General features: G+C 41.6%; 3 protein-coding genes across 5 annotated transcripts in view; 1 reads left to right on the top strand and 2 right to left on the bottom strand.

Moving 5' to 3' along the window:
• Window positions 1-23,475: 23,475 nt before the first annotated feature.
• LOC112235856 (hypermethylated in cancer 2 protein) lies at window positions 23,476-75,789 on the bottom strand. The gene is made up of 2 exons (XM_024404403.2): window positions 75,488-75,789; window positions 23,476-26,224 (listed from the first exon to the last, which is right to left on the bottom strand). The coding sequence occupies exon 2, from the start codon at window positions 26,182-26,184 to the stop codon at window positions 24,442-24,444; it is 1,743 nt and encodes a 580-aa protein (XP_024260171.1). The 5' UTR covers window positions 26,185-26,224; window positions 75,488-75,789; the 3' UTR covers window positions 23,476-24,441.
• Window positions 75,790-90,673: 14,884 nt separating this feature from the next.
• si:dkey-88e18.2 (interleukin-12 subunit beta) lies at window positions 90,674-98,220 on the bottom strand. 2 transcript variants are annotated; one of them, XM_042320824.1, is made up of 8 exons: window positions 98,001-98,218; window positions 94,153-94,234; window positions 93,675-93,911; window positions 93,459-93,561; window positions 92,912-93,102; window positions 92,408-92,556; window positions 92,105-92,215; window positions 90,674-90,890 (listed from the first exon to the last, which is right to left on the bottom strand). In XM_042320824.1, exons 2-8 carry the CDS (start codon window positions 94,232-94,234, stop codon window positions 90,759-90,761), a joined length of 1,005 nt encoding a protein of 334 aa, XP_042176758.1. In that variant the 5' UTR covers window positions 98,001-98,218; the 3' UTR covers window positions 90,674-90,758. The 2 variants fall into 2 exon arrangements, with proteins under 2 accessions (XP_042176758.1, XP_042176759.1); XM_042320825.1 differs by lacking the exon at window positions 94,153-94,234 and having other exon boundaries at window positions 98,001-98,220.
• A 43,250-nt stretch (window positions 98,221-141,470) lies between these two features.
• The window catches only part of utp15 (UTP15 small subunit processome component), a 12,236-nt gene continuing 9,527 nt past the window's right edge, over window positions 141,471-144,179 (top strand). The window contains exons 1-6 of one of the 2 annotated variants that reach the window (XM_024404406.2): window positions 141,471-141,659; window positions 142,041-142,180; window positions 142,343-142,435; window positions 142,728-142,912; window positions 143,176-143,354; window positions 143,898-144,023. In XM_024404406.2, the coding sequence (XP_024260174.1) occupies window positions 142,091-142,180; window positions 142,343-142,435; window positions 142,728-142,912; window positions 143,176-143,354; window positions 143,898-144,023 (673 nt within the window). In that variant the 5' untranslated portion in view covers window positions 141,471-141,659; window positions 142,041-142,090. Of the gene's footprint in view, window positions 141,660-142,036; window positions 142,181-142,342; window positions 142,436-142,727; window positions 142,913-143,175; window positions 143,355-143,897; window positions 144,024-144,179 lie in introns of both variants that reach the window. The other variant, XM_024404404.2, reaches the window with a different exon arrangement.

The following is a 144,179-nucleotide window of genomic DNA, read 5'->3' as shown; positions in this document are numbered from 1 at the left end:
CTGTCTCCTTTTTTTCAAAACTCTACACACAATTCCCAAAACTGCACACACAAAATGCAAAATGCCTCACATCTCCTTCAAAATGTAACACTGCATTCAAAATGCCATAAACACATGTCAGAATGAAGCATTTGCATCAAATGGCAAACATTGCTTTCATAATACTACATTTTTGGATATACCATGTAAACACTGTTGTTCTAAATCTAAAGCTCTTTGGTCTTTCATAGGCTTATATCTACATTTCAATACAATGTTCTACAGTGAAAGTAATCGGCTGAGAGGGATAACAAGTACACTGTAAACACCAATGCAATGTAGAAACAGAAAATATTTATTAGGCCAAACATTACTGTTGTATACAGTAGCATACAACAAAACCATAAACATATGTAAACCAAAAGTATATTCTTTAGAATACAGTAAAGAACACAATTGTGTGTGTGGGGTCCCAAGGGGGCAGTCCAGGAATTGGTGGGGGGGGGGCAGTCACCAGTGCTAAGCTACGCTTCATCTCTTCTCCGGCCTTAGTCTGGCCACGATACTTTGTCCACATCACAAGATAGGTTTTCTCTTGCCAAACATTGAGGAAAGAATCTCCTAGCATGGCGTATCCAACATTGGACAGAGGCAACCTCTATGTCCCCACAGACCATATTTATAATTGCAGTCTCTTGTACATCTGTAAACAAGTTTCCTCGTCCTCCATGATGTCTTTGCCTTTCCACACTGTACCGAATTCAAACACAGTATGTGTTCAGCATAGGAACTGTAAACAATGTACAAAAAAATGTAGTACAGCATGATAACCAACCGTATTCATTCAATGCAGTGCAGTAAATGGATGGCTTAGAGTTACAAATGTTTATGCAATACTATGAAGTCATACGTATTTTACAGAACATTACTGTAATGCTAAAATAGTCATTAGATAGTTGCATACCTGTTCTCATTTCTGAAGGTTCGAATTAAGGACGCCACTGTAAATCGACTCAAATTGTGCTGGACTCTCAGTCCAGCCTCTCTCATGGTCAAACCGTGGTTGCTTTTAATCAGGGCAAGGTGACTGGAAACATGGCCGAATACAAACAGTGTAACTATTCCCTCCGCAAGGCAATCAAACAAGCTAAGCGTCAGTATAGAGACAAAGTAGAATCTCAATTCAACGGCTCAGACACAAGAGGTACAGTGCCTTGCGAAAGTATTCGGCCCCCTTGAACTTTGCGACCTTTTGCCACATTTCAGGCTTCAAACATAAATCAGTTAATTCCACAGATTCTCCATTGGATTCAGGTCTGGACTTTGACTTGGCCATTCTAACACCTGGATATGTTTATTTTTGAACCATTCCATTGTAGATTTTGCTTTATGTTTTGGATCATTGTCTTGTTGGAAGACAAATCTCCGTCCCAGTCTCAGGTCTTTTGCAGACTCCATCAGGTTTTCTTCCAGAATGGTCCTGTATTTGGCTCCATCCATCTTCCCATCAATTTTAACCATCTTCCCTGTCCATGCTGAAGAAAAGCAGGCCCAAACCATGATGCTGCCACCACCATGTTTGACAGTGGGGATGGTGTGTTCAGGGTGATGAGCTGTGTTGCTTTTACGCCAAACATAACGTTTTGCATTGTTGCCAAAAAGTTCAATTTTGGTTTCATCTGACCAGAGCACCTTCTTCCACATGTTTGGTGTGTCTCCCAGGTGGCTTGTGGCAAACTTTAAACGACACTTTTTATGAGAGTTTGCTGCACTGAAAGTAAAGTAGCTGAATAATTTTGCACGCCCAATTTTTCAGTTTTTGATTTGTTAAAAAAGTTTGAAATATCCAATAAATGTTGTTCCACTTCATGATTGTGTCCCACTTGTTGTTGATTCTTCACAAAAAAATACAGTTTTATATTTTTATGTTTGAAGCCTGAAATGTGGCAAAGGGTCGCAAAGTTCAAGGGGGCCGAATACTTTCGCAAGGCACTGTATGTGGCAGGGTCTACAGTCAATCACGGATTACAAAAAGAAAACCAGCACCAGGATGTCTTGCTCCCAGGCAGACTAAATAACTTTTTTGCCCGCTTTGAGGACAATACAGTGCCACTGACACGGCCCGCAACTAAAACATGCGGACTCTCCTTCACTGCACCCGACGTGAGGAAAACATTTAAACGTGTCAACCCTCGCAAGGCTGCAGGCCCAGACGGCGTCCCCAGCCGGGCCCTCAGAGCATGCGCAGACCAGCTGGCTGGGGTGTTTACGGACATATTCAATCAATCCCTATCCCAGTCTGTTGTTCCCACATGCTTCAAGAGGGCCACCATTGTTCCTGTTCTCAAGAAAGCTAAGGTAACTGAGCTAAACGACTACCGCCCCGTAGCACTCACTTCCGTCATCATGAAGTGCTTTGAGAGACTAGTCAAGGACCATATCACCTCCATCCTACCTGACACCCTAGACCCACTCCAATTTGCTTACCGCCCAAATAGGTCCACAGACGATGCAATCTCAACCACACTGCACACTGCCCTAACCCATCTGAACAAGAGGAATACCTATGTGAGAATGCTGTTCATCGACTACAGCTCGGCATTCAACACCATAGTGCCCTCCAAGCTCGTCATCAAGCTCGAGACCCTGGGTCTCGACCCCGCCCTGTGCAACTGGGTACTGGACTTCCTTACGGGCCGCCCCCAGGTGGTGAGGGTAGGCAACAATATCTCCACCCCGCTGATCCTCAACACTGGGGCCCCACAAGGGTGCGTTCTGAGCCCTCTCCTGTACTCCCTGTTCACCCACGACTGCGTGGCCACGCACGCCTCCAACTCAATCATCAAGTTTGCGGACGACACAACAGTGGTAGGCTTGATTACCAACAACGACGCGACGGCCTACAGGGAGGAGGTGAGGGCCCTCGGAGTGTGGTGTCAGGAAAATAACCTCACACTCAACGTCAACAAAACTAAGGATTGTGGACTTCAGGAAACAGCAGAGGGAACACCCCCCTATCCACATCGATGGAACAGTAGTGGAGAGGGTAGTAAGTTTTAAGTTCCTCTGCGTACACATCACAGACAAACTGAACTGGTCCACCCATACAGACAGCATCGTGAAGAAGGCGCAGCAGCGCCTCTTCAACCTTAGGAGGCTGAAGAAATTCGGCTTGTCACCAAAAGCACTCACAAACTTCTACAGATGCACAATCGAGAGCATCCTGTCGGGCTGTATCACCGCCTGGTACGGCAACTGCTCCACCCACAACCGTAAGGCTCTCCAGAGGGTAGTGAGGTCTGCACAACGCATCACCGGGGGCAAACTACTTGCCCTCCAGGACACCTACACCACCCGATGTCACAGGAAGGCCATAAAGATCATCAAGGACAACAACCACCCGAGCCACTGCCTGTTCACCCCGCTATCATCCAGAAGGCGAGGTCAGTACAGGTGCATCAAAGCTGGGACCGAGAGACTGAAAAACAGCTTCTATCTCAAGGCCATCAGACTGTTAAACAGCCACCACTAACATTGAGTGGCTGCTGCCAACACACTGACTCAACTCCAGCCACTTTAATAATGGGAATTGATGGGAAATGATGTAAAATATATCACTAGCCACATTAAACGATGCTACCTAATATAATGTTTACATACCCTACATTATTCATCTCATATGTATACGTATATACTGTATATATCATTGCATATATATCGTCTACTGCATCCTTATGTAACACATGTATCACTAGCCACTTTAACTATGCCACTTTGTTTACATACTCATCTCATATGTATATACTGCACTCAATACCATCTACTGTATCTTGCCTAATCCGCTCTGTACCATCACTCATTCATATATCTTTATGTACATATTCTTTATCCCCTTACACTTGTGTCTATAAGGTAGTAGTTTTGGAATTGTTAGCTAGATTACTTGTTGGTTATTACTGCATTGTCGGAATTAGAAGTACAAGCATTTCGCTACACTCGCACTAACATCTGCTAACCATGTGTATGTGACAAATAAAATTTGATTTGACATAAAATACGTATGACTGCATAGTATTGCATAAACATTTGTAACTCTAAGCCATCCATTTACTACACTGCATTGAATTAATGAGGTTGGTTATCATGCTGTACTACCTTTTTTTGTTCATTGTTTACAGTTCCTATGCTGAGCATATACTGTGTTTGAATTCTGTACAGAGTGGAAAGGCAAAGACATCATGGAGGATGAGGATGCTTGTTTACAGATGTACAAGAGACTGCAATTATAAATATGGTCTATGTGGGGACATAGAGGTTGCCTCTGTCCAAGGTTGGATACGCCATGCTAGGAGATTCTTCCCTCAGGTTTTCTCTTGCCAAACATCATCTTGTGATGTGGACGAAGTATCGTGGCCAGACTCAGGCCGGAGAAGAGATGAAGCGTAGCTTAGCACTGGTAACTGCCCCCCCCCCCTACCAATTCCTGTACTGCCCCCTTGGGACGCCACACACACAATTGTGTTCTTTACTGTATTCTAAAGAATATACTTTTGGTTTACATATGTTTATGGTTTTGTTGTATGCTACTGTATACAACAGTAATGTTTGGCCTAATAAATATTTTCTGTTTCTACATTGCATTGGTGTTTACAGTGTACTTGTTACCCCTCTCAGCTGATTACTTTCACTGTAGAACATTGTATTGAAATGTAGATATAAGCCCATGAAAGACCAAAGAGCTTTAGATTTAGAACAACAGTGTTTACATGGTATATCCAAAAATGTAGTTTTATGAAAGCATTGCCATTTGATGCAAATGCTTCATTCTGACATGTGTTTATGGCATTTTGAATGCAGTGTTACATTTTGAAGGAGATGTGAGGCATTTTGTGTGTGCAGTTTTGGGAATTGTGTGTAGAGTTTTGAAAAAAAGGAGACCGTTTTGAAAACTTGTGTAAGCAGTTGGAAAAAACTGTAAACCATTTCACATGATAAAACACAATTTGCAGATCTCACTTTGACTTTTCAGCAAAACTCTAAACACATTCTCATTCTCAAAACACATTCTGCACTCTAATGCACATGTCATCCATACTGGTAAGCACAAGTGGCAACAATCAAATACAAATAGAGAACATATGTCATTGATTGAACACAACCACTCAAAATTGATTTAACCTGTTTCAAATGATGCGACACAACCAATATAAGCCAGTTCAGAGAGCAAACAGGTTGTTGAAGGTGGGAAGGAGAAAGTCTGAGAATGGATACTGTAGTACAGTGCATTGTAGGCTGTATGCTGTACAATGGATGAATTGTATGGCCCTGAACATTGTGCTTTCCATTTATTAACAGTACTGACTGCTCAATAGATTTTGACTGGTTGCAGGTTCATATCAACAAAGAACAAGAATTACAGTATCACAGAGACAATGGACAAGTTTGTGAGATGCAGGGTACAGTACTGTAAAAATAGGGGTACAAGGAGGAGGAAGAACAAAATTGCAAAGAGCAAAGCAGAGTAGTAATTTCTGATACATTTTGAGCTACTACGATGGAACCTGTTTTCGTTCATCAAAAGACAATTTCGGAAAAATATGAATATTTTTTTAGATTAAAAATGTACTTCTACCTGAGAATTGTATGTTTTGAACAATGTGTTTTCTATTTTTCGGTGTATTGTTTACTGACTGCTAGAGTGTGTATATCGTTTTGATCAATTTGTTTATGATTTGAGTGCAGTGTTTGATTTTGAACACAGGTAAAACTGTTTTGAGGCGAATGTTTCATTTGCAACAGGAGTCAGAGGATATGTAAATAGTGCTTGAAGATGAGGTTTTGTGTTTAATTTTTTCAGGAAATGGAGCAAGGTTTCAGAAATTGTGTTTTAGCAATTGAGAAAAACTGTAACATCTCTTTCTCAAGTGAGCCCTGGAGACCTGAAGCAAACAATAAGGTGCCTTTTCAATTGAGTGAAAGAAACATTGTGTCCCAAATGGCACCCTATCCCCTATATAGTGCATTAGGTCCTGGTCAAAAGTAGTGCACTATATAGAGAATAGGGTGCTATTTGGGACAGTCAACCAGCTGAAACACTTCTGTAGCCAGCATCCAAATAGGTTAATGATGATAACCACAACAATTACTGAGATGGATGATGAACTATAGCCTCCACTGTCTTTCACTAAGAGCAGAAGGTCTTCTGTGCAATTTCATTTAGTGTGTGAGAGAGAGAGAGAGAGAGAGAGAGGGAGAATGTAATACAGTACCTTTTGGTAAATTAGCTGGCATTAGCATCCTCTGAAAGACACAGATAGCTGGGGAGAAGGAGAGCAGGTGAAAATGCTCCCTTTGAATCATTTTGCCTCCATTGTTGCCGTTTTCACCCCCGGCAGCAGAGAGAGAGAAAAGATCCCATTATCCCAGCCCAAGCCTGTTCCCTCCGTTTAGCGTTTAAAGAAGGGGGAAATGAAGGGGTAATATTCTGATGGAAAGCAGGGCCTCTCTGTGGCAGCCTAGCGGTTTTGTGCCCACTGAAAGGAGTCTGCAGGCTGAAGATTCGTGGCGGTGCCCACCACCTGCTGAGCCTTTTCTCTCCCTCCTCTCTTTCTCTCCCTTTCACCGTCAAGCGCCGTGAGTCAGCAGACTATGGGTTCAATTCAGCCAGAGTCCTCAGGCAACAACAGAAAACAAGTGTATGACAAAAGAAGAAAGAGGAGAGAGGGAGAGAGAGAGAGATGGAGACATAGGTACTGTATTTTATTTTGCATTGAATGAAAGGGGCTAACGGGGGGGGGTTAAGCTGCACCTGGTTGTGTCTTAGAGGGGGTGCTTTGGGGGTTCAGTAAACATATACCCCGTCGACAGTGTTGTGTAAAGTGTCACATTTCATCTAACTTCTATGTGTAACACAAGGCCTTATTTGTGCGATGTGTAAAGCCAGGAGAGGCATGTTGATAATTAATGTGTGTGCCTGTGTGTGTAAAATAAGTGTATTTAAATATGTGTTGTGTAAAATAAGTGTATTTAAATATGTGTTGGGTAGAGGGAGTATGTTTCGACCTTGTTTGTGGTGTGTAGAGAGAAAAGTGACGTTGGCCAAGACGGGTATGTGTGTGTATCGGCCTTGTAGCCACCTCTGCCTGAAAAAAGACCTTGAGCCATCATCCGCCCTCAGCTCCGGACTGAGAACCCAGTGAATGTTTGTGACCGCCCATCCATGCCTCTGGTTTATTGATGAGGGACTCAACTTTTATATAATAATCTCTCAGGATCAGGCCTGTATGAGGAGACTCAACTGCTACATAATTAACACTGTGCAATGCCACAACAGACACACACACACAATCAATGAAATATCATCCAGCTAGAGATAAACACACTGCCTGCAGTGCTTCATCTTTGTGCCCAGGAAAGTGCCTCCCTTGGGCATGCTCCACTCTCCCTCTAGGATCACCAAGAGAGTGGAGAGAGAGATAGTTGGATGGATGTAGAGCAGTGTTTCCCAACTGCGGTCCTTGAGTACCCCCAACAGCACACATGTTTGTTGTAGCCCTGGATAAACACCTGACTCAACTTGTCCAATAGAATCATGTGTGCTTGTCCGGGGCCACAACAAAAATATGTACTGTTGAGTTGGGAAGCACTGTTGTAGAGGGATGATTGCATTGATAGAGCAGAGCATGTGTCAGAAGGAATGGCCCCAGGAGCTCCATGCAGGAGAGCTGAGGCATGGAGGGAAGGAGGGAGGAAGAGAGAAGAGATGAGCTACAGCTGGGTCTACATTTCTACTTCAGTCTGCCCTACCAGGGGTGGGATCTGACTCACACCATCACAGAGATAGCTGCTTCAGGTCTTATGCATTAATTAAACACCGCAATCAATAATTGATGGAGAGTACAACATAAAATATGTACTCTATACACAAGAGCCGAATATCAAACATCTACTTGCGAATGATTGGTGCTGTCAAGCAGTTTTCCTTCAATTATAAAGGCAACTGGCTCAAACTGACTCAGCCTGTGTTGACCAATAGTGAACCATCTTATTGACAGCTCAGTCTGTTAACCAATAGTGAACCATCTTACTGACCACTCAGCCTGTGTTGACCATAGAAATGTACAGAGGACTCTAGTCCCCGAAAGCCCGTTTCAGCATGGGCAGCGCCATTGAGGACCTTCACCATTTTGAAGTAGTCATCCGGGTGGGACTTCCTATGGGTTAAGGAATGATCAGATAATTCCATCCAGGTCATCAGGAGGGATCAGCCAATGAATGATAGCCTACTCGTGAGCAAACATTCCATAACTGCAAGTGGCAGTTAACAACCGTGGCTTTTTACCTGTGCAAACAACATACTACAGGTGGCAGTATGCACCCTTTTAGTTGGTTTAACAACTCGTAGTAGAAGAACTACTTCAAAATGGAAATGTCCTCAATGGCGCTGTCCGTGTGGTCACAGACGCCATAATGGGACAGATAAAACCTTGCGATCTCTATAGACTGAGTGTACAAAACATTATATGCTCTTTGCATGACTTAGATTAATCCAGGTGAAAGCCATGGTCCCTTATTGATGTCACTTGTTAAATCCACTTCAATCAGTGTAGATGAAGGGGAGGAGACTGGTTAAAGAAGGATTTTTAAGCCTTGAGAAAATTGAGACATGGATTGTGTATGTGTGCCATTCAGTGGGTGAATGGGCAAGACATACGATTTAAGTGCCCTTGAACAGCGTATGGTAGTAGGTGCCAGGCGCACCGGTTTGTGTCAAGAACTGTGTCAAGAACCTGCTGGGTTTTTCACGCTCAATAGTTTCCTGTGTGTATCAAGAATGGTTCAGAATGGGCCAGCATCCTGTGGAACACTTTCGGCACCTTGTAGAGTCCATGCCCCAATGAATTGAGGCTGTTCTTGTCCACAAAAACAAACTGTACTTGGGAAAATGTAAGGGATTTAAATATTATCAGATACTTCTATACAAAGCCTACAGTTCCACTACCCTACATACATATATATAGTACCAGTCAAAAGTTTGGACACACCTACTCATTCAAGAGTGTTTCTTTATTTTTACTATTTTCTACATTGTAGAATAATAGTGAAGACATCAAAACTATAAAATAACACCTAACACCTGTAGTAACCAAAAAAGTGCTTAACAATTCAAAATATATTTTATATTTGAGATTCTTCAAAGTAACCACCCTTTGCCTTGATGACAGCTTTGCACATTTTTGGCACCAGATGGGATGGCGTATCTCTGCAGAATGCTGTGGTAGCCATGCTGGTTAAGTGTGCCTTGAATTCTAAATAAATCACAGACAGTGTCACCAGCAATGCACACACCATCACAAATCATCCTCCTGGGAACCACACACGTGGAGATTATCCATTCACCTACTCTGCATCTCACAAAGACACGAGGGATGGAACCAGAAATCTCAAATTTGGACTCATCAGACCAAAGGACAGATTTTCACTGGTTTAATATCCATTGCTTGTGTTTCTTGGCCAAAGCAAGTGTCTTTTTCTTATTGGTGTCCTTTAGTAGTGGTTTCTTTGCAGCAATTTGACCACGAAGGCCTTATTAATGCAGTCTCCTCTGAACAGTTGATGTTGAGATGTGTCTGTTACTTGAACTCTGTGAAGAATTCATTTGGGCTGCAATTTCTTAGGCTGGTAACTCTAATGAACTTATCCTCTGCAGCAGAGTTAACTCTGGGTCTTCCATTCCTGTGGCGATTTCATCATAGCGCTTGGTGGTTTTTGCGACTGCACTTGAAAAAACGATCAAAGTTCTTGAAATTTTCCGGATTGACTGACCTTCATGTCTTAAAGTAATGATGGAATGTAATTTCTCTTTGCTTACAAATAAGTTCAAGAACAGCTCAAAAGCTGTTCTTGCCATAATATGGACTTAGTCTTTAACCAAATAGGGCTATCTTCTGTATACCTTGTCACAACACAACTGATTGGCTCAAACACCTCAAGAAGGAAATGAAATTTTAATGCATTCTAGGTGGCTCATGAAGCTGGTTGAGAGAATGCCAAGAAGGTGATACCACCCCACAGGATGCTCTCAACGGTGCATCTGTAAAAATGTATGAGGGTCTTAGGGGCCAAGCCAAATTTCTTCGCCCTCCAGAGGTTGAAGAGGCATTGTTGCACCTTCTTCACCACACTGTGGATGGGGGTGTGCCCCCTCTGCTGTCTCCTGAAGTCCACAATCAGCTCCTTCGTTTTGTTGACGTTCAGGGAGAGCTTATTTTCCTGGCACCACTCTGCCAGGGCCCTCACCTCCTCCCTATAGGCTGTCTCGTCATTGTTGATAGTCAGGCTGTTGTGCCATCCGCAAACTTGATGATTGAGTTGGAGGGGTGCGTGGCCATGTAGTCATGGGTGAGCAGGGAGTACAGGAGGGGGCTTGTCCGGGAACAAGATATCGGTGTGACTGGTTTTCCCTTTGAAATCCGTTATTGTCTGGAGTCCCTGTCACCTACGTCTCGCATCTGAGCCATTGAATTGTGACTCCACCTCCTCTCTGTACTGATGTTTTGCCTGTTTGATTGCCTTACAGAGGGCATAAATTGACTGTTTGTATGCAACCATATTCTCAGTCACCTTACCGTGGTAAATGCCGTGGTTGAATTGAGGCTGTTCTGAGGCAGGGACATCACCAGTTTCATAACATTTGAGTCTCAAGCCCTGAAGACCAGAAATGCCTTTTCTAACATAATTTCCTGCAATTGTAAGTCATTTTACATGACTGGAGACATTACAAGAATTTCATTAAGCCCATTATCCAAGATGGCGTTGCAGTAGGATGTGTGTATTTGTCTTTGTCTTGTTCTGTGTCTTATCCCGTGTAAATAGCCAGTCTTTTTCATAAATATCTTAATCTTACTTTCTATCTATGAACTAAATATACTTTCCTTACAACCCGCCTCACCCAATGTGGTACGGATCTGCTATTTTTATTCCTTAAAACTGGAACTTCCATCAGTAGCTAGCCAGCTAACTAGCTACTGGTCTTTTTTAGCCACGGCTCGCGGTCTTCGCCTTTTTCCCGGTCATCAGCCAGTCTTAGCTCGGACAAAACCTGCCAGTCTGCACAGCACGATATCAACCGAGAAGCATATCGGACTGCTTCTCTCTACCACATCACCGGATTCCTGCCTCTCTGGATCATTACACCGGATCATCACAGCTAGCTAGCTGCGAACGAGTGGCTACTGTTAGCTAACGCCTCTGTCCCGAAGCAAGCACCAGCTAACCTTGAGCTAGCCTCGAGCTAGGCCCATATACCAGCTAATTCTAGGGCTACAATACCTCCTTTGCCAATTGGCCTGGACCCTTCATTGTTGACATGGAGCCTAGCCGATCCATCACAACTGGACTGCCGACGTGAATGCCCGATGTGGTCTCACCAAGCTATTCTGTTACAATGTCAACAAAGAAACATCTACTAGCCCCGGCCAGCTAGCTTTTCTGAACGATGTGTCCCCTGCTCATCTAGCATAGCAGTAACTACCGAACGGCACCCTGACTCACCTATTACTGCTTTTTTGACCCTATGATCACTCGGCTACACAGCTGATGCCCCCTGGACAGTTTCAATAACATGGTACATCATTTTGTTTACCTGTCGGCCCCAGCCTCAAACTCAGGTCCTGTATGTACCTAAGTGACCCGCTCGGCCCATTCATCTCAATTTACACGTTGTTGTCTTAGCTCTCCTGATCAACACCTGTGATTGCTTAATGCCTCTCTCTAATGCCAATATGCCTTGTCTACGTACTGCTGTCTTGGCTAGTTCTTATTTGATTTTTTTCACTGTAGAGCCCTCAGTCCTGCACAAAATGCCTTAGATAGCTCTTTTGTTCCACCCCACACACATGCGGAGACCTCACCTGGCTTAACTGGTGCCTCCAGAGACGAAACCTCTCACATCGTCACTCAACGCCTAGGTTTGCCTCCACTGCACTCACATCCTTTACACTATGTCTTGAATCTATTCTACCACACCAAGAAATATGCTCCTTTTATTCTCTGTCCCCAACACACTAGACAACCAGTTCTTATAGAACTTTAGCCATACTCTTATCCTACTCCTCCTCTGTTCTTCTGGTGATGTAGAGGTTAATCCAGGCCCTGTAGCCCCCAGTTCAACTTCTATTCCCCAGGTGCTCTCATTTGTTGACTTCTGTAACCGTAATAGCCTTGGTTTCACGCATGTTAACATCAGAAGCCTCCTCCCTAAGTTTGTTTTATTCACTGCTTTAGCACACTCCGCCTACCTTAATGTCCAAGCCATGTCTGAATCCAGGCATAGGAAGGCTACCAAAAATTGGGAAATTCCCATCCCCTGCTACAACATTTTTTTGCAAAGATAGAACTGCCAAAGGGGGTGGAGTTGCAATCTACTGCAGAGATAGCCTGCAGAGTTCTGTCATGCTATCCAGGTCTGTGCCCAAACAGTTCAAGTTTCTACTTTTAAAAATCCACCTTTCCAGAAATAAGTCTCTCAAAGTGGGCCGCTTGTTATAGACCACCCTCAGCCCACAGCTGTGCCCTGGACACCATATGTGAATTAATTTCCCCCCATTTATCTTCAGAGTCTGTACTGTTAGGTGACCTAAACTAGGATATGCTTAACACCCCGGCCAACCTACATCTAAGCTAGATGCCCTCAATCTCAAATTATCATGGAACCTACCAGGTACAACCCTAATTCCGTAAACACGGACACCCTCATAGATATCATCCTGACCAACCTGCCCTTTAAATTCACCTCTGCTGTCTTCAACCAGGATCTCAGCGATCACTGCCTCATTGCCTGCGGCCGTAAGGGGTCCGCGGTCAAATGACCACCCCTCCTCACTGTCAAACGCTCCCTAAAACACTTCAGCGAGCAGACCTTTCTTATCGACCTGGCCCGGGTATCCTGGAAGGATACTGACCTCATTTCGTCAGTAGAGGATGCCTGGTTATTCTTTAAAAGTGCTTTCCTCAACATCTTAAATAAGCATGCCCCATTCAAAAAATGTAGAACTAGAACAGATATAGCCCTTGATTCACACCAGACTTGACTGCCCTTGACCAGCACAAAAACATCCTGTGGTGTACTGCATTAGCATCGAATAGCCCTCGCGATATGCAACTTTTCAGGAACCAATATGCACAGGCAGTTAGGAAAGCAAAGGCTAGCATTTTCAAACAGAAATTTGCATCCTGTAGCACTTCAAAAAGTTCTGGGACACTGTAAAGTCCATGGAGAATAAGAGCACCTCCTCCCAGCTGCCCACTGCACTGAGGCTAGGAAACACTGTCACCACCGATTAATCTATGATAATCGAGAATTTCAATAAGCATTTATCTATGATTGGCCATGCTTTCCACCTGGCTACCCCTACCCCAGTCAACAGCTCTGCACCCCCCACAGCAACTTGCCCAAGCCTCCCCATTTCTCCTTCACCTAAATCCAGATAGCTGATGTTCTGAAAGAGCTGCAAAATCTGGACCCGTACAAATCAGCCGGGCTAGACAATTTGGACCCTCTCTTTCTAAAATTATCCGCCACAATTGTTGCAACCCCTACTACTAGCCTGTTCAACCTCTCGTTCGTATCGTCTGAGATCCCTAAATATTGGAAAGCTGCCGTGGTCATCCCCCTCTTCAAAGGGGGAGAAACTCTAGACCCAAACTGTTACAGACCTATATCCATCCTGCCCTGCCTTTCTAAAGTCTTCGAAAGCCAAGTTAACAAACAGATCACCGACCATTACGAATCCCACCGTACCTTATCCTCTATGCAATCTGGTTTCTGAGCCGGTCATGGGTGCACCTCAGCCACGCTCAAGGTCCTAAACAATATCATAACCGCCATCGATAAAAGACAATACTGTGCAGCCGTCTTCATCGACCTGGCCAAGGCTTTCGACTCTGTCAATCACTGCATTCTTATCGGCAGACTCAACAGCCTTGGTTTCTCAAATGACTACCTCGCTGGTTCACCAACTACTTCTCAGACAGAGTTCAGTGTGTCAAATGGGAGGGCCTGTTGTCCGGACATCTGGCAGTCTCTATGGGGGTGCCACAGGGTTCAATTCTCGGGCCGACTCTTTTCTCTGTATACATCAATGATGTCGCTCTTGCTGCTGGTGATTCTCTGATCCACCTCTACGCAGACGACACCATTCTGTATAATTCTGGAACTTCTGAGAACACTGTGTTAATAAACCTCCAGACGAGCTTCAATGCCATCCTTCTGTGGCCTCCAACTGCTCTTAAATGCAAGTAAAACTAAATGCATGCTCTTCAACCGATCGCTGCCCACACCTGCCCGCCCGCCCGTCCAACATCACTACTCTGGATGGTTCTGACTTAGAATATGTGGGCAACTACAAATACCTAGGTGTCTGGTTAGACTGTAAACCCTCCTTCCAGACTCACATTAAGTATCTCCAATTCAAAATTAAATCTAGAATCGGCATCCTATTTCGCAACAAAGCATCCTTCACTCATGCTGCCAAACATACCCTTGTAAAACTGACCATCCTACCGATCCTTGACTTCGGCGATGTCATTTACAAAATAGCCTCCAACACTCTACTCAGCAAATTGGATGTAGTCTATCTCAGTGCCATCCGTTTTGTCACCAAAGCCCCATAAACTATCCACCACTGCAACCTGTATGCTCTCGTTGGCTGGCCCTTGCGTCATATTCGTCGCCAAACCCACTGGCTCCAGGTCATCTATAAGTTTTGCTAGGTAAAGCCCTGCCTTATCTCAGCTCAATGGTCACCATAGCAGCACCCACCCATAGCACCCGCTCCAGCAGGTATATTTCACTGGTCATCCCCAAAGCCAACTCCTCGTTTGGCCACCTTTCCTTCCAGTTCTCTGCTGCCAGTGACTGGAACGAATTTTAAAAAATACTGAAGCTGGAGTCTTATATCTCCCTCACTAACCTTAAGCATCAGCTGTCAGAGCAGCTTACTGATCAATGCATCTGTACACAGCCCATCTGTAAATAGCCAACCCAACTACCTCCTCACCATATTGTTATTTATGTTTTGCTCCTTTGCACCCCAGTATCTCTACTTCACATTCATCTTCTTCATATCTATCACTCCGGTGTTGCTAAATTGTAATCATTTCGCCACTATGGCCTATTTTATTGCCTTACCTCCCTAATCTTACTACATTTGCACACACTGTATTTAGACTTTTCCAATGTGTTATTTACTGTACGTTTGTTTATCCCATGTGTAACTCTGTGTTGTTTGTGTCGCACTGCTTTGCTTTATCTTGGTCAGTTCGCAGTTGTAAATGAGAAATTGTTCTCAACTGGCCTACCTGGTTAAATAAAGGTGATTTTTTTTTTTTATCTATCGATTTCACATGACTGGCCAGGGGTGCAGCCATGGCTGGGCCTGGGAGGGAGCCAGGCCCAGCCAATCAGTATGAGTTTTCCCCCACAAAGGGCTTTATCACAGACGGAAATACTTCTCAGCACGCCACTTTCTTGCTCCTGAGACGATCCCGCAGGTGAAGAAGCCGGATGTGGACTGGGTTGGAGTGGCTACATGTGGTCTGCAGTTGTGAGGCCCATTGGATGTACTGCCAAATTCTCTAAAACAACGTTGGAGGTGGCTTATGGTAGAGAAATTAACATTAAATTATCTGGCAACAGCTCTGTTGGTCATTACTGCAGTCAGCATGCTAACTGCACGCTCCCTCAAAACTTCAGACATCTGTGGCATTGTGTTGTGTGACAAAACAGCTCATTTTAGACTGGCCTTTTTTAGCCCCCAGCACAAGGTGCACCTGTGTAATGATCATGCTGTTTAATCAGCGTATTGATATGTCACACCTGTCAGATGGATGGATTATCTTGGCAAAGGAGAAATACTCACTAACAGGGATGTAAACAAATTTGTGCCCCCCAAAAAATGAGAAATATGCATTTTGTGCATATGGAACATTTCTGGGATCTTTTACTTCAGGAAGTCCGCAGATGCAGGTTGCATACAAAATACACCTATTGACTAACTGGAATGTTATTGCAGTCTGAATTATGCTTGGGATGCACCAGTAGTGGAATGGTTGTTTTTCTGGTCGTGAAGGAGAGTCTGTGAAAGGGCTATCACAAACAGACCTGCCTTTAGATCTTTCCAATACTTCATTGGACTGTGGGCAGAGTTTCTTATGTTGAATGTGTCAAAAAGTAATGCAGGTCACACACCACATACTTCTTTTTATTCCTTTGTAAATCAGGTAGGATGATAATTTGGCCAATGCCCAGCAAGAGATGTGGATAATGATCTCAGGTTACAATAGAGGTTATTTAGAGTGTAGCTAGGTCATAGACTATGACTAAGACGTGTTGGTTGTGAGGGACATAGTACAGCTCCACACACATATACAGTGGGGCAAAAAAGTATTTAGTCAGCCACCAATAGTGCAAGTTCTACCACTTAAAAAGATGAGAGAGGCCTGTAATTTTCATCATAGGTACACTTCAACTATGACATACAAAATAGGGAAATAAAATCCAGAAAATCACATTGTAGGATTTTTAATGAATGCCGGACCAATGAGAGCTTATTTGACTTGCGAAGTTGCTTATTGAACAGCTACCAAAAAGTGAAGTTTGCATAACAGTGAACTTTAACACTTTTTCTCAAAGCAACTGTTTTGATTATGCAAAGGTTGTTGCTTCTGCTCTTCACATGTCCTCAATATCAGCCCTAGCTATGGAAACACAATTACCCTAGTATAACACAAAGGTGAATACACTAGTGTAGCACTGGTGTTATAGTCGAAAAGCAGCATAAGTGTAGTGTTGAACAGCCATCCATCTCCTTACCCACCCAGGGCAGCCATCTCTCTCACATTCCCCAGTCTGGCAGCTCCTCTGTAGGCCTTCCCAGACAAGCACAGGCAAGCCCTGACCCACCTGGGCAGGGCATGGAAATTCCACTAATTCCCACAGCTTCCTCCTAATGGGAACACTGGTGAGACACGTTGAAGATTAGGTTGCCCCAAAACACTGATACTGAGCCAGTTATTTGTAGATGCCTCTATTGGTCATGTTCGGAATTGGAGGTAGGGCAATCTGATCCTAGACCTGCACTTCAACCAAACTCAATGAAAAACATTTAGAGTTTGGTGCTTTTCACGGTTTTAGGAAATCGTCTTGAAAATTGGGAACATGACTCAAAATGAAAAGCCTGGGATCCAAACGTGCGCACACTTGCCATGCAGAGGATCATTTGTGTATAAGCCTTGAGTGCCCGACCACCCCCTCCCCACACCCATTCCACTTCACACACATTGTGTTAGCTTGGCGCTGGTGCTAGGTGGGGGCAAGATAGAGAGCTGGAGGACAGTGCAGGGGTATCGACAGAGTCATTGTTCCTCCCTGACCCCATTCAGGGTTATTTAGCATATGACACCTCCAGGGGCACCACATTACAAACGGCACATATACAACAGCCATAAAAGTGCCAGCTCTCCCCTCTCCTCTTTTATTAAAAGAGGGAAGAGCAAAAAGAAAGAGGATGAGAAGGAGAGATGGAAAAAAGAAATAGCTGAAAAAATTAAGGTAGGAGAACAAGCGGGGTGGAAGAAGGGAAAGTGGGATAGAGAGAGTGAAACAGAAGAGGTGAGAGCCAAAGCCAGAAAGGAAGGCATGGAAGTCAAGAGGGGACAGAAAGAGTAGAAGAGAAGAGAGTATTTGATTTCAGTGAATGGCCTTAGATACATACGTGGACACATAATTACATGTTTTTTTCAACATGCAGGCAGCCAAGAGCATGTGCCACACCTTTTCCATCAACCTACCACTGGCTTTATCTGATAGACCAGCAAATAGCCCTCAGCTATGACAGCCACACCCTGCCTGGGAAGTATAATGTGTGTGTGTACGGAGATAGGCCAGGTATACATACTGCAGCAGCTTCCATTGGAAGCTAAAGATCTAGCTTTCATCTAGGTTTTTATGTGCCACTTCTTCTTAGCTGACATGGAGAGGTCATAACTGTCATAGATGTAGGCCATTTCAACATTCTCTCCATGTCAGATAGACAAAAGCAATAATGGGGCTTTCAGAAATGGCTCCTAGTGAACACACACAGGTCCTTGGACTGCACACAAACCTCAAACCCTGAGGCAACGATCATTTTCAAGGTAGACAGAAAGACGTACATATACTCTATAGGACATATCCATCACTTGTTGAGTCCATATACATAAGTACATACTTCCCAGACACAAAAACACAGACACACACACTTTTAAATAGACAAGCCCACAGACAACAACAGTTAAAGACAGACGACAACAACAGGGTTGGCTTTTCGATCAAGCTTTTAATGAAAAGATCATAAAATAACAGTTTATTTTTCTCACCACTGTATATTAAGACTGCAAGGTTGTGAGTGCTGAGGTCAGCTGTATTACACTTTTATGACACTGAGTTAGCGAGCCCCATCGCCGTAGTGACAGCTCTGACCTGAATACGAGCTCTCAGAGGAGTGGAGAGAAGGGCTCAGCCTGGGTGCTGCCGCTAGCAAGAGGTGGTCATGGCATTAGGCCGTGTGCGTGTGTGTGTGTGTGTGTGTGTGTGTAAGGGGGGAGGGAATGTTAGCCCTCAATTATTCATAGTCAAAGACCCTACATGTCCATTCCAGAACCTCTGAGCCCCTGGATCCTGATACATTATTGAACAGCGGCTGTTCATGGATCCGAGAGAAGCTTGATATACCTGCTTCACGGACAACTTCTTTAATCAAGTTTTCAAGTACTAGTTTAGCAGCTAATAATGTCTTTCCATCAACATGGAGTCATTTGACAAGACTAACAAACACTATTTCAAAAATAAGTGATATTTTGGTTACAACTGGACGGTAAAAATAAAAAAAACGAGTAAAAAATACATTTGCATCTGCAGAAATGCTGAGATGTAAACACAGAGTTGAGGTAATCATTTTTTGTCCCTGGAGGTAAATACTGATGTCGAATATGTGGAACACACTGAAGTCACAGATATATGGGGAGAAATCACAATCACTAGCTTCGTTAGCCGCAGAGTCACGGAAGCTAAGGATGGGGTCAAAGGGCGGTTGGTGTAGGGTTAGCTACATTGTGGGTATAGCGAGTGGTAGTAAAGCTTAGCGGTTAAAGATACACCTTGGCTTTAGAACACACTGTGGTGTGCCAGACGCCATTTTCAAAACTAGCTTTGGTTTAGTTTGATTAGGTAAATTGGACACAGCGCAGACCGGACATGGTGAATTGACAGGGGACAACAACAACAGGGAGGAAAAAGGTGAAACTAGACAATCGCATGGGTGAAACTACAGTAATACAAAGAGAGGTAACTCAGACAAGCTTTGAGTAGGGAAAACATCATGGTTTGAATTCCCAGAACTTTGTATAGTGTTTCTTAAAGCTTTGTAACACTGCATAATGACACTATATTTTTGAAACGCACAGAAACACTACAATGATGAGGTAAGAGAAACAGTAAACTGCAATTAATGTGAACCGATATGAGCGCGCCTGGACCTTCCGAGAGGCTTAAAAAAAACACTCTATAGACACAAACAAATCAAAAAGTCCAAGAGAAATGATAAGTGGTGAGTGGTTTAAGACAAAAAAAAATGTACATCATAGAGACGACTCTATCGTTTGGAGAAAGAAAGGGGTGAGGTTGGTGAGGAGGAATAGGTTTTCTAAATGGCAGTGGCTTGGCAACACCCAGGCAGAGGATGTTTGTGAAGAGATACAATATATGGCCCACAGATGAGCCACAATGCCCGACAGACATCAACAGAGGTACACAAGGGGTTAAAGTTAATTGTTTAAACCCCTATGTCCAGCCAAACAGTGAGTAACTCCTCTTGACACCCAAAACATGTTGTTTGTTTTAGCTGAGAGAGAAGATACAAAAATGCCATAAAACGTCATCGTCATTTTGACATAAAAATGAATCTGTTCACCCCAAAAAAGTCTACAACTTCACAGACTGTGTGTTTTGTGTCTCATTTTTGTTTCTCCGCTTGAAATCCTCAAAATAAAATACAACCAAAAAGGGTCCTGCCTGAACCTCAGTCTCACACACTGAGAAAAGTCTTAGCAGAGGCAAGTGCAGGACCAGAGAAATAAATACATTCATCACTGACAACAATAGACATTTGATTAAAAAAAGAACACTGTCAATAAGTGTTTGCACCAACTTTGTATGAGGCAAGGCCAGCCATAAGATTGTGTTGCTTTTACAAATAGGCAGAACACAGGCAGCTAAGAAATCATCATCATCCTTTCCAAACATCAAATAAGCAGAAACATCAAGAACATTCACAGTTAAAGGAAAGATTCACTCATTCTGAATGTTATATCGTATTTGTGCATCTCTGAGAAATGTTCTATGTCATCTAATGTGTATCGGACCTATTCGCCGTTCCAGTTTTGCGTCATATGATGAAAAACTATCCATACCGGCAGTATTTCTGCCTGCTTGAACAGTGAATAGCTCAGATACACATTAAATGACCTCGGGAATCCACAGAATATCGGTCAGAGATACACAAATACGATATAACATTCAAAATGGATGTTTCTTTCCTTTAAGACCCTAGCAAATAGACCTGCTCACATGCAATTAACAAATCCCAGTCACTATAGTTTTCAATAATGTTTTTAAAGTCCCGAGGTACAGTAAGGCTGCATTTACACAGGCACCCCAAATTCTGATAATTTTCCCACTAATTTGTCTTTTGACCAATCAGATCAGCTCTTTTGCCAATACTTGGGCAAAAAAACCTGAATTGTGCTCCCTGTGTAAACGCAGCCTAAGAGAGTTCTAACGTCATCCCAGCCCTTCGCGCAACAGCAACACCCCCCCCACCCCCGTCCCATCCCCCCCAATCCCATCTTCTGAAGACGGTTCATAGGGCAGAGGGACAAGGTCACCCCAAAGCCAGCTGGCAGAGGGGGGCGATGCACCCCTAAAACTGCAACCCCCTCCCCAATTTAAATATGAAGTAGTCTGCCGCAGGGTTGACGCTGACGCTGAAGCTTTTGTTTTGGCAGCAAAACCTCTGTGGAAAAAGCAAAAAACACATACAACCACACCTATGACTGGCCGAGCCTCAACTGAGGTCTGTAAAACTGTAAAAGTTTATGTAAACAATGAGATAAATACATATGTATCATTTTTTTTGCCACACACTGTTCCATAATCATTCAAATGTGCTTTGGTTTAAAAAATAGTTTGTGGATTTGGGTATGAGCTTTTTTTTAGGTCTTAGTTCTTTGTACAACTTTGCGACTATTTCGGAACATATTATGATACTAACTAAAAAGTCGACTTTTTTATTGAGCTGCCCCGCCTTTTGTTAAGGCTCTTTGTGTTAGTTGAAAAAGTACCCCCCATTTTTTTTAAATATTTTAAATATGAAACTAGTGTTTTGGTTTTCCCATGAGTAAAATACAGAGAAATTGATACAATACCATGTCTTACAAATGTAGCTGAGAGTCCTACATTCATAGACGCAGAACAATCCCTGAAGTATTTGAGTATTAGTAGTAGTAGTAGTAGTAGTCGTAGTATCGCAGTTTTAGTTCATTTTTTGTTTGTTTTCGCCAAACTAATAAACGCTAGTTCGGCTGCAGCTGCAAAGACTTTGCAGAGATGGCTAGAGATCTTGCTGTACAAAAAGACCTTTTGAGCGTCACAGACATTACGCTGTACTGCTTAAGTGCTGACAAGAACAATAGCGTCTGAAGGCAATGCATCGTGGACTCCCGAATAAGTAAGAAGAGGTCACAGGAAAACAATTAATTACATGATGGATTTCAGGTTGGATGGTGGGTGGTGGTGGTGAGGTGGTGGGCGTTACAAATACACACGTACCATGCAATCACTCAGCAGTAACTGCTTTTACCTCGGCGAGAACAGCAAAACATTTTTTTTTTAAAGTAACATCTCAGAGTCCAAGACGCAGTTACCTTGAAACGATAACGATGCTTGTATGACTGCAGCTGCATCCCTACATGATGACATAACATTTCACAGACCAAACATGAGGATGAAGGAGGAATAGAAATGTTAAAAAAGATAGGTAAAAACCAAAATAATAGAGGAATGCCTATACCAAAAACTTGCACTGAAGGTTTCTCTCCCCCATAGTTCACCATAAGAGTCGGGACACACCGGACAAGCTAAGACAGACAGCTTGGGTTTCAGTGGAGAATGATTACAGTAGAGGGAGATGCATCGCTCTTGTAGTAGTGTTTGTAATTTGTAGTACTATGCTAATAAATAAATATTCAATAAGAATGGGAGGCAACTGGGAGTACAAAAAAAAGTACTAAAATGTATGCACCCACTACTGTAAATTGGCTCTGGATAAGAATTGAGCTGTCCAGTGCATCCTTGCCTCTCCCTTTCCAATACAAGCTTTCACAAGTCTGGCTCAATAAACTAACAAGCAAACTTAGAACTTCACATAAAAAATGTCATTATTATAATTTCTATCATTTTTTCTTCTTTTTTTTTGGTCTGAACAGAACCCATAAAATGTAATCAAGTCCTGCTTTTAGGTCAGGGAATATAAAGTGATGAGAAGGACCCTTGTTACAAATAAAAATAAAGTTCAGGGAACATTGTAAACTCTACAGTTACTTTACACCAGCCCACCAATCAGCACAAGCTTTCCTCGCAAACCACACAGAAACTCAAGAGTCTCAAGAGTCATTGGTCAATAGTCCAACACAACTGTGGGTTTCAATTGTCTGGACCTAGAATACAATTCTTAAATTGTTTTTTCATACAGTAAAAAGACAAATCAAAGGTGAAATAATTAAGTATGCTATATATCTTATATCTTTTTTTTTTTTTTTTTTTTTTTAACTTTGGTTATAAACTTGTCGAGCAAAATGTGTTAGTCAGCTCCGTTCGCCTTAACATTCATTGGATCTTTGGAACACTGTGCATCTAAACTCACTAACCACTATTTGCAAGAAAATACAGTACATTGTGAGGTGGGGGCCTGTTCATTGAGAAGAGCACCCGGAAAGCTATCTTTATGACAAGAAGTAAAAAAAGACAGTGTTGTTAACAGAATGTTATGTTAACATGTACAAATCTAAAAAGCATGAAAAACCTGTGTTGAGAGATGGGCAGATTAAAGCAGGTTAAAGCATTAGGGGAAAAGTTACTATCTACACACTTTATACAATTAATTACATTTAGTAACTTTCAACTAATCAACGTAGAGTTCATAAGAGTAATCAGAGGTAGCGAGTTCACAAGCCTATCGAAATAAGCTTTTCTTTTTTGTAAGGGGAGGAAAGCTATACTGACAAAAAATAAACGTACCCACCAAACGAGAAGTTCAGCCTACACCGACCCCCCACCCCCCCACCCTTCCTGTCTCTTCCCTGTTCAACTAACTGCCCCACCCTCAACCCATATCCCCCTCCCCCAAGAAGAAACATCCGAAGACCTTCCAGTTTAAACATTCACAGAAACATTACAGGTTCTTTGAGTAAAACAAGTACCTCCATTTAGTTTTGTTGTTATCCCAGGATGAGCTTTCATGGGCAAAATGACTAACCCCACCTCCCCTCTTTCTCTTACTCAGAGACCAGCTGTAGAGTGGAGACTTTAAGGTCAGTGTGTGTCTGGAGTAAATGAAATTGAGCCCCTCATCTGGAAACTCAGACATCAAACTTTTACGTAAAGCATGGATATGACCAACAACATCCCTCCACCCGAATGCAGACATCCCCACTATCTTCAGGTTCACTCACATTAGCATTGGATATATACAGTAGCTGCTGTTTGGTTACAACAAAAACACATTCTTTGAAATTATTGCCTGTAGTGTACATCATTGACAGAGTGAATAATATTAGACCTGTCTAAATTAAAAGGAGGAATGGGGTAGTTGTTTGACTAATGAGGTTGGAGTATAGAGGGAACCCTGAATAACCCCCAGAAGGGATCAGTTTGAAAAAGTCAAAGGCCTTAAATACTCCCAAGTAAAGGTGTTGAGGGTGTATGAGAGGCATGAGGTGGGCCTGAGGTTACAACAGTACCCCATTCACATTTACAAGATATAAGAGAGACAACCACCGGTCCATGCCCTTACATCCACCATAGGTGACTTCAGAGAGAGAGGGGGAAGGGGAGGTACACTGCCCGTCTAGACTTCCAGAGGTGGTGGACATGCTGGGGTTGTTTTCCATGACCATCCTGCCACATGCTGACTCTGGACAACCACTACACACACTAAGCCAGGTGGTTGTGTATAGAAATCTATGTTTACGTGTGTGTGTGAGAGAGAGAGTGTGTACCTGTGTTTCTGCATGAGTGTACATGTGCATTTGTTTAGTTGTGAGGTGGGGAAAAAAATGAAAAAGCATTCTTTGGCTTGATGTTGTGTTTTAGGAGGGTGAGGTGTGCATTCTCAGGTGGCTGATGAGGTTGCGTTGCTGGGTGAACTTTCCACCGCACAACTGGCATTCGTACGGCTTCTCTCCCGAGTGGACACGCATGTGCTCCGTCAGGCGGTACTGGCGTGTGAAGCGCATGCCACACTCATCGCAAGCAAACGGTTTCAGGCCCAGGTGGCTCCGCATGTGGCGCGTCATAGTGCCTCTCTGGGTGAACATCTTCCCGCAGATGTTACATGGGAAGGGTCGGGTCAGCCAGTGGCTCTTCTCGTGCTGTCTCAGGGTCGCCGGGTCTTTGTAGCTCTTACTGCATACGGTGCACTTGAAGGGCCGTGGCTCGGAGATGCCGAATGTGGTGGGAGCCACGGGGGCCGAGAGGTCCTCAGCCTCTTCCTCTTTCACAAAGGCCCCTCCCTCCTCTTTGATGTAGAGCTCGTCCTCTGTGTGTGTCTCCACATGGGCGTTAAGCTGCTCCGAGCTGGGAAAGCCCTTCCCACAGGGGATGCACACATACAAGTTGTCCCCAAACGCTGGCTCAAACCCTTCCTGCCGGTACACATAGTTGGCGCTGTGGTGCCCTCCTCCTCCACTCTCTCCATCACTATGCCCGCTCTGGTCACTGTGCTCCTGCCCATTCTCCCCTCCTTCCTCCTCCTCTTTACACTGGAAGGACTGGTCTGAGGGAAAGCTGCACCTGCTGTCCCTGCCTACACCCCTGGATGAGCGGCCCTCTTTAGGTCCCACGATCACACCATTGACCAGGGGCGGGTCACGATCCTCAGCCTTCAGGCCAGAGGCCTCTCTCTTGGGCCACTCCTTTTTGCGGGCTACCTGGCGGGAGCTCTTGCGAGGCAGGGGAGCGTCTGGATGGGCCTGACTGTCTTCAGGGGCTTTGGGGGTGGGCATGAGCTCCATGGGCTCTGGGCCGGTGGTGTCCAGACCGGGCAGAGTGATGGTGGAATCATCCAGTGAGGCACTGTTGGTTGTGGATACTGAGGCAGATTGAGGGGAACCCTGTGAGTTGCTGTGAGGGCTGAGTGCGTCTGTTGTGGTACACGCCGATGGAGGGCTCTTCTTGGACAGGTCCAGTCCGAGATCTGTCTCCCTGCCACTCAAACCGTTACTGAGGTTTCCATTACTACCACTCCCGCAGGTCCCATTCTTCACGGCGGTGCTCCCGATGAACATCTCATCATCCGAGAGCTTGTCCCCGAGGCCGTCATCGGGCTGTGGCTGGTCTGCGTCAGAGGGGGCGAGGACGTAGTGGTTGTGGGAGGCGGTGAGGGCGGAGGACGAGAGGCGCTCGTTGTTGTGGCGCAGTCGGCTGAGCGGACCCGAGGTGGAGAGTTTACCCGGCAGAGGCTTGCCACCGCTTCGCTTGAGCTTCTTCCTGCACAGCGCGGCAAGGTCATGGAGCTGGAGGTAGCTGGCTGCGGTCAAGAGGGCACTGTAGTTCTGCTCATTACTCTGGTCCAATGAGGACAGGAGCTTCCCCGTGTAGATGAAGTCCAGGACTTGTCGGAAAACAGAGGGATTCACCATCTCTGTGTCCAGGTTGATGAGGTTGTCGTGGAGAACCAGGGACTTGAAGTAGATACTGCTGGCTGCTAGGATGTTCTTGTGGGCTCGGAACAGAGCGTTCTCCACCACGATGATGACGTCACACAGGAAGCCCTTAGCCCTCTGCTGGTTGAGTTGCAGTAGTATTTGTTTGGCATGATTTGGCAGTTCCATTTCCACCTTCCTTTTCTCTCTCTTCCTACACAAGCAACACCTGAAGGGGAGAGAGAGAAAGAGAGAGAGAGGCATGTTAGTGTTATCAAAAATAAGCCTAAGACCAGGGTGGTTTTCCAATGCCAAAAAAAACAGAACAAAAGATGCACACATGGAATATCCGTTTGAGCATGGTAAAGTTATCAATTACACTTTGGATGGTGTATAAATAGACCCAGTCACTACAAAGATACAGGCGTCCTTCATAACTCAGTTGCCGGAGAGGAATGGTGACTTTAAAATAGTTAGAGTTTAATGGCTGTGATAGGAGAAAACTGAGGATGGATCAACAACATTGTAGTTACTCAACAATAATAGCCTAAATAACAGAGTGAAAAGAAGGAAGCCTGTACAGAATAAAACAATTCCAAAACGCATCCTGTTTGCAACAAGGCACTAAATACTGAAAACAATGTGGAAAATTAATTCACTTTTTATCCTGAATACAAAGTGTTATGTTTAGGGCAAATCTAATACAACACATCACTGAGTACCACTCAATATTTTCATAGTGGTGGCTGCATCATGTTATGGGTATGCTTGTAATCTTTAAGGACTGGGGATTTTTTCATGATAAAAAATAAAAGGAATGAAGCTAAGCACAGGCAAAATCCTAGAGGAAAACCTGGTTGAGTTTGCTTTCCACCAGACACTGGGAGATGAATTCGCCTTTCAGCAGGACAATAACCTTAAAGACAAGGCCAAATCTACACTGGAGTTACTTACCAAGAATACAGTGAATGTCCCTGAGTGGCCAAGTTACAGTTTTGACTTAAATCTACTTGAAAATGGCAAGACCTGAAAATGATTGTCAAACAACCAGTTTGACAGAGCTGGAAGAATGTTTTAAAGAATAGCGTGTAAATGTTGCACAATCCAGGTGTGGAAAGCTCTTATAGAAAAGGCGCTTCTAAGCATGTTCTGATTTAACCGTTTGAAGCGTACAAGAACATGGGTGTGATCATTCCACAGTGGTCCCTGCAGCGTCTACTCAAACGGCTGTGATTAGATTACTTTATTACACCAATAGAAAATACACTTAGCAACAGAATTTGGAGAATGAACAGAGTGCATTTTCTGGACCCAAAATGTATTAAATACGTAAATGAAACAATAAAAACCTTTACCATTACAAATGTAGACAGAGGACAGTAAAAAAGCTGACACCTTATATAATTTCGGATGCCATTAAGGCGTGCGTACATTATAAAAACATACTACATTATAAAATCCATGTCCATAACAACAAAATGGCAGTGCAGAATGCCTCGTGAAAAAGGATAGACATTTATGTCCCCAAAACATGACCAAATAATAGCACATTTACGCTGATCTGCTCACTCGTGGGCAACAACATTCAAACTGGATAATAACAAATTTTATAGATTTATAGAACCACTACCAATGCAGTAAGAAAACATGGCAGAGAATAAACACAGAAAGAATGAAGAACCGAACTCTAAAAGAAAACGAAGACTTTTTGACTGACATGGATGACCTATTCTCTCCACCCTGTACGGTAAGCGTGGAAACCGAACTGCTAAAATCTATAAATTATAAATGAGGCGTGCTTGAGTTAGACCTTAAAGATAAGATGAAGGCAAGCCTTGAAATGAGTGTTGAGAAAGCTACGACACAGGAAAAATCAACTGTAAAGCTGAAGAGTACAGTCAATGTAATCGACATAGACGTTAATGAACTGAAAAGAGAGAACCAGTTGTTAATAAGAGAATACCTACTTGATATACAAACTGGAACAATGCGAAGAAAAATCTGGTGCTTTCCGGAATTAAAGAGGATGAAGATTCAGAGAGTATGGTGAAAGAACTCATGGTTAAAGAACTACAGATTCCAGGCGACACTGTCGACCAAATTAAACTCGAATGCGTACATCGTTTTGGATAGAGAGGACAGCGATACGAGTGCCCAATCATTGCCAAATTTGCATACTTTAAAATAAGATAATAGATAAAAGCCTGTGAAAAAGACTCACCATTAAACTCAAACACGCACATCGTTTCGGATTTTTCCTGGGAAAAATGCCCAGCACCCAATCATTGCCAAATTTGCATCCTTTAAAGATGAAATAATGGTTAAAAGCCTGGGCAAAAGACTCGCCTGGCTTAAAATAGGCATGAATGATCAGTTCCCAAAGGAAATCGCAGAGCGACGCAAAGTACTGTATCCATTATTCAAAGACAATAGACTGAAAGGGAGACGTGTAGCTCTCGTTATTGACAAGCTATACATTGATAACCAACTGTTTTGAAAAACCAAAACCACTCCATTGCTATTCTAAATAAAATGGAACATTCAATAATATTAATGGCAGGGATTGTAATAAAAAAAATCATAATAATAATAAATAATAAAATACAACAATTAATAAAGAAACTATAAATACACTATATTATTCAAGTTAGGGAATGTTGTAAAAAAATTGTATTCTATGTTTTATGTATAGTACTTATAAATAGATAAAAGATAGGACAATTCATGAAATAATAAATCCCCAAATACAAGGAACTGCAACACAAAATAACCCAAAGCCCAAAATTAGGCAGGAATCAACAAGGTAGAAATAAAAACACAACAAACAGAGGACATAAAAGACACAGTATGTGGGTAAGTACTTTGGGCTTCGGGTACTTTTGTGTTCCAGTTCCTTGTATATGTGAGGGGAGTAAGGGGGTGTGTAGTAAGATGGGGTACCTGTGTGTTTTGTATGACTGGAAAAGTGTGATGAGTTAAGTGAGTAGGTAAGGAAAATGGTTGCAAATGCCAGAGCCCATGTGTGTCTGCGAGCAGGAGTTGTGACAGACTGAGAGTCTTCATATTTGTGCAGATAAGGGACATACATTTTCAAATTAAAATACAAATATATAGTTTGTTTACTTTTGTCCTATCATGATGGAACGGTGCCAACCCCATATCCTAGATACCGATCTGAGCGACCTACCTATTAAGGAGAAGTCCTTATCCGTTTTATAGGCCTACTGCAAGTTGCCTATGCAGCCATGACAGAAAGGTGAACGTGGTCAGGACTCACAAAGCAGCACCGCCCCCTCAAGAGTCTGAGCCTGCCTGGCGAGGTTGGTCCAAAAGCCAAAGACCCTAGATGGGTGAGCATAATGTACAAGGATTTTCTCAAAGCTACTAATGAGAACCTCGATGACCTCGTACCTAGCCTTTAGGAATTCCAGTGGAGGACTCCACCCAGGTAGTGGCAGTGCTGGTAACACTTGCTGCAGTAAACCCATGGGGAGGGAGTGACACTCTGACAATCAGAGAGGGGGCATATCATATTATTGTGGCCCTGGCGGCAAAGAATAATCCAACGGTCTGACTGCACAGAGGTGCACAGAGGTGCTTGGGAAGATGGGTCTCAACGGGGGACCAGCGTGTGTGGGTGAAGAGGGTTATCCGAGCTCCATCAGCTAGTACTAGACATTGGTTAATCAAATCTTCACATTCCTGCTCAATTTGGTAATTTGGCATGCCTTCTTAAACAGCCCAACTATAGAGCATTCACACAACAAGTGTTTTCTTGAGTTGGGCTCGGGGACGGAACAACTGTTGAACATTTAAGCTTGTGCTTGTGCGCGCATGTGTGTGTGTCAGGGGAGGGGTGAGTGAGCGTATGCATCCCACATATGTTGACAAAAATGTAGAATTCCTACTACCGGCCGTTGTTATGGGTAAAAATCCTTCGTAGAAGTGCTTATATTATTACTTATATTATCTGTCAATTCTAGGAGTAAATTAAGATATGCAAGAATTTTTATGTATATACAGTGTCTTTGTTACTTTACAGCCTTATTATGAAATATATATATATATATTTTAAATCCTCAATCAATCTACACACAATAACCCATAATGACAAAGCAAAAACAGCTTTTTAGATATTTTTACTAGTTTATTCAAACTTAAACTGAAAAATCACATTTACATACAGTACCAGTCAAAGTTTGGACATACCAACTCATTCAAGGGTTTTTACTATTTTTACTATCTTCTACAATAATTGTGAAGACATCAAAACTATGAAATAACACACATGGAATCATGTAGTAACCAAAAAAGTGTTAAACAAATCAAAATATATTTTACATTTGAGATTCTACAAATTAGCCACCCTTTGCCTTGATGACAGCTGTTCAAAATGTTGTATCAAGACCGCCCCAATGTGCCTTATTGGTTTATTAATACATTTTCAAGTTCATAATTGTGCAACAATAGCATGGTATTTTTTCACTGTAATAGCTACTGTAAAATTGACAGTGCATTTAGATTAACAAGAATTTAAGCTTTCTGCCCATATCAGATATGTCTATGTCCTGGGAAATGTTCTTGTTACTTACAACCTCATGCTTGTCACATTAGACAACAACATTGACGAATACGCTGATTCGGTGTGCGAGTTCATTAGAACGTGCGTTGAAGATGTCGTTCCCATAGCAACGATTAAAACATTCCCTAACCAGAAACCGTGGATTGATGGCAGCATTCGTGTGAAACTGAAGGCGCGAACCACTGCTTTTAATCAGGGCAAGGTGTCTGGTAACATGACTGAATACAAACAGTGCAGCTATTCCCTCCGCAAGGCTATCAAACAAGCTAAGCGCCAGTACAGAGACAAAGTAGAATCTCAATTCAACGGCTCAGACACAAGAGGCATGTGGCAGGGTCTATACAGTCAATCACGGACTACAGGAAGAAACCCAGCCCAGTCACGGACCAGGATGTCTTGCTCCCAGGCAGACTAAATAACTTTTTTGCCCGCTTTGAGGACAATACAGTGCCACTGACACGGCCTGCAACGAAAACATGCGGTCTCTCCTTCACTGCAGCCGAAGTGAGTAAGACATTTAAACGTGTTAACCCTCGCAAGGCTGCAGGCCCAGACGGCATCCCCAGCCGCGCCCTCAGAGCATGCGCAGACCAGCTGGCCGGTGTGTTTACGGACATATTCAATCAATCCCTATACCAGTCTGCTGTTCCCACATGCTTCAAGAGGGCCACCATTGTTCCTGTTCCCAAGAAAGCTAAGGTAACTGAGCTAAACGACTACCGCCCGTAGCACTCACATCCGTCATCATGAAGTGCTTTGAGAGACTAGTCAAGGACCATATCACCTCCACCCTACCTGACACCCTAGACCCACTCCAATTTGCTTACCGCCCAAATAGGTCCACAGACGATGCAATCTCAACCACACTGCACACTGCCCTAACCCATCTGGACAAGAGGAATACCTATGTGAGAATGCTGTTCATCGACTACAGCTCGGCATTCAACACCATAGTACCCTCCAAGCTCGTCATCAAGCTCGAGACCCTGGGTCTCGACCCCGCCCTGTGCAACTGGGTACTGGACTTCCTGACGGGCCTCCCCAGGTGGTGAGGGTAGGCAACAACATCTCCTCCCCGCTGATCCTCAACACTGGGGCCCCACAAGGGTGCGTTCTGAGCCCTCTCCTGTACTCCCTGTTCACCCACGACTGCGTGGCCACGCACGCCTCCAACTCAATCATCAAGTTTGCGGACGACACAACAGTGGTAGGCTTGATTACCAACAACGACGAGACGGCCTACAGGGAGGAGGTGAGGGCCCTCGGAGTGTGGTGTCAGGAAAATAACCTCACACTCAACGTCAACAAAACTAAGGAGATGATTGTGGACTTCAGGAAACAGCAGAGGGAACACCCCCATCCACATCGATGGAACAGTAGTGGAGAGGGTAGCAAGTTTTAAGTTCCTCGGCATACACATCACAGACAAACTGAATTGGTCCACTCACACAGACAGCATCGTGAGGAAGGCGCAGCAGCGCCTCTTCAACCTCAGGAGGCTGAAGAAATTCGGCTTGTCACCAAAAGCACTCACAAACTTCTACAGATGCACAATCGAGAGCATCCTGGCGGGCTGTATCACCGCCTGGTATGGCAACTGCACCGCCCTCAACCGTAAGGCTCTCCAGAGGATAGTGAGGTCTGCACAACGCATCACCGGGGCAAACTACCTGCCCTCCAGGACACCTACACCACCCGATGCTACAGGAAGGCCATAAAGATCATCAAGGACATCAACCACCCGAGCCACTGCCTGTTCACCCCGCTGTCATCCAGAAGGCGAGGTCAGTACAGGTGCATCAAAGCTGGGACCGAGAGACTGAAAAACAGCTTCTATCTCAAGGCCATCAGACTGTTAAACAGCCACCACTAACATTGAGTGGCTACTGCCAACACACTGTCAATGACACTGACTCTACTCCAGCCACTTTAATAATGGGAATTGATGGGAAATGATGTAAATATATCACTAGCCACTTTAAACAATGCTACCTTATATAATGTTACTTACCCTACATTATTCATCTCATATGCATACGTAGATACTGTACTCTATATCATCGGCTGCATCCTTATGTAATACATGTATCACTAGCCACTTTAACTATGCCACTTGGTTTACATACTCATCTCATATGTATATACTGTACTCGATATCATCTACTGTATCTTGCCTATGCTGCTCTGTACCATCACTCATTCATATATCCTTATGTACATATTCTTTATCCCCTTACACTGTGTATAAGACAGTAGTTTTTTGGAATTGTTAGTTAGATTACTTGTTCGTCATTACTGCATTGTCGGAACTAGAAGCACAAGCATTTCGCTACACTCGCATTAACATCTGCTAACCATGTGTATGTGACAAATAAAATTTGATTTGATTTGATTTTAGCCAACATTAGATTAATCGCACCGTGGGAGGGAGACCGATTCTGTAGAGTTTTAAGTAATGATGTACTGTCGTTTCTCTTTGCTTATTTGAGCGGTTCTTGCCATAGTATGGACTTGGTCTTTTACCAAATAGGGATATTTTCTGTATACCCCCCCCTACCTTGTCACAACACAACTGATTGGCTCAAATGCATTAAGAAGGAAAGAAATTCCACAAAGTAACTTTTAACAAGGCACACCTGTTAATGGAAATGCATTCCAGGTGACTATCTCACGCTGGTTGAGAGAATGCCAAGTGTGTGCAAAGCTGTCATCAAAGCTGTGGTTACTTTGAAGAATCTCAATGATAAAATAAAATGTATATTTGTTTAACACTGTTTTGGTTACTACATGAATCCATATGTGTTATTTCATTGTGTTGATGTCTTCACTATTATTCTACAATGAGGAAAATAGTAAAAAATTAAGAAAAAACCTGGAATGAGTAGGTGTGTCGAAACATTTGACTGGTACTGTATGTAGATAGTGGACATGCAGAAAAATCTGGAGATTTATGTCAATTCTGAATGAGTGTCAATAAGAAAGTGAGGAATCCGATTCTGAAAGTGACAGTGTGGAGCTTCCCCTTGCCCACCGACGAAGTCCCAGGACCCTCTGAAGATGCTGGTGGGGGCAGTGGATAAGGCGGACATGATTAACAGCTTTATGGTACAGTTGAAGTCGGAAGTTTACCAACAATTAGGTTGGAGTCATTAAAACTCGTTTTTCAACCACTCCACAAATTTCTTGTTAACAAACTATAATTTTGGCAAGTCGGTTAGGACATCTAATTTGTGCATGACACATGTAATTTTTCTAACAATTGTTTACAGACAGATTATTTCACTTATAATTCACTGTACCACAATTCCAGTGGGTCAGAAGTTTACATACACTAAGTTGACTGTGGAGAAGAAACAGCTTGGATAATTCCATAAAATTATGTCATGGCTTTAGAAGCTTCTGATAGGCTAACTGACATAATTTGAGTCAATTGGAAGTGTACCTGTGGATGTATTTCAAGGCCTACCTTCAAACTCAGTGCCTCTTTGCTTGACATCATGGGAAAATCAAAAGAAATCAGCCAAGACCTCTGAATTTTTTTTTAGACCTCCACAAGTCTGGTTCATCCTTGGGAGTAATTTCCAAACCCTGAAGGTACCAAGTTCATCTGTACAAACAATAGTACGCATGTATAAACACCATGGGACCACGCAGCCGTCATTCTGCTCAGGAAGGAGACACGTTCTGTCTCCTAGAGGTGAACGTAGTTTGGTGCGAAAAATGCAAATCACTCCCAGAAAAACAACAAAGGAACTTGTGAAGATGCTGGAGGAAACAGGTAAAAAAGTATCTATATCCACAGTAAAATGAGTCCTATATCGACATAACCTGAAAGGCCGCTCAGCAAGGAAGAAGCCACTGCTCCAAAATCTCCATAAAAAAGACAGACTACGGTTTGCAATTGCACATGGGGACAAAGATCATACTTTTTGGAGAAATGTCCTCTGGTCTGATTAAACAAAAATAGAACTGTTTGGTCATAATGACCATCATTATGTTTGGAGGAAAAAGGGGGAGGCTTGCAAGCTGAAGAACACCATCCCAACCGTGAAGCACGGGGGTGGCAGCATCATGTTGTGGGGGTGCTTTGCTGCAGGAGGGACTGGTGCACTTCACAAAATAGATGGCATCATGAGGAAGAAAAACTATGGGGATATATTGAGGCAACATCTCAAGACATCAGTCAGGAAGATAAAGCTTGGTCACAAATGGGTCTTTCAAATGGACATGACCCCAAGCACACTACCAAAGTTGTGGCAAAATGGCTTAATGGCAACAAAGTGAAGGTATTGGAGTGGCTGTACTTGTGGGCAGAATTGAAAAGGCGTGTGCAAGCAAGGAGGCCTACAAACCTGACTCAGTTACACCTGCTCTGTCAGGAGGAATGGGCCAAAATTCACCCAACTTATTGTGGGAAGCTTGTGGAATGCTACCCAAAACGTTTGACCCAAGTTAAACAATTTAAAGGCAATGCTACCAAATACTTATTGAGTGTATGTAAACTTCTGACCCACTGGTAATGTGAACAAGCTGAAATAAATCATTCTCTCTACTATTATTCTGACATTTCACATTCTTAAAATAAAGTGGTGATGACTGGATTAAATGTCAGGAATTGTGAAAAACTGAGTTTAAATGTATTTGGGTAAGGTGTATGTAAACTTCTGACTTCAACTGTATGTGCTCGGAAAACCACCAAGTGGTATAAGAAAATATTTGTCCATCTGATCAATGCTGCTACCCTCAATGGCCACATAGTTCACTGCCAGCTAACAAGTGAGATGATTACTGAACTAGGTTTTTTGCAATTGGACATACAGTTCACATCCAAATCAAATACAGCTCCAATTTGCAATTATATTGACAATATATCACCCACCTCCTCACTGCCTCATCCTCCCCAAATCTCATCCTCCCCAATCCCTCTCCAAACAGTATGTTGCTAGCATACAAAACATGTCTTCAATCTTCGGCAAGAAAGGTGTCCAGTTCCAGTTATGATATGGTTAAGTTACATATTGTTTGTGTATGTGATATCTGAAAGTACAGAATTAAAAGGAACTATTAGTAATTCAAATAAATCAGTATACAGCAATAAAACAATAGTATAAGGAAGTAACATAAAATATATACAAATAATATGTTGCATTGACAATATGACACTTATGAATGATAACTGAAGAGCTCAACAAGGGGGCAGAAGTATGCTAAACAGGCCAAATGATTACACAGGCTAATGCAATGATCACGATAAGGCCAGGGCAGCTTCAAAAGATATAACACAAGCTAACACCATTAGCATTGTTTTACAGAACTAATGGAAGAATGTAGCTACATAAGAACAATTGTGTATAACAACACAAAGGTTATTAAATGAGTACCTTACGTGTCCGTGGTTGTAAATGCATCCACACAAAATACATTAGGCTCCATAAATACAGTGTGCTACAGTAGAAATTACATTACACGATATACAGAAACTGTATTATGATAAGGTAATAAAGCACTTACTTTGATAGGAACGCACACATGTACAAAGTAATTGTTAGTAATCTGTTCTGTTCTGACGGGAGATGGGAAACACTCGGGGAGTGCTTGGGCTCTCATCTAATATTTTCCTGCTCATCTAGCTAATCCACGCCATACTGGCTGGCTAGTAAGCTAGTAGATTGACCCAGTGTAACAGAGTTCCCCATAGCATGCCTCAAACGTAAATTGTCCGCCACAGTGATATGGGCTACTTCGATGTGAATTAATGAGCCAGAAACGCACATCATTTCAAACTGTTCTATGAAAAAATAAATAATAATAAATAAAGTTGAAACATAGCCTATAGATAATTAGCATGGTTTGATAAGGTAAGATAACAATGTATACAGTAAGTCTAATGTCTGAACATCTAATGTTTGTTGTACATTTACATGTTTTGCACTCCATCTGAATGTAGAGAGCTAGCTAGCTAGCCAGCTAACTTTTGGCTAACTACTGATTTAGTTAACGTTAGCTAATATCAGCTAACCAGCAGGGATGAATAAAATGTTTTTATAGCTAGCAGGAGTTTAGGGTTGTTGCTAGCTAGTTAACTAGTGTTTGTCTGGGAGTTCCATTTGTTGATGAAGCTAGCTAGCTAGATGGCTGGCTAGTAAGCTAGTAGTTAACAACCCCAGCTAGCTAGCTAGTAATGAATAACCCCAGCCAGCTAGCTAGATACCTAACTAGTTAACTAGCTATCTAGCTAACAAGTTAACTAGCTAGCTAACACCTTGGCTAACATTCATCAGGCAACTGTGTTGTAGACAACTAGGAGTAGGCAAGGCAAGCCACTACCAGCAGAAAGGAGCCCTTATTTCCACAGCCAATATCGGTTGATACCAAGCTACATTAATCACATTTCTCTACTCCACTTATTTGGTACAGGGCTCCTGTCTTTTGACCCAGTGTAACAGAGTTCCCCAAGGTGGATTTCATAGCTACATAGCTAGCTATTGAAATTATGTTTTAATTCATGTTGACCTGGATTTACATTCATGTGTGTTAGGTGACATCTTGTGGTTGGTCGACAGTATTGCACCCCTTGACTTTTCTCCTCAGACTGTTTTATGTTGCTGGAGACAATGTGAGGGGTGAGAGAATCCTTCAAGTCAACTAACACTACTGCTATGTTATGTGCTCATTACCCACCGAATAAAACAAATTGAATAAGCTACATCATCACGTGCTTTCTTTCCTGTTGCCTTCAGAGGGAAAAACTAGGCAGTTACACCATTTTTACAATTTTAAATGTTACCTTTAATTTAACTGGGCAAGTCAGTTAAGAAAATAGTATTATTTACAATGACGGCCTACCGTGGAACAGTGGGTTAACTGCCTTGTTCAGGGGCAGAACGACAGATTCTTACCTTGTCAGCCTGGCCCAACGCTCTAACCACTAGGCTACCTGCCGCAAGCAGAAATCTAATTAGCATAATAATACAACAATCCCCACAAAAAGATGCTAGTTTAGCTACTGTAGCAGATACTGTGTCTGTTTAGTTTTTTGCATTGGATGTGTCTCAATCCACCGCATAAACCTATGTCGCCCTTCCGCATCTGCAGTGAAAGGTGACAGAGCTAGAGCAGAGTTTGTCAGACCATGAGACATCCCGAAAATTGGTCTTCTCACAAAATCGTCTGTAGCGTCCGAACGGTTTTGCCTACAAACTATTATGAACAACCCCTCTATGGAAAGATGAGACGTTCACAAACACGGACGCTGCACTTGACACATTTATGAAACTACTTATTCCATTTACTAATAAGAACTGTAAAAACGGCTGTAAAAAGGTTAAATCCCCTTGGATTGATGAGGAATTGAAAAATGGTATGGTTGAGAGGGATGAGGCAAAATGTATGGCAAATAAGTCTGGCAGCCCAACTGATTGGCAAACGTACTGCAAATTAAGAAAACATGTGACTTAACTAAATTAAAATTAAAATAAACTACACTATGAAACAAAGATAAAATATATAAAGAACAATAGTAAAAAGCTATGGGGCACCTTAAATGACATTTTTGGGGAAAAAAGCAGACTCGGTTCCTTCATTCATTGAATCAGATGGCTCATTCATCACAAAGCCCACTGATATTGCAAACTACTTTAATGATTTTTTCACTATGACTCAACACTATACACGCCAGCAACTACAATGACTGAAATGACTGCAACACTCAACAAAGAGCTGCATTTAGTTTCAGAATGGGTGGCAAGGAATAAGTTTGCCTTAAATATTTCTAAAACTAAAAGCACTGTATATTTTTAATTATTTTAAATGTTATTTCACCTTTATTTAACCAGGCAGGCTAGTTGAGAACAAGTTCTCATTTGCAACTGTGACCTGGCCAAGATAAAGCAAAGCAGTGTGACACAGACAACAACACAGAGTTACACATGGAGTAAACAATAAACAAGCCAATAACACAATAAACAAATCAATGACACAGTAGAAAAAAGAAAGTCCATATACAGTGTGTGCAAAAGGCATGAGGAGGTAGGCAATAAATAGGCCATAGGAGCGAATAGTTACAATTTAGCAGATTAACACTGGAGTGATAAATGAGCAGATGTGCAAGTAGAGATACTGATGTGCAAAAGAGCATAAAAGTAAATGAAATAAAAACAGTATTGGGATGATGTAGATAGATTGGGTGGGCTATTTACAGATGGACTATGTACAGCTGCAGTGATCGGTTACCTGCTCAGACAGTTGATGTTTAAAATTGGTGAGGGAAATAAAAGTCTCCAACTTCAGTGAATTTTGCAACTCGTTCCAGTCACAGGCAGCAGAGAACTGGAAGGAAAGGTGGCCATGAGGTGTTGGCTTTGGGGATGATCAGTAAGATATACCTGCTGGAACGTGTGGTACGGGTGGGTGTTGTTATCGTGACCAGTGAACTGAGATAAGGCGGAGCTTTACCTAGCATAGACTGATAGATGACCTGGAGCCAGTGGGTCTGGCGACGAATATGTAGCGAGGGCCAGCCGACTAGAGCATACAGGTCGCAGTGGTGGGTGGTATAAGGTGATTTGGTAACAAAACGGATGGCACTGTGATAGACTGCATCCAGTTTGCTGAGTAGAGTGTTGGAAGCTATTTTGTAGATGACATCGCCGAAGTCCAGGATCGGTAGGATAGTCAGTTTTACTAGGGTAAGTTTGGCGGCGTGAGTGAAGGAGGCTTTCTTGCGAAATAGAAAGCCAATTCTAAGTTTGATTTTTGATTGGAGATGTTTAATATGAGTCTGGGAGGAGAGTTTACAGTCTAGCCAGACACCTAGGTATTTATAGTTGTCCACATATTCTAGGTCGGAACCTTCCAGGGTGGTGATGCTAGTCGGGCGTGCGGGTGCGGGCAGCGAACGGGAGAAAAGCATGCATTTGGTTTTACTAGCGTTTAAGAGCAGTTGGACGCCACGGAAGGAATGTTGCATGGCATTGAAGCTCGTTTGGAGGTTAGTTAGCACAGTGTCCAAGGAAGGGCCAGAAGTATACAGAATGGTGTCTGCGTAGAGGTGGATCAGGGAATCGCCCGCAGCAAGAGCGACATCATTGATATATACAGAGAAAAGAGTCGGCCCGAGAACTGAACCCTGTGGCACCCCGATAGAGACTGCCAGAGATCCGGACAAAGGCCCTCCGATTTGACACACTGAACTCTGTCTGCAAAGTAGTTGGTGAACCAGGCGAGGCAGTCATTAGAAAAACCAAGGCTATTGAGTCTGTCGATAAGAATACGGTGATTGACAGAGTCGAAAGCATTGGCCAGGTCGATGAAGACGGCTGCACAGTACTGTCTTTGGGCGGAGCTGTTGTCCGGGGTTGGAGTAGCCAGGAGGAAGGCATGGCCAGCCATTGAGAAATGCTTATTGAAATTTTCGATTATCATGGATTTATCAGTGGTGACCGTGTTACCTAGCCTCAGTGCAGTGGGCAGCTGGGAGGAGGTGCTCTTGATCTCCATGGACTTTACAGTGTCCCAAAACTTTTTGGAGTTAGAGCTACAGGATGCGAATGCTTTCCTGACTGACTGCGTGTATTGGTTCCTGTCTTCCCTGAACAGTTGCATATCGTGGGGACAATTCGATGCTATTGCAGTCCGCCACAGGATGTTTTTGTGCTGGTCAAGGGCAGTCAGGTCTGGAGTGAACCAATTGCTATATCTGTTCTTAGTTCTGCATCCAATTACTTTTAAAGAATGACCAGGCATCCTTGACTAACAGGATGAGGTCAATATGCTTCCAGGATACCAGGGCAAGGTTGATTAGAAAGGCCTGCTCGCAGAAGTGTTTTAGGGAGCGTTTGACAGTGATGAGGGGTGGTCGTTTGACCGCGGACCCATAGCGGATACAGGCAATGAGGCAGTGATCGCTGAGATCCTGATTGAAAACAGCGGAGGTGTATTTGGAGGGCAAGTTGGTCAGGATAATGTCAATGAGGGTGCCCATGTTAACAGATTTAGGGTTGTACCTGGTGGGTTCCTTGACGATTTGTGTGAGATTGAGGGCATCTAGCTTAGATTGTAGGACTGCCGGGGTGTTAAGCATATCCCAGTTTAGGTCACCTAACAGAACAAACTCTGAAGCTAGATGGGGGGCGATCAATTCACAAATGGTGTCCAGGACACAGCTGGGAGCTGAGGGGGGTCGACAACAGTGAGAGATTATTTTTGGAGAGGTTACTGTTTAAAATTAGAAGTTCAAACTGTTTGGGTATAGACCTGGAAAGTATGACAGAACTTTGAAGGCTATCTCTCTGCAGTAGAATGCAACTCCTCCCCCTTTGGCAGTTCTATCTTGATGGAAAATGTTGTAGCTGGGTATGGAAATCTCAGAATTGTTGGTGGCCTTCCTAAGCCAGGATTCAGACACGGCAAGGATATCAGGGTTGGCAGAGTGTGCTAAAGCAGTGAGTAAAACAAACTTAGGGAGGAGGCTTCTGATGTTGACATGCATGAAACCAAGGCTTTTTCGATCACAGAAGTCAACCAATGAGGGTGCCTGGGGACATGCAGGGCCTGGGTTTACCTCCACATCACCCGAGGAACAGAGGAAGAGCAGGATGAGGGTACGGCTAAAGGCTATCAAAACTGGTTGCCTAGAGCGTTGTGGACAACGAGTAAAAGGAGCAGATTTCTGGGCGTGGTAGAATAGATTCAGGGCATAATGTGCCCACAGGGCTATGGTGGGGTGCAGGTACAGCGGAGGTAAGCCCAGGCACTGAGTGATGATAAGAGAAGTTGTATCTCTGGATAAGCTGGTTATAATGGGTGAGGTCACCTCATGTGTGTGAGGTGGGACAAAGGAGGTATCAGAGGTATAATGAGTGGAACTAGGGGCTCCACAGTAAACTAAAACAATGATAACTAACCTAAACAACAGTATACAAGGCATATTGACATATGAGAGAGGCATACATGGCAGGAATCCGGCGTTGTTGTGGAGAGACAGTCCGATACTGGTAGGCCGGCGAGTATTATCCAGGCTAAAAAAAGGGCTGGTACCTGTGCAGAAGGTAAAGGCCGCTAGCAGTGGATAAATAAAGCTGCAGCAGCTAATGAGGGGGTGGGGTTGGGGGGGGGTCAATAATAAATACAAACACTACAGACCCTGGTTTGATTCCAGGCTGTATCACAACCGGCCATGATAAGGAGTCACATAGGGCGGTGCACAATTGGCCCAGCGTCGCCAGGGTAGGCTGTCATTGTAAATAATAATTTGTTCTTAAGTGACTTGCCTATGTTCAATAAAACATTTTTAAATGTAAGAAATGTCCACAATTACTTTTTCTCAGCCAACAAAACAAGTAGCCTAACAAACAGCAAAATCACTAGCTTATGTCAATCTACTACCCCCAAAGTAGAAAAGTTTAGCTATTCTATTGGTCAGTTTGTTGTTCTGTGCGAAAAAGAAATATTCCAAAACATACAGTTTTGGGACGATAGATCCCAAATTCATGCAAACAGGCTTACATAAAAAAACACTTTAAAAAGCAATGAAGCTGATGCAACAGATAAGAATAATTTAGCTTAGAATGTTAATAAAATACTATGCTATTTCTTGCATTTTACGCAAAGCAATGCACACACGACAATCGGCTATACGTATGAATGTTCCAAAATGCAATTAGAGGGAAAAAGCCGTTCTCAAAAGTGTACCACACATGCAAGTGGTTTAATGTGACAGAGATGAAAATATCTATTAGAAATATAGAAAGAAGGGAGATCTAAAGATGCAACAACTAGCATGGGTTGCTAATATGACTATTGTGCCTTTGGCTACTGGACAATGAAACCCAACATGAGAGAAATTATGGTTTCAATGACATAAGGAAGTGTTTATAAAACTTTTCCTTCAACATATAGGCTTTGGTCTGATTTTGGCTATACTTTGAAACAAGGTAGACATGCCTCATAAAATGACAAAACAAATCCAGGTTTTAAACAATTCAATTTATGGTTAAATAGTTAAAAAATGCTGACTGCCTCCACTCAGATTTCAAGGTGGTTGATGTTGCAGTGCCTCGAGTAAGTCGACAGAATTAAGCCTCGGTGTGGACATGAGAGGCTGTATCCAATACGCATAGTCTATCACCTACACTTTGACATGTAGGCAAATTATTTTCGCATATTTGCATACACTTATGTTTCTCTTAACAGAACACCTAGTGTTTTTCGGCTTTCTTATCAATTGAATTGCCTATTTTGGTTAATGGCCTTGGTGCAATGGCAGATTGGGCACCTCTTGAAGGCCAAATGGCTTGCCCCTAAAATCCTGAAATTCCAGGCCTGGTAGCTACAAAGAAGCCTATGCAGAATCATGATTATTTGCATCAATCCAGTGGCCATTTGTTTTGAAAACTTCATCACAAATGCACTACAGAAACACTGAAAACAGTAACTACACGAAAAAAATCTACATTTCTCAGATTTTTCCAAGACCTCAAAAATGGTTAAGCGCTAAATATAAGTATTGATATTATTTGGCAGAGGTCTTTACTTCAACATGATTGTGTTTTCCCACATCCAACAAATACTACAGTTTACTATAGAATTATTTAACTGTAGTACACTGTCGAATACTATACACACACTGTAGTATCCCTCGATCATGTGTAGTACTTACTATATAATGTTGTAGTATACTGTAGACAGTATTATCCACAAAAAAACACTGTAGTAAATACTACTGTAATGTCCACAAAAACACTACAGTCTGCAAAAACACTACGATTTTAAAACTATAGCACATACTACAATATTTAATTTGCCCATCTCCCTTACCCATGTCCCAAGTTGTGTCAATCATAAGTGAGAAACATCTATGCCAGGAATAAACCATATATTGTGTTCCCTACAGGTTATTGAAAAGAGCAGATGCTCTGAACTACTCTGAACTATCTGATCAGACTCCAGTTCCACAGGTTATGGAACATTTGCTCTTGTAGTATTTCTCCAGTATTTCCCCAGTAGATTTACTCAAACCTCCACTACTAAGTCAAAGAGAATAAAACCAAAACACCATTGTAAATACTACAGTTATTTCTGCAAAAACACTACAGTAAATACTACCATATACTACAGCCCGCAAAAACACTACGGTAAATACAACAATATACTACACTTTGACATGCTCCTATGAACTTTGCATGTTGTTTTTCATGGGTCCTTTTACATGGAAATGCCCATCTGCTTTCACACTGCTTTCTCTGGACCCCCTCCTCCTTCTCTCACTCTCTCGGTCCCTATGATTGTCGCCTAGGAGTTGGCCAATGCGTCAGTTACCCTCTGCCCCTAATGACTGAGCTAGGATCAGTTAACTTCTTGGATATAGGGGGCGCTCTTTTAATTTATGGATAAAAAAACGTGCCCGTTTTAAGCGCAATATTTTGTCACGAAAAGATGCTTGACTATGCATATAATTGGCAGCTTTGGAAAGAAAACACTCTAAGGTTTCCAAAACTGCAAAGATATTATCTGTGAGTGCCACAGAACTCATGCTACAGGCGAAACCAAGATGAAACTTCAACCAGGAAATGGGCAGAATTTTTGAAGCTCTGTTTCCCATTGTCTCCTTATATGGCTGTGAATGCGCCGGGAATGAGCCTGCCCTTTCTATCGTTTCTCCAAGGTGTCTGCAGCATTCTGACGTATTTGTAGGCATATCATTGGAAGATTGGCCATAAGAGACTACATTTACCAGGGGTCCGCCCGGTGTCCTTTGTCTAAATTGGTGCGTAATCTACAAGCTGCATATGCAGTCATCCAGTGATTGAGAGGAGAGAGGAGGCTTTCAACGAACGATATATCATGAAGAGATATGTGAAAAACACCTTGAGGATTGATTCTAAACAACGTTTACCATGTTTCAGTCGATATTATGGAGTTAATTTGGAAAAAAAGTTCGGCGTTTTGAAGACTGAATTTTCGGTTTTTTTTGGTAGCCAAACGTGACGCACCAAACGGAGCAATTTCTCCTAAAAAAATAATCTTTCAGGAAAAACTGAGCATTTGCTATCTAAACTGAGAGTCTCCTCATTGAAAACATCTGAAGTTCTTCAAAGGTAATGATTTTATTTGAATGGTTTTCTGTTTTTTGTGAAAATGTTGTCTGCTGATGCTAACGCTAAATGCTACGCTAGCCACGCTAGCTGTTACACAAATGCTTATTTTGCAATGGTTGAGAAGCATATTTTGAAAATCTGAGATGACAGTGTTGTTAACAAAAGGCTAAGCTTGAGAGCTAGCATATTAATTTCATTTCATTTGCGATTTTCATGAATAGTTAACGTTGCGTTATGGTAATGAGCTTGAGGCTGTATTCACGATCCCGGATCCGGGATGGCTCGACGCAAGAAGTTAACCCTACCCTACTCTAACATCAGGTATAATTTCAATATTCGAATAGTATCATGATTCATGATTTTTGTTGGTTATCCAGATATTTGAAACACAACCTGAGCACTGCTGCACGAGGGAAAGAGGCTGGAACTATATTGATGTGTGTGCAGCGAGCAGATGGAGAGAGAGAGAGAGACACCAAGCCAACTTGGCTACAGCCAAGACTAACTAACTTGTTGCAGCCACCATGCTATTTATCATGCCATATAACAGTGCCTGTCTTGACTGGAATAGCATAGGGAAGCTAGCTAGCTAAGTTTACCAGCTAGCAAGGCTAACACATACGGCACTTTCTCCCCAGATAAAACAACAATCTACCTGTTGGTTGCTCGTTGGAGCCTACTTCCTTCTCATTTGCCAATTTTTAATTCCATAATTTTCCTCAATCTTGCATTTGCATCAGTGAACTTTCGCTACACTTGTTACACATTGAGTCTCTTTGCCGCTTTGATTGGCCAAATTAAACAACAAGCTACATGTGAATGGGGAGCACCGTGAATGACATAAATCAGGAGCACCGGGCATGTCATAAAAACTACATTGAAAAGTTTAGTTGTTATATTAAATTTAAAATGGCATGGTATATCCTTGTATGTCATTTAAAAAAAGCATTTTCAGTGTTAAAATCAGCCTATAACAGTATTTTTGCACAAAAATGAAAACTCACACAAATATTTGAATACTAACTTCCATTCAGATATTCTAACATAAAACATTATAAGCTACTCAATAACACACGGCCCTGGATCGGCAGATAAAAGTGATGTGATAAAATGATGTCCAGTACTCAACTCACTGACAGGGTGAAGCAGAGAAAGAAATAGGGCTCTGCATTGATGCCAGCCAGGTCTCACTCACACGCAAACATGCACACACACCTCTGCAGGTTTTATGGGGGAATTCAAGAGGATATATACTATGTAAAAGGAGCTGGGCTCATAGTGCAGAAACCAGCTCAGGAGAAAAAAAGAGCCCTCCACCACCCCCCTCTCATTTTTTTCCCCTCCCTACTGGCTCTCCCCCTGGTCCCCCCCCTTGCTGGATTCCAGGGAGCTGGTAATGGATTACAGCTGATCTATATGCAGCCAGGGTGGGGCATGTGTAGACCCAGCTCCCCCTCTCTCTGGAGCTGCCCAGGGAAACATGGTTTATTCCTACCACTGGGGACTGAGGGGAGCGGTAGTAGGCCAGCACCAGAGCAGCTACCATCTGTGAACACAATGCATATACACTACCGTTCAAAAGTTTGGGGTCTCAACGTCAACAGTGAAGAGACGACTCCGGGATGCTGGCCTTCTAGGCAGTTGCAAAGAAAAAGCCATACCTCAGACTGGCCAATAAAAAATAAAAGATTGTGTGTGCTGGCCTACAAGGCCAGCATTCCAGAGTTGCCTCTTCACTGTTGATGTTGAGACTGGTGTTTTTTGGGGTACTTTTTAATGAAGCTGTCAGTTGGGGACTTGTGGGGTTTCTGTTTCTCAAACTAGACACTTCATGTACTTGTCCTCTTGCTTAGTTGTGCACTGGGGCCTCCCACTCCTCTTTCTATTCTGGTTAGAGCCAATTTGCTCTGTTCTGTGAAGGGAGTAGTACACAGCGTTGTACGAGATCTTCAGTTTCTTGGTAATTTCTCGCATGGAAATAGCCTTCATTTCTCAGAACAAGAATAGACTGACGAGTTTCAGAAGAAAGTCCTTTGTTTCTGGCCATTTTGAGCCTGAAATCGAGCCCACAAATGCTGATGCTCCAGATACTCAACTAGTATAATGAAGGCCAGTTTTATTGCTTCTTTAATCAGTACAACAGTTTTCAGCTGTGCTAACATAATTGCAAAAGGGTTTTCTAATGATCAATTAGCCTTTTAAAATGATAACCTTGGATTAGCTAATACAACGTGCCATTGGAACACAGGAGTGATGGTTGCTGATAATGGGCCTCTGTACGCCTATGTAGATATTCCATAAAAAATCAGCCAGTTCCAGTTACAATAGTAATTTACAACATTAACAATGTCTATCTACACTGTATTTCTGATTGGTTTGGTGTTATTTTAATGGACAAAAAAAAAAATTATTTCAGAAACTAGGACATTTCTAAGTGACCCCAAACTTTGAACAGTAATTTATATACAGTTGAAGTCGGAAGTTTACATACACTTAGGTTGGAGTCATGAAAACTCGTTTTTCAACCACTTCACAAATTTCTTGTTTAAAACCACTTCACAAATTTCTTGTTAACAAACTATAGTTTTAGCAAGTCAGTTAGGACATCTACTTTGTGCATGACACAAGTCATTTTTCTAACAATTGTTTACAGACAGATTATTTCACTTAAAATTCACTGTATCACAAATCCAGTGGGTCAGAAGTTTACATACACTAAGTTGACTCTGAATTTAAACAGCTTGGAAAAAATCCAGAAAATGATGTCATGACTTTAGAAGCTTCTGATAGGTTAACTGACATCATTTGAGTCAATTGGAGGTGTACCTGTGGATGTATTTCAAGGCCTACCTTCAAACTCAGTGCCTCTTTGCTTGACATCAAAAGAAAATCAAAAGAAATCAAGTCTAGTTCATCCTTGGGAGCAATTTCCAAACGCCTGAAGGTACCACGTTCATCTGTACAAACAATAATACGCAAGTATAAACACCATGGGACCATGCAGCCGGCATAGCGCTCAGGAAGGAGACGCGTTCTCTCTCCTAGAGATGTATGTACTTTGGTGCGAAAAGAGCAAATCAATCCCAGAACAACGGCAAAGGACCTAGTGAAGATGCTGAGGAAACAGGTACAAAAGTATCTATATCCACAGTAAAACGAGTCCTATATCGACATAACCTGAAAGGCCGCTCAGCAAGGAAGAAGCCACTGCTCCAAAACCTCCATAAAAAAGACAAGACTACGGTTTGCAACTGCACATGGGGACAAAGTCCTTTTAGGAGAAATGTCCTCTGGTGTGATGAAACAAAAATAGAACTGTTTGGACATAATGATCATCATTATGTTTGGAGGAAAAAGGTGGAGGCTTGCAAGCCGAAGAACACCATCCCAAACGTGAAGCACGAGGGTGGCAGCATCATATTGTGGGGGTGCGTTGCTGCAGGAGGGACTGGTGCACTTCACAAAATAGATGGCATCATGAGGAAGAAAAACTATGGGGATATATTGAAGCAACATCTGAAGACATCAGTCAGGAAGTTAAAGCTTGGTCACAAATGGGTCTTCCAAATGGACAATGACCCCAAGCATACCACCAAAGTTGTGGCAAAATGGCTTAAGGACAACAAAGTCAAGGTATTGGAGTGGCCATCACAAAACCCTGACCTCAATCCTATAGAAAATTTTTGGGCAGAACTGAAAAAGCGTGTGCGAGCAAGGAGGCCTGCAAACCTGACTAAGGTACACCAGCTCTGTCAGGAGAAATGGGCCAACATTCACCCAACTTATTGCGGGAAGCTTGTGGAAGGCTACCCAAAATGTTTTACCCAAGTTAAACAATTTAAAGGCAATGCTACCAAATACTAACCGAGTGTATGTAAACTTCTGACCTACTGGGAATGTGATGAAAGAAATAAAAGCTGAAATAAATCATTCTCTCTACTATTATTCTGACATTTCACATTCTTAAAATAAAGTGGTGATCATTACTGACCTAAGACAGGGAATTTTTAATTGGATTAAATGTCAGGAATTGTGAAAAACTGAGTTTAAATTTATTTGGCTAAGATGTATGTAAACTTCCGACTTCAACTGTAAACACCTAATAATGTATTGGGTTTCGACGTTTCGACATCATTGCGCCTTCTTCACGATAATGTCATGAATGCTTGAACCAGGTTATGTAGATAAACAGTGCAATTAGTGCAACCAATGGCAATAGTTAGGGGTGTGTCATAATTATTAGGTTGATTTGAATGAATTGAGTGAAACTGTTAAAAGACAATAGTTTACAGCATATTTATTAATATATTAGGCTATTGTTATCATTGGTATTAGCATAAGATTAGCATCAACATACAGTATTGTTTAATTTATTTTTTACATATATATTTAATTGTTTCCAATCTCATAAATGTTTTGTTACATGTAATCTTTTGGTTCAACCATAATGCATAATAAGCTTCATCGACAGGGGGAACATATTGGGTGTACGCTGATAATGTCACGACTTCCGCCGAAGTCGGCTCCTCTCCTTGTTCGGGCAGCGTTCGGCGGTCGACGTCACCGCTCCATTTTTCATTGTTCCATTTGTTTTGTCTTGTTCCCCGCACACCTGGTTTACATTCCCTAATCACACTGCATATATATTCCTCTGTTCCCCCGATGTCTTTGTGTGGAATTGTTTTTGTTTTGTGTTTATTGTATCGCGCCAGTCTGGTTTTTTCACCCTGGGCATTGCCTGTATTGGGGAAATTTTGGTGAAACTTATGGTTGTATTTCTTGACGGTATTTTGCGCTTGTCACTTTTGCCAGCTGGCTTGAGTTGTACTGTTTGCGCCCGTCTGTTATTGCTCTTGGCAAACAAAGTCGCCTGATCACCTATCTCTGCTCTCCTGCACCTGACTCTAATGACCAGCAGCGAAAACCCTGACAAATAAGCTGTAGAAAGAATATATTAATTTATAAGACTTGATCATAAAAAATATTTGTTCATAAGAAAGGCCTGAGCTCAAAGTCAATATTCAGACCAAAGTTTGTAAATAGCATATCCAGTAGGCCTCCCTCTGTAGGCCTCCCTCTAGGATCTCGATGTTACCTCCTCTCCTTGGTAGAGCAACATGATCAATGAGAAGAGAAGGATGGTTAGCTTCAACAAAATGAGCTGCTACTTGATATTCAGTGTTCTTCTTTTTGTTTGTTTTTTCTCCCCAATTTCATGGTATCCAATTGGTAGTTACAGTCTTGTCCCATCGCTGCAACTCGCCTACGAACTGGGGAGAGGCGAAGGTCGAGAGCTGTGCATCTTCAGAAACACAACACAACCCAGCTTCTTGACACAATGCCCACTTAACCCGGAAGCCAGCCGCACCAATGTGTCAGAGGAAACCGGGCGAAACTGGCTGTGACAGAGCATGGACTCAAACCAGTCTGTCTAGTGGAACAGCTAGCACTGCGCCACTCAGGAGGTGCTGGACAGTCAGTGTTCTTACACCTGATAGAGCTGCGTTTTTTAATTTATTTTTATTTTACCTTTATTTAACTAGGCAGGTCAGTTAAGAACAAATTATTATTTTCAATGATGGCCAAGGAACAGTGGGTTAACTGCCTGTTCAGGGGCAGAACGACAGATTTGTACCTTGTCAGCTCAAGGATTCAATCTAACAACCTTTCGGTTACTAGTCCAATGCTCTAACCACTAGGCTACACTTTGAGTCTACTACTAAAGAGGGAGGCCTACTGGATATGCTATTTAAAAACATTGAAGTTGTCCTGATATTTCTTATACCTATCCATGCCTTACACAATCAATAAATTGGCAGCCTTTCAACATTAATAAGCTACAATCTTTTCTGCAGATAATCCAATGGCTATCAGTCTACCGCACACGGACAGACACACACACATGAGCAGATAGCCTAAATAAACTAGTAAATTGAATATATAAAACCATTAAATGAAATAGCTCAGGTCTTGAAAATATGGGCAACCTTTTTCCCCTTATTATCCACAGTGTGCATTAATGAGGTGAATACAGACGATTTGACTGTCGGTTTTTCCTCCCTATACTCTCTTTCATTCAGTCTATTTTCACATGAGCAAAGAATGACTCAATGTTTCAGAAACTCACTTTATATAGAGTAAGGGCCATCACCCTTCCCGATGCATCCTCCTCCTCTCCCACAAGTAGCCCGTGGCATGTGGCTCGTTTTCAGAAAGGGAATATGTATGCCCTTTTGTCACAAAATGATATTGGAACATTTGGTTTGATGAAAAGGGACCCCCCTGACAGCCATTTAAGATAATAAAATGTAAATGTATGACATTTTCATTTATGTTGGTCAGGAACTAAACCCTTCAAATATTCACAGAACAAAAAATATAAACACAACATGCAACAATTTCAAATATTTTACTGAGTTACAGTTCATATAACGAAATCTGTAAATTGAAATAAATAAATTAGGTCATAATCTGTAGATTTCACATGACTGGGAAAACAGATTCTGTTGGTCACATATACCTTAAAAAAAGGTAGGGGTATGGCTCAGAAAACCAAGTCAGTATCTGGTGTGACCACCATTTGCCTCATGCAGCGCTACACATTTCCTTCGCATAGAGTTGATCAGGCTGTTTATTGTGGCCTATGGAATGTTGTCTCACTCCTCTTCAATGGCTGTGTGAAGTTGCTGGATATTTGTGGGAACTGGAAAACTCTTGTACACGTCCGTCCTGAGCATCCCAAACTTGCTCAAAGGGTGACATGTCTGGTGAGTGTGCAGGCCATGGAAGAACTGGGACATTTTCAGCTTCCAGGAATTGTGTACAGATCCTTGTGACATGGGCCCGTGCATTATCATGCTGAAACATGATGTGACTGGGGCTAATTAATGACACGACAATGAGCCTCAGGATCTCATCATGGTATCTCTGTGCATTCAAATTACCATCGATAAAATGCAATTGTGTTCGTTGTCCATAGCTTAATAAGCTTGCCCATACCATAACCCCACCGCCAACACGGGGCACTCTGTTCACAATGTTGACATCAACAAACCGCTCGCCCACACAACGCCATACACGTGGGTCTGCGGTTGTGAGCACAGTTGGACGTACTGACAAATCCTCTAAAAAGACATTGGAGATGGCTTATAGTAGAGAAATTAACAATTATCTGGAAACATGTCTGGTGGACAATCATGCAGTCAGCATACCAATTGCACGCTCTCTTAAAACTTTAAGACATTGGTAGCATTGTGTTGTGTGTGACAAAACTGCATATTTTAGAGTTGCCTTTTATTGTCCCCAGCACAAGGTGCATCTGTGTAATGATCATGCTGTTTAATCAGCTTCTTCATATCCCACACCTGTCAGGTGGATGGATTATCTTGGCAAAGAAGAAATGCTCACTAACAGGGATGTAAACAAATTTGTGCACAACATTTGAGAGAAACAAGCTTTTTCCGCATATGGAACATTTCTGGGATCTTTTATTTCAGCTCATGAAACATGGGACCAACATGTTGCGCTTATATTTTTGTTCAGTGTATATATGGAGGCTGTTTATTATAAAAAATGAAGGGGTTAAATACATGTAAAATATATATATATATATATTCTAAATGAAATAGTAAAATTATCCTTGGTATGACCTTCTAAAAAGAATTCCATATAGCTTACTAGAACGCCCCTCCCCCTCCCCCGGCTTAGACAAGGCTTAGAGTCTTATGGGTTAAACACTATTATTGCACACAGAGTGAGTCCATGTAACTTGTTAAGCACATTTTCACTCCTGAACTTATTTAGGCATGCCATAAATACTTATTGACTCAAGGCATTTCAGCTTTTAATTTAAATCACTTGAAAAAATGTCCAAAAACGTAATTACACTTTGACATTATTGTGAGTGGGCCAGTGACACACAATCTCAATTTAATCCATTTTAATTTGTCTGTAACACAACAAAATATGGAAAACATCAAGGGGTGTGGATACTTTTTGAATGCATTTGACACAGGTATTTAATATGCAACATAGAGTGTCATTGACTGGAACAAAATATAATTGTATGAGCTATACATCTGTGTACCAGCATTTTTGTAGTCCCCTACTAGCTAGCTAGATAGGGCTGTCCAGTCCCAGAGAGGCAGTCCATTCTGCATGCCCTCCTGACTTCGATACAATGTGTCGTCATGGATTTGTGCATGCACGCTGGTAACTGTCACAGCTATCTTGCTAGCTCATTATTTATGGATTATTTATGGCTTTTTAAAATGTAAATTGTATTATATTTATGAATGAAATTATGACTAGAAACGAAGGAGTTATGTCACATATGCAGCCAGGGCTGGGCGATATGGCCAAAATCTCTTATCCCAAAATAGGTAATTTCATATCCTGATAATGATACATATCACAATATTAAGTATGTAACAAATATAAAATATTAATGCATAAAATCTAAAAAGGTAAATTGAAAACATCTCAAAACGTCGTCCGGGTTAGGGAGGGTTTGGCCGGTAGTGAAATCCTTGTCTCATCACGCACCAGACTCCACCAGACTCCTGTGGCGGGCCGGGCGCAGTGCGCGCTAACAAAGGTTGTCAGGTGCACGGTGTTTCCTCCGACACATTGGTGCGGCTGGCTTCCGGGTTTTATGGCGCTGTGTTAAGAAGCAGTGCGGCTTGGTTGGCTTGTGTATCGGAGGACGCATGACTTTCAAACTTCGTCTCTCCCAAGCCTGTACGGGAGTTGTAGCGATGAGACAAGATAGTAGCTACTAAACAATTGGATACCACAAACTTGGGGAGAAAAAGGGGTCAAATTAAACAAAAACAACAACAACAAAAAACATCTCAACTATAATGGAAAACAAAATAAATATAGGCCTAATATATATGCACTCTTCAAATCAAATCAAATTTGATTTGTCACGTGCGCCAAATACAACAGTGAAATGCTTACTTACAGGCTCTAACCAATAGTGTGAAAGAAAATGTGTGTGTGTGTATAGGTAAAGAAATAGTGTGTGTGTAGATAAGTAAAGAAATAAAAAAGACAGTAAAGAGACATTTGAAAATAACAGACACCGGTTAGTCAGGCTTATTGAGGTAGTATGTACATGTAGGTATGGTTAAAGTGACTATGCATATATGATGAACAGAGAGTAGCAGCAGAGCAAAAAGAGGGGTTGGGGGGGCACACAATGCAAATAGTCCGGGTAACCATTTGGTTACCTGTTCAGGAGTCTTATGGCTTGGGGGTAAAAACTGTTGAGAAGCCTTTTTGTCCTAGACTTGGCACTCCGGTACCGCTTGCCATGCGGTAGTAGAGAGAACAGTCTATGACTGGGGTGGCTGGGGTCTTTGACAATTTTCAGGGCCTTCCTCTGGCACCGCCTGGTGTAGAGGTCTTGGATGGCAGACAGCTTTGCCCCAGTGATGTACTGGGCCTCCTCCCTATAGGCTGTCTCATCGTTGTCGGTGATCACTGTTGTGTCGTCTGCAAACTTAATGATGGTGTTGGAGTCGTGCCTGGCCATGCCGTCGTGGGTGAACAGGGAGTACAGGACGGGACTGAGCACGCACCCCTGGGGAGCTCCAGTGTTGAGGATCAGCGTGGCAGATATGTTGCTACCTACCCTCACCACCAGTGGGCAGCCCTTCAGGAAGTGCAGGATCCAGTTGCAGAGGGGGGTGTTTAGTCCCAGGTTCCTTAGCTTAGCTATGAGCTTTGAGGGTACTATGGTGTTGAACGCTGAGCTGTAGTCAATGAATAGCATTCTCACATAGGTGTTCCTTTTGTCCAGGTGGGAAAGGGCAGTGTGGAATGCAATAGAGATGGCATCATCTGTGGATCTGTTTGCATATATATTAGGCCTATATTTTTTTTCCATTATAGTTGAGATCGACGTGTCTCCTGTCACGGATGCCATGGTTGCCCTTAGTTTGAATATGTAATCTGGCGACAGGTGTTTTTTCCATTTCCTTAGCTATCATACTCAAATTCCACTGAACTCTGTCCTCCAGAAAGTGGAGAGCAACACTTATGCAGTTGTACTACGCGATACATAAAAAAAATCTGCGTTAGACAGGATTACCAACACATACTGGTCAGCTCAAATAGACAGAAGCATGTTATATGGCAGACCAATCCAAACTCATCTCTCGGCATGTCCAGCCAACTCAATATCTCAGCCAATTATGGCTAGCTGGAAGGTTGCCTGCTTTTTCTGTGGCTAAACCAAGTAGACTCGTAATTTAACCATTTCATTAATATTTAAAGATTGCATACAAGTTTGTTATTAAAGTATCCTGTAGCACAAACTCAAAGTTCTGGGACACTGTAAAGTCCATGGAGAATATGAGCACCTCCTCCCAGCTTCCCACTGCACTGAGGCTAGGAAACACTGTTACCACCGATAAAACCACTATAATTGAGGATTTCAAAAAGCATTTTTCTACGGCTGGCCATGCTTTCCACCTGGCTACCTCTAACCCGGTCAACTGCCCGACACCCCCCACAGCAACTCGCCCAAGCCTCCCTCATTTCTCCTTCACCCAAATCCAAATAGCTGATGTTCTGAAAGAACTGCAAAATCTGGACCCCTACAAATCAACTAGACAATCTGGACCCTCTCTTTCTAAAATGATCTGCCGAAATTGTTGAAACACCTATTACTAGCCTGTTCAACCTCTCTTTCGTATCGTCTGAGATCCCCAAAGATTGGAAATCTGCTGCAATCATCCCCCTCTTCAAAGGGGGAGACACTCTAGACCCAAACTGCTACAAACTGCTACCCTACCCTGCCGTTCTAAGGTCTTCGAAAGCCAAGTTAACAAAAAGATTAGCGACCATCTCGAGTCCCACCGTACCTTCTCTGCTATGCAATCTGGTTTCAGAGCTGGAGGCAGTGCATTTTGAAAACATATACTTGGCCTCCTGATTGGCTCAGCGGTCTAAGGCACTGTATCACAGTGCTAGAGGCATCACTACAGGCCCCTGGTTCTATCCTAGGCTGTGTCACAGCCAGCCGCGACCAGGAGACCCATGAGGTGGTGCACAATTGGCCTAGAGTTATCCGGATTAAGGGAGGGTTTGGCCGGCCGGGATGTCCTTGTCCCATTGTGCTCTAGCGACACCTTGCGACTGGCCGCGCGCATGCATGCTGACTATTGGTGCGGCTGGCTTCCGGGTTAAGTGAGCAGTGTGATAAGAAGCAGTGCGGCTTGGCGGGGTCGTGTCGCATTGCCTCTATCGAGACCGTACGGAGTTGCAGGGATGGGACAAGACTGTAACTACCAATTGGATATCATGAAAAAGGAGGTAAACATACTTAATTGTTTGAAACCTGAAAGTTTTACTACATACACTATATGAACAACAGTATGTGGACACCTGCTAGTCGAACATCTAATAAATAAAATCAAACCCTGTGGGGACTTGCTTCCATTCAGTCACAAGAGCATTAGTGAGGTCGGGCACTGATGTTGGGAGATTAGGCCTGGCTCACAGTCAGCATTCCAATTCATCCCAAAGGTGTTCGATGGGGTTGAGGTCAGGGCTCTGTGCAGGCCAGTCAAGTTCTTCCACACTAATCTTGACAAACCATTTATGTAGGGACCTCACTTTGTGCACGGGGGCATTGTCATGCTGAAACAGGAAAGGGCTTAGACGTAGGCACAGAATCGTCTAGAATGTCATTGTATGCTGTAGCGTTAAGATTTCCCTTCACTGGAACTAAGGGGCTTAGCCCGAACCATGAAAAACAGCCCCAGACCATTATTCCTCCTCCACAAAACTTTACAGTTGGCACTATGCATTCGGGCAAGTAGCGTTCTCCTGGCATCCGCCAAACCCAGATTTGTTTGTCAGACAGCCAGATGGTAAAGTGTGATTCATCACTCCAGAGAACGCGTTTCCACTGCAATGGCGGTGAGCTTGACACCACTCCAGCCGACACTTGGCATTGCGCATTGTGATCTTAGGCTTGTGTGTGGCTGCTTGGCCATGGAAACCCATTTCATAAAGCTCCCAACGAACAGTTATTGTGCTGACGATGCTTCCAGAGGCAGTTTGGAACTCATTAGTGAGTGTTGCAACTGAGAACAGACTATTTTTACGCACCACACGCTTCAGCACTTGCCATTCCTGTTCTGTGATCTTTCACGTGTATTACCACTTCGCAGCTGAGCCGTTGTTGTTCCTAGACGTTTCCACTGCGCAAAAACAGCACTTGCAGTTAAGTAAGCTCTTGCAGGGCAGTAATTTGACGAACTGACTTGTTTTGAAAGGTGGCATCAATTTGATACACCTGTCAGCAACGGGTGTGCCTGAAATACCCGAATCCACTAATTTGAAGGGGTGTCCACATACTTTTGTATATGTAGTTTATTATGAGGCATGTCTAATCTCGCTTTTATAAAGAGGTTTTCAAATCGAATTTCTTTCATTGTCCAGTAGCCATATTAGTCATATTAGTAACCCATGCTAGTTGTTGCAAATTTAGATCTCCCCTTTTTCAAAATTTCTAACTAACATTCTGTCAGATGAAATGCTAATTACATTATGCACATAGCCTACTGCCTTGTGCGCATTGCTTCACTTATAATGTGAAGAAATAATAGTTGACCAATATTTTATGCTAAACGTTCTGATCTGTTACATAAGCCTCGTTGGTTTTTAATGTTTTTGGGATATAGCCTAAGCCTAATGGTTGTATGAATTTGGGATATATCATCCCACAACTGCCCCAGAGTCCGTTTGGAATAGGCTTATCCAGAACAACAAGCTGACCAATAGAATAGGGGGATAGTAGATTCAACTAGGCGAAGTGATTTTGCTGTTTGTTACTCGTCTTGTTGGCTGAGGAAAAGTAAATGTGGGCAAATATTCTAACATAGTTTCCATTATCATCTACCTGCGCCGTTACTTCCTCTATTTCCTTTATTAGTCTCTTTTGACCTAAACTGCTTTTGTTTTAATGAGTATTGTATTGAATGGCCTCCAAAAGCACATTTAAAAGTGTCCCATAAAATGAGGGGATCTGCTGTACCTATGTTGGGCAAAAAAAAAATCAATAATGAATTATTTTGTCTTAGTTAAGAACAAATTGTCATCCAATAGGCTTTGATTAAATTTCCAACATCCCTGTCCATGTGGAAATTCTGTAAGAGTTATATGGAGGCCAATTAGCTGTGGTTGCTAACAGGCAGTCGCATGCACCCTCCTTAACACACTCCCTAAACAAGCTCATCATTGATGACGTTATCAGAGCGCGCAACAGAACAGTGTACTGCCTTCACTCGGTTCGTTGATTTTTTGAAGTAGTTTTCATTAAATAGGTTATTGGTTTAATTGTATAGTAAGATGGAGGACTCATTGCACTATCAACGCTGCAGGAGCTGTATATACTTTGCCTTGTTCCGGGATGAAGTCGAAAATCCTGGCTTTCAGTGCATCAATTGCCTGCTCACGGAGGGCTAAAGAGAAGAAGTCGCTATGCTGGGAATACAAATAGCTGATATGCACAGGCCACTGGGAAAGCCAAGACCTGCTATTTTCTCGTTTTCCTCCACTCTGAGGGCTGTGCTTCACGCTGGGATGATTGGAGTCTCGCCTTCGGGCAGGTTATCTTCAGTGGACTGGCCGCTGCTCAGAAGTGATCGCTCACCGACGGAAAATGGAGTCGGAGGGACCTTTGTTGCTGAATCGCGGGATGATCCTCTCCTTTCGTCCTCCACTTTCTGAACCCTCTGTGGTGACAGGTTTCATGAATGGGCAACTGACATCAAATAGCTTCGCTTTTCTGGAGCCTGATGTCCTGGACCCATCTTCTCATGTTGTTCCTTCGGTATCAGCCAACATTGTGATGGCATCGCCGGGGACTAGGGTGGGTTCTGCTTCACCAGGGTCTACAGTGGGCTCTGCTATTCCTATCATTTGTGGGAGGCGAGTTAGAGGAGCCCTTAGTGGGGCTAAGGTTGGCTGAGGGCTCTGGTACGAAATGGACAGCAACCATTATTAGGGGAAGCACCATGGTTAGTTCGGTGGAAGTCCGAAATACCTGTACACATTTTTTTCCTGGAGCTAGGGTATTGGATTTATTAGAAGTCATGCCCACCATCAAGAAACAGATTCCTGCTGTGAAAACAGTTGTGTTGTTTATTAGGTCTAACGATATTATGCGTGTGAAATCTGTAAAGCTAAGAGACAATTTCTTACAACTCTTGGGGAATACTCAGAAATTTGCAGGAGTGTTTTAGCTGTCTTTGGTCTAGAACAGTGGTTAATGTGTCTGACAAAGGACTTGGGCATGTCCTTCGTCAACAATTTGGACTTTCTGGAGTAGACCTGGCTACTTTGTGGAAGACTGAATTCACCTGGGTGAAAATGGCTCCTGACTGTTGTCATGAAACATTGGAAAGGTTGTTGGTCAACTAAATTGATATAAGGACAATATTAGCATTACATGTAAGTCAGTTTTTACCATCTACTCTTTGGTCACTGTGAGAGTTCCACATGTTTTATCTGAAAGTGGTGACATGCCTAGTGGTACTAACCGGAGAAATGTCATTGCTATTCCTACTTTGTTACTTTTCCTAATAGGTATAATCCAATCTTTGAGTATCCTGTTGCTCTGAAATCTCAAAGTATTGAAACTCTGTACTGTACGTGCTAACAAAAGGAGGTATTTGGACATAAATTACGGACATTATCGAACAAAAAAACATTTATTGTGGAACTGGGATTCCTGGGAGTGAAGATCATCAAAGGTAAGTGAATATTTATAATGCTATCTCCGACATGGCGGATATCTGTTTGGGTTGTTTGGGTCTCTGAGCGCCATACTCAGATTATTGCATGGTGTGCTTTTTCAAAGTTTTTTAAAAAGTTTTTTTGAAATCTGACATAGCGGTTGCATTAAGGAGAAGTGTATCTATAATTCCATGCATAATAGCTGTATCTTTTATGAGTATTTCTGTAAATTGATGTGGCTCTCTGCAAAATCACTGGATATTTTTGAACTACTGAATGTAAACGCGCCAATGTAAACTGAGATTTTTTTACATAAATATGAACTTTATTGAACAAAACATACATGTATTGTGTAACATGAAGTCCTATGAGTGTCATCTGATGAAGATCATCAAAGATTAGTGATTAATTTGATCTATATTTCTGCTTTTTGTGACTCTTCTCTTTGGCTGGAAAAATGGTTGTGTTTTTCTGTGACTTGGCTCTGACCTAACATAATCGATTGGTTTGCTTTCGCTGTAAAGCCTTTTTGAAATCAGACACTGTGGTTGGATTGACAAGAAGTGTATCTTTAAAATGGTGTAAAATACTTCTATGTTTGAGGAATTTTAATTATGGGATTTCTGTTGTTTTGAATTTGGCGCTCTGCACTTTCACTGGCTGTTTTCATTTCGATCCCGTTAGCAGGATCTCAGCCCAAAGAGGTTAATATTCGTAGTTATTACTTAAAATTGATAATGTGCCTCTCAAGCAGACCCTGATATTGTTAATGTATCTGAGACCTGGCTAAATGATCAACCCTGGACTCTGACGTTGTTATGGATGGTTACAATGTGTTTCGCGATGATAGGAAAGGCAAAGTTGATGGTGTTGCTATTTACACAAAGAATCCTCTTTCTGTATGCTGGGATATATATAATATGCTGGGAGTGGGGTATTTGCTTTGGATATTAGTGACCACTGTCCCATTGCGTGTGTCAGGGATATACGGATATCCAAATCTCATTTTATCACCAAGAGACATTTTTTACATTTTGATGAACAAGTCTTTTTTTGTGACCTTTATTTTGGTGACATTGATTGTATTTGCATCTATACCTGACCCAGAGTTGGCTCTGAACCACTTCTCAAATGTTTTTAATTGTATTAGGTGTACTAGTCGGGCGTATTCTAGATAAACATGCTCCCCTTAAAAAATGTAGAATTAAAAATCGGTCTTGCCCTTGGTTCAGTCCAGAGCTATCTGAAGTCATACTCAACAGAGATGCTGCCTGGGCCAAAGCTAGATTCACAGACTCGGGCCCAGACTGGCAGTCTTTTAGGCAGTTGAGAAATCTGTGTATAAAACCAGTTAAAAAAGCTAAATCAGATTATTTATTATTATATTATGTTAATACACTATCTGAATGTTCAGGGAACCCAGCAAAATTTTGGAAAGCTGTTAAATCACTGAAGGGTTGTAGTATCTCCTCTTCTCTCCCACAATAAATTAATTTAGATTCTGGCCCTATTACTGACGAAATTGATATCATTAATGCATTTAATCACCATTTTATCTCTGCAGGCTTTATATTTGAATGTATTTCAAAGCCAGCTCTTGAAAATAGTAGTTTGGATGTAGATGGTGAAAATCTATTGAATGATAATAAAAATGCTAGTCAGGCGTTTTCTTTTTCAGAAATTCACTGATAAAGAAGTCCTGGATGCTTTGTTAACATTAGAGAAAAGAAATCCACAGGGGCTGATCATTTGGATCCTGGTCTGCTTAAGTGTGCAGCACCCCGTATTACTGGCTCAGTAGCCCACATGTTTTATTTAACGTTGTTATCAGGAAGTATTCCAAAAGCATGTAGATCTGCATATGTGCTGCCACTGCATAAGGGGGGTATACAAATAATCTGGACAACTATCGCCCCATTTCAAGGCTACCTTGTTTAGCTAAAGTTCTTGATTCCTTGGTTAAAGTACAAATTCGTTCCTTTTTATCTGATAATTGTATTCTTAATATAAACCAATCAGGTTTTAGGCCTGGGCATAGTACTACCACAGCAACCAGGCTAGTTGTTAATGATCTTGTCAATGCCTTGGATGCTAAAAAGAGCTCTGCTGCCTTTTTTATTGATCTGTCAAAGGCGTTCAACACAGTTGATCATTCTGTTTGGCTGAAGAAATTATCAAGAGTAGGCCTGGGATATACAGCCTGTTTATGGTTTCAGAATTATCTTAGCGACAGAACACAGGTCATCCTGAGAGATTGGTTAAATCAGAATTTCTTGAGATTCAAAAAAGTGTTCCTCAGGGTTCGATTTTGGGTCCATTACTGTTCACTTTATATATTAATGACATAGAAAACACTATTAATTATTGTAGCATTCACCTCTATGCAGATGACACTGTTTTGTATTCCTGTGCGACCTCAGCGCAGCAGGCCATTCGTGAACTTCAGCATTACTTTGATTCAATTCATCTGAGAAGCTAAGATCCAAGATTGTTTTTTATATCGAAATAAATCATGCCTTAGTATTAAAAATAGAAGAAAGATTGTTCAAGCAATGTTTCTCCCTGTATTCGATCTTGGGAAATTGTTTACATTCATGCGGCAACCTCTGTTTTAACCTCCCTGGGCTCGAACCAGCAACACAACAACAACAGCCACCATCGAAGCAGCGTTACCCATGCAGAGCAAGGGGAACAGCCACTCCAAGGCTCAGAGTGAGTGACGTTTGAAACGCTATTAGCGCGCGCTAACTAGCTAGCCATTTCGCTTCGGTTACACCAGCCTCATCTCGGGAGTTGATAGGCTTGAAGTCATAAACAACGCAATGCTTGACGCACAACGAAGAGCTGCTGGCAAAACGCACGAAAGTGTTGTTTGAATTCATGTTTACACGCCTGCTTCTGCCTACCACTGCTCAGTCAGATACTTAGATACTTGTATGCTCAGTCAGATTATATGCAACGCAGGACACGCTAGATAATATCTATCATCAACCATGTGTAGTTAACTAGTGATTTTGATTGATAGTTTTTTTATAAGATAAGTTTAATGCTAGCTAGCAACTTACCTTTGCTTACTGCATTCTCATAACAGGCAGTCTCCTTGTGGAGTGCAACGAGAGAGAGGCAGGGCGTTATTGCGCTGGACTAGTTAACTGTAAGGTTGCAAGATTACATCCCCCGAGCTGAGAAGGTGAAAATCTGTCGTTCTGCCCCTGAACAAGACAGTTAACCCACCGATCCTAGGCCGTCGTTGAAAATAAGAATGTGTTCTTAACTGACTTGCCTAGTTAAATAAAGGTATAAGAATATATATATATAAAAAATAAAAATACATTTAATCAGCCAAATTGGTGTCCAAAAATACAGATTTCCTATTGTTATGAAAACTTGAAATCGGCCCTAATTAATTGGCCATTCCGATTAATCGGTCAACCTCTAGTAAAAATCATCTCTAACTTGTTAACAATTTCTGCTAGTTAGTTTTTGCTACCATGTGAGTTTTAGCTTGCTTGAGCCTGCTAACTGAGGATTGTTAATTCACCTGTTTCCATACATGTTTCATTTTAAAACATTTATTATACAAAGGAGGTGTTTAATCTAACTGCTTAACTATGTATCTGTACATGGAATTGTATTTGGTTTATTTTTACTCATTTTTTTCTAATCTTTACAGGAAAATGCCACGGGCACTATCTGATGTGTGGAGATATTTCACTGCAGCTAATGTAGATGGAAAAGCTGTGTATATTTGAAAATAGTGTGCCAAATCATATGTGAAGAATGCAACAAAGATGCAGTATCATCTGGCCAAGTGCATAAAGTTCCCTCAGTGCTCACAACAAGCAACCTCTGACAAAAGTCCCTCTACTTCTATTTGAGGTGAAAATGATGAATCAGACACCTAATTGACAGCAACAGTTCATGGTCCTCCTGGAATCAGTAGTTTTTTTGACTCCATGGAGGAACGTAGTCAGAGAAATGCTGATGAATGTCTTGCTCGAGCTGTGTATGCAAATAGGTTCACCTCAGGCAATGTGTATTGGAATGTGTATTGTTAGGGGTTTGGACAATTCACGATATATATATATCTCGATTTCTTGTTTTACTCTAAACAAATTTAAAAAGGCTATGACATCATTCTTAATTCAATTTTCTTTATGAAATAAAAAAATATACAAGGCCTCGAGGCCTATTTGTGCAACACAAATGCACACCACATACCCACACGTCTATTCTATTGTTTAGGAATGTTTTGACCACTAGCTGTTGAATATTTTGATTGAAAATGTATTAATTTAGTTCATTTGTGGTTATAACTAAAACTGCCTGTGGTTATTTGCTATTGGATTGGCAGAATGACACAACTACTAACACATTAGCCAACAGCTGGCCTGAACATAACTTTTTTGAAGGCGCTTTATTCATCCAATGTCACACTTACCAATGGCGAGGTGAAGCTGTGCCCAAAGCACTGCAGGCAGGTCCAGTTTTTCAAGCGCAATGCTTTTATCATGTTGCTCCCACTGTCAGTTGTCATGCACACCTGTCAGTTATCGATCATCTTCCACGATGCCAGAGAGTCATTGAGACCCTGGGCTATTACTTCACCCGTATGATCATTGGGGAAGTAAGACGTCTGGAGGCAGACATTTTGCAATTCCCAGTCTTCCTTTATGTAGTGGACTGTCAAACTTAGGTCTGGCTCTGCCGTTCTGCTCGACCATAGATTGGCTGTGGTGGAAAAATAAGAAACACTTGCCAGCTTCTCTGCGACTGTTTCGTGGGTAGCAGTGTATAATCGCGGCAGGGCTTCCTCCGTTAAATACTTGTGGCTTGGCAGCTGATATTTGTGGTCAACTGTACCTAGCAGCTCTTTAAAGCCTGGCTTTTCTACTGTAAAGATTGGGACAATATCTTTCGCTATGTAATAGGTCACTGCATCTGTTATCTACTTCCACCTCAAACCTTTCTTTCCATAAGGGATTACGTTTGAAAAGGATGTGGCTATGGTAGTTAGTCTTTTAGCAGACATTTTGGGAATCGGGCGTCTGGAATCGGCATTGCGTAATCTCACGCATTCCTCTCTTTCCACCGCGTGTTTCAGTTGCAGGTGATTGAAGAGGTTGGTTGTGCTGCTGCTTTTTGTAGCAATTGTCTTTTGACACATCTTGCACATGACATTCGTTTGCTGAACATCAGACCTCTTAAACCCAAACCACTTCCATATTACTGAAAAAACATTGCTGCCCTCTTTGTTTGTGATTTCATCCTCAAGAGAGGCTGAGCTGCAAGCATTTCGCTACACTCGCATTAACATCTGCTAACCATGTGTATGTGACCAATACAATTTGATTTGAGCTGGCTTTCCCTCTTTCCATTTTGGTGAAACTCTTACCGCCGCTACACTTCTCTGCCGTGGTTACAATTTGTGAAAGGCTGTCTAGGGTTATGATTGGTGGATAACCTCTGTGCACGTGTTGGCATGCAATTGGTACATGATTTGACATTGGGCTGACAGAGAAGAGACAGTGTGACGCTGCATTTGTAAAATGTTACAACACTATAACAGAACCTTCATTCCTGCGATACAGGCATTTTAAAACATAAACTTGATATCGTAAAACTTTGATATATCGCCCAGCCCTAATTGGAAGAGATTTCTGAATGTTCTTCGCCCAGCATATACCCCTTCAACCAGACTTGCTTTATCTACTAATTTGCTGGATGCAGAGTTCAACAGAGTTCAAGTGAAGGTCAAGAAAATCATAGAGAAAGCAGACTGTATTGCAATCATCTCTGATGGGTGGTCGAAAGTTCGTGGGCAAGGAATAATTAACTACATCATCTCCATCCCTCAACCAGTATTCTACAAGAGCACAGACACAAGAGACAACAGACACACCAGTCTCTACACTGCAGATGAGCTGAAGGCAGTCATCAATGACCCTGGACCACAGAAGGTATTTTCACTGGTGATAGACAATGCTGCGAACATGAAGGCTGCTTGGTCTACAGTGCCTTGCGAAAGTATTCGGCCCCCTTGAACTTTGCAACCTTTTGCCACATTTCAGGCTTCAAACATAAAGATATAAAACTGTATTTTTTTGTGAAGAATCGACAACAAGTGGGACACAATCATGAAGTGGAACGACATTTATTGGATATTTCAAACTTTTTTAACAACTCAAAAACTGAAAAATTGGGCGTGCAAAATTATTCAGCCCCTTTACTTTCAGTGCAGCAAACTCTCTCCAGAAGTTCAGTGAGGATCTCTGAATGATCCAATGTTGACCTAAATGACTAATGATGATAAACACAATCCACCTGTGTGTAATCAAGTCTCCGTATAAATGCACCTGCACTGTGATAGTCTCAGAGGTCCTTTAAAAGCGCAGAGAGCATCATGAAGAACAAGGAACACACCAGGCAGGTCCGAGATACTGTTGTGAAGAAGTTTAAAGCCGGATTTGGATACAAAAAGATTTCCCAAGCTTTAAACATCCCAAGGAGCACTGTGCAAGCGATAATATTGAAATGGAAGGAGTATCAGACCACTGCAAATCTACCAAGACCTGGCCGTCCCTCTAAACTTTCAGCTCATACAAGGAGAAGACTGATCAGAGATGCAGCCAAGAGGCCCATGATGACTCTGTATGAACTGCAGAGATCTACAGCTGAGGTGGGAGACTCTGTCCATAGGACAACAATCAGTCGTATATTGCACAAATCTGGCCTTTATGGAAGAGTGGCAAGAAGAAAGCCATTTCTTAAAGATATCCATTAAAAGTGTTGTTTAAAGTTTGCCACAAGCCACCTGGGAGACACACCAAACATGTGGAAGAAGGTGCTCTGGTCAGATGAAACCAAAGGTGAACTTTTTGGCAACAATGCAAAACATTATGTTTGGCGTAAAAGCAACACAGCTCATCACCCTGAACACACCATTCCCACTGTCAAACATGGTGGTGGCAGCATCATGGTTTGGGCCTGCTTTTCTTCAGCAGGGACAGGGAAGATGGTTAAAATTGATGGGAAGATGGATGGAGCCAAATACAGGACCACTCTGGAAGAAAACCTGATGGAGTCTGCAAAAGACCTGAGACTGGGACGGAGATTTGTCTTCCAACAAGACAATGATCCAAAACATAAAGCAAAATCTACAATGGAATGGTTCAAAAATAAACATATCCAGGTGTTAGAATGGCCAAGTCAAAGTCCAGACCTGAATCCAATCGAGAATCTGTGGAAAGAACTGAAAACTGCTGTTCACAAATGCTCTCCATCCAACCTCACTGAGCTCGAGCTGTTTTGCAAGGAGGAATGGGAAAAAATTTCAGTCTCTCGATGTGCAAAACTGATAGAGACATACCCCAAGCGACTTACAGCTGTAATCGCAGCAAAAGGTGGCGCTACAAAGTATTAACTTAAGGGGGCTGAATAATTTTGCACGCCCAATTTTTCAGTTTTTGTTTTGTTAAAAAAGTTTGAAATATCCAATAAATGTCGTTCTACTTCATGATTGTGTCCCACTTGTTGTTGATTCTTCACAAAAAAAATGCAGTTTTATATCTTTATGTTTGAAGCCTGAAATGTGGCAAAAGGTCGCAAAGTTCAAGGGGGCCTTCAAGCTGCTTGGGGTATGTCTCTATCAGTTTTGCACATCGAGAGACTGAATTTTTTTTTTTGGCCCAAACCATGATGCTGCCACCACCATGTTTGACAGTGGGGATGGTGTGTTCAGGGTGATGAGCTGTGTTGCTTTTACGCCAAACATAACGTTTTGCATTGTTGCCAAAAAGTTCAACTTTGGTTTCATCTGACCAGAGCACCTTCTTCCACATGTTTGGTGTGTCTCCCAGGTGGCTTGTGGAAAACTTTAAATGACACTTTTTATGGATATCTGTAAGAAATGGCTTTCTTCTTGCCACTCTTCCATAAAGGCCAGATTTGTGCAATATACGACTGATTGTTGTCCTATGGTGCTCCCACCTCAGCTGTAGATCTCTGCAGTTCATACAGAGTGATCATGGGCCTCTTGGCTGCATCTCTGATCAGTCTTCTCCTTGTATGAGCTGAAAGTTTAGAGGGACGGCCAGGTCTTGGTAGATTTGCAGGGGTTTGATACTCCTTCCATTTCAATATTATCGCTTGCACAGAGCTTGGGAAATCTTTTTGTATCCAAATCCGGCTTTAAACTTCTTCACAACAGTATCTCGGACCTGCCTGGTGTGTTCCTTGTTCTTCATGATGCTCGCTGCGCTTTTAACGGACCTCTGAGACTATCACAGTGCAGGTGCATTCATACGGAGACTTGATTACACACAGGTGGATTGTGTTTATCATCATTAGTCATTTAGGTCAACATTGGATCATTCAGAGATCCTCACTGAACTTCTGGAGAGAGTTTGCAGCACTGAAAGTAAAGGGGCTGAATAATTTTGCACGCCCAATTTTTCAGTTTTTGTTTTGTTAAAAAAGTTTGAAATATCCAATAAATGTCGTTCCACTTCATGATTGTGTCCCACTTGTTGTTGATTCTTCACAAAAAAATACAGTTTTATATCTTTATGTTTGAAGCCTGAAATGTGGCAAAAGGTCGCAAAGTTCAAGGGGGCCGAATACTTTCGCAAGGCACTGTATTTTCTTTTGATGTTCAGTGAAATCATCCTGTGTGAAGCGTCAACTCATTTAATTAAAGTTACATTCGTTACTACAATTTTCTCTATTGGAAGGATTTAATAATTTGCAATTATGTCTACTTATGATGAGGTAAAAAGTTTGTTTCTGTCTCCATGTGATATGGTAAATATATCCAATGCAAAAAACATCTGTATTTAAACGGTATTAATATTAGTTTGCATATATTTCCATAAATTCCCATATATTCCTGTTAATTCCCACAGAAAGTTTCCACTTCTGAATATTCCCCAAAACGTGCAACCCTATGTGGGAACTCCTGTTGGAAAAGCATTCCAGGTGAAGCTGGTTGAGAGAAAGATGTCATCAGGGCAAAAGGTGGCTATTTGAAGAATCTCAAATATAAAATAGATTTTGATTTGTTTTACACTTATTTGGTTACTACATGATTCCATATGTGTTATTGTAAAGTTTGGATGTCTTCACTATTATTCTAGAATATGCTAAATTTGAAAGGGGGCAAATACTTTTTCACGGCACTGTACATTCAGTGCTGTCAGAAAGCATCCATTCCCCTTGACTTATTCCACATTGTGTTGTTCTTTTCATTTAGGTCATTATTTCTGAAATCACTACAATGTTGTTGATCCATCCTCAGTTTTCTCCTATCACAGCCATTAAACGCTGTAGTTGTTTTAAAAATCACCAATGGCCACATGGTGACATCCCTGAGCAGTTTCCTTCTTGTCCTTGAAGCTCAGTTCAGAAGAACCCCTGGTCACTTTAATAATGGAACACTGGTCACTTTAATAATGTTTACATACTGTTTTACTCATGTCATATGTATATACTGTATTAAACTGTATTGTAGTCAATGCCACTCTTGACATTGCTCATCCTAATATTTATATATTTCTTAATTCCATTCTTTTACTTTTAGATTTGTGTGTATTGTTGTGAATTATTAGACACTACTGCACTGTTGGAGCTAGAAACACAAGCATTTCGCTACACCCACAATAACATCTGCTAAATATGTGTATGCGACCAATAAAATCTGATTTGATTTGAGGGCTATTGTAAACGGGCTATAAAATCCTTTATAAAATCCAAATCCTTAATAGGAATTGTATAGCATTTGGGAGAATAAATACTAGTGAACAGGTGCAGTGACCTCAGTGTTTTACTCCTGGGGGGATCACTTAATTTACAGTGCCTAAGCGCTGGTCCGGGTGACACCCCTCCAATTAAGCCCCCGTTTCCAATATGGTCAGCCACGATGAACACAAATAGAGAGAAGCCCACCACAAACAGAGCCCTGGGAGGAGCAGGCAAAGAAAAGAGCCCCATCCATTTCATCACCGCTTATTCGTAAACCCCAGACAGATGTGCCATGTGGTTCTGCGAGAAAATAAAGGATATGCGTGTCCCCTCCCATTTTTCCCTCACACTCACACACACAGAGGGGTGACCCAGATCTGAGATGTGGGGGTATGTGACTGCTTGATTGACCCCAAAATCAGTTTGGAAGAAATGTTCATGCCTCAAAAAGGCATGCGCCGACATCTAACTCGGCCAATCAGGAACATTCACTGTCTTCCTGGTAAACAACTCCAGTGTAGATTTTGCGTTGTGTTTTAGGTTATTGTCCTGCTGAAAGGTGAATTCATCTCCTAGCAGACTGAAACAGATTTTACTCTAGGATTATGCCTGTGCTTAGCTCCATTCCCCTTATTTTTTATCCTGAAAAACTCCCCAGTCCTCAACGATTACAAACATACCCATAACATGATGCAGCCACCACTATGCTTGAATATGGAGAGTGGTACACAGCAATGTGTTTTATTGGATTTGACAATAATTGTATTGTATTCAAACATAATGGATTCAGGACAAAAAGTGAATTGCTTTCCCACATTTTTTGCAGTATTACCTTAGTGCAGTTTTTCCCAAACTCTGTCCCTGGGACCCCAAGGGGTTTTTGCCCTAGGACTCCACAGCTGATTCAAATAATCAAAGCTTGATGATTAGCTGATTATTTGAATTAGCTGTGTAGTGCTAGGGCAAAAACAAAAAAATGTGCACCCCTTGGGGTCCCGAGGACAGAGTTTGGGAAACCCTGCTTTCGTGCCTTGTTGCAAACAGGATGCATGTTTTGGAATATTTTTATTCTGTACAGGCTTCCTTCTTTTCACTCTGTCAATTAGGTTAGTATTGTGGAGTAACTACAATGTTGTTGATCCATCCTCAGTTTTCTCCTATCGCAGCCATTCAACTCTGTAACTGTTTTAAGTCACCGTTGGCCTCATGGTGAAATCCCTGAGTGGTTTCCTTCCTCTCCGGAAACTGAGTTAGGAAGGACACCTGTATCTCTGTAGTTACTGGGTGTATTGATACACCATCCAAAGTGTAATGAATAACTTCACCATGCTCAAAGGGATATTCAACGTCTGCTTTTTTCATTTTACCCATCTACTTTTTTAAATTGTCTTTATTTCACCTTTATTTAACCAGGTAGGCTAGTTGAGAACAAGTTGTCATTTGCAACTGCGACCAGGCCAAGATAAAGCATAGCAATTCGACACATACAACAACACAGAGTTACACGTGGAATAAAAAAACACAGTCAATAATACAATAGGAAAAATAAAACAAAGTCTATATACAGTGAGTGCAAATGAGGTATGATACGGGAGTTAAGGCAATAAATAGGCCATGGTGGCGAAGTAATTACAATATAGCAATTAAACACGGGAATGGTAGATGTGCAGAAGATGAATGTGCAAGTAGAGATACTGGTGTATCTACTTGAGGTCGACCGATTAATCGGAATGGCCGATTTTCATAACAATCGGGTATCTGTATTTTTGGGGCGCCGATTTGCCAATTTTGAAAAAAATATATATATATTTTTTTATACTTTTATTTAACTAGGCAAGTCAGTTAAGAACACATTCTTGTTTTCAATGACGGCCTCGGAACGGTGGGTTAACTGCCTTGTTCAGGGGCAGAACGACAGATTTTCACCTTGTCAGCTCGTTGCACTCCACAAGGAGACTGCCTGTTACGCGAATGCAGTAAGCCAAGGTAAGTTGCTAGCTAGCATTTAACTTATCTTATAAAAAACAATCATAATCACTAGTTAACTACACATGGTTGATGATATTACTAGATATTATCTAGCGTGTCCTCCGTTGCATATAATCTGACTGAGCATACAAGTATCTAAGTATCTGACTGAGCGGTGGTAGGCAGAAGCAGGCGCGTAAACATTCATTCAAACAGCACTTTCTTGCGTTTTGCCAGCAGCTCTTCGTTGTGCGTCAAGCATTGCGCTGTTTATTACTTCAAGCCTATCAACTCCCGAGATGAGGCTCGTGTAACCGAAGTGAAATGGCTAGCTAGTTAGCGCGCGCTAATTGTCATTGTGTTGCTGGTTCGAGTCCAGGGAGGAGCGAGGAGAGGAACGGAAGCTATACTGTTACCCTGGCAATACTAAAGTACCTATAAGAACATTCAATAGTCAAGGTTAATGAAATACAAATGGTATAGAGGGAAATAGTCCTATAATTCCTATAATAACTACAACCTAAAACTTCTTACCTGGGAATATTGAAGACTCATGTTAAAAGGAACCACCAGCATTCATATGTTCTCATGTTCTGAGCAAGGAACTGAAACGTTAGCTTTCTTACATAGCACATATTGCACTTTTACTTTCTTCTCCAAAACTTTGTTTTTGCATTATTTAAACCAAATTGAACATGTTTCATTATTTACTTGAGGCTAAATTGATTTGATTGATGTATTATATTAAGTTAAAATAAGTGTTCATTCAGTATTGTTGTAATTGTCATTATTACAAATAAAAATAAATAAAAAAATCATCCGATTAATCGGTATCGGCTTTTTTGGTCCTCCAATAATCGGTATCGGTATTGAAAAATCATAATCAGTCGACCTCTAGTATCTACCAATAGGTTCCCTTCTTTGTGAGGCATTGGAAAATCTCCCTGGTCTTCGTGGTTTGAAATCCACTACTCAACTGAGGGGCCTTAAAGATAATTGTATAAGTGGGGCACAGAGGTGAGGTAGTCATTAAAAAATCATGTTAAACACTAGTTAACTACACATGGTTGATGATATTACTAGATATTATCTAGCGTGTCCTGCATTGCATAGAGTGAGTCTATGCAACTTATTATGTGACCTGTTAAGCTCATTTCTACCCCTTAATTTATTTAGGCTTACCATAACAAATTGGTTGAATACTTATTGACTCAAGACATTTCATTTTTAATTATTTTGTCAAATATTTCTAAAAACATAATTCCACTTTGGCATTGTGGGATGTTGTGTGTATGCCAGTGACACAACATCTCAATTTAATACATTTAAATTCAGGCTGTAACACAACAAGATTTGGAAAAAGTCAAGAGGACTTTCTGAAGGCACTAAGGAGTTTTGTTCATGAAGAAGGATTTGTTTGTTAGGTTGACTTTGATCATGTGCACCTGCTCTTTAGTTTTCTAGCTAGTTAATGTTAACTTGTTAACTGAGCCAGATAGTCACACGCACTTCATATGAAATGACTGGAGTGTTAAGTGCAGCACAATGCACACAACACTAAATGCTTTACCAAGCTAGCTATCTAGCAAGATGAAGAAATACTTGAATTAACTCTCCAATAGCCCATACTGCCAGTGCCAGTTAGTTAAATGATTAGCATCGCCACTTTTTTACATCTTTTAAAAAAATAGTTTTTTAGGAACTCAGTCTGGGTTCCAACTTTGTGCCAGTTGCACATCTCTGATTTAAATGAAGCAAATCGGATGTAAAACCATTGTGAACAACAAAAATGAACTGCCGACACTGGGCAGAGGTGCTAAGTACTTGTCGGCAGTCAGATTTCTCAGTGTGTCTGAATCCTTAATTAAAACATTAATGTTTCAGAATCCAGTCTTCAGCAGAATGCCATCCCTCAGATTGAAAACCATAATACCAGATTCAGCCCTATAGCACTTATTACAAAGCAAAGAACAGTAAATAGCATATGATGCAAAACACATAATTGAGGTGGTTTCCGCTCTATCTTGAAAACTTGACTGCTGACATACACAATTCTGAGGAATTGTATAACATATACTTTTTGTGTAGTATTCCTTTAAGTTTGTCAGAAATAATTCAGGTAGTAGAGATGTATTTAATGGACAGCTGATGTGTATCCATGCAGTGTTGCAATCAATTGACAAAGTTATACCTAGTGTATCCGCTACACAGTAATGTGTGTGTGTGTGTGTGTGTGTGTGTGTGTGTGTGTGTGTGTGTGTGTGTGTGTGTGTGTGTGTGTGTGTGTGTGTGTGTGTGTGTGTGTGCGCGTGCACCCGCATGACCAGCGCTGCGATATCCACAGTAAGGGACAGAGGGCATGTTAGGGTAAAGATTCTTATGGTCCCACTAACAGATTCCTCTCCCCTTTACCTGCCTTCAAAGACTGCACACCCTGCAGGCTATCAGCACAACATTCCAAGGGCTGTTTCCTCTCCTTAAACAACAACCCTTCCCTGAGGAGGTTTAGCCACTGAACAAACCACACGACCCAGGCAGGAACAAATACAGTGTTGCACGCACCAGCTAAGCACAATCCATAAGTCCCAGGCCAACATGTCAGCAGAACATATAGCCTAAGTCCCCTTCTTATAGCCCCCACACTGTAAACCATGACCACAATGTACACAGAACACACTGTCTGTGTGTGTGTGTGTGTGTGTGTGTGTGTGTGTGTGTGTGTGTGTGTGTGTGTGTGTGTGTGTGTGTGTGTGTGTGTGTGTGTGTGTGTGTGTGTGTGTGTGTGTGTGTGGTAAGTTAAAACAGAAAGTACTAGCAGCGCAACACCCAAGCACGCAACACCCAAGCCACTTCACGCGCCTCTGTATATCTACACAGTAATAACCCTATGTTACTCAGGAGAGATGACCTAACTTCCTGTCCACTCACTATCAATGAAGAATCAGCATGCAAGCCTGTAGAATAGATGCATCATCAGCTACATTGTATTTTTTTGTTCAGAAAATGCAGCTTTACATGACCACATCATGTATACCTCGTTGCAACTATACACCATGTATAGCCTACCTGGGACAGGCAAAATCTTAGTTTGCTTAAAATGAAAACAGCTACCAGAACGCAATAGCTGACATTCCAGCTATTGATTATCTCCGTGCCCCTTTAGCAACACAAGTCACCTGAGTAGGCAGGGCTCACGGTGCACACGTATTAGCCTACACAACTCAAAACTATCTCAGAAGAACTGGTAGCATAGCCTAGATACATTGGCTATGATTAAACAACATTTAAAAAGTAAACAACCCGTTTTGTTTGCTTATTTATTTATTTATTTTTAAATTCAATTGACTGAAAGGGTGGTTACACATTATGCAACATAAGCCTGGCTACGGTAAAACAACGGAACCTGCTTGGCTACAATGTAAAGATATACATTCGCCGACTGCCACAAAGCTTGTCGATGTATGCAGCTGTTTAGCCGTCACATCATCATAAAAGCTTCACTAGTGTAGCCTATTTATATAGACAACTCTGCGAGTAAACGTAATATGTGTTCTCGTTCATCAATTAAAGTGCAATGTTGTATCAATAAATGGGTTATAAGATAGATAAGGTAAACAATGCTGTGTTTAGCATCATGTCAGGCATGGGCCTACATAAAATGTACAATGTAAACAGGAATGAGAAAAGCTCGTCAAAATAAAAATCTGCCACGAAATTTGATATTGTACGATTTAGGAAATGAACGTGACCATGAATGTGTACTGAAGCCTACCTTAATCAAATAATTGCATCCATAAAATGTGTTGTGATCAACATAGCCTCGAAGTCCAAATATGAAAAAGGCATTCCCATGAGAAATCCAATGCCTATAAAATGGAATGTACAATCGAAATAACAAATGTTTTTAAAGATGAGGGAGAATCGTAGTGCGCAAGCTAAACTAATTGCATTGAGATCCCTCCTTTCTTTCAGGTTGCCAGCTAGTTTACCCGAGCATTAAACAGTGGCAGGCTATCATCGGGTGCAACCAACATTGCGAAATAACATACATTTAAACAATGTTATCGTATCTACAAAACCAAAAACGGTAGAAAATTCATGCTGTGATCGACAGCGGGTTTTCAAAGATGTTCATACAGACAAAAAGGGAGCTGACATCTTGCCAAGCTGGTAGAGCCAGTATAGGCACCATAAGCGAAGCCCTTTTTGTTGGCACGCGATAGAAAGCCACCACAGCGAAGATCATTTGCGATTCACACCCCTTTGCGCAATCAATCCGTTCACAACCGACAATAAACCTGCACTAGCATGCTATCCCACGCATCGGAGAATAAGATAAATAACGCGTAGGTACCTTTTTACATCGGTAGAATCGTTCTCAATGTACCATCCTCTTGCTCATCTCACAGCCTTCGGGACGCCATGTTGCAAGCTTGTGACGTTGGGCTTTCTCACCCCTGACCCAAATTTGAATAGAAGCCAAATAAGAGCGGAGGAAAGGGAGACAACATCGGGCTCTTTCCTCGTCGGTGTTACATGGCGGTTTGCGGAGTGTCGGATTTATCAACACGAAGCCCCTTCACAATGCAGCCCGGCGTAGCCTAATAATGTTTCCCATATGCAGGCGATTAGATACTGTGAACCTGGTCTAGGCGTATCACCCACCATGGTGCAGCGCTTCTTTGTAATCACATCTGTCGACTTGTAGTCATATACCTTGATTAGCAATACTCGTCTTCTATTTATCACACTAAGGCCGTAGACAATTTAAATGAAGCAATGTCATACTTTTGTGTTTTGCAATAGTTTTGTAGGCCTAGTTGCAAATGAACCCTGCATGCTCCAAAACTCAATCTTAACATACATGTGTAATAAGACGTTAATAGTGTTATATTGACTGGACATGACCAGTAGGCCTATAACGTCACCAATAGATCAATGCATATTGTCATCGTGGTTGGTTTAAATTAGGTTATTTTCAATTTCAGGGGAACCGTGGCAGGCTTTGTGGGCAATTTCACACAGCAATACAAAAGCGAATGAATGCTTGGGATTAGGAGACCACTCTGGTGAGTGTGTGGTTTTCATTTCCTTATCACTATTATGATATTGTAGGCAGACAATAATAATATCAGGTCGTATTGTAGGCCTACATAACGATAGCCGACTAAACTCAACTCCGTGATTTAAAATGGAGTTGAGCGTCACTAGTGTGGGCGGACTGGAGCTCCAACGTCACATGAAATTGTGTTTTTATCACAAGCAGTTCACAAATTTCAGCACCCAGAGAATAGCCCGCAATTATACAAAACCAAGACTAACATAACTACGGCCGAAATAGGCCTATAAATCCAATATAATATAAATGGCCAATGCAATAGACAAAGTTTACGCCTACTCTAACATTGTGACACTTTGCCTTGATTTTGCATGTTTTTTTTAATAGCGTGCGCATTGAGTATTTAGTCTGTAAAGGGTCCCCTACATAATATTTTAGCCACCAATGGAAATCCCTGGCACCAGATGTTCTGAACGGAAGTGAGGTATTCTATTGGCCTCACCTCATAGCGCACATCAAATGGCCATCAAATGACTGTGAATGAATCTTTATTTTTTCCATTAATAAGACCCATGTATATGTAATATGTTATTATTCAAATGAAAACAAAACTACTGAATTAGTCGTTCATTTCTCTCTGGTAAAATGTACATACACAAAAACAAATATTTTTAATCTGTCCCCAAATGCAATATATTTCAAATATATATATATATATATATATATATATATATATATATATATATATATATATATATATATATATCTAGAATTAGTCAATAACAAAAAAATAACTGTGTAGTCTTACAACTCTATCATAGTTTTATACAACTGCAACCCCTGACCTGATTTTATATTATTTGAGGTACTTTAACATTTGAAACTTTAAAACATTTCTTGTTTTTGTTTATTTTAATGTTATTTTATGTTTCTTTGGAGAAATATGTACATGTGTAGTGATGTCCTATGTTTTTTTGTTTGTTATTGTATTGTAATTTGAAAGGTAATTTTAAAAAATAATAAAGAAAAATTAAACATCAAATGGACACTTCAGATTTTCTGAAGCACCCTGGAAAAACATGTCTTGCGACACACTGAAACCAAAACTGACATTGCTGTTTGAAATAAGTGATTGCTTAGAATAGCTGCAGACATTTAATCCTTTTAGTCCTAGTTTATGACCTGTCAAGGTATTGTAGCCTAAAGAAAAAAAAAATTGGCTACTAATAAGGACTTTAACGTTGGAAGGTGCCACAATAATGTAATTTTGGGAGTAGCCTAGTGAACAGGGCCTTTCATGCAGGCCTAGCCCATTTTATGGCTCGGAGCCAATGAGCTCTCCTGACACTCTACGGTTGCCATTAAAACTGCATCCAACTATATAGTCCCACGACCGAAGCATTGACGACAGGACACAACTTCCTGTCGGAGTCGTTTCCTAAAACATCTGAGGAAGATAGTGATGATGAATACCGTGAATATGTTTACATTCACCGAGATATGGCGGCTGGACTCCTCTGTTTTCTCAATTGGGAGTTAAGAATTCTGATAACTAGAAACAGATTAGAGTATTTTCTTTGTCTTCTTTTTTTATCAATAGCCATTTGCTTTCTAAACTGTTTTTCCTACGATTGTATTTTGAAATATTGCGATAGACCTAGACCTACAGTATTTAACTGCTTTTCACTGACCACTGCAACGCAATAATTAGCTACTTGTTGGGCTCAGTAGTGGAAAAACGACCAAATTGTCATACTTAAGTAAAAGTAAAGATACCTTAATAGAAATGACTCAAGTGAAAGTCACTCAGTAAAATACTACTTGAGTATAAATCTAAAAGTATTCGTTTTTAAATATACTTAAGTATCAAAAGTACATGTAATCACTAAAATATAATTAAGTATCAAAAGAAGAAGTAGAAGTATTATTAATTTCAAATTCCTTATATTAAGCATACCTCAAGGCACAATATATATATTACTTACTTATGGATAGCCAGGGGCAACACAGACATCAGATCATGACCGGGGATGTTCTCTTGATAAGTGTGTGAATTGGACCATTTTCCTGTCCTGCTAAGCATTCAAATGTAACGAGTACTTTTGGGTGACAGGGAAAATGTATGGATTAAAAAGTACCCTATTTTGCTTAGGAATTTAGTAAAGTAAAAGTAAAAGTTGTCAAAAATATAAATAGTAAAGTAAAATACAGATACCCTCAAAAAACGACTTAAGTGGTACTTTAAACTATTTTTAAGTACCTTACACTACTGGGTAGGTTATTTGCCGCAAGCATGTCTCAAATTGCATGCTTAAAACAATCCACGGCTCATTTTTTTTTAAAGAAGCTAATGCTCCTCTCTGCCAAATCATGTTCTCTGGTGCAGTATTTTGAATGATTGTATTTATTTATGCATAGGCACAAGTAATCATATAGTTCATTTTGACACATTTAATTACATTTACTTTAGGGGAAGCTTATCTTCCTTTAGTCTATTGGATGCTAGGTGTGAGGCTTACAAGGGAGAGTTCAAATCCAGATATCAAATTCAAAGTAATCTGCGAACTGCCTAAATGGCTGACCTGCAAAGCAAACTGCCTGGCACTGTCTCTGCTCTCTGCTTTCTTAAAGTGAGAGAAAGGCAGGCAGGCTGACAGCTTCCCTCAGAGCGATGCTCCTCATGGTCCTACAGCAAGCCATTCAACCAATACCCTAAATAGCTGTTGCATTTTAATGGGGATTGGAATGTTTTTAGTCTACTTTTTCATTTTTGGTCTTGAGCGCCATACTCAACTGAAGTCCCTAACTAAGAGTGCTGATCCATGATCAGTTTAGCCTTTTAGATCACAATTTAAAAATTGTAAAGGGGAGATCAGCACTCCTACTCTGAGAAGCTGATATGCTTAAAACATGCAGATACAAAGAGGATTAAAATCACAGTCTCAATATTATCAATAGGCCTATCTTCATTTTTAGATAGCCTATAAGTGAAATGGGTTTAGCATAGGCTATGATAAGAGGAATTATGTTCAATAATTGCAATATTTCATCTTCAAACATGTAAAATAGATATGCACATGAAAATAGCTGATTAAAAAAATATACAATGTTATCCTTGTAGCCGTTGTCATTATGAGAACTATAAACCTGCCCAGTTACAATGTAGTAAAATCAAATGTTGAGCCGTTTGAGGCCATTTATATTACTTTTAGTATTCTAGTAACAGACCAATCTGCTATGGCCCCATAGTAAGAATAGATCTTCATTTAGATTAATTAGGCCTTGTCACACCCTGATCTGGTTCACCTGTCCTTGTGATTGTCTCCACCCCCTCCCCAGGTGTCACTTATTATCCCCGGTGTATATATCCCCGGTGTATATATCCCCGTGTTTCCTGTCTCCCTGTGCCAGTTCGTCTTGTTTTCCAAGTCAACCATCATTCTTCCTTGCTCCTATTTTTCCCAGTCTCTGTTTATTTCTAGTCCTCCTGTTTTGACCCTTGCCTGTCCTGACTCCGAACCCGCCTGCCTGACCACTCTGCCTGTTCTGACTACCAGCCTGCCTATCTGTAACGGTTTTCATATAGTGAAGGAGAGTCGGACCAAACTGCAGCGTGTCGATTGCGAACCATGTTTATTTAAACAAACGTAAACACGAACACTACAAACAATAAACAAAAACAGCCTATACTTGTGTCAACTAACATCAAACAAGGACATCAAGACACTCAGGACAATCACCCACGACAAACTCAAAGAATATGGCTGCCTAAATATGGTTCCCAATCAGAGACAACGATAAGCACCTGCCTCTGATTGAGAACCACTCCAGACAGCCATAGACTTTGCTAGATAACCCCACTAGCTACAATCCCAAATATATACACACCAAAACCCCAAGACAAAACACACCACAATGCAAAAACTCCATGCCACACCCTGGCCTGACCCAATACATGAAGAAAAACACAAAATACTTAGACCAGGGTGTGACACTATCCCCTTGTACTGTTTTTGGACTCGGATTTGGTATCTGACCCCTGCCTGGCCTGACCTCGAGACTGCCTTTCGTCTGGTACTGTTTGGACTCTGACCTGTTTTATGAACTCTCGCCTGTCCCCGACCTGCCTTTGCCTACTCCCTTTATTATAATAAATATTGGAGCTCTACCATCTGCCTCCTGTGTCTACATTTGGGTCACGCCTTGTGTAATGGTTTGCTACTCTCATCATTAGGTCAAAACGTATTGGCATTCTTATGGAATTTTACAATGTACGCATTGTAATGTAAGTTTCTAGTTCTCTGTTATATACAATGTTATCCTATTAACTGTTAATATCATTTTAAATCAGCTCACATCCATTGTACATGTTTGAAGATGAAATATAGCAATTATTGATCATATCAACTTCACAAATTAGTGATTCGGACAGCTTATTGGGCACATTCGTACCACAATTCTGTGAATAATTTAACATATCCTGGTCAAAGTATTTTGTGTTTATCTTTATGTATTTGGTCAGGCCAGGGTGTGGCATGGAGTTTTTGTAATTGTGGTGTGTTTGTCTTGGGGTTTTGGTGGTGGTATTGGGATTGTAGCTTAGTGGGTTATCTAGCAAAGTCTATGGCTGTCTGGAGTGGTTCTCAATCAGAGGCAGGTGCTTATCGTTGTCTCTGATTGGGAACCATATTTAGGCAGCCATATTCTTTGAGTTTGTCGTGGGTGATTGTCCTTAGTGTCCTCTTGGTTAGTTTGCACTAGATAGGCTGTTTCGGTTTCGATTACGTTTATTGTTTTGTGTGTGTTTCTTTGTTTGATTAAACATGAATCTCAATCGACACGCTGCAGTTTGGTCCGACTCTCCTTCATCACCACTAGAAAACCGTTACACCCTGTATATGCACATCTTTTTAAAATCCTGTTCTAGCTGTGTGTGTGAAATGTGGTGCCTCTATCTAATCAAATTCTGAATCCAAAAACATAGCTGCCCCATTACATGGTAAGCTTCTAAAATTCTAATGTCAATGGCACATGCATTATTTTTGAACAGCAGTTGTAACTAATGCTTTCAAAGTTGGTTATATTATAAATATTTTTTTACTTTTCAGAACCACTCGTCAAACAAAGTTAAAAATGTATCAGGATTTCCTTTTTAAAATGATGTATATTCTGATATGTACCCTAGAGCAGTAGTTCAAATCAAATCTTATTTTTCACATGCTCCAAATACAACCTTACAGTGAAATGCTTACTGACAAGCCCTTAACCAACAATGCAGTTTTAAGAAAAACGAAGTGTTTAAAAAGTATTTACTAAATAAACTGAAGTAAATAATGAATAAATACAAATAAAATAAAAATAAGAAAATAGAAAAATAACAAGTAATAACAATAAAAATGACAGTAACAAGGCTATCGGTACAGAGTCAATGTGCTGGGGCACAGGTTAAGCAGAGATAATTGAGGTAATATGTACATGTAGGTAGAGGTAAAGTGACTATGCATAGATAATAAACAGAGAGAAGCAGCAGTGTAAAAATGTGAGGGGGGGGGCAGTATTCTTATGTCTTGGGGGTAGAAGCTGTTAAGAAGCCTTTTGGACCGAGACTTTGCACTCCGGTACCGCTTGCCGTGCGGTAGTAGAGAGAAAAGTATATTCCTAGGGTGGCTGTAGTCTTTGTCAATTTTTAGGGCCTTCCTCTGACACCGCCTGGTTAGAGGTCCTTGCTGGCATGAAACTTGGCCCCAGTGTGTCTCCGTTGTCTCGATCACGTTGAGGGAGAGGTTGTTATACTGGCACCACACTGCTAGGTCTCTGACCTTCTCGTTAAAGGCTGTCTCATCGTTGTCGGTGATGAGACACCAAACGTGATGTTGGAGTCTTGCTTGGCCATGCAGTCATGAGTGAACAGGGAGTACAAGAGGGGACTGAGCACACACCCCTGAGGGGCCCCCGTGTTGAGGATCAGCGTGGCAGATGTGTTGTAACATACACTTACCATCTGGGGGTGGCCCGTCAAGAAGTCCAGGATCCAGTTGCAGAGGAAGGTGTTTAGTCCCAGGGTCCTTAACTTAGTGATGAGCTTTGAGGGCACTATAGTGTTGAACGCTTAGCTGTAGTCAATAGCATCCTCACGTAGGTATTCCTTTTGTCCAGGTGGGAAAGGGCAGTGTGGAGTGCATTAGAGATTGCGTCATCTGTGGATCTGTTGGGGCGGTATGCAAATTGGTGTGGGTTTAGGATTTATGGTATAATGGTGTTGATGTGAGCCATGACTAGCCTTTTAAAGCACTTCATGGCTACAGATCTGAGTGCTACTGGTACTCAGTCATTTAGGCAGGTTACCTTGGTGTTCTTGGGCACAGGGACTATGGTGGTCTGCTTGAAACATGTTGGTATTAGAGACTCGGTCAGGGACAGGTTGAAAATATCAGTGAAAGACACTTGCCAGTTGTTCAACGCATGCTCTGAGTACACGTCCTGATAATCCGTCTGGCCCTGCGGCCTTGTGAATGTTTACCTGTCTAAAGGTCTTACTCACATCGGAGTTCGTGATCACACAGTTGTCCGGAACAGCATGGTTCACATGCATGGTTCAGGGTTGCTTCCCTCGAAGCATGCATAGAAGTAATTTAGCTCGTCTGGTAGGCTCGTGTCACTGGGCAGCTCGCGGTTGTGCTTCAATGCACTTATTGATGAAGCCGGTGACTGATGTGGTGTACTCCTCAATGCCATCAGAAGAATCCCAGAAAATATTATAGTCTGTGCTAGTAAAATTATCCTGTAGCTTAGCATCTGTGTCATCTGACCACTTCCATATTGAGCGAGTCACTGGTACTTCCTGCTTTAGTTTTTGCTTGTAAGCAGAATTCGAGCCTACCTGGGCTCGAACTATGGAACCTCTGCACACATCGACACTCAGCCACCCTCGAAGCATCGTTACCCATCACTCCACAAAAGCCACGACAAGGCAAGGGGAACAATTACTCCAAGGTCTCAGAGCGAGTGATGTCACTGATTGAAACGCTATTAGCGCGCACCCCGCTAACTAGTTAGCCATTTCACACCAGTTACACCCGACTTGAAAAAAGAAAATATACACAGTGAGATGTTTGGCGAAATAGACCGGCATGCCTCTCCATAGGATGCGGGGAGCTCAGTGTTCCAAGGGCAAAAAGTATTTTGGGGCTAGCATTTGATGACAACTGAGCTAGCTTCCCAGAATGACATAATTAGAAAGAGGAGATTCTCCTGATTAAAATGGTGTCCGACTTGAAATAATCAAAATATACACATTGCGAGATATTTGGCAAAATAGACAGACCTGCCTATATTTCCCCCATAGGAAACAATGGGAAGACTGCAGAGTTCCAATATTATTTTTGTTGTTTACATTTGAACTATAAAACAATGTGAGCAGGTCTCATTGCCAACAATAGCAAAGCAGGCATTGTTATGTTGAACAATAAGCTTGGAATAGAACGTTCAGAAGGCGAGTTGGTGCCACAGTGCTCAATAGAACTAACGGCAGGGTGAAAGATGCACTTAAATAAGGCTTGTTTTTTCACGATTATTTCAAAACGACAGCAAACAGCTGGGAAATATGGTTATATCATGAAACTGGGCTCCACAGCGGATGCAATGAACTAGTTTTTATCAGAAAAGAACAGTAGCACAGTAGCCTAATAAACAAATAACCATGTTTTGTTAATAAAATAAAGATAAAAGGACACTCTTTCAAAATGCCGATGTTGATTTAGTTATGGATCCATAATGAATTACTATGGGAATAAATATCACTGATTTACATAAATATTGGAACAAAGTTGTCTAATGAAGGCAAAAAAATTCAGAATCCTCCAATCCTGTAGCCTACTCCCGACAATGACGTTGTACAGCGCCAGATTTTCTATTCCATCCTAATGGAAACACCATAATATTAAACAAATTAATTAAGCCAAATTTCTTCATATCAATCCCATATACTATGATATTACAAAAATGGTTTTAAGGCACATGAAAGTTCACATGTTCGAAAATGCATTTCTGCCAGAAAAAAAATAAGCTCAAAAGGCTCTCCTGTGAAGTTGTGATTTGCGACATAAGCCTAGTTTCCTGAATCGGGTCACATATAACAATGTGCAACTTTCACCTTAAATTATTTTGTATTTTACCCCACTTTTCTCCCCAATTTTGATCTTGTCTCATCACTGCAACTCCCCAACAAGCTCGGGAAGTGAAGGTTAGTCATGCGTCCTCCGAAACATGACCCGCCAAACCGCGCTTCTTAACACCCGCCCACTTAACCTGAAGCCAGCCACACCAATGTGTCGGAGGAAACACTGTTCACCTGAAGACCAAGGTCAGCCTTACAGGCGCCAAGGAGTCGTTAGAGCACGATGAGCCAAGTAAAGCCTCCCCCGGCCAAACCCTCCCCTAACCCGGAGGATGCTGGGCCAATTGTGCGCCACCCTATGGCCCGGGATCGAACCCGGATCTGTAGGGAAGCCTCTAACATGCATTTCTATTTCACTTCAGATATCATGATATGTGAAGAGAAATAGAATGGTAAACGCAGAGAACAGATTGGCTCCACCAGGCTAGGTTATGAAGGTGAATTTGGAAAAATCTCAAACTATTTGACCTTTGACTAGGTCAAATGCCACCAACCTGATTTAAGTGTCCTCCCTGTTCCATTTATAGGAATGCTCGCAGCAAGGGCATGCCTGCGTGATTATGAGGGTTCCTTTGCTGGTCTTCTCTATGTTGCATGTTTGGCTGCAAACTGGGCATCACTCGAACAACTGCAGCAGGCAATCCTCGTAAACAATGTACTTCCTCATCTTATGATGTGGTGCTGACTGGGAGGTCCTGTGACAGGGTGACACAACAGACAGCAAAGTGGTACATTGCATTTTGATATAAAGAAAGGGAAAAACTTTTGATAATGCACTTCACAACCAAAATGACCCTATTATTTATATCTGCTTGGCTGGGTAATCAACCCACTAGTTTATCAAACCTGATATTTTTTAATACAACTTCTAACATAACACACATTATCGTTGTTGATGAAGCCGTCTATGTCATCAGGGCAGTAACTCAGGTGAAACTAATGCTATGTCATCACTAGTTACCACAAACACAAAGTCATAAACCCAATTTCTACTATTTATCTTCTTAAAACGCGATTGTAAACATAACCCTAACCTTAACCACACTGCTAACCTTATGCCTAACCCTAACTTTAAAGAAAGACCAAAAAGTATTCATAAAATCAATAATTTGCTAGTAACAGATGACATTCATATTCTGACCATCTCAAACTAACTTAAATAATACCCTTAATACATGGTTATAACATCTACAGAAAAAACAGAAATGCCAAAGGTGGAGGTGTTACAGTTAATATTCAGAACCACATTCCTGTAAAGCTTAGAGTGGATCTCATGTTAAATACTCAAATCAAATGTTATTTGTCACATGCCCCAAATACAACAGGTAGACCTTGAAAATGCTTACTTAAAAGCACTTAACCAACAATGCAGTTTTAAGAAAAATAGTCTTAAGAAAGTATTTACTAAAATAAACTGAAGTAAAACATAAATGTAAAAAATAAAAGAAATAAGAAGAATACAAAAATAACACATAATTAAGGTGTAAAAAATAAAATAACAGTAGTGAGGCTATACACAGTCAATGTGCGGCGGCACCGGTTAGTCGAGGTAATATGTACATGTAGGTAGAGGTAAAGTGACTATGCACGGATAATGAACAGAGAGTAGCTGCAGCGTAAAAATGGGCGTCGGGGGGGGACAATGCAAACAGTCAGGGTAGCCATTTGATTAGCTGTTCAGGAGTTTTCTGACTTGGGGCTAAAAGCTGTTAAGAATTATTTTGGACCTAGACTTGGCGCTGTTGAAGTATTATAGCTACAGGTTCATCTGCCTCACCAAAAGCCCATTCTGGTGGGAAACTGCTATAGACCACCAAGTGCTAGTAGCAGTCAGTATCTTGATAACATGTGTTAAACACAGTGTAGGTTGGAAAAAGTATGTGAACCCTGCTAATGACTTCTCAAAAAGCTAATTGGAGTCAGGAGTCAGCTAGCCTGGAGTCCAATTAATGAGATGAGATTGGATATGTTGGTAAGAGCTGCCTTGCCCAATAAAAAACACACAACATTTGAGTTTGCTGTTCACAAGAAGCATTGCCTGATGTGAACCATACCTCGAACAAAAGAGATGTCAGATCTCAGTTCAGCACTGTTGCTACTCTCTGTAGGAGTGGCCGTCCTGCAAAGATGACTGCAAGAGCACAGCACAGAATGCTCAATGAGGTTAAGAAGAATCCTAGAGTGTCAGCTAAAGACTTATAGAACATGCTAACATCTCTGTTGACGAGTCTATGATATGTAAAACACTAAACAATAATGGTGTTCATGGGAGGACACCATGGAAGAGGCCACTGTGGAAGAGGCCACCAATGGAAGAGGCCACAAAAGTGCACCTGGATGTTCCACAGTGCCACTGGCAAAATATTATGTGGACAGATGAAATTACAGTTTAGTTGGTTGGAAGGAACACACAACACTATGTGTGGAGAAAAAAAGGCACAGCACACCAATATCAAAACCTCATCCCAACTATAAAGCATCATAGTTTGGGGCTGCTTTGCCGCCTCAGGGCCTGGACAGATTGCCTCATCGACGGGAAAATGATTTCCCAAGTTTATCAAGACATTTTGCAGGAGAATGTTAGGCTATCTATCCGCCAATTGAAGCTCAACAGAAGTTGGGTGATGCAAGAGGACAACGACTCAAAACACAGGAGTAAATCAACAACAGAATGGCTTCAACAGAAGAAAATACGACTTCTGAAGTGGCCCAGTCAGAGTCCTGACCTCCACCCGATTGAGATGCTGTGGCATGACCTCAAGAGAGCAGTTCACACCAGACATCCCAAGGATATTGCTGAACTGAAACAGTTTTGTAAAGAGGAATGGTCCAAAATTCCTCCTGACCATTGTGCAGGTCTGATCCGCAACTACAGAAAACGTTTGGTTGAGGTTATTGCTGCCAAAGGAGTGTCAAACAGTTATTAAAATCCAAGGGTTCACATACTTTTCCCACCCTGAACTGTGAATATTTACACGGTGTGTTCAATAAAGACAATAAAAACATATAATTGGTTGTGTTATTAGTTTAAGTAGACTGTGTTTGTCTATTGTTGTGACCTAGATGAAGTTCAGATCAAATTTTATGACCAATTTATGCAGAAATCCAGGTATTTCCAAAGGGTTCACATACTTTTTCTTGCCACTGTATATATACGCATAATTTAACATAAAATCCCTCACCAACAGTAACTCTAGAACCAGTTAAGCTAAAGACACCAAAACAACTTTTAGATGTTCAGTCTATCCTAACTTCACATTCTTAAAACTTTGAACAACTTTAATTATAGAAATTGACTTTAATTATAAACATTTGCATAAATGAACATAGCTAGAGAGACCGTTTTCTTCAGGAAATGTACTTTTCTAGTTGAATTATTTATTTTATACAGTCATTATTGCTCTTCTTTACCAAAGGTGTTTATCATTTCAGACCCCACTGTATATATACAGTATACAAACAAGGAAACAGAAGTGAGAGGCGAAAAACACAGCCATTTATTTGAATATGTTGGTAAACCATTGTATAAAAGTGATAATGCCCTTTTTGTAAGTTTTTTCAGATAGTTATTGTGAAAAAGGTAAGTATATTTAAGGGATAATGCCCGAGAAGTCAGTGTTTGGAGGATACAGTTGAAGTCGGAAGTGTAACGGACGTTGGTGGAAGAAGTGGGACCCATAGTGGGAAAACAGGCTGCCTAAGTATGGTTCTCAATCAGAGACAACGATCGACAGCTGCCTCTGATTGGGAACCATACCAGGCCAAACACAGAAATACAGAACATAGAATGCCAACCCCAAATCACACCCTGACCAAACTAAAACAGAGACATAAAAAAAGGAATTAAGGTCAGGACGTGACAGGAAGTTTACATACACCTGAGCCAAATACATTTAAACTCAGTTTTTCACAATTCCTGACATTTAATCCTAGTAAAAATGCCTTGTTTTAGGTCAGTTAGGATCACCACTTTATTTTAAGAATGTGAAATGTCAGAATAATAGTAGAGAGAATGATTTATTTCAGCTTTTATTTCATTCATCACATTCCTAGTGGGTCAGAAGTTCCCAGACTCAATTAGTATTTGGAAGCATTGCCTTTAAATTCTTTAACTAATTATGGTGCGCGTAAAGATGGTGGCAGGTGTGCATAATAATGAGTAAACTGGTGACAGCAAGTGCTAGAAAGGGGGAGCGGGAGTAGACGTGTGTAACACTTGTCATCTGGGGAAGGAGAGGAGGACCAAGGTGCAGCGAGGTAAGCGTTCATATTATTTAATGAAATATGCAACACTAGACAAAACAACAAACACGACAAACAAACAGTCCTGAAAGGTGAAACAAAAACACTAAACAGGAAGCAACCACCCACAAAAGACAATGGAAAACAGGCTACCTAAATATGGTTCTCAATCAGGGACAGCGATTGACAGCTGCCTCTGATTGAGAACCATACCAGGCCAAACACAGAAATAGAAAAATATAGACAAACTAACATAGACAACCCACCCAACTCACACCCTGACCATACTAAAACAAAAGACAAAACAAAAGAACTAAGGTCAGAACGTGACAACGTGACAGGCCCGTTTGCTTCCATTAAGTTCTTAGTGAATATAACATTGTTACATTGACCTGTAGTTACAAATGTGATACTTGTTTGTGGTTTGTGTAATCACATATGAAAATGCTTACACATATGAAATTTGCAAACAAGCGGAAATAAATTGTTTTAAGCTTCTCCTTAGTCTGGAATGAAATACCATTGAAGTACATGGTTTTAATGCCACCTGTTATGAAGGGGGTTCCTGCTCAGAATCTCTTGGTCTTCCTGGGGTACTCCTGCCTGGTGATGGCCTCAGTAGTGACCACTAGGGGAGCAGTCTCCTCAGTGTAGGGTGAAAGGGAATGGGTGAGTGTGGCTACGCAAGTGCCAGTGTGTGTCAAATCAAAGTTTATTGGATACACAGTTTAGCAGATGTTATAGCGGGTGCAGTGAAGTGCTTATGTTACTAGCTCCTAACAATGCAGTAAAATGTCAATCAAGTTTACAAATAATACAAAATAAATTAATCAAGAAACCAATCAAGAAACATCAGAATCAATCTAATTAACAACCCAAATATCACTGTGACAGTAATCCAAATGCATTCTATCCATATGTACACCAGAATAATTTTCACAAGATATTAAACGAAGAATGGTATGAACAGCATTAGATATATTAGAGTGAGCTATATCAAGATTCCAGTACATAAATACATATGTAGTGTGTATAATTAGTAGAAATATTAGAATGAGCTATGTCGAGAAATACACAGTGTGAAACAGGAAGTGTACAGTGGTTGAATGTCTCAATAACATGCATTGGCTGTGTGTGTGTGTGTGTGTGTGTGTGTGTGTGTGTGTGTGTGTGTGTGTGTGTGTGTGTGTGTGTGTGTGTGTGTGTGTGTGTGTGTGTGTGTGTGTGTGTGTGTGTGTGTGTGTGTGTGATGGCTTGCAATGGTGTAAAGTACTTATATAAAATTACTTTAAAGTATTACTTATGTTGTTTTTCTGGGGTGTCTGTACTTTCATTTTCTATTCATATTCTTGACAACTTTTACTTTTACTTCACTAACATTCCCAAAGAAAATAATGTACTTTTTACTCCATACATTTTCCCTGACACCCTAAAGTACTCATTACATTTTGAATGCTTAGCAGGACAGGACAATGGTCCAATTCAGGCAGGTATCAAGAGAAAATCCCTGTTCATCCCTACTGCCTCCTATCTGGTGGACTCACTAAACACAAATGCTTTGTTTGTAAATTATGTCTGAGTGTTGGAGTGTGCCCCAAGCTCTCTGTAAATAAAAAATAAAATGGTGCCCCCAAATATAATAAGCTTGTCTTACTCTATTGTTTGTAAGCAAGTGTAATTGTAAGCAAACACGGTTTAGCCTCGAAACATAGTTAAAACTACATAGATTGTCAGCTATAGACAGCTCTGTTTCTGAATTTTGGAGTGGTTACATTTCTCCTGCCCCATCACTCAGCCTGTACACCAAGACAGTGGCAGGTGTCCATTTTGTTTTGGTTTGAACTACAGATTGCCCCTTTAACAACCTGTATGTGTTGATGCATTGATGTTGTGATCTAATTTACACAGTAGATCAAAAATAATTTCTGGTCACATTCATCAGATTAGCATTTTCATCTGAAATTTGCAGGAGTAAAACTATGTCTGCATGAGGACCATCCACTCTATAGACAAACTACATGGATGTAGAAAGTCCATAATCATCACTACTTTTTAGGAACATGTTGAATATGACATTTTATTGACATATTTAACTGTCTAGATCCCAGAAACACATAGTGATACGACAATAGAGACGCACGATGTCCGTTATTCATTAGCAGTGAATGCAGATCTCGACTTAGTCTTGGTCCTCTTCTTTTCTCCAGTCTTGCAGCAGATGCTATCTTTTCCTTTGCGTTTCTCTTTGCATTTCTCCTCCTTTTTGCCTCCCGTAACCACCTGTAATAAGGTAAATGGTAGAGTGTTTCCTATCCATAAGCCAACCAGATGGTTATTTTGTTTGGGCACCTCATTCAAGAAACACAACAAAGATCACTTACTCTACAAAACTTGTAGGAAATATTTCATCTGATGTGTGTGTGTGTGTGTGTGTCTGTGCGAGTGTTTTGTGCATGCGGCAGAGGAGGATGGTGGGAGAAGAATATAGCAGGATGGGCTCAATGTAATGGCTGGAATGGAATGAATGGAAAGGTATCAAACACATCGACTTGTGTTTTATACCAATCCATCCTTCTATTACTCTGGCCACTAGCACCTCTGTCTGTGTGTGTGTGTGTGTGTGTGTGTGTGTGTGTGTGTGTGTGTGTGTGTGTGTGTGTGTGTGTGTGTGTGTGTGTGTGTGTGTGTGTGTGTGTGTGTGTGTGTGTGTGTGTGTGTGTTTTCTTGGTCTAACAGGATGTGATGGAATAAGTGTGAATAGGCTGCCCTTCACATTGAGCCACAGTACACAACACATTAGCCCAGATATGACTCAGATGCTAACATCAGTGTCTATGTAGCAGGCTTATCCATGAGACTAGTGTAAAATGTTTTGTGGTTAAATTATATAGAGTATTTTTGCTTTCTTCCATTTCTTAATTACTATACAATCATCAAGTTCACCTTTAATATGTTACAATAATACCAAACATCAACAAAAACACATATACTGTATGTACACCTCCCAACACATATATATACATAGTATACAGTATAACAAACAAGGAAACAGAAGTATGAGGCAGGAAACTCACAGCTCTTTTAATAGCAATAGTTGTGACGTACAAAGAGACAGAGCCAAACCATCAGCCTACACAGAAAAACCACCACAAAGATACATTGATAAAGGGACAGATATCACATCACACACTTGTACACTGTAAACCAGGGTTGCAATGGTGCTCAGGATAGAGGTTGTTGTTAACCCTTTTGTAGCTTTCTTCAGATAGATATTATGAAATAGATAAGTAATATAATTCAATAAATATGTCAATAGTTACCATTTTGCAGATTTACATATTTGTTAGAAGGCACTAGTCTATGATAACCAGTGCCTGAAGAAATAATGGTAGCTTACGTTGGAGGGCGATAGTAGAAATGAAGTGATACTGTAAAAAGCATCTGCTAAATGTCATATATTATTCTATTATTATTATTATATCTTAGTTGGTTACATTTTTCCAGGGGGTCCACTGGCTCCAGGGGGAAGGGACCAGGGGGTCTCTGGAGCGGGCCCTCAGCTTACTGACCCCTCTCGGTATGAGAGGATTCATAGAGTGCTCCTCCTAGAGAGAGTAAGGCAAAGGAGAGAGAGTTATGGTTTCATTCCAAAATTCCAGTGTGTGTCAATGTGTGCATAAGCTTGCATGTGTGTGTGTGTGTGTGTGTGTGTGTGTGTGTGTGTGTGTGTGTGTGTGTGTGTGTGTGTGTGTGTGTGTGTGTGTGTGTGTGTGTGTGTGTGTGTGTGTGTGTTGTACCTTTCCGTTGTCTTTAAAAATGTATCCTATCTGGTGCTCCAGAGGGAAGTAGCTGGGCGGACAGTTCCAGGTGGCTGGCGGTTCTACTTTCACCTTCAATCTCTGATCCATCACCTGGCACTTCATCCCTGCAGGACTGTCTGGCTGGACTGTGGACATGTATATAATAGGCAGGGGTATATTAATTAGTGCAGAATGCAGCAAAAAGGTTGCCCCGAAGCGAAACATTTTACATTGGAAAAACGAAAACAAGCATATAGGATAAATTCACGTAGATTTCAGGTCCATTTGCTTCCGTTATAGCTTCCTTGTGAATTCAACGTTGTTACATAGACCTGTGATACTTGTTTTTGGTTTGCGTAATCACACATAACACTCTTACAGACATGAGATTTGCAAACAAACGGAAATTAATTGTGTTTTAAGCCTTTCCTTACTCTGGAAAGAAGTACCATGGAAGTACATGGTTTTAATACCACCTGTTACGTAGGTGGATACACTCACCAATGTCGTGTAGGTAGAACCTCTTAGTCTTCCTGAGGTACTCCTGCCTGGTGATGGCCTCAACAGTGACCACTAGGGGAGCGGCCTCCTCAGTGTAGGGTGAAAGCGAATGTGTCAGTTCAAACTCCAACCCTCCATCTTGGAGGCTGGTCGTTGGGTACACCCAGGTGCAAGATTCCTGGCTGTCAGTACTGGAGACACATACAGAGGTAGAGTTTTAATTTGAGGGAGTTTGCTACAGCAGGAAAATAATCCTGCAGCGACAGGAAATGTGAATTTTTATGTAGATTCTAATTAATGGACATTCTAATTTCAAAGTGGAAATTAAAACTTTAGAAGCCTTGTTAAAACCAATAGACTTTAAGTTTGAAATTCTCAGCAACAAAAGAGTGCTCAAATTAATATCCTACATCTGTACAGTGCACTTCAGATTAAATAAGAATGTCTCTCTGTGTCTGAATAAAAACGATGAAAAAGGCTATGTGTGTGTGTGTGTGTGTGTGTGTGTGTGTGTGTGTGTGTGCGTGCGTGTGTATGTGTTACTTACCAGTCATGGCCCAGCCCAAGACGGACAGCTGTGAATTCACTGTGGGTCCAGCTACAGTTAAAGGTGCAGCCATAAGACTTGGCCCGACAGCTGATTAAATAATCTACAGAGAGAGGCAGAGCATACACACACACATACACATACAAACATGAACAACCAGACATGTGGTAGAGACATGTGGGCAATGAACTCTCTCTCTGTCACAAACACACACACCGTCCTGTTCCTCTGGGTCCTTCAGCTCCTCCAGTAGATAGATGGATCCTAGTTTCTTGTCTCCATCCCAGCAGCTGTATTCTCCATACCAGTCCACCTCATTCAGTATCAGGTTACGGCCTTGGACCTGAGTCTTGTCTAAATCCTCAGTCTCTCCCTCGTACTTCCACGTCATAGGTCCAGAGAATGCCGTGGGACATGTCAGAGTCACCAAACTGTCCCCCTTATCAACCATGTCTACAGGGGCGCACGTACGCACACACACACACACACACACACACACATACACGCACACACACACACACACACACACACTTCAATTAGATCCACAATGGCTTCAATTAGATCCACAATAAAACACTGAGAGTACAGTATACATAAAGAGATACAGGCAGAAACCATTGATACTTTACAATCAGGAACACACACAGCTCAGAGATAAAGAGAGAAACACACACACATACAAACACACACTCACAGAGTTCATGGAAGGAGGTGAGACCATTCACTCTCGGTAGAATAACACAGAGGAGCATGATGAGCCATGGTACTACAGTCATCTGGAGAGGAAAGAAAGTACAGGGGAGAGAGAAAGTCACACCGTATACAGGAGTAGGGTGAAGATGACCGTAGAGATACTAATCTAACATCAGTTTACTGTTTCACCCTAATTGTTAGGGTTAGGACATCTGGAGAGTAAGCAGACCACAGATCAGTTAACTGTTTCACCCTAATGGATAGGGTTAGGACTTCTGGAGAGTAAGCAGACCACAGATCAGTTTACTGTTTCACCCTAATGGTAGGGTTAGGACTTCTGGAGAGTAAGCAGACTACAGATCAGTTTACTGTTTCGCCCTAATGGTTAGGGTTAGGACTTCTGGAGAGTAAGCAGACCACAGATCAGTTTACTGTTTCACCCTAATGGTTAGGGTTAAGACTTCTGGAGAGTAAACAGACTATAGATCTGTGCCTATGGGAAGCCTTTACCTGGAGTTACCTGGATTTATCCTATTTATCCTATGTATCCTATTTGTCATATAATCATAATTAGTCAGTACTAGTCAGTACCTAATCCGAACTTGTTTTTTGGGGAATTCATTAAAGCAATTTGCTCCACTTGGCCTACATATGGCATTATTTATACCAGTTACTCAATGTGATTAATTATTGGAAGGAAGTACAAGAAACTTTATTGTTACAGCATTATAATTCTTAAGTAAATAACAGCTAACAAACAGGACTGACTACGCAGGACTGTAAAATAAAACATAGGCATATCTATATTAACCCTGTGAGATAATATAGATTGGATAATGTTTAGCCAGGTCCATAATTATGGATGATATGCTGAGACTGTATAAAGATGAGCAAAAATGATTTTATGAAATAAATAATACAAATACTGAGCTATATCGTATGCTCAAAAAAAAATGGTAAATGATGTTATTATACTAATACAATTGCTCAAAGAAAGACATTTTGTTTAACAAGTAATAAAAAATATCTAAAAAAGATAGGAGTCAAAATTATTGGCATCGCTGTATTCAATTCTCTAGCCCACTCCCCTTGTGAGGATAAAGACACTGAGACTTTTTCTAAAATGAGCTTGGAGAACACATTGAGGCGGCAGGTGTCCTAGTGGTTAGAGTGTTGGACTTGTAACCGAAAGGTTGCAAGATTGAATCCCCGAGCTGACAAGGTAAAAATCAGATGTTCTGCCCCTGAAAAAGGCAGTTAACCCACTGTTCCTAGGCTGTCATCGAAAATAAGAATTTGTTCTTAAAACTTCTTAGGGCTAAGACCCCTTTTTTCTCCACTTCCTGTCTGAATGACATGCCCAAAGTAAACTGCCTGTTACTCAGGCCCTGAAACATATAATTGGTACCATTGGAAAGAAAACACCTTGAAGTTTGTAGAAATGTTAAAATATTGTAGGAGAATATTACACAATAGATATGGTAGGAGAAAATCCAACCTGAATTCTTTTTGAGAGAGACCATCCTCTTACAATGGCATGTATAACATACTGAAAATTAGCTCCGTGGATGCCATTCCTATGGCTTCCACAAGGTGTCAGCAGTTTTAGTAGGACGCAGTCTTGGAAATTTGTGTTTGCGCGTGCCTTGAAGACAGGACCTGCTAAAATCGGTTTCCTATTGAACACACTTCTTTCTGTAAGAAATTATAGTTTGACTACATTTTAGGGTATCTGAGGAGTAAATAGAAACATATTTTGACTTGTTGAAACAAAGTTTAGGGGTAGATTTTTGGATTCCTTTCTCTGCAAGTTGAATGTGTGGATTACTCAAATCGATGGCGCCAACTAAACAGACTTTTTGGGATATAAAGAAGGATTTTATCTAACAAAACGACACTACATGTTATAGCTGGGACCCTTTGGAGGACAAATCAGAGGAAGATTTTCAAAAGGTAAGTGAATATTTAATCGCTATTTGTGAATTTGCCGGTGGAGAAAATATTTTGACGTGAGGCGATGTCCTCAAACAATCACATGGCATGTTTTCGCTGTAATAGATACTGTAAATCGGACAGTGTAGTTAGATTAACAAGAATTTAAGCTTTCAACCGATATAAGACACTTGTGTGTACCTAAATGTTTAATTATCCATCATTTTTATGATTATTTATTTGAATTATGCGCCCTCCAGTTTCACCGGAAGTTGTCCCGGTAGCGGGATGCCTAGCCCCATTAACTGACTTGCTTAGTTAAATTAAGGTAAAAAATATATAATTCATTGGAAGGGATCTTAGACCATTCCTCCATACAGAAACTTTCCAGATCCTTGATATAATCTGTCTGCTCTTATGGACTGCCCCCTTTTACTTTCAAACCACAGGTTATCAATGAGGTTCAAGTCCAGAGACTGAGATGACCATTACAATAAGTTGATTTTGTGGTCAATTAACCATTTCTTTGCGGATTGTGATTACAACTTGGGGTTATTTTCTTGCTGGAAAATCCACTTGGGCAACCAGGTTTTTGGCAAAAATGTCCTGGTACTTGGTAAAGTTCATGATGCCGTTGACCCTAATATGTGGAAGTAAAATAGCACCTTAAGATCAAAGATCCACCAGCTTATTTTACAGTTGGTATGAGGTACTTTTCTGCATATGCTTCCATTTTTCGACTCCAAATCCACCGCTGGTGTGCATGGCCAAAGAGCACTATTTTCATGTCATCTATAGCTCAGTATTTGTATTACTTATTTTATGCAGTCTTTTTTGTTCATCTTTAATTGTGGACCAGACTGTAGCCATTCGCTGAAAAACATTACACACCCAGACTCCAGAAAGAGGTAGAGCAGGCAAACTCTGATATAAAGTTTGAATTAGGAACCTTGGATATGCTCTCAAATATAATAGATCATCATACAAACATACACTGAATATACCAAACATTAGAAACACCTTCCCTGTGGAACGCTTTAGACACCTTGTAGAGTCCATGCCCAGACGAATTGAGGATGTTTCAATATTAATATTGAAAACATCCTCAATTCGTCGGGGCATGGACTCTACAAGGTGTCAAAAGCGTTCCACAGTGATGATGGCCCATGTTGACTCCAATGCTTCCCAATGTTGTGTCAAGTTGGCTGGATGTCCTCTGGGTGGTGGACCATTATTGATACACATGGGAAACTGTTCAGCATGAAAAACCCAGCAGCGTTGCAGTTTTTGACACAAACCAGTACGCCTGGCACCTACTACCATACCCCGTTCCAAAGGCACTTACATTTTTGTGTTGCCCATTCACCCTCTGAATAGCACACATACACAATCCATGTCTCAGTTGTCTCAAGGCTTCTTTAACCTGTCTCCTCCCCTTCATGTTCACTGATTGAAGTGAATTTAACACGTGACATCAATAAGGAATCTTAGCTTTCACCTGGTTAGTCTATATCATGGACAGAACAGGTGTTCCCAATGTTTGTATACTCAGTGTATAAAATATATCACGTTGTGATACTGAAGGTTTACACCATGCCAAAAGTTTGTAACTGCTTTTTTCCTAAAGGGGAATTAAGCCTAATTAAACACAGATATATAGAATTTATATAGATATAGATATATATATATAGAATATATATATATATATATATAGAATTTCAATTAAAAGTTAAATGCAAACTACAGTACGTCCTGCCATAGCCTTTGATGAGCCTACATGAACACAGAAAATTAGCTATTCATTGAATGCTAAAAAAATATTTACTGAAATGTAATAACCTATGTTTTCAGTTCTAATTAATACATTTCCCATTGAATTGGTTCACAGCCCATAAGTTGCTCAGATCTTGCGCTTACCGTTATGCTGAAGTTGCGCTGGTCACGTTGATAAATTGTTGGCAGTCTGCTCGGTCAAGCTTGTAACAAAGAGTCAACTTGAGTTTCTCTAATTTTCTGAAAGTCCTTCTGTTTTATATGTTTGGCTACTGTGTGCTATTCAGCCTCTGCCCACACATCTTTGCCACGGACTTTTGGAAGATTAGAGGGTGGGTGGGGATTTGGGGGAGGATGAAGTTGGGTGCAATTCATAAGTAAACTATTAGTACTAGTAGAACTGTGTGTGTGGGTATGTGTTGGTTTGTGTGTACGTACACATGCACCACAGTTCCATCTGAGATTAGGATCTTTAATGGTGTGACGTGTGAGGGAGTTGTAGCGATGGTCGTCAACAAAATATTTTCAGAAGAAAACACTCCAGTTCGGGGCACTCCCTACACCCACCCCATACTCCCCTCTATCATACAGCAATGTCATCTCTCCTTGCTTTCTTTTTTATTACCAATATTTCATTTTTTGTTGTTCCTTTTTTGGTCAGGGATACAGCAGGTACAATATTCATATTCACATCAGATAATATTTACATATATTATTCAATTTTCCATTAAATATTTTCTATACCTATTTCACCTGACCTTCTTTCATTTTCTCTTCTTTAGCATTCAACACTTGTGTCATACATAGATTAATTTGCAAGTCAAACTAGTTTTTGAGGAAACATGTCCACATGAGGCTTTTTATCTTTTATCTCTCACAGTACAGTTTCTGTCTCAACCTTATGAGGTTTATTTTAGATGGGTGGAACTAGAGAACTAACTACTGACCCCAAACACACACACACACACACACACACACATATGCACACACACACGTACACACACACACACCCACACACACACACACACATTAAATCATCATTCACATGTTCAATGTCTATGGGTCTTTTGTTCAGAGAGAACTCCACACGTCCCACTACGACATTATATTTTTATACGTTCATAGTTTGTGTGTGTGTGTGTGTGTGTGTGTGTGTGTGTGTGTGTGTGTGTGTGTGTGTGTGTGTGTGTGTGTGTGTGTGTGTGTGTGTGTGTGTGTGTGTGTGTGTGTGTGTGTGTGTGCACTTTCACCACAGTTCCATCTGAGATTAGATCTTTAAAGTTGTGACGTGTGAGGGTGTTGTAGTGATTCTCGTCAATCAAATATTTTTAGAGGAAAACCCTCCGGTTTGGGGCACGGTGTGCACACACAAAATTAATCAGTTGGATGGGCATTTGATTTGCATAGTATTTTACACAGAACCTCCACATTTTCTTAACAGGTTTTATAGTGAAGACATGTAAAATGCCTTTTAATGCGGCATGAACACAACCGGTCATGTTTTCATCTGATTGTGAAACAAATCACTTAAGTGGTGCATGAGTTTCAAGTTAAAACCTTTTGCAGCTCCCCCCCTACTTTGTGCAATTTCCACCTGAAGACATACCCAAATCTAACAGCCTGTAGCACAGGCACAGAACCAAGGATATGCATATTCTTGGTACCATTTGAAAGAAAATACTCTGAAGTTTGTGTAAATGTGAATTGAATGTAGGAGAATAACACACAATAGATCTGGTTTAGATAAAACAATTAAGAAAAACATGTTTATTTTTTTTATTTTTGTATCATCATCTTTAAAATGAACAAGATAAAACAAACATTCAGATAGGATGATGGGGACAATTTTAGTGAAAAATATAAGAGGGCAACAGTACTTGTGCAAAGTTTCAGAATGATAACTTCCAAAATGAGTGTGCTTACATGACATTTATCATGAAGTCACCCAGGTGTCCCACACAAGTAGCCCAAATGTACCCAAGTGGCCAAATTGGTGAAGGTATACATTTTGAAACAAATAACTATATACAAAATACCAAAATGGTATTCTTAACACCCCCCCAAAAAAAAATTTAGGAAAAAAAAAGAAGAAAAAAAATGAAAATAAAAGTATTATTGATTTAAAAATATATGAAAAAAAAAGATATATATATACATTTACAAAATGGGTAGCTATTTACACACTTTCAATATTTGGAAGACCCTCAGTCCTCTATCAAATCAAATCAATTTATATAGCCCCAGCCTAAAACCCCAAACCGCAAGCAATGCAGGTGTAGAAGCACGGTGGCTAGGAAAAACTCCCTAGAAAGGCAAAAACCTAGGAAGAAACCTAGAGAGGAACCAGGCTATGAGGCATGGCCAGTCCTCTTCTGGCTGTGCCAGGTGGAGATCACAGTGGTTGTAGAGGGTGCAACAGGACAGCACCTCAAGAGTAAATATGAACAGTTCAGGGTTCCATAGCCGAAGGCAGAACAGGACAGAACTGGAACAGCGGCAAGACTGGGGACAGCAAGGAGTCATTATGCCAGGTAGTCCTGACGCATGGTCCTAGGGCTCAGGTCCCCCGAGAGAGCGAAAGAGAGAATTAGAGAGAGCATACTTAAATTCACACAGGACACCGGATAAGACTCCCATTCGGAGTCAGTGTCACTGTGAAAGAAAATGTTCAGTTAGAATAGTTTCACATATGAGCCCTGTATCAACAGGTATAATAAACAGATATATATATATCTGTTGAATCGGTTGAATATATTATTATATTATTATTACCTGCTAGATCTACTGTCTCTTTTATATTATGACATTTCAGCTAGATCTACTGTCTCTATTATATTATGACAGACCAGCTAGATCTACTGTCTTTATTATATTATGACAGACCAACTAGATCTACTGTCTTTATTATATTACAACAGACCAGCTGTATCTACTGTCTCCATTTCACTTTGGCCATTGATGTGGTCCTGCCATCTCCTCAACAGCCTCAAATAGGCTATTTCATGTGGGTTGGAGTGGGGCGGCAGACACACGCATCTCATATTTCATGACTTTACATGTTTATATATTGCTTCTAAATTTAAAAAAAAATCACAAATAATATTTTATATTATTAATTTCAAACAAGGGCATTAGCATGATAAGAACTTTCCAGTCCAAAACGATGTCCTCTCCCGTTCAAAAAATATTCCTCCACGATCAAAAAAAAAAGGATCTGCATCAGTCTTGCTGGGGTGTGGAGAACGTCCTACAACAATCTCTGTCTCACCTTCCCAATAAATGTATTCTAAAATTGTGTGTACATCTGTATATCTAGACTTAGATTTAGCTTTCCCTGACTTTGTCGCCATAATGATTGATATATAAACAGCTGAAGCTTACTACATGGGTTGGTCTTGCAACACAAAAAACATGGCGTTTAGCTCAGCTCATTGGCTATCTACCCAGCTAGATTTCAAGACCATCAGTGGCCATTGGGTTAAAAGACAGTCAATCAACGAAACAGCGGGCAACTCATTGGTGCACAATGATGTCATGACTTGTTGTGTTCAAATCGGTTTCTTTCAGTCAATACGTCCTGCGAAATGGCCCATCAGGTTTGATTGTGTTACAAACAAACCAGTTGATTGCAGTGAAACCAAACATGACTGGAAAAGTCACGTTCTGTGTGGGTTATTTACCTGGAATGTGTCGTCGAAAATGGAATGAGACGGAATTCACGACACAAGCGGTTCACAAAATGTTTCGTGTTAGGCTATAAAAACGGATTTTATCAAACAAAAGATCATTCATTGTGTAACAATGAGCATTGGAATTGCAAACAGACGAAGATCGTCAAAGGTAAACTATTTATTTGAATGCAGTTTGTGATTATGTTACGCCTGTGCTGGTTAAAATGTTTTTTTTTTATGGGGCTCTATGCTCAGATAATCGCATCGTATTCTTTCGCAGTAAATCCTTTTTTAAATCTGACAACGCAGTTGGATTAGCAAGATTCTAGGCTTTCGATACATGTGATACTAGTATTTTCATGAATATGACTATTTATGTAGCGATCACCGTATGTTGTGGAATGCCAGCCCGCTAGCGGGTTCCGTGCGCAGATAGGTTAAGACACTAAACAGCTTATAGATGGTAGGCAATTAAGGTCACAGTTATGAAAACTTAGGACACTAAAGAGGCCTTTCTACTGGAATGGGACATGCTTATTTAAGCTGGTGAGAAAAGCCCTTTTAAAGAATAACCAGGCACCATCTACTGATGGAATGAGGTCAGTATCCTTCCAGGATACCCGGGAAAGGTTGATTAGAAAGGCCTGCTCGCTGGAGCGTTTGACAGTGATGAGGGGTGGTCGTTTGACCGCAGAACCATTACGGATGCAGGCAATGTGGCAGTGATCACATTGAGATCCTGGTTAGGATGATATCTATGAGGGTGCCCGTGTTTACGGATTTGGGGTTGTACCTGGTAGGTTCATTGATAATTTGTGTGAGATTGAGGGCATAAAGCTTAGAATGTAGGATGGCCAGGGTGTTAAGCATGTCCCAGTTAAGGTCACCTAACAGCACAAGCTCTGAAGATAGATGGGGGAAATCAATTCACATATGGTGTCCAGGGCACAGCTGGGGGCAGAAGGTGGTCTATAGCAAGTGGCAACTGTGAGAGACTTGTTTCTAGAAAGGTGGATTTTTAAAAGTAGAAGCTCAAGTTGTTTGGGCACAGACCTGGATTTTAAGACAGAACTCTGCAGGCTATCTCTGCAGTAGATTGCAACTCCGCCCCCTTTGGCAGTTCTATCTTGTTGGAAAATGTTATAGTTAGGGATGGAAATTTCAGGGTTTTTGGTGGTCTTCCTAAGCCAGGATTCATGCACGGCTAGGACATCCGGGTTGGCAGAGTGTGCTATAAAACAAACTTAGGGAGGAAGCTTCTAATGTTTTAACATGCATGAAACCAAGGCTTTTACGGTTACAAATGTCAACAAATGAGAGCGCCTGGCGAATGGGAGTGGAGCTAGGCACTGCAGGGCCTGGATTAACCTCTACCCCACCAGAGGAACTTAGGAGGAGTAGGTTAAGGGCTATAAGAACTAGTCGTCTAGTACATTCGGAACAGAGAGTAGAAGGAGCAGGTTTCTGAGAAAGGTAGAATAGATTCAAGGCATAATGTACAGACAAAGGTATGGTAGGATGTGAATACAGTGGAGGTAAGCCTATGCATTGAGTGACGATAAGAGGCAGCTAGCGGGCCAGGGATAGCAATTCAGGCAGCTAGCGGGCCAGGGATAGCAAGCTAGCAGAAGGGCCTTAGAGGGATGCTGCGACGGAAGAAGTCAGTTATAGCCCCCTCGTGCTGTAACGTCGGCAGACCAGTCATCGTGGATCAGCAGGGCTCTGTGTGGTGAAATTGTCCAGGCCAATTGGCAAAATAGGTATAGTGGCCAAAGAATTTGTCCGGTGGGCCTCTTAAGCTAGCAGGCCGCGGCTAGCAGGCTAGCAGATGGGCATTTAGGGAACGTTGCGATGGAGGAGCCAGTTGAAAAAAAACCTCAGTTGAAGTACGTTGGTAGTCCAGTCATGATGGGTTGGCGGGGGTCCAGGACAATTGGCAAAATACGTATTGTAGCCCAAGAAGTGGCTGATGGACCTCTTCGGCTAGCCGGGAGATGGGCTTAGCAAAGGCCAGCTCCAGGCTAGTTGGTTCTTGCATTGGGACAGACACGTTAGCCAGGAGTGGCCACTCGGATAGCAGCTAGCTAGCTTTGATGATCCAGGTGAAAAGGTTCCGAGCTTGCAGTAGGAATCCGGAGATATGGAGAAAGTCCGATTTTCTCTGGTTTGAGTCGCTCTGTGCAGACTGGTGAGAGTTGTCCAGGTTAACGGTAGCTGATGACCGTTAGCCGTGGTTAGCTACTAGCAAGTAGCTAGTTAGCTGGCTAGCTTCTGTTGGGGATTCCGGTTCAAAGTAAAGAAAATAGCAGATCCATACAACATTAGGTGAGGCGGATTGCAGGAGAGTATGTTGAAGTTGAGGTTAAGAAAAATATCAAAAATATATGCAGAGAAAAAGGATATAAAAAGATGTATACACAATTTATACACGGAACACGACAAGACGAGGACAAAAGACGTCTGACTGCTATTCCATCTTGGAATGCCATCTTCACTGACGAGTCACGGTTTTGTCTCACCAGGGGTGATGGTTGGATTTGCGTTTATCGTTGAAGGAATGAGCGTTATACCGAGGCCTGTACTCTGGAGCGGGATCGATTTGGAGGTGGAGGGTCTTTCATGGTCTGGGGCCGTGTGTCACAGCATCATTGGACCAAGCTTGTTGTCATTACAGGCAATCTCAACGCTGTGCGTTACAGGGAAGACATCCTCCACCCTCATGTGGTACCCTTCCTGCAGGCTCATCCTGACATGACCCTCCAGCATGACAATGCCACCAGCCATACTGCTCATTCTGTGCGTGATTTCCTGCAAGAGTGTTCTGCCATGGCCAGCGAAGAGCCCGGATCTCAATCCCATTGAGCACGTCTGGAACCTGTTGGATCGGAGGGTGGGGGCTAGGGCCATTCCCCCCAGAAATGTCCGGGAACTTGCAGGTGTCTTGGTGGAAGTGTGGGGTAACATCTCACAGCAAGAACTGGCAAATCTGGTACAGTCCATGAGGAGGAGATGCACTGCAGTACTTAATGCAACTGGTGGCCACACCAGATACTGACTCTTACTTTCATTTTGACCCCCCCCCCTTTATTCAGGGACACATTATTCAATTTCTGTTATTCACATGTCTGTGGAACTTTTTCAGTTTATGTCTCAGTTGTTGAATCTTGTTATGTTCATACAAATATTTACACATGTTAATTAAGTTTGCTGAAAATAAACACAGTTGTAACGGGGTTCTTCCTGGGAAGGAGAGGCGGACCAAAATGCAGCGTGGTTATAATTCATGGTTCTTTAATAAAGAAACTATACATGAATAAACTACAAAAACAAGAAACGTGAAAACCCGAAACAGTCCCGTGTGGTACAAATACTGACACAGGAGACAATCACCCACAAAACCCAACACCAAACAGGCTACCTAAATATGGTTCCCAATCAGAGACAATGACTAACACCTGCCTCTGATTGAGAACCATATCAGTCCAAACATAGAAACAGACAAACTAGACACACAACATAGAATGCCCACTCAGATCACACCCTGACCAAACAAAACATAGAAACATACAAAGCAAACTATGGTCAGGGTGTGACAACAGTTGACAGTGAGAGGACGATAATTTTTTTGCTGAGTTTATATTCAATGTGCGGGACTAAATTGAGGCTATGATTAAGAAGTTGAAGCTCTTTTCTGTCATCATTAACAAGGACAACTCACAGGTCTTTCCATCATTATATGAATTTTGTTTGTGCAAATGAATTCAAGCTTACGGACAATGTCAAATGTGAAAGCACCTGAGTGAGTTGGGTGAGCAATTACGCAGGTTCTTCCCCGAAACGGATGACATGAACAACTGGATTCGTTATCCCTTTCATGCCCTGATATCTGAACAAGAGCCTCATCAAAATTGCAACAAGCGGTTCTGTGAAAATGTAATTTAATCAGAAGCCACCGCCTGATTTCTGGATTGGGCTGTGCTAAGAGTATCCTGCCTTGGCAAATAGCGCTGTTAAGAAAAGGATGCCCTTTGCAACCACGTGCTATGTGAGTGGATTCTCGGCCCTCACTAGCATGAAAAATATATACAGGCACAGACTGTGTGTGGAAAATTATTTAAGACTGAGACTCTCTCCAATACAACCCAACATTGCAGAGTTATGTGCATCCTTTCAAGCACACCCTTCTCATTAACTTCTTAAGGTATAGGGGGCAGCATTTTCACTTTTGGATAAATAGCGTGCCCAATTTCAACTTCCTGCTACTCATGCCAAAAATATAAGATATGCATATTATTAGTAGATTTGGATAGAAAACACTCTGAAGTTTCTTAAACTGTTTGAATCATGTCTGTGAATATAACAGAACTTATGTAGCAGGCAAAACCCCGAGGACTAACCTTTCAGATTTTTTTTTTTAGGTCTCTGTCTGTTCAGTGAGTTCTCATGGAGAAACGATATTTCTTAGAAACGTGTCTTCAGTTCATACCGCTTCCACTGGATGTCACCAGTCTTTGGAATTTGGTTGAGGTTATTCCTTTGTGCAATGAAGAAGTATGGCCATCTAGGAACTGCGTAACACTGTTGAGTTGCGCAAGACTCGAAAAGTAGCTTGGTTTGTTGTCTTCCTGTATTGAACACAAACAGACCTGTCTCAATTTGTTTAAAAATACCTAAAGTTGTATTACAAAAATAGTTTGAAATGTTTTGGCAAAGTTTACAGGCAACTTTTTAAATATTTTGTAGTGACGTTGCGCAATTTGGAAGCTGTTTTTTTCTGGATCAAATGCGCCAAATAAATGGACATTTTGGATATATATGGACGGAATTAATTAATCGAACAAAAGGACCAATTGTGATGTTTATGGGACATATTGGAGTGCCAACAAAAGAAGCTTGCCAAAGGTAAGGCATGTTTTATATTGTATTTCTGCATTTTGTGTAGCACCTGCAGGGTTGAAATATGCTACCCTCTGTTTACTGTTGTGCTATCATCAGATAATAGCTTCTTATGCTTTCGCCGAAAAGCCTTTTTAAAATCTGACATGTTGGCTGGATTCACAACGAGTGTAGCTTTAATTTAGTATCTTACATGTGTGATTTAATGAAAGTTATATTTTATATCATTTTATTTGAATTTGCCGCGCTGCATTTTCCCTGGCTTTTGGCCATATACCATAAGAAGTTTAACCTCTGGTGAGTTATTCACAATTTTCGATGAACAAATAAGGTTTTATATGTAAGATGGTTAAATAAAGAGTAAAATTATTGATTATTATTACATTATTATTATTTGTGCCCTGGTCCTATAAGAGCTCTTTGTCACTTCACACGAGGCGGGTCGTGACAAAAACTCACACTTGTTCTTATGTTTAACTTGTTGAGTGTAGGGGGCAGTATTTTGATGTTTGGATGAAAAATGTACCCAATTGAAACTGCCTATTTCTCAGGCCCAGAATCTAGAATATGCATATAATTGTCAGATTAGGATAGAAAACACTCTAAAGTTTCCAAAACCAACAACAAGCTAAGCTGTGTTTTGCTATATTGCACTTATGATTTCATGAAAATTAAATATTTTTAGTAATTTAATTTGAATTTGGCGCTCTTCAATTCAGCGGATGTTGATGAAAATGATCCCGCTAACGGGATGGGTGCACCAAGAAGTTAATAAATGTATCGTACAGTGTGTGTGTGGCAGGCTTACAATGATGGCAAAAAACAACATTTGAAAGTGCTCTGACCCTGGTGCTAGAGGGGGTACCCAGCTGGAGGTTGAATGTTTGAAAGGGTAAGGGACTATAAAAAGTTTGTGAACCACTGTTGTACTGTATTTGTTTATCAACATCTTTATGCTTTCGTTAATAAAATAATGATAAAAAAGACAAAATGCAGATGTTTATTTCAACTACTGTACATCTCAGCTACATTTTAGTTGCACTTCTCCACGACCACGGGTAAAATCTTGCTGAGATCATTGTATTTTTTGCATTGTTATATCGTTTCTCAAACCAAAATATCTTGATGGCCTTCACTAGTTCATCTTTGCTTGTAGGCTTGGAAAAGTCACATTTTCAGTTGATACCAAACAAATTAGATCAGATTCAAATCAGGAGACCTACGTGTAGCAATGGAAAAAAAACATTTTTAGATATACTGTAGGCCGACGGTAGGCGGGGTGAGTCTCACTAGTCGAAAGTAATGTGCTATTAAAAGTCTTGCTGGTCTACTTATTCTGCTGGCATCTTGACCCAGTTTATGCCCTCATTTGCAATACAAACCCGGTCGACAGTGTGTTTTGGGTTATTGTCTGCATTTGAAAAAAAAAAACATTAGCCTAACATCCAACATTAGGTAAAATTATAGAAATATACATGTAAATAGGTCTAAACATAACAAAATATTGCCATAATCCTACCTTGAAAGAAACAATGTGGTCCCAGAAACACCTCCTTGACAGCCAGCGAATCGGACAAAGACGCATTGAAGAGAGAGAGTAACGAGATCTATGCCAGGCACACCTGTGAGCTTTAGGACTCCACCTCCGACAGGCAGAGACAACAAACGTGGCAGGTTCGTCAGGTTGTCGGTTCACCCTGACTTTTCCATTACCTCTTCTGACAACAGAACTTGACAAACTGCTCACCAGGCACAGCAAGGGCCGTCCAGACAAGGTTATGCTATTCCAAGAATGTGTAACCGAAGGAAGATACCACAAGTGGAGACATAACACCAACGGGAATGGATCCCGAGGCAAATGTGGCTTACCAGTGAACCTCCAGGTGTTCATCATTAATACTGTGTCTCAGATGCTTCTGTCCATGTTTGATGCAACCCAAAAAAGCATTAAAGACAGAGTTAGCTTCTTATGGCTGCAATGCCGTTAACGGGATCAACATCCGGGGAAATTTCAGAGCGACAAACTAAAAATACAACGTCGTAACATTAAACATTCTTGACAATTCAAGTGTCTTACATCCTTCAAAAGATTAGAATCTTGGTAATCAACCTGCATTTTCCGATATAAAATAGCTATTACAGAGAACAAATGCCATGCTTTTGTTTGAGAAGAGCGATCAACAGTTTTGACACATGACAGTTTTGACACATTCACATCTGAAGTTTTTTTTTGATGACTTACATTCTGATATCTTGCTCTTATTTCTCCTCCTGAGGGTCCCAGTGATCAAATGAAGTGCCGTTTTCTTTGATAAAATCCATTTTTATAGCCTAACAGGAAACATTTTGTAAACCGCTTGTGTCGTGAATTCCATCTCTATCAACTTTTGACGAAGCATTCGACGTAATTACACACATCCTCTGGATGTTTGCAACACAGCCAAACTTGATTGTTCTTTTTGTGGGGCCTATTGACCGAAAGGAACTTATTTGAAGACAACGAGCAATGACCTCATTGCGCATCAATAATATTAGCAAAGTTTCGTTGATTGACTGTATTTCTGCCCAATGACCACTGATCTTCTTGAAATCTAGCTTGGTAGATAGCAAATGAGCTGATGTAAACACCAGTATGTGATGGTTATGGGTTGGACCACCATCCCTTGTTTGTAAACGCACACGTAACGAACTTCATTTGCCATTGACCATCAGACTTGTTGCAGTCACGCTCGTTACGCACAGCAGTATTTTGGAAAGTAGTATTTTGGAAGAAGTATTTTTTCAACGATTTCATTGAAGACATTGTGGCGAATAAATCAGGAAAAGCGAGGTCCAAGTCTAAGTATACAGATTTGCACCAGATTATAGAATAAATTGATCGAGAAAGTGAGACAGATTTGTTGTTTGAAGAATCTTTGAGTGAGCATAGTTATGATTCAAAAACTTGAGGAGATGTTTCTGCAAGGGGAGGACATACTTCTGGAATGGTAATTGCTAATGCCGTTGTTTGAAATATAAATAATTTGATTTTTTTGTGTGCAATATATAGAAATATAATCAGTAATGAAATGTATGATGAAATGTGTAAAGTACACATTGGCTATACATAGTGTGTGTGTGTGTGTGTGTGTGTGTGTGTGTGTGTGTGTGTGTGTGTGTGTGTGTGTGTGTGTGTGTGTGTGTGTGTGTGTGTGTGTGTGTGTGTATGTATGTGTATGACCCATAACCTGTGTGTGTTTGTTTGTTTGTGTGTGTGTGTGTGTGTGTGTGTGTGTGTGTGTGTGTGTGTGTGTGTGTGTGTGTGTGTGTGTGTGTGTGTGTCTGTGTGCGTGTCTGTGTGCGTGTGTGTGTGTGTATTTTTTATTAAAATGAAATGTTATATTTCCATATGAATTAGCCATTGGGTGCTGTTGGGGGAGGGCAGGCCCACAACAATGGCCAGAGTTGAATGGAACAGCACTTCACCTTAGTGACTGTTCCCTCTGCTCTATACAATACATATCTGTTTATTTGAAGTGATGATAAAAGTCTCATACATAACAAATATTATTTTAAATGATTTCTTTCACAGTGATAGCGACTCCGACTGGGAGCCCCGGGTGCCAAGGTGCCATCCCCCACTGAAGCGGGTTCATCCAGCCGGACCCCTGCTGTCTCCGGCTCCACACCTACCCCCGCCCGGCCATCTAATGGTGTAAAGACACTAACAAAGAAGTGGAGGAAGGGAAGTGTGGAACCGGCTGGCAGAGAGGTAGAGGGGCAATGGCACTCTGTGCTGGAGGAGGATGTGGAGTCACGTCCTCCAATATTCAGACCAAAAAGGCCACCAGGACCTCAGCTGGACATGACCTCGAAATACAGCACCATGCAACTTTTTCAACTGTTTTTCACCCCAGCAGTTGTTGATTCGCTGGTGTGTAATACAAACAAGTATGGGGCTAGGAAGCAAGCAGGAAAGAAAGAGGCATGGAAGCCCATTTCCATGTCAGACCTTTTCTGCTACCTTTCACTGGTCATTTACATGGGGCTGGTGAAGTTAAAAACCCTAAAGGATTACTGGAAAACATCCCCACTCTATCAACTGCCTTTCTGTCATGTCCTCTACAAGGTTTATAAATATCTCACGGGTACTTCACATCAGTGACCCAGAAGTTGATGAGGAGAATGACAGGAGGAGAGTCACCACAAGGTTTGACCAGGCTCTGCAAAGTCAAACCTCTCTACCCCAGCATGGTTGAGGCCTGCAAGATCCATTTTCAGCCGCCCAGAACTTGTCCATAGATGAGAGGATGGTAGCCTCAAAGGCCAGAATTGGCCTAAAACAGTACATGCATAACAAACCAACGAAATGGGGTTACAGGCTGTTTGTTTTGGCTGATTCTGTGTGTGCATACACATGCAATTTTTTTGTTTATGAGGGGAAAAGCAGTTTTGCGACTGGTAAGGGACTGGTAAGTTACAATTCCGTGATGGAGTTATTGGATTTTCAACTGCTGGGGAAGGGCTACAAACTTTTTGTGGACAACTTTTACACAAGCCCTACCCTGTTTGCAGACCTGAGGAAGCTGGAGGTGTGGGCTTGTGGCACCATTCGGACCAACAGTGTAACGCTCGTCTGTGGTGGAAGAAGAGGAGGACCAATGCGCAGCGTGGTAAGTGTCCATATTGATAGTTTATTATCATGAACACAAAAACAAGATAACGAGAACGAACTAAACGAAACAGTCCTGTACGGTGAATACACAAAACAGAAAACAATCACCCACACCACACAGGTGGGAAAAGGCTACCTAAGTATGATTCTCAATCAGAGACAACTAACAACACCTGCCTCTGATTGAGAACCATACCAGGCCAAACACAAAAACACCACATAGAAAAAGGAACATAGACAACCCACCCAACTCACGCCCTGACCATACTAAAACAAAGACATAACAAAAGAACTAAGGTCAGAACGTGAAAGTACCCCCCCAAAGGTGCGGACTCCGGCCGCAAAACCTAAACCTATAGGGGAGGGTCTGGGTAGGGTGTCTGTCCACTGTGGCGGCTCTGGCGCGGGACATGGACCCCACTCCACCATAGTCTTTATCCGCCTCTTAACCTGCCTCCCTGGCGCCTTTCGAGTGGCGACCCTCGCCGTTGACCTCGGACTGGGTCAGAACGTGACAAACAGAGTGGGCTTTCCAAAGACAAAGGTAAATGACATGCCTAAGCGGGCTGAGCGGGGTACCATGCAATGGATCCATGAAGATGGCCTGCTGTTTGTGAAGTGGATGGACACCAGAGAGGTGGTGCTCCACTATCCACAAGTTCTTCAGTGATCACATCGTCAGGCGTGTGAAGGACGCTACTAGGGCATGGACCACCAAAAATGTCCTCATTCCTGCAGCTATCAAGGACTACAACAAGAGCATGGGAGGTGTAGACCTATCATACGCACTGATAGGGTACTACAATGTTCTTCATAAGACAAAGAAATGGTACAAGACATTGTTTTACCATTTCATTGACATTGCTGTGGTGAATTCCTTCATCCTGCAGAAGGAAATGGCGAAGAGCTGTGGACAGCCCCCCATCTCACAGCTAGCCTTCAGGGAGCTGCTCATCCCATTGCTGGCTATAGCACAAAGTCCACAGCATCACATTCTGCCCCCTCTACCTCTGCCCCCTCTACTCCTGCCTCCAGTGGTGTTCATATGCCAAAGTTCATAACTGCAGGCATGACTGTGCCTCAGGGCCAAAAGGGCACAGCATGGAGAAGTTGATGTGTTCTGTGTCGCATGAAGTCCCCCATCACCTGCACCGCTTGTTCAGTTTGCCTCTGCTTTACAGCAGAAAGAGACTGCTATGGGACATGGCACCAGCAGCAAACTATTGTGTAGAGGGCTAAGGGTCTTCCAAAGGGTCTACCCCTGTTTTTTGGGGGGATTTTTCAAATATTTTTTAAAACATTTTTAGATATTTTTTTTTGTGTGTTAGAATTGCTTTTTGATATATTGTATATAGTTATTTGCACTGTTGTATATAGTTATATATCATTTCACCAATTCGCCCACTTTGGTACATTTGGTCAACTTGTGTGGGACACCTGGGTGACTTCATGCTAAATGTCATGTAGCTCACCCATTCCTGAAGTTATCAGTCTGAAACTTTGCACAACTACAGTTGCCGTCTTGTGTTATCCATCAAATTATCCCCAGCATCCTATCTGACTGTGTGGCTATTCTAGTACATGTGAAAGATGATGCTACAACAATAAAAAACAGAAAACGTATGCTCTTTCTTTCTGTTTTCTTCCACCAGATCTACTGTGCTATATTCACCTACATTCAATTAACATGTTCACAGACTTCAGAATGTTTCCATTCAAATGATACCAATAATATGCATATATAAATAACGTGCCATAGAATTCTGCGGCAGCTGTGCTGCAGTACGACTCAACTTTTAAAGGAAGAACCACTGTATGTGTATCCAAACTTTTGACTGGTACTGTATATCGGATCTCCCTTTCAATTTTTAGGGATACGCTTTCCGCTAGCGACCCACCTCAACAACATCTGGTGAAATTGCAGAGCGCCAAATTCAAAATACAGAAATACTCATAATAAACATTCATAAAAGATACAAGTGTTATACATCGGTTTAAAGATGAACTTCTTGTTAATCCAGCCGCTGTGTCAGATTTCAAAAAGGCTTTACAGCGAAAAGATACCATGCAATTATCTGAGGACAGCGCCCCGCTTACAAAAGCATACAAACATTTTCATGCCAAGTAGGAGTCACGAAAGTCAGAAATAGCGACAAAATGAATCACATACCTTTGATGATCATCATCTGGTTGCAGTCACAAGAGTCCCTGTTAGACAATAAATGTTTGTTTTGTTCGATAAAGTCCCTCTTTATATCCCAAAAACTCAGTTTTGTTGGCGCGTTTTGTTCAGTACTGGCTTATCCACTGGCTCAAAGGCGGTCACAACATGCAGACGAATACATCCTAATAGTACCGGTAAAGTTTGTCGAAGCATGTCAAACAATGTTTATAATTAATCTTCAGGTTGTCTATTGTCTAAATAATTGATAATATTTAAACAGGACAATAGCGTATTCAATAGAAAGGAAAAACAATGAAGGGTGCGCAATCCGTCACGTGCGCAAACCAGCTCTGCTTCATTCTACAGTCCACTAACAAAATGGTCTCATTCTTCCTCATTTTTCAGAAAACAAGCCTGAAACAATGTCTAAAGACTGTTGACATCTAGTGGAAGCCATAGGAACTGCAATATGGGTCCTAACCCATTACATATTGTATATGCATTCAATTGAAAAGTACCCACATCAACAACAAAAAATCCACAGGTTTTCTCCTGCCATATCAGTTATGTTATACTCACAGACATTATTTGAACAGTTTTGAAATGTTTTCTATCCAAATCAAACCCATATCCATATCCTAGCCTCTGGGCCTGAGTAACAGGCAGTTAACTTTGGGAACCTTAGTCATCAAACTTCCAAATACTGCCCTCTATCCCCAAAAAGTTAATTTAACATTTGTTAAAAAGCTGATGCACAGTAACTCACTGCCTTATGACAAATAATGTACACAAAATGCTCCAGTCTGGTTTTAGACCCCATTATAGTACTAAAGCTGCACTTGTGAAGGTGGTAAATTATCTTGTAATGGCGACAGACCAAGGCTCTGCATCTGTCCTCATGTTCCTAGACCTTAGTGCCGCTTTTGAAACCATCAATCACCACATTCTTTTGGAGAGAATGAAAACCCAAATTGTTCTACACGGATAAGTTCTTGCCTGGTTTAGATCTTATCTGTCAGAAAGATATCAGTTGTCTCTGTGGATGGTTTGTCCTCTGACAAATCAATTGTAAGTTTCGGTGTTGCTCAACGTTCCGTTTTAGGAGGACTACTATTGTTTCCACTATATACAGTGGCAAGAAAAAGTATGTGAATCCTTTGGAATTACCTGGATTTCTGCATAACATTTCATCTGATTTTCATCTAAGTCACAACAATAGACAAACACAGTCTGCTTAAACTAATAACATACAAACAATTACATGTTTTTTAACACACCATGTAAACATTCACAGTGCAGGGTGGGAAAAGTATGTGAACCCTTGGATTTAATAACTGTTTGACCCTCCGTTGGCAGCAATAACCTCAACCAAACGTTTTCTGTAGTTGTGGATCAGACCTGCACAATAGTCAGGAGCAATTTTGGACCATTCCTCTTTACAAAACTGTTTCAGTTCAGCACTCTTCTTGGGATGTCTGGTGTGAACTGCTCTCTTGAGATCATGCCACAGCTTCTCAATCAGGTTGAGGTCAGGACTCTGACTGGGCCACTTCAGAAGTCGTATTCTCTTCTGTTGAAGCCATTCTGTTGTTGATTTGCTGTCCAGGCCCTGGGGCAGCAAAGCAGTCCCAAACCATGATGCTCCCTAAGGCCCTAAAAATGGTCAAAGACACCAGCCACCTAAGTCACAGACTGTTCTCTCTTTTAATGCATGGCAAGCAGTACTGATTCACCAATTCTGGAACTAACAGGACCCTGAACAGCTTCTACTCCCAAGCCATAAGACTACTAAATAAATAGTTAAATAGTTAACAAAATAGCTACCTGGACAATCTGCATTGACCCTTTTTGCACTTTTTTTACTCATCATATATGCTGCTGCTACTGTTTACTATCTGTCACTTTATTCCTAGTTATATGTACAGTACATATTTACCTCAATTACTTCATCCCCCTGCACGTCGACTCAGTACTCAGTACCCTTGTTATAGCCAAGTTATCGTTATTCATTGTGTATCGACGGTTACATTTATTATTACGTGATTTACTTTTCTGTTATTTCTCTATTTTCTTTCTCTCTGCATTGTTATGAAGGGCCCATAATTAAGCATTTCACTGTTAGTCCAAATCTGATGTTTACGAAGCATGTGACAAATGAAATGTGATTTGATTTGAATGTCACCGTTGTTTCTTGTTGAAGAGGCATCAGCTAATGTTTGCTAACGCTAGCTATCCTCTTTGTCCGTTTCTGAATTAATTTGTGACTGTTTCTTTCAAACTGGATAAATAAGTGAGCTAGATTTTGTTTGTGTATTGCCAAATGTCGATATCATAGCCAAGTTTGTCACTGGTATGACAAACTTGAAAATATCCTAAAGCTACCCAGCTAGACAGTGATAGCCACAAGCTAAAACCGGGGAGAGAGGGAGGAGAGAATTGTCTTTCTGTTTCATCCGCTGATGGCTTGATAATGTTCACTCAAATATGTTTTTCCACATGTACATGATGAAATTATATTTTTATTCTATGAAGATTGTAATTGTGTCAATATGTTGTGGATATTGTAGAATAATCCTCACGCCGTTTTCCGTACTAAAACGTTAAGTAAAACTTGTTGCGCACCAGTTTACCTACAATAGGCTACAGATGTCTCACCGTGTGAGTCATAAAAAACGATCTTGCGTTCGGGCCTTTCCGGTAGTCTTTCTGGTTTTTATATGCGGGGAACATAAATTGTACAATTGTAAACTAAGAAATAACGCATGTACTGTATATTAGTATATTTACACCTGCAACTACATCAATAGGGTCCATAATCTGCTACCTGTACATTAACCTTCTGTATTTGATGTTTGGAGAAACTAAATGATACTGAGCAGGAATAGTCAACCTAGGGTGTAGAAAAACACTTTGGAATTTGATGTTTGGCAAAACGTGGATAAACGTCTAATTATGCGGTGAGACTGTGAGAGCTTGTTGTGTTATGGGCGTGCACACAGTTTGTGTAGGGGTGCGAGTGACACATTATCTCTGTCAGATTTGTCTTTCTAGTAAATTCTCTAGTAAATTTTAGTTCCCCAAACTAAAAATAAACATAGAAGTTGAATCAGAGTCATACTGAGCTCTCTCTACCCCCTCCTTCTTTCTTCCTCCCCTCCTTCTTTCTTCTTCTCTCCTCCCTCATCTCTCTTCCTCTCCCCTTTGTCTCACTTTAACCGTTCTCCCTCCCTTGTCTCTCTCTTCTCCTCTCTATAATCACTTTCCCTCTCCCTCTCTCTCTCTGTCTGGTTTGCACATGGCATAATACAATGCCAGCTCTTGTATGACTAGATTGATATTTGAGGGCACCCATACTCGAGAAACTCACCTTCCGCTTTTTTGTGGTAGTACACAGGCCTTGCTCTACCAACTATGAGGGGCTTGTAGTACCTACCATGCCCAAGTGAGTGCACCACATCTATACATAATTGAGGACTGCATCAACTGTGTGTGTGCTGGCGGGTGCATGCGTGCGTCGTGTGTGTATAACTTCCCTTGATTGCTGTTGCATAGCAGAGTTTACACAGGGGTAATTGTGGAGTTGTGACCTCTGTAAAGCTTCTCTTTGGGCCGCTTAGTGCCAGGAAGCCCCAACACTTATCACATGCTCTCAGGAATGCTAGAGCACGCACACACAGGCACAATTCTTTTAATTGATGCACTCCTCTTCATCCATCTGTTTCCCTTTTCCTGATCTCTATTATTCACACTTTCTTCTAATTTTACCTCTCCCTCTCTTTTCTCTCTCTCTCTCTCTCTCACTTTACTTATCTGTTATGTTGTCTCATTATCATTGCCTGTTCATTCAACCTTTTTCTCCCTCTCTCTGATTATTCCTTTCTATTCTAATCCATGTTTATTGACTTCAGTTCTTTTTGGGTGACTGCTGACAGCCAAACTGTCTGCAGGAGGGAAGTGAAGCTGAGCTGAATGGACTTCTACAATGCAGGTTTCACCATCGAGCTCTGCTGAGGTGTTACAGTAATTGTCGCGCGGAGGGAAACAGGTGAACCCAAGAGCAGACTCAGACTCAGAGACTGGGATGAGGTAACCGAGTTATTTATTGAAACACTGGGGTGAAATAGGGTGCAGGCCAGGGGAAGCTCGGGCGGGTTGCAGGAAGCCAGGTACAGAGGCTGCGGCTGATCACTGTGTTCACCATTCTATTTCACCTCAAATTGCATGACACCTGAAGTTTAATAGAAAGGTGAATGCTGCGATCAGGTTGGTTCCACCAGGGTAATCATAACCACCATTGATAATGTAATCAGTGGTGTGTGTGTGTGTGTGTGTGTGTGTGTGTGTGTGTGTGTGTGTGTGTGTGTGTGTGTGTGTGTGTGTGTGTGTGTGTGTGTGTGTGTGTGTGTGTGTGTGTGTGTGTGTGTGTGTGTGTGTGTGTGTGTGTGAGTGTGAGACCAACCAGTGTCTTTGATGTGTTGCCCAGCAACAGCCCCAAAACATCACTGATCTAGAGGAGATCTGCATGGAGGAATGGGCCAAAATACCAGCAACAGTGTGTGAAAACCTTGTGAAGACTTACAGAAAATGTTTGACCTCTGTCATTGCCAACAAAGGGTATGTAACAAAGTATTGAGATAAACTTTTGTTATTGACCAAATACTTATTTGATGAAAATTACAGGCCTCTCTCATATTTTTAAGTGGGAGAACTTGCACAATTGGTGGCTGACTAAATACTTTTTTGCCCCACTGTATATGGAGCCAGCACATGGAGACTTGCAAGATGACGTGAAGACTCCAGTCCAGACTGACAGACGGGCTTGAAACTGATGTCTCTGAATGGAGAGAGACCTGCCACTTGGCATTACAATTTTACAAGACACAACTTTTACTTGTATTGTCTTTTTTAAATTATTGAATTGTATTGTATCTGGGGAGGGAGAAACCCTGTATATCCTGCACCAGGAAAAGGGAACTCCTGGACACCACACCGTAATGAACACAAAGGAAACAGAGGGCTGGTTTCAAGCGCAGAGCGCAGCAGGTGTTTCATGTGTTTCATGGACCATAGGAGGAGGCAGGTAGCTGGGTCCAGGGGCAGGCAGAATGTCATATACGGTAGGTCCAAAAATAGCAACAGTACAGGCAGGGAATAGGCAAAAGGATGATGACATGCAGGTGTGTGAACAGGTGATTAGAATTCCAGTGATTGGGATCTGGAGAGTGAGCTGGAAAGTGGGCTGCGTTCTGGGGATCTGAGTGTTTGGGAGTGTGAGTTGGACACTCCCTCCCCCCTCCATGGGCGGCTCTTAACAGCCCAGGAAGCTGAGCAGGGGGCCTCCCCCGGGGGCATGGAGCTGGGCGGTCAGGATGGTTATGGTGGAATGCCAGGATCATGGCTGGGTCGAGAATGTCCTGAGCGGGAACCCAGGACCGCTATTCGGGTCCGTACCCCTCCCAATCCACCAGGTAGTGGATGCGACCACACAGGTGCTTTGAGTCAAGGATGGAATAAGCCGGCGCCGAGGTGAGCCACAGGATGAAGGAGAGGTGCTAACCTCACAGGCTTGAGGAGGGACATATGGAAGGATGAGGAAATCCGGTAATGGCGGGGCAACTGGAGACGATAGGTGTGTTATTTTGAAAAGACCAATGAACCGGAAACTGACATTTTTTCAGGGGTCACGGAGCCGGATGTCCCAGGAAGAAAGCCACACACGTTGCCCAATGTTGGAAGAGTGGAGCAGGTCTGCGACGCCGGTCAGCGAACCATTTCTGGGAGAGGGATGCTTGATGGAGGTGCCGATGTGTGGTCTCCCAAACCTGATCATGCCGTCGAAACGCCTCATCGACGGCAGGCACAATTTCAGGCTCGGTCTCCCATGGGAACACGGAGGATTGGTACCCGAGGACATACTGAGAAGGAGTGAGATGGAGTCCAGAATGCACCAGGGAGTTCTGTGTGTATTTGGCCCAGTCTAGATTGTGACTCCACTCGTGTGGTTGGTGGGTGCAGTGTTGGCGAAGGTACTTCCCTATTTTCTGATTCAGATGTTCCATCTGCCTGTTGGTATGGGAATGGTATCCAGAGGATAGGCTGATGGAGACCCCCAGTCGGTCGCAGAATGCTCGCCACACCCTGGAGACAAACTGGGGTCCCCAATCCGAAACAATGTTTTCTGGGATCCCATACAGGTGAAACACCTGTTGGAACATGCACTCTGCTATTTCAATGGCATTGGGTAGATGCGGAAGGGGGATGAGTCGGCAAATCTTGGACAACCAGTCCACTACAACTACAATAGTCGTGAAGCCCGAAGAGTCCGGCAGATCAGTGAGGAAATCCATGGCGATGTGAGACCATGGTCTGTGTAGTTTAGTAAAGGCTCGAGCTTACCGGTAGATAGTTGGCGAGGGCTATCGCTTGTGCCCATGCACAGATGGGACAGGAGAGAACCCAATCTCAGATGTCTGCTGTTATGCATGACCACCAGAACTTGCATGTCAGTAACTTCTTGGTCCGGATGCTTCCGGGATGGCCAGAACTCAGCGAGTTATGGCACCACAGCATTTGTTGGGGTTCGACGGACGCCGGAACGTAGGTCTTACCTGCAGGGGTGTCGGGAGGTGCTGGATCATGGCGTAGGGCCTCTTGGACAGCTGATTGGATTTCCCATTTATGGGTCCCACGACGGTAGACAGAGGCAGGATGGGCTCGGGAGCTGGGTTAGAGGAAGGGGAGTCAAATAGACAGGATAAGGAATATCAGCCTTCACATTTTTCTTGCCAAGGCAGATAGGTGATGGTGAAGTTGAAGCAGGTGAAGAAGAGTGCGCAGCGAGCGTGTCTGGGGTTGAGCTTCTTAGCACTTCTTAAAGTATTCCAAATTGCGGTGGTCAGTAAGGACAAGGAATGGGTGATGAGCTCCCTCTAACCGGTGGAGCCACTCTTTGATAGCCAGCTTCATGGCGAGCAGCTCTCAGTTCCCGACATCATAGTTTCTCTCAGCAGGTGACAGTTTCTTGGAAAAGAAGCCACATGGGAGGTGCCCTGACCCGCTGAGAGAACCTCGGAAGCATCCACCCTCAGAACAAAAGGAAGGGTAGGATCTGGCTGCCTAAGGATGGGTGGAGAGGTGAAGAGGCGTTTCAAGGTCTCAAATGCAGTAAGGGCGGTGTCGGTCCATTGGAGAGTATGGATTTTTTGGCTGGTGAGAGCTGAGAGAGGAGCGGTTGTGCTGCTGCAGTTTCGGATGAACTGGTGGTAGTAGTTGGAGAACCCTAGGAACCGTTGTAATTCCGTTACGGTTGTAGGTTTGTGCCAGTTAAGCACGGCCGTGACTTTGCCATGTTGACCCCTCCTGGTGTCAGCCCACACCCTAGGAAGTTTACCGTAGTAACATGAAAGGTGCTCTTCTCAACTTTGACATAAAGATGGTGGTCCTGTAGCCGTTGGAGGACCTGTTGCACATGCTGTACGTGTTCTGCAAGGGAGTGAGAATAGACCAAGATATTGTTAATGTACACGATGATGAACTGGTTTATCATCTCCTGATAGACTGGAAGACTGCAGGAGCATTGGTGAGACCGTAGGGCATAACCAGGTATTCGTGTGACCCCTAGTGGTGATGAACGCCGTCTTCCACTCATCCCCACTTCGGAAATGGATCAGGTTTAACTATGCCCCTTTGTTTACATACTCATCTCATATGTATATACTGTACTCGATACCATCTACTGTATCTTGCCTATGCTGCTCTGTACCATCACTCATTCATATATCCTTATGTACATATTCTTTATCCCCTTACACTGTGTATAAGACAGTAGTTTTGGAATTGTTAGTTAGATTACTTGTTGGTTATTACTGCATTGTCGGAACTAGAAGCACAAGCATTTCGCTACACTCGCATTAACATCTGCTAACCATGTGTAAGTGACAAATACAATTTGATTTGATTTGAGGTTGTAAGCACTTCGTAGGTCTGGTTTGGAGTAGATGGTAGCCTGTCCAACTTGTTCTAGTGTGGCTGGAATCAGAGGAAGAGGGAAGCAATTCTTAATGGTAAGGTCATTGAGGGGTCGGTAATCGATGCAGGGAAGTAGACTACCATCCTTTTTATTCACAAAAAAGAAACTGGATGCAGCCTGGAGATGTGGATGGATGGATTAATCCCATGTCGAGGACCTCTCCTATATAGGTGTCCATAGCCTCAATCTCTGGGATGGACAAGGAGGTCGATCGCGCAGTCCTCGATGTGATGAGAGGGCAGAATGGATGCCTTTTTCTTGCTGAAGACACTCTGGAACTGGGCATATACAGGTGGGATGTGGGTTAGAATGGAAGACTCCGATCCTTCTACAGAGGCTCGACAGGGTAGACTGAAGCAGTTCTTAAAACAGGCGGGAGACCATGACAGCAGTTCCCCTTGTCGCCAGGAGATGGCAGGGTTGTCAAGGCTTAGCCAGGGGTGACCGAGGATGAGGGGTTCTTTAGGTGAAGACAACACCAATAACTGAATGACCTCAGAGTGAAGGACGCCAATCTGAAGGGTGATACTTTCGGTCATGCGAGTCACAAGACCAGTTCCGAGAGGTTGTCCGTCCAGTACATTAATCCCAAAGGGAGAATTAACAGGGATTACTTTGACTCTTAACCTCTTTCAGCTAGGGGGCACTATTTTTATGTTTGGAAAAATAAAGTTCCCATTGTAAACGGCCGATTTCTCAGGCCCATATGCTAGAATATGCATATAATTAACAGTGGGTTAACTGCCTTGTTCAGGGGCAGAATGACAGATTTTTTCCTGGTCATTTTATCTAGCAACCTTTCGGTTCTTTTGCCTCATCCCTCTCAAGCATACAGTTTTTCAATTCCTAATCAATCCATCGGGATTTAACAGTTTTACAAATTTTCGTAATGGGTGCGTGCTTATTATTAACTGGGATAAGCAATTTCATAAAAGTGCAGCGTCTGGTTGCTCCTCATTACACACTACAGACCAACATATTATTTACATCAACAACACAATAATTGTTACAGAACTTCTTGTATGACCTTTAATACACTATATTAGGCCCAGTCTTTGGAACTTTGGTTTTCCTAGATATTGCTACTATATTGTGGTCACTACATCTACAAACAAATTTATGGAGCATTAGTAAAAGATGTGATCAATACATGTTGATGATTTCATTCCTGTGCTGTTTGTAACTACCCTGGTAGGTTGATTGATAACTTGAGCCAGGTTGCAGGCACTGGTTACAGTTTGAAGCTTTCTTGATCTTTCTTGAGTGGGCAGCCTGATGAAAGCCAGAAGGACAACCATCTCTGCAGCGCTCCACCAATCCGGCCTGGAGTGGTCAGACGGAAGACACATTTCTGTATTTTCTGTAGATCTTATAACCATGTATTGCTACTACCGTATCATCAAAAGTATTATTTAAGTGAGTTTCAGAGATTGTCAGAATATGAATGTCACCTGTTACTAGCAATTATTGATTTCATGAACCTTGTTTCTTAAGAAACAAGAACAAGAAGAAACCCTTTTTTTCAATTTTTGTCTAAAATGACATACCCAAATCTAACTGCCTGTAACAAATCTAACTGCCTGTTCTTATGTTTAACGTGGGCAATTTTAACACTTTTCTAGGATTCTTGCTTTACTGGGAAGCTTAGCAGAGGCAGACATGCAATGGTTATTTATGTTAGTGCAGGGTGAGCTGCATACAGCTAGGACACAGCTGGGGCACACAACCTCAGTGCTAACAGTATAACTCTGGTTCGTCTTTCCAGCTCTCTCCCTTTCAATAATCACTCAGCGTGAAAGGGAAAAATGTAATGCTCTGATCCAGTGGAAACGTCATAAAATAGACTTCTTATCAGTGCTTGACTTGGAGTGAAATAGGTTCTGGTACTCATTTTGGGTGCTGGTACTGTTTATATGTAGGTGCAGCTCACTGGCTCAGTAAACTCTGTGGGCCCCGAATATTTTATGCAATGTTGCTAGTTTCGGGCCAGACCCAAGTTAATAGTTTATACCAATGTTTCAAGTTAGTTGCCAATGTGATTTATAGGATAATTATTTTTATCAGGATATTTTCAGGCTGGAAGGGTTTTATTTGTTTGCTTTATTGTACATGCTTCTACACCTGCATTGCTTGCTGTTTGGGGTTTTAGGCTGGGTTTCTGTACAGCACTTTGAGATATCAGCTGATGTATGAAGGGCTATATAAATAAATTTGATTTGATTTGTAGGCTAGTTTTGTATTGTTGGCAATGGCAATAGAAGTTGCTTTTTAGGTTTGTAAAATGTTCATTTAGATTTGGGTAAAATGTTGATTAACCAGATGACAATGATTTTGAGAAATGAAACCGTTATTAGAAATTAAGTAGAACTGTTTCATGAAAATGTGCATATAAAAACCATAACTGGCACGCGGATTGGTAGAAATGGTAAGATAAATTGGCATTCCACATGAGAAAGGTTGCCGACTCCTTGTGTAGCCTATTAATGGCAACTTTAGGAGAGTAATGGCAGAAGGAGCGGGAGAAGACTAGTTGGGTCAGGTAAAAAAAAAATGTGTTTGGTTATCTATATCTCTGGTTATCTAGCGCTCTCTTGAGGCATCTGTCACGTTCTGACCTTAGTTCTTTTATTATGTCTTTGTTTTAGTATGGTCAGGGCGTGAGTTGCGTGGGTTGTCTATGTTCCTTTTTCTATGTTTTGGGATTTCTGTGTTTGGCCTGGTATGGGTCTCAATCAGTGGCAGCTGTTTATCGTTGTCCCTGATTGAGAACCATATTTAGGTAGCCTGTTTTCACTTTTGAGTTGGGGGTGATTATTTTCTGTTCAGTGTTTTTCCAGCACCATTCAGGACTGTTCGTTTGTTGTTTTATTTATTGTTTCAGTGTTCAATTACTCTATTAAAGAATATGGACACTTACCACGCTGCGCATTGGTCCGATCTCTCTTACTCCTCGTCAGAGGAAGACAACGAACGTTACAGCATCAAACTGTAAGATCAAAGCATCAGACAAGCTCAATGCATATAGTTGATTTTATTAAAACACATAGGGTGTGTCTATATATGGAAAAATACACGTTTAAAAGTTTTGAGCAATTGATTGGTCGAAAGAAGAGAGGACTTTCAGAGGACTAAGATTTTTTTGTCGGGGACAGCCCTATGCACATCTAAAATCCTACTATGTAGATGGAAAATTTCTGCTGGGGTGGAGGAATTTTCTGGAATGCTCAACTAGATGATCAAGACAGTCTAGGGTACTGTTTTCCGGAAGAGGTGAAGTATATAGGACTGTACTTCTGATTCTAATTCTCCAGAGGAAAGTTAAAACCCTCAGCTAAGAGGTCACTGAGGTGGACCAACAGTGATAGGGGGATCATCTGAAAGGGACTGACACACAGGGATTTAACATAAGGATTTTGGGCACTGACCAGCAGACCACGATTTCTAGATTCAGGTCCTAAATCTGTGGCATGCTCTGTTTGTAAAGGCAACATTTCACTGCTGTGTCAGGCTAGTTTGGCACATTATCTACATTATCTAAGCCCAGTTTAAAAAGTTCTAGCCTTGGTGTAACAATGTGCTGGGTTCGTTGTCTGAGTCAGGCGCAGGACACAGGTTTGAGGAAAAACACAAAAGTCTTTACTCAAAATATTAATACAAAAACGGAATATCTCCAACAAGGAAACATCACGTCATGAGAAAACCCTCCAACACACATGGTAACACAACAATCACGGACAAAACAGAAAGGTAGACGAGAGGTTAAATAAGGAACATAAGGGAATAGAAATCAGGTGTGCGTAATCAAGACAAAACAAAAGGAAAAAGGAAACATGGATCGGTGATGACTAGAAAGTCGGTGACGTTGACCGCCCAATGCCGCCCGAACAAGGAGAGGAGCCGACCTCAGCCGAAGACGTGACACGTGGGCTATCTTAATTAATAAGGATCTGCCCCTTTTTTTCAATTTTTGTCTAAAATGACATACCCAAATCTAACTGCCTGTAACACAGGCCCTGAAGCAAGGATATGCATATTCTTGGTTCCATTTGAAAGGAAACACTTTTAAGTTTGTGGAAATGTGAAAGGAATGTAGGATAATATAACACAATGGTAAAAGATAATACAAAGGAAAAATTTATTATTCCAGCCCAGCTGCAATTTAGAATTTGGCCACTAGATGGCAACAAAGTATGTGCAATGTTTTAGACTGATCCAATGAACCATTGCATTTCTGTTCAAAATGTTGTATCAAGACTACCCAAATTAGGCTAATTTGTTTATTAATAACTTTTCATGTTCAAAACTGTGCACTCTCCTCAAACAATAGCATGGTATTCTTTCACTCTAGTAGCTACTGTAAATTGGACGGTGCAGTTAGATTAACACGAATATAAGCTTTCTGCCAATATCAGATATGTCTACGTCCTTGTTAATGTTATTGTTACTTACAACCTCATGCTAATCGCATTAGCCTACGTTCCTCAACCCGTGGAAGGGACACCAATCCCGAAGAAGTTTTAATTTACATCCCTGCTGACATGTATAACTGACTTCAAAGGTCACTTGATTAGTCATGTACAAAATATGCATTTGTGGAATTAAACTGTTTATGTGTTTTGTACGGGGGAAAACGCAGGTCCTTTGTGAGCTAGCTAGCTAGCCAACATATAAAACAAAAGATAAAACAGTATATCATATAACATTATTACACTTCTGCATATCTACAATACAAAATGTTTGATACCACCATACAACAATATCACAATGCATCCGTATGCATGTGTCTGTACCTTTGTGTGTGTCTCTTCACAGTCCTCGTTGTTCCAATAGGTGTATTTTTACGGCTTGAATCAGTTACCTGATGTGGAATAGAGTTCCATGTAGTCATGGCTCTATGTAGTACTGTGCACCTCCCATAGTCCGTTCTGGACTTGGGGACTGTGAAGAGACCTCTGATGGCATGTCTTGTGGGGTATACATGGGTGTCTGAGCTGTGTGCAATATTTGAAACAGACAGCTCGGTACATTCAGTTTGTCAACACCTCTTCCACTTTGAGCCATGAGAGATTGACATGCATGTCATTAATGTTAGCTCTCCGTGTACTTTTAAGGGCCAGCCATGCAGCCGTGTTCAGAGCCAACTGCAATTTTCCTAAGTCCCTCTTTGTGTACAGTAGTGTAGGTGTGACAAAACTAGGGCCTGTAAAGGACTTGCCTTGTTGATAGTGTTGTTAGGGCAGAGCAACACTTTATTATGAACAGACATTTTATCTAATCTCAAAACTAAATGTTTTGAGATTATGCTGTGGGATTTAGAGTTAATTTGTGGTTTAGTACGGTGCCCTGCCTCACTGCGTCATTGCTCCAGACCAGCGGAAGGGGGAGTTAGAGCACTGATTATGCTTTTGGGTCCCAAGGTGCCAATGTGTCTCTGACTGACAATGAATGAGTGATATAAGCCAAATAGAAAATTATAATTGAGCACGACTTCAACATTGAATTTCAATTAACTGAATGATGAGGATGAAGAAGGTGATTGAATTTAGAACAATAGTGTAATAATTGCTATTCCTCTGTCCTGCACACGCACCCTGAAAAATACACTTATTTTTTTGTTTCTACTCGTCAGTATTACTTACTAAAACTGTTGTTACACTAAGGTTTTTATTCTAAGAGATACGAAAATGTTAAATTATATTCCATGATATTCTTAAAATATATGTGCTGACTGAACATAAAGTGATGTCTGCTAAATAATCAAGTTGATGGAGCAGTCATATAGCCTCGGCACCTACTGAGTGACTCAGTCATATAGCCTCGGCACCTACTGAGTGACTCAGTCATATAGCCTCGGCACCTACTGAGTGACTCAGTCATATAGCCTCGGCAGCTACATAAAGCTGAGTGACTCAGTCATATAGCCTCGGCAGCTACATAAAGCTGAGTGACTCAGTCATATAGCCTCGGCACCTACATAAAGCTGAGTGACTCAGTCATATAGCCTCGGCAGCTACATAAAGCTGAGTGACTCAGTCATATAGCCTCGGCAGCTACATAAAGCTGAGTGACTCAGTCATATAGCCTCGGCACCTACATAAAGCTGAGTGACTCAGTCATATAGCCTCGGCAGCTACATAAAGCTGAGTGACTCACTCATATAGCCTCGGCACCTACATAAACCTGAGTGACTCACTCATTCATGGCTTTGGATCAAAATAAATAAGTACCAACATTCTTTCTGATAGTCTTTAACAAAGAAATGTTTTGGTTATCCTGACCTGGATACAATGTATTATATATATATATTATAGTCTCTAAAAGGAGAAATATTACCACCGTCTCTTGCTCATGTCATTTTCCGTGTAGAGTATTTTCCACTAAGCAACAATTAGTTTACCTTCATTAGCCTACTTTGTTCCAATATTTCTGTCATTCAGTGATATTTATTCTTTCAAAATTAATGGAAGAGGCAAGTGGAAGGGGGAGAAGACAGCATTGGGGACTGGGGACAGGCACCTTGGTTGCATGGGGACTGTTATTGTGCTGTATTCCTCTGAACATGCCACGCACAACGCACACAGGGACTCGGCAATCCTGAGCGCATCCCTGATTTGGCTCGATGTCTGGAATTCAATCAGCTCAGTTTGAATTGCAGTCTCATCCAGCGAGAATATCGTTTTCTTAGCAAGGGAGAAGAATTCTCCACCTGGGAGGACTGTGAAAGGATCGCGTACAAACGCAAGGATATCCTTGGGCGTGTTGTAGTCTTCAAATCTGGGGGAGAAGTTGTCCTCAGCTGCTTGATGAAATCTTCCATCACCTCTGTGACAATGCTGCGGCCTGGTCCCTCTGCCTGTCGTTTCTTCAGTGTGCTGAAGTGCAGTAGTCTTCCAGATGACAAGTCCAAATCGAACAACTCAAGCCTCCTAGTTAAGGCCTCAAATTTCTCCACCTTGTCCACTACTGTTTCCCTCTTCCATGTAACTGCAGATTTAAACCATTTAAGTTACAGAATATGTCCACAGAGAAAGCTGTGTGCAGCTTGCAGTTAACGATTCAATGTTTCTGTGTCGGGCCTCTACATGGGGTGGAAAGGCCACTGAAAGTTCTATGCTTAGATCCAAATTACATCTGAGATTTAATTATTTGCAAACAGTGATATTTTCATTGCAAATAAGACACACTGGTTTGGCATAGGTAAAAGATGGAGAGATGAATGCATATCTCTCTGTACATTCTTCCCTGAAACTTTGATTTTCATTATCCACCTTTCGTCTTGATACTTTTTGAGAGCGACATTTTGTTTTGCAATCAAGCAAATTGATCTGAACAAATGTTGACATTGAAGAAAGTAGTGTAGCATACAGTAGGTTACGTAGACCTGTTTTTCCCACCAATCAACACACAGAGAAATAGTAATTGAAAAGAGGCATAGTGATTTTATGAGCGTAATCAGATTATTATCTTATTGTCACTGAATTTATTATGTATTAATCATGTGTTAAACATGTTAAAAGCCTCTTTAAAAAAAAACTCCCCCTACTTTGTGCAATTTCCGCCTGAAGACATACCCAAATCTAACAGCCTGTAGCTCAGGTACAGAACCAAGGATATGCATATTCTTGGTATCATTTGAAAGAAAACACTCTGAATGTTGTGTAAATGTGAATTGAATGTAGGAGAATATAACACAATAGATCTGGTTTAGATAAAACAATGAAAAAAACATATGTTTTTTATTTTTATATCATCATCTTTAAAATGAACAAGATAAAACAAACATTCAGATAGGATGATGGGGACAAATTCAGTGAAAAATATAAGAGGGCAACAGTACTTGTGCAAAGTTTCAGAATGATAACTTCTAAAATGAGTGTGCTACGTGACATTTATCATGAAGTCACCCGGGTGTCCCACACAAGTAACCCAAATGTACCCAAGTGGCCAAATTGGTGAAGGTATACATTTTGAAACAAATAACTATATACAAAATACCAAAATGGTATTCTAACACACCCCCGCCAAAAAAATTGAGAAAAAAAGGGGGAAAAAGGGGAAAAAATACATGAAGAAATATGAAGAAAAAAAATATATACATTTACAAAATAACATGGATAACTATTTACACACTTTCAATATTTGGAAGACCCTCAGTTCTCCATCAAATCAAATCTATTTATATAGCCCCAGCCTAAAAACTCCCTAGCAAGGAAAAAACCTAGGAAGAAACCTAGAGAGGAACCAGGCTATGAGGGTTGGCCAGTCCTCTTCTGGCGGGAGATCACAGTGGTTGTAGAGGGTGCAACAGGACAGCACACCAAGAGTAAAAATGAACAGTTTAGGGTTCCATAGCCGCAGGCAGAACAGTTGAAACTGGAACAGCAGCAAGGACAGGTGGACTGAGGACAGCAAGGAGTCATCATGCCAGGTAGTCCTGACTCATGGTCCTAGAGCTCAGGTCCTCCGAGAGAGAGAAAGAGGGAATTAGAGAGAGCATACTTAAATTCACACAGGACACGGATAAGACAGAAGAAGTACTCAAGATATAACAAACTGACCCTAGCCCCCCGACACATAAACTACTGCAGCATAAATACTGGAGGCTGAGACAGGAGGGGTCAGGAGACACTGCGGCCCCATCCGATGAGACCACCGGACAGGGCCAAACAGAAAGGATATAACCCCACCCACTTTGCCAAAGGTCTACACAATATTGTGCTGCTGATGCCAGGTGCCATAGCAGTCTCTTTCTGCTGTAAAGCAGAGGGTCACCAAGCATGTGGCGCGGGTGATGGGGGACTTAATTTTGCAAAGAACACAGCGACGCCTCCATGCTGTGCCCTTTTGGCCCTGAGGCACATCCATGCCTGCAGAAATAAATTTGGGCAGATGAACATCACTTGTGGCAGGAGCTGGAAGAACCAGCTTCAGTGGGGGATGGAAACCTTGGCCCTTGGGGCTGCCATTCGGAGTCAGTGTCACTGTGAAAGAAAATGTTCAGTTAGAATAGTTTCACATATGAGCCCTGTATCAACAGGTATAATAAACATATATATATATATATATATATATATATATATATATATATATATATATATATATATATATATATATATATATATATATATATATATATATATATATATATATATAGAGTACAGGGAACATAAGGTTGAATATATTATTATGACCTGCTATATCTACTGTCTCTTTTATATAATGACATTTCAGCTATATCTACTGTCTCTGTTATATTATGACAGACCAGCTGTATCTACTGTCTCCATTTCACTTTGGCCATTGTTGTGGGCCTGCCCTCCCCTGAACAGCCTCAAATAGGCTATTTCATGTGGGTTGGGGTGGGGCGGCAGACACACGCATCTCACATTTCATGACATTACATGTTTTTATATTGCCTCTAAAATAAATAAAACAATCACAAATAATATTTTATATTATTAATTTCAAACAAGGGCATTAGCATGACAAGAACTTACCAGTCCAAAACGATGTCCTCTCCCATTCAATAAATATTCCAGAAGTTTACTAAGGGTTGGTAACAGGCTGATTGGTTGGCTATTTGAAACAGTAAAGAGGGCTTTACTTAGGTAGGGGAATTACTTTTGTTTCCCTCCAAGCCTCGGGGCACACACTTTCTAGTAGGCTTAAATTAAAGATGTGGCAAATAGGATTGGCAATATCCGCCACTATTATCCTCAGTAATTTTCCATCCAGATTGTCAGACCTCGGGGGCTTGTCATTGTTGACAGACAACAATAATTTTTTCACCTCTTTTTTCTTGCCTTTCATGATTTGGTCAGATATACTGTGATGTATCGTGTCAACATTTGTTACTGGCATGTCATACCTAAGTTTTCTAATCTTACCAATGAAAAACATCCTTAAAGTAGTTGACAATATCAGTGGGTTTTGTGATGAATGAGCCATCTGATTCAATGAATGATGGAGCCGAGTTAGCCTTTTTTCCCAAAATGTCAATTAACGTAGGTGCCTAACTAGCTCCCCCACCAGACAATTTTTATCTAGCTGGTTAACATTAGTTCACCATTCATGTAGTGAGACTTTTCTGTGGTGGTGACATGTGGTGGCATACTATCTAACCAACTATCCTTGCCTTGGTGCCGATTTAACGTTAGCTAGCAAGTCTGATTACACAAAAGGTGAGTTAACATTAACTATCTAGATAAATATCCCTTCGCTGGTGGGCTAACGATAGCTAGCCTGCCAGCACGTGAAAAAGTATGTCTACACAAACCGTGAGCTAACGTTAACTAGCTGGCTTGTCAATAAAGACTTGTAAATAAAAGGTCATTAAACAGTCATTAATTAGCCTATGCTGGTTTTCTTTTTACTTGTAAGGAAGATAACATGCGTTGTACACATAACTACAGCCAGTGGGTATCTAGTTAATTTGCATAAGCACCTAGCTAACCACATATCTTTGACTTACTAAAATTGCTTGTTAGTAGCTAGCAAACAAGGCTTACCTTATCACACGTCTCCAGCGATGCCTCTCGCTTACAGAGGTCGTAAATCTATAAAATGCACGTGTGCTTATTGGAGTAGTGGTTAAAATCCGGTACATAGCACAGAACAATCCTTGCTTTTAGCATAAAGTTAACTAGTTCGCTACAAAAGGCCAATTAAAAAAATTGAAGTAACAAAAAAATTCTAAGGTTGCTAGGTAAGGTCATTTGAAAAATGCAAAACAAGAACACACACAGAAATACACGATATCAATGATTTACACAATAAACTGAAAAGGCTATAATATCTACTTGCTAGGTTACTTGTGCTACTTGTCGATGAGCTTGCAATGAGAAATGTGCCTTGAGGGATTATGTCAAAGCTTGCGACAAGATGTGTAGTTCTGTATGATAGTCACATTAGCGGCTAATCTACGGGAGAATATATTGATAAAAGTTACCTTGTCCGAGAGAGATTTACGCGGTTATCAAAACATCACTCCAGGGTAAGCCTATACAAAACACTCCCTGAGCAAAAATGAATTGTGAAAAACTATTGGAAACATTTCAGGGTTTTACTACTAGGTTTTATGGGCATTATGACTCATACCGTGCAACTCAATGAAGAAGAAGAAAAATGTACTATTTTAAAATGGAGATAGCCTCAATGCCCATGATGTCACAGATGCTATAGTTGCACATACAAAGATGAGTCCTCGATCTATCTCTATGGCCTGTTGATAACACGCGTATCTGCCCTCTCATTGTCTAGAATGGTCCCACCTGATCTCGCATCCTCCCACCTGCCTTCCGTCTTTGAGGATTTCCCTACCATAAATCATGTGTTACCGCAAGGTGTTGTGTAATTACGTATCCTAATTCAGGAGGGAAATAATGTTTTTTGTTATTTTTTATTTAAATGTTCTTGTTTTATTTATTATTATTTTATTTTTTATTTTTTATTAACAACAAGTCAATACAAAAAGTCCATGGGGGAACAGAAGTATATAATAAAGAACATACAAAGGACATTTGGGCTAGGGGGTACAGTATCACATATACACATGTTTAGCTGATGTTATTGCAGATGTAGTGAAATGTTTGTGTTTCTAGCTCCTATAGTGCAATAATATCTAACAATTCACAACAATACACACAGCTTAAAAGAATGAAATTAAGGAATATATAAATATTAGGATGAGCAATGTTGGAGAGGCATTGACTAAAATAGAGTAGAACAGAATACAGTATATACTACATGAGATGAGTAAAGCAAAAAATGTTAACATTATTAAAGTGACTAGTATTCCATTATTAAGGTGGCCAGTGATTTCAAGCGCCTATAAGGTGCAGGGTTACGTGACCGGGTGGAAGCCGCCTAGTGATGGCTATTTAACAGTCTGATGGCCTTGAGATAGAAGCTGTTTTTCAGTCTCTCGGTCCCAGCTTTGATGCACCCGTACTGACCTTGCCTTCTGGATGATAGTGGGGTGAACAGGCAGTGGCTTGGGTGGTTGTTGATACGTTGGGCAGACCACACCACCCTCTGGAGAGCCCTGCGGTTGAGGGCGGTGCAGATGCCTATCAGGCGGTGATACAGCCAACAGAATGCTCTCAATTGTGCATCTGTAACAGTTTGTGAGGGTTTTAGGTGCCAAGACAAATTTCTTCAGCCTCCAGAGGTTGAAGAGTCGGTGTTGCGCCTTCTTCACCACACTGTCTGTGTGGGTGAACCATTTTAGATTGTCAGTGATGTGTACGCCGAGGAACTTTAAGCTTTTCACATGCTCCACTGCGGTCCCGTCAATGTGTCAACATTGAGTGAGAGGTTATTTTTCGGTCACCACACTCCCAGGGCCCTTACCTCCTCTCTGTAGGCTGTCTCGTCGATGTTGGTAATCAGGCCAACTACTGTTGTGTCGTCTGCAAACTTGATGATTGAGTTGGAGGTCGTGCATGGCCACGCAGTCATGGGTGAACAGAGAATACAGGAGGGGGCTGAGCACTTACCCTTGTAGGGCCCCTTTGTTGAGGATCAGCGAAGTGGAGGTGTTGTTTCCTACCTTCACCCCCTGGGGACAGCCCGTCAGGAAGTCCAGGACACAGTAGCCCACGGCCCCGAGCTTAATGATGTGCTTGGAGGGTACTATGGTGTTGAATGCTGAGCTATAGTCAATGAACAGCATTCTTACATAGGTATTCCTCTTGTCCAGATGGGATAGGGCAATGTGCAGTCTGATAGCAATTGCATCGTCTGTGGATCTATTGGGGCGGTAAGCAAACTGAAGTGGGTCTAGGGTGTTAGGAAAGGTAAAGGTGATATGATCCTTATTAACTAGCCTCTCAAAGCACTTCATGATGACAGAAGTGAGTGCTACAGGGCGATAGTCATTTAGTTCAGTTACCTTTGCTTTCTTGGGTGCAAGAGCAGTGGTGGACATCTTAACCTCTTGAGCTTATGGCTCAATACTGCCCCCGTTGGAGGAAGTGCGTGCCCATAGTAAACTGAAAATATTTTTTTCCAAAATTGCTAATATATGCATATAATAATAATTATTGAATAGAAAACACTCTAAAGTTTCTAAAACCGTTTAAATTATGTCTGTATGTAAAGCAGAACTCTCAGGGCAGCCTTTCTCCCAAACTCTCTTTGTCAAGAGAAAAGTTGGGTCAACTTTGACGTCATCGCCCCCACCCTTCCCAGGCAGCTACCGATCTGGGAACAGTATGTATTTGTTCAGCGCGATGTCTGCTTTCAATTGGCACGTTCATTGTTTGAATTTCGTGCTCCCTCATCCTTTGGCGGGCGAAAATGCCCGGTTCACTCTCACATACATGCACTCTATTGCGCGCGGCCGATTTGGAGAACGTTCTTTTCCAATAGACACCAGTTGAAGCCGGTTCGTTTGTTTGCGATTATCATTGTTTTACATGATAAAAACATCATTTTGCTCGATTCTGCACTTAGTTTGACCAGTTTAGTCGACATATAATATGTAATTTTGAAGTTTGATTGCGCAAGAGTGCGGGACCAGAAGGAGCAGAAGTTATTTTGGGTGCATTTCAGCTGAAGCTGTTAGCATATGCTAATACAAAGACGCACAACTTGAAACCAAACGATGTATTGGGTAAGTATGACTCCTTCTACGTCTTCTGATCGAAGAACATCAAAGGTAAGGGAATATTTATGTGGTTATTTTGGGTTTCTGTGGACTCCAAACGTAGAGGAGACACTGCTAATATCTGAGCGCCGACTCATAGCATAGACTAGTGAACGAATTCTGTAACGTTAAAAATAAATGTAACACAGCGGTTGTATTAAGAAGAAGTGTATCTTTGTAACTATATGTAGAACATGTATATTTAGTCATGTTTATTGCTTGTTATCTGACGTTATCTGTCCGAGCTATCATAATTTCTCCGGACATTTTGAGTAGCATTTTTGAAATGTCGTCATTGTAAACAGAGATTTATGGATATTAATGGCATATTATTGAAAAAAAAAAATGTACTGTGTAACATGTAATATTACTGTCATCTGATGAAGATTTTCAAAAGGTTAGTGAATTATTTATTTTTTAATCCTACTTTTAAATTTTATATTTTCTGGGACAAAATGGCCGCCGTTTGCCTTTTGTTTCGGTGGTGGTCTAATATAAATGTGTGCTATGTTTTCGCCGTAAAACATTTTAGAAATCTGACTTGCTGGGTAGATGAACAAGGTGTTTATCTTTCATTTGAGCTATTGGACTTGTGTAGGTGTGGAGGTTAAATATGTCTAAGAATATTTTTTCACATTTTGTGTTATGCTAATGAGCTTGAGCCGTAGTCACGATCCCGGATCCGGGATGGGTAGCATCAAGAGGGTAGCAAGTGGGGACAGCAGACTGGGATAGGGAGAGATTGAATATGTCCGTAAATACTCCAGCCAGCTGGTCTACACATGCTCTGAGGACGCGGCTAGGGATGCCGTCTGGGCCGGCAGCCTTGCATACCTTTAAGGGAACATTTTGACATTTGCCATATGGTTAGTGAGAAAGACCACATTGCAAATGTACAGTCCCTTACTAGACGTCCGAAAACGTTTGTAAAATTTGCGGACGGCGTCGGGCCATGCAGCAGGGCCGGATCTTCCAGGAAGTCATCAAACAAACTCTCTCGGACATTCGGTTTCCATTTGATAAAATAATCTAATTTTGGTCATTTTTCCGCTGTCCCGGTAAATCCCACAAGAGGGCGAATGGAATCATATTGCAAATGTACAAAACATCACGGATCACGACGTGGCCTTATCTCCTAAACGGAAAATATTTCGAACCCGAAACTTGGTGAGCATATAGGTTTGGCATAATGGGCAGTTGGCCCCGAACAAGATGGCGTCTAGGCCTCAACGGTTTTTGAGAATAGAGCAAATGAAAATAGAGCAATAATTTTTCCGCCTCACGTCAAAGTAAAGGTGTCAATAAAAAAAGAACCAGCCATTTATCTATCGTCATTTAAGAGAAATCGTACAATGTCAAATTGGTGATGTTCAAAAATAGTTTTAAAAAAAAAACAGTTACAGATCCAGTTGCAGCGTGTTCATGCAAATCTTTTTAAAGCGTGCTTCGGAGCTCTGCGATATTTCTGTGATTTTCTGTGATTTTCTGAAATAACACACACTCACTAAACCCTCCGTAAATAAGTCAGTTCTTAACATAAAGACTTAAAACTCAAAATTCTATAATTGCATACCCCAAGGAGGATATGTGTTCACTTTCAGCTTCCTGTGTAAACCGGAAGTGCCTTAAAATGGTGTCATATGTGCTATTTTGAAGGGTTAAAAATGTCAGATCTTTTCAAAACTTCATATGTGTGATTAGGCAACCCCCATGAACTGTAAGTCAGTCATTTCTCCCAACAGATGTCAAAGAAAAGCTCTCTCACACACACACACAGCAAGGATGGAGTGACAAAGTGCGGTGCTTAAAGACACACAAGAGCCTGCAATTCTCTAGGCCGTGCCGAGTTCAATGAGATGCTCCGCTTGACCGTAGCTCGCTCTGAGTGCAGCGACCGTGAAAAAATAAGGCCCAAAATGAAGCCTGGCCGTAAATGTCATTTGCTTTTGGGTGACAGTGAGAGAACCGTTAGGGTGAGAAACACAATTTGACCTCAGGTACGTTTCTGAGGTCCTCCCAATCTGTGCAAGCCTAACCTTGACTGTGTGGCATTAACCCTTAACAGTTATTCAGGTTTTTTTGATCTCACAGATTTACAATGGCATCTCTCCCCATAGGAATACATTGCCTGCTCCTCTAAATTCAACCTAGAGCCTATGTGTGTTAATAATGCCTTATGAACCTGTCTTCAATGACAATCCATCAGGCCACTATGAGGTCTCCCTGTGTCGATTCTAAGCTTCCTGGAGCAACCGGAAGTGATTAAAATCACCCTAAAAGTGTTTTTCCATACCCAACCTGCAGTTTGATAGAAATAGTGCATTCAACCCTGTGTAAATCAGTCAGTTCTTAACGTAAAGACTTAAAACTCAGGATTCTGTAAAAGCATACCCCAATGAGGATATGTCTTTACTTATAGCTTCCTGTGCCAACCGGAAGTGCCATAATTGGTGTCACAGGGGCTGTTTCGAAGGGTTAACAAAAGTCAGATCTTTCCAAAACTTCATTTGTGTGATTAGGCAACCCTCATGAACTGTAAATCAGTCATGACTCCCATAAAATTTGAAAGAAAAACTAAATCACACACACAAAAGCTTGGAAGGAGGGACACATTGGGGGTGCGTAGAGACATAGAGGGCCTGCATTAGTTAACCTTGTTCGAACTATTAAAGAACCGTCAGACCTAGAGTTCTGAAACTTTAGAAACCTGTTCTAGACCTCAGGTCGATAGTACGTGGTGAGTTACGTGGCTCTAGAAGGTTCTTGGACTGAGAAACAGCCTTGTACATTTGCAATAACTTCAATTCATTTTTGCATCACGAAAATGACGACATTTAGAAATGTCCCAGAGTCGCAAGACTAGGTGCAATTGCGACCGCCTCGGCCCATATAGACGGACCCCAACATTTCTGTCTGATAGCTCATTCAAGGACCCCGTAGCAAGGCATGGAAAAAAAGTGGATTTTCAGCACCAATTAGGGTCTTGCTCGGGCACCAAATGACCTATCGAGCCAAAACTTGGGATTCGGGGTCGCCTCAGCTAGGCCTACACATAACGTCAGAACTGGACCCGCAGCTAGAACGTAACTATGTGTTTGATGTTTTTATTATGGTTTGAACAGAAGGTGTTGTGAATTTTGGCCCAGCTCTGAAGTATGTGATAGTTGGCTTCTAAACGAGTTGGAAAAAGTGGGTATGGTGTCAGTTTGTATCAGTTTGGTGTCAAAATGATATCTAATTGACTGATGGACGGTGACTTGCTGGTGACTATTGTCCATTTGCAATATGTTTAAACAGTGAGGTACCATGGTAAATGCCCATTGAAACATATTGCAAATGCCTGTGGTGAAATCAACACAACGAGCGATGGAGAGGAACCACTATCACTGCCCGGCAATCCCGAGTTCATCAGGCCAGTCAATTTTGCATTTCTGCAGTATTTTTGAGCATGTCAAATTCGTCATGGTACATGGCAAATGGACCAACATCCTGATTTGGCATTTTCAAATCTTTCATATTGCATTTGGACATTTCTTATGGCATTTGGCCCCAAAAAAGTGACTTTTGACTTCCTATGAAATCATATTGCAAATGGACAAAACATATGCCTTATGCACAAGTAAAAACAAATTAAAAAATAATAATAATGATAATAAAAGTTGACAAAAGTATATTCATACAGTTTTTACACATGATTAATTGACAAAAAAATTGAAGGAATTTTGAAAAACGGTCCAGAAAGCACTTTTTTAAGGGGTGCAATACGTTTTTGAAAAAAAGTTCACATTTTTGACTTTTGACTTCCTATGAAATCATATTGCAAATGGACAAAATATATGCCTTATGCACACAAGTTAAAATATATATATATATATGATGACAATAAAATATGACTAAAGTATGTTGATACAGTTCTTATACATGTTGGTGTCCGCAACGTGGCTGGTTTTCCCTTTGTAGTCCGTGATTGCCTGTCGACCCTGCCACGTAGGTCTCGTGTCTGAGCTGTTGAATTGCGACTGCACTTTGTCTCTATACTGACCGTGCCATGGTTAAATGCGATGGTTCGCGCTTTCAGTTTTGCACGAATACTGCCATCTATCCACGGTTTCTGGTTAGGGTAGGTTTTAAGAGTTAGTGGGTACAACATCTCCTGATTAAACTCCGTCACCGTATCTGTGTATTCATCAGTGTCATTTTCAGAGGCTACCCAGAACATATCCCAGTCCTCGCGATCAAAACAATCCTGAAACGTGGATTCCAATTGGCCAGACCAACCTTTAATAGTCCTTAGCATGGATACTTCCTGTTTGAGTTTCTGCCTATAGGAAGGTAGGAGCTAAATAGAGTCGTGATCAGATTTTCCGAAGGGAGGGCGGGGGAGGGCCTTGTAGATATTTTGAAAAGCTGAGTAGCAGTGGTCTAATGTTTTCTGAGAACGAGTGCTACAGTCAATGTGTTGGAAGAACTTCGGTAGCGTTTTCCTCAAATTTGCTTTGTTAAAATCCCCAGCTACTATAAATGCGGCCTCAGGATAAGTGGTTTCCAGTTCGCATAAAGTCCAGTGAAGTTCTTTGAGGGCCGTCGTGGTATCGGCTTGAGGGGGAATCCACACCGCTGTGACTATAACCGAAGATAATTCTCTTGGGATGTAATACGGTCTGCATTTTACTGTGAGGTATTCTAGGTCGGGTGAACAAAGGGACTTGAGTTTCTGTATGTTACCACAATCACACTATGCACGATTCACTGAGAACCCAGCTGGCTGTATAGACAACGACAGTATATCCCGAGAGAGCCATATCACAAGAAAACAAAATACTACAAAGTTACTTAGGAGCTAGAAGCAGAGCTTCCTTTTCTGTCAACACCATCTTGCTCATCTCAAGGACCTTAAGGGTCATACACACATGTATAATGGGGCTGGCGAGTGGCGCAGCAGTCTATCTCAGTGCCAGGTGTCACTACAGTCCCTGGTTTGAATCCAGGCTGAATCACATCTGGCCGTGATTGGGAGTCCCTTAGGGCGGAGCACAATTGGCCCAGCGTCGTCTGGGTTTGGCCGGGTTAGGCCTTCAAACATACCCTTGTAAAACTGACCATCCTACCGATCCTCGACTTCAGCGATTTCATTTACAAAATAGCCTCCAATACCCTACTCAATAGATTGGATGCAGTCTATCACAGTGCCATCCGTTTTGTCACCAAAGCCCCATATACTACCCACCACTGCGACCTGTACGCTCTCGTTGGCTGGCCCTCGCTTCATACTGGCTGCCTCTCCTTCCAGTTCTCTGCTGCCAATGACTGAAACGAACTACAAAAATCTCTGAAACTGGAAACACTTATCTCCCTCACTAGCTTTAAGCACCAGCTGTCAAAGCAGCTCCCAGATTACTGCACCTGTACATAGCCCATCTATAATTTAGCCCATACAACTACCTCTCCCCCTACTGTATTTATTTATTTTGCTCCTTTGCACCCCATTATTTATATCTCTACCTTGCACATTCTTCCACTGCAATTCTACCATTCCAGTGTTTTACTTGCTGTATTGTATTTACTTCGCAACCATGGCCTTTTTTTTGTTGCCTTTACCTCCCTTACCTCATTTGCTCACATTGTATGTAGATTTATTTTTCTACTGTATTATTGACTGTATGTTTGTTTTACACCATGTGTAACTCTGTGTTGTTGTATGTGTCGAACTGCTTTGCTTTATCTTGGCCAGGTCGCAATTGTAAATGAGAACTTGTTCTCAACTTGCCTACCTGTTTAAATAAAGATGAAATAGAAAAACAAATAATTGTAAATAAGAATTTGTTGTTAACTGACTTGCCTAGCCAAATAAAGGTTAACATTTTTACTTTTTTTGTTGGTAGAGTATTTAATTGTCTTAAAATATAGTTACATTTAAATAAGTTTTATTTAAATAAGGTGTGGATGTTTTGACTGCTTTTTGTGAGGAACTGACGCACTTTGACATGAAGTTTGACAGGGAGATGAGAGAACAAATTTAAGCCAATGAATGAATCAACTGAATCACATTTGAATTAGTTATTCAATGAGTCATCGAGTTAAATAAGCGTATGAACTGATTGGAATTTACCAGAATGTATCAATTGGACATACACGGTGGACAGCTACCCAGGCAGGAGATGGTTGTTTGGCCAATGAAACAGTAAACAATAACGGTTTTTTTTACGGAAGTGGCGATCTTAAACACGGCTGCATCACAGAGTTTCTAAACCCAGAGGCGCAACATCGCAAGACTTCCGGGAACGCTTGTGAAACAGACCAAACAGACCAGGCCGGGTTTGAGAAGTCAGAGAGAAATGAAAAGTAGTAGTTTAACACGTTACTACTCCAACCGCGTGAAAGTGACAAACTGACAAGTTATCATTTTCGTCAAAAACAACTTGATATCGAAATAGTCCCTTTATGTTGACGGCTTGCACATGCGCAGTTTGACCGATAGACCCAATGACGTGTTTCTGTGCGTCAGCCTAGCTAGCCAACGTCGCCATGACATCGCCTACATGTGTGATCAGGGATTTTTATTGGAGAAGCAGTTTCTGCCTCTCTTTACTGTACTGTCTTTGACTGGAGCCTGTGGGCACAGAACAACGTGATAACTTTTTAAACATGAATGCATTTTGGTTTATCTAACGCAAACCTATTTCTGAATTTAATCAATTGGATTACGATCTACAGAGTTTAGTCAAGGAATACCACCCAAAGGTGAGAAACCTTGTTTGAAAAAGTATTTGTTAAATCTTGTTGGCGTGCGGACCGCTATTGGACCACGTTGTGTATGCTAGTTAGCTAGCCATTTTCAATGCTATACTCCTGTTTTTCCATTTCAATAAAGTGATCGAAGAAAAAGGTTACTTCCATACGTTAAGTATGTGTAGACGCTAGTGGGTAGCTAATTTAAGCATAATCAACTCCAAGCTGTCTGATGTTGCAGACTTAAAATGTTAATACTTGGTAGCTAGCTAGCTAGTTAGCTAGCACATGCTGCGCTGCATACAACAACGCTGTAGGTAGTGATTCCCTGCTCAGTTTTAGATTTTGGTTTATTTGAGTGTTCATATTTTATGTGTTCCTCACATAAGTTAGGTGGTCGGAAACTATACGAAGATTAAGAGGAGCCTTATCAACATACAGAAATGGCTTCATTCAAATCCACAAAAATCCCAATATATCCCAAACTTGGAGAGAAAGTTACTCCGGACACATTGTATTGGAAAAACTACAAGGTAAGCCTGTCACACTGTCGATGTGTTCTTGGTGGCAGCATGAGCATACTAGCTATTTAAGTTTCCATATTGCAGTAATAAGACAATAATAGCCTACTGATGAAGTTGACTTGTCTTTGATTGTGTTCTTTTAACTCTTCTCTGTTGTTGAATGTTTTTCAGGCCCCAGTCCAGATAAAGGAATTTGGAGCAGTCACAAGCATTGACTTCTCCTCCCTGGCACCACACAACTATGCAGTGACTGCTTCTACACGGGTAGGCTGGTCTCACTGCCATTCACATACACGTTAGTAGACTCTAGGAAAACAATGGAGGTTAATTTAGATTCTGAACTATATCCTCTCATTAAATCCATGATGACAATGGCATATAAAGTGATACCATCTGTGATCCATCGACTGAACTACAAATTATGATCTAAACATTTATGACCATAGCCTCTACGAGCCATCTTAAACAATCATAGTCTTGATAGTGTTGGTTGCCATCTACACAAGCTGAAAGTGTGTGTGTCCCTCACTCATTCTAAACCCGCTGCCTGTTTCAGATCCACATCTACGGACCGTTTTCTACGGAGCCAGTCAAGACATTTACTCGCTTCAAGGACACGGCGTACAGCGGAAAGTTCCGGTCAGATGGTCAGCTCTTGGTGGCAGGATGCGAGGACTCCATGGTGCGGCTTTTTGATGTCAGCGGCAAGGTGGCGCTCAGGGTGTTCAAAGGGCACACAAAGTAGGTCCTCAATTCAACGTCACCGGGTTCCCAATGTCTAGTTGGAAAATGTCCCCTAATCCTTCCCTATCAGTGGGCAAAAATAAAATTGCTAAGCTCAGCAGCAGGCCCGTTGAGTGACGATTTCCTTGAGTGATCCATCAACTGAACTAAAACTGATGGTTTCAACTGCCTCTGACAAGTGTCTTGTGTGGATGTTTTGGACCCCATTTTTTTATGGTGTTCTTTACTACAATTAACTGAACTGTTTCTCTCTGCTCAAGGGGGGTGCATGTAACAGATTTCACCTCAGACTGTTATCACATCCTGACGGGCTCAGACGACTACACTTGTCGCCTGTGGGACATCCCCAATTCCACTGAACTGACCTCATACAAGGAACACACAGACTATATCCGCTGTGGCATCACCAGCAAACTCAACAGAGATATCTTCATAACCGGTGAAATGAAACACAGTTACTGATACAAAGACATGTTTTCAGAAATCATCATTTCACACAACTGCCTCTACCAGCCATTGTAAAGGGATAGTTTGGGATTTTGGCAATGAAGCCCTTTATCTACATCCCCACAACCGGATGAACTCGTGGATACCATTTTTATGTCTCTGCGTTCAGTTTTAAGGAAGTGGCCAAATAGCATTAGCGTAATTGCTAACTAGCGTTGGTGTAATGACTGGAAGTCTATGGGAAGAGCTAGCATGCTAGCTGTTTCTTTAGTCTTCCGGTCATTGCGCTAATGCTAGTTAGCATGGACTTGTGAAGCCACCTCTTAGTTCCTTTTATACTGGATGCAGAGACATTAAAAGGATATCCACAAGTTCTTTTGACTCTGATGTAGTAGGTAAAGGGCTTCATTGCCAAAATCCAGAATTATCCCTTTAAACACCCATACATTCTTGATAGTGTTGGTTTGCTATCTACACACATGCTGAAAGTGTGTTGTTTGTGTGTCTGTGTATTGTCTCTGTCCCCCACCCTCAGGCTCCTATGACCACACACTAAGGGTGTTTGATGCCAGAGTGGAAAAGAGTGTGATGACCATGGACCACAGCCAGCCCGTGGAGAGCGTTCTGCTCTACCCCTCTGAAGGACTACTGGTTTCAGCAGGTAAGCTGTAACCGCATAGCTGCATAACCATTATATTGTACTGTGATTTTGAGTTCCATAACCATTTGTGGTCCTCAAGATGAAGACCAGACACCACACTGGTATTGTTGTCCCAATAGTAGCCGCCTTACCTGATCTTCTTTACCAACCTGGTCT

The sequence above is a fragment of the Oncorhynchus tshawytscha genome, linkage group LG04 (genome assembly GCF_018296145.1).
Source record: "Oncorhynchus tshawytscha isolate Ot180627B linkage group LG04, Otsh_v2.0, whole genome shotgun sequence".
Classification (NCBI taxonomy): domain Eukaryota; kingdom Metazoa; phylum Chordata; class Actinopteri; order Salmoniformes; family Salmonidae; genus Oncorhynchus; species Oncorhynchus tshawytscha.
This window is presented reverse-complemented; position numbering and strand designations above follow the sequence as displayed.

Coding starts and splice junctions, on each gene's coding strand:
- LOC112235856 (XM_024404403.2), bottom strand. CDS start 26,184: ATGGAACTGCCAAATCATGCCAAACAAATACTACTGCAACTCAACCAG.
- si:dkey-88e18.2 (XM_042320824.1), bottom strand. CDS start 94,234: ATGACTGTAGTACCATGGCTCATCATGCTCCTCTGTGTTATTCTACCG. Junction 92,557..92,911: donor GTTCTACCTACACGACATTG/GTGAGTGTATCC, acceptor ACATGTCCACAG/TCCAGCCAGACAGTCCTGCA. Junction 92,216..92,407: donor TTTTTAAAGACAACGGAAAG/GTACAACACACA, acceptor TACTCTCTCTAG/GAGGAGCACTCTATGAATCC.